We start from the raw sequence: 144,179 nt of genomic DNA on the forward strand, positions 1-144,179 counted from the left end.
AGTTCTCGTCTACATTACTGGTGACTTAAAGCTGTTGAGCTGCCTTCAGACCTTCCATCTCTAACTTCACAATCTTTCCATACATTGAGTTCCAGTTTCCAGCAGTTTACCAGGCGTGTGGAAGAATTTTGTTTTTTCTTTCTTCCGTCTATTTCGTCCCGCCTTCTCCGTAGTCATATTCAATTGTTCTGCACTCTTGGTACGGTGTTATAATGCTCTGTGTTGTGGCCGTGGTAAAGATGCACACAGAACATCTAGTTCTTTGATGAGTAAGATAGTTTATTAACTAAATAAACATGTGCAAAGATATCTGATAAACGACAATGCAAACGGTAAAGAATAATTGAATTCTCCTGGAGCTACTTCAAATGTGACTGTCCTCTAGCCACCATGCCACCCTTTTAAACTTCAAACCTAACAAGAACAGATTACATGGAACTCTTAAGCCTAATACGTGGTTTCCCTTAAACAGCAACTAAACAACTAGAACATACAGTTATCAACTCCAGTTATGTAGGCAGGCAAAAATGATACTTGCACTTACAGAACATATTCCTGCTGTAGTGCAGCTCCTTCAGACCCCTTTCTGAAGCATGGCGTTGTGACAGTTTTTCATGACCTCTCCCGGTAGTTTTCCAAATCCTTCTGCCCCCACCTGTTTGAACAGGATTCTTTTATCTCTCTAATCTCCACCCAACCCCTCAAAGGTGGTTCTGTCCAGATGTGTCTGGACATGATCTCATCTTCGTGATCTGGATTTTTGATTATCCACTCACTTTACACAAAAGGGCAGATCCATGCTGAATATGCAACTAACTTCCAATTTGTGGATGAAAGAAGCCATCAGACTCTGTGATGGGCTAATGGCTGGTCAGACCAGAGTGTCACAGAGGACAATGGACCCTGAATAAATCACCCCGGCTGAACAGGGGTATTCTGTTTATTCCCATTAATGGGTTTGAGTCTGAATGGGACAATGTAACTCAGACCAGATGTGGGCATATGCCTCTGACTCAGTGCTAGCAGGTTTACCATTAGTCTGTTAACCCCAAAATTGCCCACTACATCTTCGATCCAATTTTCTAGCACCTCCCTATTGTATCACTGCAGATACCTAAATGTTTGCTCATCCTCTACTCTGACGGCCATTCCTGTCTTGACTTCCATCTTAAGCGGACAGCCGTTGATGACAAGGACAATCTCAATGGGGTGTTTTATTTAATCTCACCCTGTTGAGTTTCTATACTTTGGGTTTTTCTTCAGGGTATTCTTCAAGCTCATTCACTGGGAGTCGTCAATGTTTTTTGGGGGAACTTGGAATAGATTGTCTGACTCTGCATATGGCTTGTATATGACCTTTTTTATTACATCTGGAAGAGATGAATTTCTGACACTTGCACCTGTCTTGGGAATGCTCTCCCCCACAACGATAATAAGTCTTTAACCCTTCTGACTGCCAATAATGTTTCTTCGTCTCTGGCTCTGCTGCTCCCTCACTTCGAGCAGCCAGCACTTCCCACCATAACTGGTTCACCTTGCTTTGCACGCATTGTAGTTCAAAAGCTCATATTCAGCTCTTTCAGTTGCTTGGGACAACTCAGTAACTTTGATTAAGGATATCTTTGTTCCTGTCAGCAACTTCTTCTGAATATTTAAGTTGTTGATCCCGCAGACCAACCGGTCACACAATATGTCACGAAGAGAAGTACCAAATTCACAATGTTCCAACAATTGTTGAAGCCTGGCTACAAAACGGATACCGTTGATCCAGGACCTCTAATGGCTGTATGAAATTCATAGCGCTGCATTATAATGGATGGTCAGGGATTGTAATGGTCACTCACTAGTTGTACCAATTGATTAAAGGACTTGGAATCAGGCCCCTCCAGAGATAGTAGGCTTCGCTCAAGATTATATGTTTGTGGGCCGCAAACTGTAAGTAATATTAATTTCTGTTGATCTTATGCTGTGAATGCATTGGCAGCAAAAAAGTATCGAAGCCTTTCAACATATTGGCCCCAACTTTCAACTTCTGGATTAAATGGATTAATTTTCCTGAATAGTGGCATGGCAATTTGACTGCTGATCATCATTTACATTTTCAGGACTTTGAGTGGCTACTCTTCCCTCCACTTCCAATTTTCACCGATTTTCCTTCGACTGGATTAATTTATTTGTGTCGCCAATGTTGTATTGGGAGGCAAAGCAATGAGGCAGTGTTAAACCACAATGGTCATTTATTAAACAAGAAAAAACTTGATATATATAACAGACTCCCAGACTTACTCAGACGATACCCCAACAGCCAAATGCATGCCTGGACACCCAATACACTGATGTTCACATGCTCCATCCCCATGCAGGTCATGTGGTCCATGAAGGACCGCTCCTTAAAGGGCACCACTTCTACAATAACCAAGATATTTTAATCATAGAATTTACAGTGCCGAAGGAGGCCATTTGGCCCATCGAATCTGCACCGGCTCTTGGAAAGAGCACCCTACCCAAGGTCAACACCTCCACCCTATCGCCATAACCCAGTAACCCCACCCAACACTAAGGGCAATTTTGGACACTAAGGGCAATTATCATGGCCAATCCACCTAACCCGCACATTTTTGGACTGTGGGAGGAAGTCGGAGCACCCGGAGGAAAGCCACGCACACACGGGGAGGATGTGTAGACTCCGCACAGACAGTGACCCAAGCCGGAATCGAACTTGGGACCCTGGAGCTGTGAAGCAATTGTGCTATCCACAATGCTACCGTGCTGCTGCAAGTTGTGCCTACTTAACTAAAAGCGAACCAGAAAAGAAAGAAAATTGTTCTAATCGAGTTATATAAACACATGGTTTCACTTTGGAACCAGGTACATCGATTGAAACAAGGGTTAAAAAATATATATTTATTTCCAAAATATTTGTATTTGTTTTGGTTCTTCTGGCTGTCTTCCTATATTAAGGAAGGTATCATGTCTAACATTGGTTCTGTTTTGCAATTATGACATGCGGTTGACACAGGGCACTAATGTCATCACAACAATTAAGTTTTGTTTACAGGTATATGTCTTACAAAAACAAAATCCAAACTGGTCCTGGTCAATAATTATCCCTCAATCAACATCACTAAAACAGATTATTTTGTCATTATCCCATTTCACAATTTGGCTCTCATACCTCCTACATTGCAACAATGACTGGATTTTTAAAAATAAAGAAGAATATTTGACTGTGACATGCTTTGGTACACCCTGATGTTCTTTTTTTATTTATTCAGGATGCGGGCATTGCTGGCTGGGTCAGCATTTATTACCTATCCCTGATTGCCTTTGATCCGAATGGTTGCTAGGCTATTTCAAAGACATTTAAGAATCAACCACATAGCTGTGGGCCTGGAGTCACATGTAAGGACACAGGTAAGGATGGAGGTGTGGGTGAAAGCTTGGTTTCATTGTCATCATTAGACTTTTAATTCCAGGTTTTTATTGAAATCAAATTTCACCATCTTAATAATATCTTTATTAGTGTCAGAAGTAGGCTTACATTAACACTGCAAAGACGTTACTGTGAAATTCCCCTAGTCACCACACTCCAGCACCTGTTCGGGTACACTGAAGGAGAATTCAGAATGTCCACTTCACCTAACAAGCATGTCTTTCGGGACTTGTGGGAGAAAACCGGAGCACCCGGAGGAAACCCACGCAAACATGGGGAGAACGTGCAGACTCCGCATAGACAGTGACCCAAGCCGGGAATCGATCCCGGGTCCTTGGCGTTGTGAAGCAACAGTGCTAACAACTGTGCTACCTCTGCTGTGATGGGATTCAAACCCAGGTCCCCCGAGCATTACCCTGGGTCTCAGGATTACCAGTTCAGTTACAATACCACTGCATCACTGCCTCTTACTGTGACAGTTGCTATGTAAAAACAATTTCTCTTTTTTTCACTGATCAAATATCAATGCATTCTGATTGCAAGTGTTCCTTCCAATCATCGAAACCGAGTTTTAGATCATACAATAAAATAAAATTAGTGAGTCAGAGGCAGAAATTACCATGGTGGTGATGGAGGAGGAATTACATTGTATTGATAGCCGTTTCATTAACAGCAACTAGGTTTGGCACCATATAGAAGTTGGCTATTCCTGTTTCCAAAATATTCAGCATAGATAGACTTGAGAAAAAGGGAGGAAAGTGGCAGTGTAAGGTTCTATTGCAGCTTCGAGATGGAATGAAAGTTGGCATAGTCCCCAAGGACATAAGCTGCTCTCCCCTTTTTAGGGGGCTTTTGGTGGCGATTTAACCTGAGGGTGACCACTCCTCAGGCAAGGGGAAAATTTGAGATGGTGGGATGTTGCTGAATCACCTCAGCATGCACAGAATTGAACACACGCTGGTGGCATCACTCCACATCACAAACCAATCATCCAGCCAACCACCAGTAGCATAGGGGATGATACAAAAGCAAATTAAGTAGTGAAGTTAAAGAATTGGAAGCATACTATTATTCTATTGGGAATATATTATAACGGCCAAACAATGGAAAGGAAAGAGAGCAGAAAAATGTGCAGACAAATTAGAAACAAATTGAAAAATAGCAAGTACATGATAATAGATGTCTGTGGACGTTATTCTCCCAAAAGGTTTCTGATGTGTTATCTGAATTGGTTTAACATTGACTGCAAATGGATGCAGTGAGACCAGAAACAGGCTTCCGACACAGGAGATGGCCCAACACTGTTTTATTGAACCTGCTGGTTGCTGTACATAATCTGCTATGGGTTGACACTCTATTAATCTAAACTGATAACCTCTGACTGGCTTGACCAGACTAGCTCTCTGTCACATGGAGACGGTGCTCACGGCCTTGTGCACTCTAACTATCTTTGTAACTGTATCCTGTGAGAAGAGAGAGAGTCTTAATGCCTTGTGTGTTTTATAGCGGTAGTGTCCTGTCTGGTGATTGGTTGTTCTGTGTTGTGTGTGTTCATTGGTTATCCTGTGTGTCAATCACTGCTTGTCTGCCTCTCATATACATGAGTGGATATTATGACAGTTTCTAAGTGTGGTAACGAGTGGGAACTGCCACGAGCTTCCCGGAGCTCGAACTGGTGAGATTGTCAACACAATACAACATTAATTGGTGCACTTAACTGTGATGATATGTATAATGTAAATTTGTACACAATGTCATGCACGACCTCTGACCGCTAGGTGACATTGTAAACCCATCACATCACCATAACATCTGGGCGTTGGAAGATTGATGTATTTGCAGTAGTTCCACGGGAGTTGTTTAGCGTTAGTTGTTTGTTAGTTAATTTATCCTAGTTATCTTACCACGAAGTTTGTTCTCTAATAAATTATTTTAAACTATATGTTCTGAAATTCATCGTTCACTTTGGTCAGTCTACAGAACATGACATCGTACCAGGAGTGATGATTTAACCAGAGCTTGAAGATTCTGGATAAGAAAATTCGAACCACTGAAGATATCTCTGCAGGATAAGAAAGGAAACAAATCTTTGCGACTAACCTTGCAAGCTATTGGCATCTTGTGCTCAACGCATGGTAAAACTTCAAAGCCTGGAATGGAAGTTATCAAGGCACCTCAACAGCTTCGGTTTACCGGTAATGTCAACGAAAAGTGGAGGGTGTTTAAGCAGCAGTTTAAACTGTATGTTGCAGCCCTTGGTCTGCAGGCCCAGCCCGATGAGATGCATATTGCATTGCTGCGCACTGTAGCAGGTTCCCAAGCAATTGAGATCTTCAATATATTTGTTTTTGAAGACAAGGCTGACTGTCAAAGCTTCGCAGAAGTGCTTAAAAAATTCAATCAGCATTGCTCATCTAAAAAAACGAAACATTTGAGCCCCATAAATTCCATCCAGGCACCCGGAGCATGGGTGAGGCATTCAATAACTTCTCACTGACATGCAATTGAAAGCGCAGTCGTGCAACTTCAGCACATTCCAGTTGGCAATGATACAAGATCAGATAGTTTCTGGAATCTCCAATAATAAAGTATGCGAGCGGCTACTATGGGAAGTAGACCTGCAACTTGAAAGTGCCATTCAAATATGTAACCCGAGTGAGCTAGCAGCAAAGCAGCTCGACACGTTGAAACTCCGTAGTTTTGGCACAAAGGCAGAAGAGGTGGCAGATGCCATTCGTGTGGTGACGCAGCTGAATAATAAACGTGCTCCCAGTGCGGGCAGCATTTTGAGCGGCAGACTCGGTCCTCCATTTTGTGTCGGCGATGTGGCAAACGGCATATGCCATGGGAATGCCCTGCTTATGGAAAAACATGTGCCATCTGTAATGGCATGAATCATTTTGCAGTCCAATGTTAGACAAGAAAAAGGCCAGAACAGAGTATCAGTGCCATTGATGAGGTATGTCTAGAGAATACATTCTTTGTAGACGTGATCTCCAGCAAAGACAAGGAAGCTCAAACGATATCAAACGGAAGTATATTTGTACCAATCTGCAGCAATGGTGAATTTTCATAGTAACTTCATTGCAGTGTTAATGTAAGCCTACTTGTGATAATAATAAAGATTATTATTATTTTTTAATTGACGGCAGATAATTATACAGATAAATAAATGGTGCCATTAAAAGTAAATGGCACAGTAATAACGGTCAAGCTTGACACTGGTGCAAGGGCCAACCCCATCAACCAGTGTGATGTAAAGAAACTGTGAATTCAGCCGAAAATAGTTACCGGAACAGTATTATTAAGAGATTATAATGGTAACAAAATCCCGTCGTTGGGAGCATGTGAGCTTGGTGTCGAAGTCAAAACCAAAAGGCATAAGCTGAAATTTTCTGTAGTGGGGGCGGCCCGTGAGTCCTTGATTGGAGTTGAGGCGTGATAGGAGCTACAACTCGTCTGACAAGTCTACAGTGCAGACAATATTGCGACAGGCTCTCATCCCTCAGGAGACTCCATATTGAATGATTTCCCTGAAATTTTCCAAGGTTTTGGTGTGTTCCAATACACAAACAAGATTCAGTTGAAGGAAGATGCAAAGCCTATGATTCATGCGCTGAGACATCAGCCGGCGGCATTAAGGGATAAACTAAAGGCTGAGTTAGAGAGAATGACTGCCTTGGGTGTCTTTAAACGTAATGAGGCCCCTACATTCTGGGTTAATTCCCTGGTCTGTGTAAAGAAGCATAATGGGGACCTAACAATCTGCATGGATCTGAAGGATTTGAATTTCAATACTAAAAGGGAACACTACCCTATACCAAAACGTGAGGAGATAATGCGTGAAATGGCAGGAGCAACCTCTTTCAGTAAATTGTATGCATCACAAGACTTCTGGCAATTGATGCCAGATAAATAAAACACAAGAATGTGCACATTCAACACATCCTTCGGGAGGTATTGTTTTTTACGTATGCCATTTGGCATCATCGCGGCTTCAGAGATATTTCATCGTGCCATGGAGCATATAGTTGAAGGAAATCAGGGCCTCGATTCTCCCTTTTGGGGACTAAGTCCACATGCCCGCCGGAAAACGGGCGAGAATCACTCCGGACCTTTTCCTCAAATGTCCGGGGTGATTCTTCATTTTCCAGGGGGTAGCAGGGCCCTGGCGTGCGTCCCGCAGCTCTGGCTGCCGGCGGGGCCCTGCTGTACAGACCACGCAGTCAGTGATGCGCACGGCGGCCGCAAGTGGGTCCCGCAAGCGCGCGGCGGCTCACTTTGGCGCGGGTGCCGCCGACATGGCGGAGCCACACAGCAGGCCCACGCGGAGGAAGGTAGGTCCCCCCCAGATCGTGATGGCCCACCGATCAGTGGCTCCTGATCGCGGGCCTGGTCACTGCTGAGGCCCCCGGGCGTCAAACTCCCCCTGCCCACCACCAGGACCGCCACCGCGGCCGCGGGTTCGAGCACTAGGTGGTACTAGATGTAAACAGCGCTGGCGTGAGGTCGGCCAGTCGCCCGCGGAGAATCGCCGCAGGGGTCTAGTTCAGTGGCCCCCGACCGCGCCGTGCCGACTACGCGGGCACGATTGGCGTCGATTCTCCGGCGGCGGCAGAGCGTCGTGGCTGGAATTTTCCATGCCCCCGGCGATTCTCCGACCCGGCGCGGGCTCGGAGAATCCCGGCCCGGGTGTCCGTGTGTATGTGGATGACATTATTATTTGGGGGTCGACTCGAGAAGGACATGATGAGCGTCTGCTAAGGGTCCTAAAGCGTATCCGAAAAAACGGTCTGAAATTAAAATGGACAAAATGTCACGTCAGTGTGTATAGTATCATCTTCTTGGGAGTCAAGCTGTCCACAGAATAGGTTCAACCTGATCAAGACAAGATAAGGGCAATTCTACAGATGCCGCGCCCTATGGATAAAAAAGGCATTTTAAGAGTGCTAGGCAAGATACATTTTGTGGGCTCGTTCATACCCAACTTGACAGCCAAAACAGCACATCTGAGGGAGACCATAAAGAAGATTGCAGCAGTGGTCCTGATGTGGCCTCCAGAAACGCCCGCACTTACGTTCCCGACTGCGCGGCAGCCCCCTGGGCAGCGTGGAACCCCTCTACAGCCGACACTGTGACATCCCCCATCCCCCCACAATCTTGTGCTGAAAGGCGGCCTGGCAACCCCGGGGGGCCCCGCTGCTACTTTTGCGGGCAGGCCAAGCACCCCCGCCAGCGCTGTCCGGCCCGCGCATCCACCTGCAAGGGATGCGGTAAAAAGGGCCACTTCGTGGGGGTGTGCCAGGCCCGTGCGGTCGCCGCGGTCTCTGGTGGAGAATGCGGATTGCCACCACAAACCTCTCCATGGTCCCCATGCGGCCAGCGGGTGCCGCCATCTTCCTCCTCCAGGGCCACGTGCGGCCCCCGGGCGCCACCACCTTGACGTTCGATGAATGGGAGCCGTCATTTTGTGCACCCCCAGCCATGTGCGACCAATGGGAGCTGCCATCTTGGATGGACTCCCAGGACCCCAGCTCGGCTGACCGCACACCGCCCGAAGAGAACACTCAACTGCTGCGATCAGCCTCGGTGACCCTGGACCAGTCCCAACCTCGAACACTCTCAACTGCTACAACAACAGTACTAATCAACGGGCACGAGACGGCCTGCTTAATCGACTCTGGGATAACGGAGCACTTCATAAACCCCGACACGGTAAGGCGCTGTTCTCTCCTCGTCCACCCGTTAATCAAAAAATCTCCCTGGCCTCCGGTTCCCACTCAGTAGAGATAAAGATGTTTTGTGCAGCAAACCTCACAGTCCAGGGAAGGGAGTTTAAAAATTACCGGCTCTACGTCCATCCCCACCTCTGCACGGCCACACACCTGGGTTCAGACTTCCAGTGTAATCTCCAAAGTCTAACTTTCAAATTCGGCGGCCCTATACCCCTGCTCACTGTCTGCGGCCTCACGACTCTCAAGGTCGATCCGCCTTCCATGTTTGCGAAACTCATCCCGGATTGCAAACCCGTCGCCACCAGGTGCAGACGGTACAGTGCCCAGGATCGGATCTTTATTAGGTCATAGGTCCAAAGGCTACTGTCTTTGCTGAGGCCTTGACAGAAATCTTTGGATCCTCACTGTCTTCAGGTGATGTCCCGGAGGACTGGAGAATAGCCAATGATGTTCCTCTGTTTAAGAAGGCTGGCAAGGATAATCCAGGGAACTACAGGCCGGTGAGCCTCACTTCAGTGGTAGGGAAATTACTGGAGAGAATTCTTCGAGACAGGATCTACTCCCATTTGGAAGCAAATGGAGTGTTATTGAGAGGCAGCATGGTTTTGTGAAGGGGAGGTCGTGTCTCACGAACTTGATAGAGTTTTTCGTGGAGGTCACTAAGATGATTGATGCAGGTAGGGCAGTGGATGTTGTCTATATGGACTTCAGTAAGGCCTTTGACAAGGTCCCTCATGGTAGACAAGTACAAAAGGTGAAGTCACACGGGATCAGGGGTGAGCTGGCAAGGTGGATACAGAACTGGCTAGGTCATAGAAAACAGAGAGTAGCAATGGAAGGATGCTATTCTAATTGGAGGGCTGTGACCAGTGGTGTTCCGCAGGGATCAGTGCTGGGACCTTTGCTGTTTGTAGTATGTATAAATGATTTGGAGGAAAATGTAACTGGTCTGATTCGTAAGTTTGCAGACGCCACAAAGGTTAGTGAACTTGCGGATAGCGATGAGGACTGTCAGAGGATACAGCAGGATTTAGATTGTTTGGAGACTTGGGCGGAGAGATGGCAGATGGAGTTTAATCCGGACAAATGTGAGGTAATGCATTTTGGACGGTCTAATGCAGGTAGGGAATGTACAGTGAACGGTAGAACCCTCAAGAGTATTGAAAGTCAGAGAGATCTAGGTGTACAGGTCCACAGGTCACTGAAAGGGGCAACACAGGTGGACAAGGTAGTCAAGAAGGCATACGGCATGCTTGCCTTCATTGGCCGGGGCATTGAGTATAAGAATCGGCAAGTAATGTTGCAGCTGTATAGAACCTTAGTTAGGCCACACTTGGAGTATAGTGTTCAATTCTGGTCGCCACACTACCAGAAGGATGTAGAGGCTTTAGAGAGCGTGCAGAAGAGATTTACCTGAATGTTGCCTGGTGTGGAGGGCATTAGCTATGAGGAATGGTTGAATAAACTCGGTTTGTTCTCACTGGAACGACGGAGGTTGAGGGACGCCCTGATAGAGGTCTACTAAATTATGAGGGGCATAGACACAGTGGATAGTCAGAGGATTTTCCCCAGGGTAGAGGGGTCAATTACTAGGGGGCATAGGTTTAAGGTGAGAGGGGCAAGGTTTAGAGTAGATGTACGAGGCAAGTTTTTTACACAGAGGGTAGTAGGTGCCTGGAACTCGCGACCGGAGGAGGTGGTGGAAGCAGGGACGATGGTGACATTTAAGGGGCATCTTGACAAATACATGAATAGGATGGGAATAGAGAGATACGGACCCAGGAAGTGTAGAAGATTGTAGTTTAGTCGGGCAGCATGGTCGGCACGGGCTTGGAGGGCCGAAGGGCCTGTTCCTGTGCTGTACATTTCTTTGTTCTTTGTTTGTTCTTTGAAGCTAGCACGAGTCCCTGGAGAGCTGACGCAGTAGTGGTAAAGACTGGGGAGAAGTATAGGATGGTCATCGACTACAGTCAGACCATCAACAGGTTTACGCAGCTGGACGCGTACCCTCTCCCCCGCATATCCGACCTGGTAAACAGGATCGCGCATTACAAGGTCTTCTCCACGGTGGATCTTAAGTCCGCCTACCACCAGCTCCCCATCCACACTAGTGACCGCAAATACACTGCCTTCGAGGCAGATGGGCGGCTCTACCACTTCTTAAGGGTTCCCTTTGGTGTCACCAACAGGGTCTCGGTCTTCCAGCGCGTGATGGACCAAATGGTTGATCGGTACGGTTTACGGGCAACATTCCCGTATCTCGATAATGTCACCATCTGCGGCCACGACCAGCAGGACCACGACAGGAACCTCCGAAAATTCCTCCAGACCGCAAAGATCCTTAACGTTACATATCACAAGGATAATTGCATGTTTAGCACCGACCGCCTAGCCATCCTCGGTTACGTCGTGCGAAATGGAGTTATAAGCCCCAACCCTGAACAAATGCGCCCCAACCCTGAACACATGCGCCCCCTTATGGAGGTCCCCCTCCCTCACTGCTCCAAGATCCTGAAGCGCTGCCCAGGGTTTTTTCTTACGACGCCCAGTGTGTCCCCAACTATGCGGACAAGGCCCGTCCCCTGATCCAATCCACAGCTTTTCCCCTGTCGATAGATGCCTGCCAGGCCTTCAGCCGCATCAAAGCAGACATTGCAAAGGTCACGATGCACGCCATCGACGAGTCCCTCCCCTTCCAGGTCGAGAGTGACGCGTCTGACGTAGCTCTGGTGGCCACCCTCAAGCAAGCGGGCAGACCCGTGGCCTTCTTCTCACGATCCTCCATGCTTCCGAAATCCGCTGCTCCTCAGTCGAAAAGGAGGCCCAGGCCATAGTAGAAGCTGTGCGACATTGGAGGCATTACCTGGCCGGCAGGAGATTCACTCTCCTCACTGACCAACGGTCGGTTGCTTTCATGTTCGAGAATGCACAACGGGGCAAGATAAAAAACAATAAGATCTTGCGGTGGAGGATCGAACTCTCCACCTACAACTATGAGATCTTGTATCGTCCCGGGAAGCTTAATGAGCCTCCTGACGCCCTGTCCTGCGGCACATGTGCTAACGTGCAAGTGGACCACCTCCGAGCTCTCCACGAGGACCTCTGCCACTCAGGGGTCACTCGCTTTTTCCACTTTATAAGACCCGCAACCTGCCCTACTCCATCGAGGAGGTCAGGACAGCCACCAGGGACTGCCAAATCTGCGCAGAGAAAGCACACCTGACAAAGGCTTCCCGTCCCTTTGAACGCCTCAGCATGGACTTCAAAGGCCCCCTCCCCTCCACCGACCGCAACACGTACTTCCTGAACGTGATTGACGAGTACTCCCAGTTCCCATTCGCCATCCCCTGCCCCGACATGACCGCAACCACCATCATCAAGGCACTATTTGGGTTCCCCGCTTACATCCATAGTGATAGGGGGTCCTCCTTTATGAGCAACAAACTGCGTCAATTCCTGCTCAGCAAGAGCATCGCCTCGAGCAGGACGACCAGTTATAACCGCCGGGGTAACGGACAGGTAGAGAGGGAGAACGGAACGGTCTGGAAGACCGTCCTACTGGCCCTTTGGTGCAGGAATCTCCCAGTCTCCCGCTGGCAGGAAGTCCTCCCGGATGCCCTCCACTCTATCCGATCACTGCTTTGTACCACGACCAACCAAACACCTCACGGACATCTCCTTGTCTTCCCCAGGAGGTCCTCCTCTGGGACCTCGCTCCCGACCTGGCTGGCAGCTCCTGGACCCATCCTGCTCCGAAAACACGTGCGGGTGCACAAGTTGGTCGAGAGGGTCCATTTTCTCCACGCTAACCCCCAGTACGCCTACGTGGCATACCCCGACGGCCGACAAGATACGGTCTCCCTACAAGACCTGGCGCCTGCCGGATCCCCACGCACACCCCAGCCACCAGTCCCACCCTCCCTCCTACCAGTGCACCTTACAGGAGGATCGGTCCTTCCGCCGGCCCCGTCTAGGCCCCCCCATCCCGCAGACGCTCCCTTCCCAGGTCAACCGTTTTCCCCACCAGTGCCATGTAGGGGTGTTGAAGCGGTACCTGGTAATGCTGGAACACCATTGGTAGATATTGTATGTTGCCTATTGATCAAGCTGTATGGTAGCTCCGCCCTGCAAAGCGGGGTATAAGAGCCGTGCCGCCCCAGCAGCCCTCATTCTGTACCTGAGCTGCTGGGGGAAACATCAAGCTTATTAAAGCCTTCAGTTGGACTACAACCTTGCTTTTGTGGTCATTGATCGTGCATCAGGCTCATTAATGGGCTGGCGAAGTTCCATGATTATGTGTATGGGCTTCCAACCTTCATTGTGGAGACTGACTACAGACCCTTGGTTTTCATCATATCATTAAAAAAATTTGAGATGTCGCTGAGACTGCAACGACTGTTGATGAAGTTGCAGCAGTACGATTTTGAAATGGTGTACACACCAGGTACACATCTTATCGTGGCTGACACGCTTTCCAGAGCTACCGGCACTGAAGAACTACTCCAGTTGGATGAGGACGTACAGGCCCATGTAAACATGGTGACAGTGTCTGCCAATCTCTGACGACAAGTCAAAGGTAATTAGAGAAGAAGCTAAGAAGGACCCATGTTGCAGAAAGTGATAAAGTACATCTATGAAGGATGGCCCAAAGGATCATGTTCAAGTTTCTATAACATGCAATCAGAATTAAGTGACATTAATGGATTTCTGCTGCTAAATCAGCGGATCATGATTCCACAGGCACTACGGTCAATGATCCTCGTCAAGTTGCATGAAGGGCATTTAGGGATGGAAAAGTGCAAGAGGAGAGGCAGGGCGGCAGTCTATTGGCCTGAGATCAACCGGGACATTCAGCTGATGGTGGAGAACTGTGAAACATGAAGAATGAAAATCGTTTATTGTCACAAGTAGGCTTCAAATGAAAAGCCCCTGGTCGCCACATTCCAGCGCCTGTTCAGGGAGGCTGGTACGGGAAAGTTCAGTGCAAGCAGAGCAAGGTACCTATGCAGATAGTAAGAAGTCTTACAACACCAAGTTAAAGTCCAACAGGTTTGTTTCAAATCACTAGCTTTCGGAGCACTGCTCCTTCCACAGGTAAATGAAGAGGTAGGTTCCAGAAACAAATATATTGACAAAGTCAAAGATGCAAGACATTGCTTTGAATGCGACATTTGCAGGTAATTAAGTCTTTACGGATCCAGAGAGAGGGGTAATCCCAGGTTAAAGAGGTGTGAACTGTATCAAGCCAGGACAGTTGGGAGGATTTCGCAAGCCCAGGCCAGATGGTGGAGGGGGTGAATGAAATGCGACATGAATCCAAGGTCCTGGTTGAGGCAGTACTCATGTGTGCAGAACCTGGCTATAAGTTTCTGTTTGGCGATTCTGCGTTGTCACATGGCCTGAAGGCCGCCTTGGAGAATGCTTACCCGGAGATCAGAGGCTGAATGCCCTTGGCTGCTGAAGTGATTCCCGACTGGAAGGGAACATTCCTGCCTGACGATTGTCGTGCGATGCCTGTTCATCCGTTGTCGCAGCGTCTGCATGGTCTCACCAATGTACCACGCTTCGGGACATCCTTTCCTGCAACGTATGAGGTTGACAACGTTGGTCGAGTCGCACGAGTATGTACCGCGTACCTGGTAGGTGGTGTTCTCACGTGTAATGGTGGTACCCATGTCGATGATCTGGCACGTCTTGCGGAGATTGCCATGGCAGGGTTGTGTGGTGTCGTGGTCGCTGTTCTGAAGGCTGGGTAGTTTGCTGCAAACAATGGTTTGCTTGAGGTTGCGCGGTTGTTTGAAGGCAAGTAGGGGGGAGTGGGATGATCTTGGCAAGATGTTCGTCTTCATCGATGAAGTGTTGAAGGCTGCGAAGAAGATGTCGTAGTTTCTCCGCTTTGGGGAAATACTGGACGAGGAAGGGTACTCTGTCGATTGTGTCCCGTGTTTGTCTTCTGAGGATGTTGGTGCGGTTTTTTGCTGTGGCGCGTTGGAACTGTCGATTGATGAGTTGAGCGCCATATCCCATTCGTACGAGGGCATCTTTCAGCATCTGTAGATGTCTGTTAAAGTCCTCCTCGTCTGAGCAGATCCTGTGTGTACAGAGGGCTTGTCCATAGGGGGTGACTTCTTTAATGTGTTTAGGGTAGAAGCTGGAGAAGTGGAGCATCGTGAGGTTATCTGTGGGCTTGCAGTAAAGCGAAGTGCTGAGGTGACCGTCCTTGATGGAGATGAGTATGTCCAAAAATGCAACCGGTTTTGGAGAGTAGTCCATGGTGAGTCTGATGATGGGATGGAATTTACTGATGTCATCGTGGAGTCGTTTCAGTGATTCTTCGCCGTGGGTCGAAAGGAAAGAAATGTCATCGATGTATCTGGTGTATAACGTCGGTTGAAGGTCCTGTGCGGTGAGTAGGTCTTGTTCAAACTTGTGCATGAAGATGTTGGCATATTGAGGTGCGAATCTGGTCCCCATGGCTGTTCCGTCTATCTGGATGAAGAACTTGCTGTCGAAGGTGAAGATGTTGTGATCCAGAATGAAGCGGATGACTTGCAGAATTGTGTCTGGAGATTGGCAGTTGTCGGTGTTGAGTGCTGAGGCTGTTGCAGCAATGCCGTCATCATGGGGGATGCTGGTGTAGAGTGCCGAGGCGTCCATTGTGACGAGGAATGTTCCTGGTTCAACTGGTCCATGGGTGCTGAGTTTCTGTCAGAAGTCCGTCGTGTCGCAACAGAAGCTGGGTGTTCCTTGTACGATGGGTTTCAAGATGCCCTCAATGTAGCCAGAGAAGTTCTCACACAGGGTCCCATTGCCTGATACGATAGGACGGCCTGGTGTGTTGGCCTTGTATTTTTGGGAGGTTAGCAGACTCGATGGGCCGAATGGCCTCCTTCTGCACTGTATGTTCTATGTTCTATGTTCTAACACATGGGAAGAGAGCACCGATGATGCCACCAAAGATGCGTCACAGCTGTCGTCCCCACCCTCCACCCATGCAGGGGCACGCACCTCAATCGGCAATGTTAGTGGTTATGTTTCTGGAGCACATTGGAGCACCACACAGTTGCTAATGTACATCAGATAGAAGCAGGAATGCCCAGGCGAGACAGCAATTGGAGGTCTGCTGGCTCCTAGGACCCAGCCGGGTCCCAGTCAGATGCTGAACCTCTGGAACAGGTTTACCCGGAGCTGATGGAGACGTTAGGGTGCGGCCGTAACAGTCAGAGGGGAATATCAGCAACGTTCCAGCAGATCCATAGCCGATTGGAGGAGTCCCAGAGGCTATGGGTTCAGGATAGGGTGCCGGCAATGTATGGCACCGAGACCAACACTGATAGGGTAGTGGCGGCAGTGGAGTGCCTGGTGCACAACATCAGCAGAATTAGTGGAGGTGTCCATGGTGTGGCGATTCGTTGGTAGCCATGGCTGAGGGCCTCAGTAGACTGTCCGACTCGCTGGGGGACGTGATTCAATACCAGGCGGACATTGATGAGGTGCTGCGGGACATATCCCAGTCTCAGACGGGAATAGCAAGGTGCTGCGGAGCTTGTCCCAGTCACAGGTGGGCATTGCCAAGGCACTGCAGAGCATGTCCAAGTCACTGAGGAGCATCGCTGAGGGCAACACCATGGTGCAAACATTGGGGAGTCTCCAGGGCTGCCAGGGCCAGATGACCCGGGGCAGCCGGAACTTGATCCAGTTGCTCCGCCGACGTGAGGTAAACACCAGGGCCCAATGGGCATTGGTATGGGGCAGGGTGTAGAAACTCCAAAGTGTATTATGAAACTCACCTGACCTATAACTTTTATGTTGAATTAGGCTAGGCTGAGCACAAGAGCCTTGGCTTCAGGTGTGATTCATCAGACTTCTGAGGTGCTTTTATCAAAACAAAGTTTATTATAAGAATGTAGTTAACGTATATAAAACAAGAATTTGGTATCAATTACAAACACAAAGAAAACACAACTGCTACAGTAGTCTATGTGTATAACTCTTAATGAGTCCCCTTAGTAACTGTTCCAATTCAATACAAAATCCAATAAACCAAAACCTCTTTCAAGGTCGTGGCCCAGCACACTGTAATCTCACTTGATTGGGACTGGTCCTTTCCCTGAGATTCGGATCCAGCTCCAACCAGCAGATTCAAAACTCCTTCCAGAATGGAACTCTGTCTTTGAAGTTACCAAGGCAGTTTGCCACATCAAATGTGCTTTCAGTTCCCTGAAACAGCTTTAAAATAAAAACAGGGAATCACTGCTTTTCTTTGACAGCCCAAAGCAATAAACCGAAACTGAAGCCCAAACATGAAAAACCCCTCTCACCTGACAGCCACAGCCCAGCTCCACCCACAAATGACATCACTGAAGCCATGCTGAAAGTCATATGGTCAGACCAAACCTTTCTTAAAGGGACACTCACACAACAGGCACTGACCGGGAAGAGGGTTCAGCAACAGTGCTCCCCGGACTTGGGATACCTGACTGCCGCCCATATTACCTTCCAAAGGAGTTCACTTCTGTCGTAATCACAGCGGTCTACTTCCCACCCCAGGCAGAAGTGAAGAAGGTGCTTGACAAATTGTACACTGTTATAAATAACAATGAAACAGAATGCGTGGAGGCCTTGTTCATCATGGCCGGGGACATCAATCAGGCCAACCTCAAGAGTGCAGTGCTAAAATTCTGCCAACACATCTCCTGTCCCACCAGGGGCGCCAACATCCTGGACCACTGCTGCACAAATATCAAGGGCGCCTACCGATACATTCCCCGACCGCACTTCAGAAAATCGGACCATAAGAAGATTCTCCTTCTCTCAGCATACCAGCCGAAACGTAAGTGGGAGAATCCGGTTAAGAATACCGTGCAGTGCTGGCCCAAGGCAACAGGAGGACTCCTACATGACTGCTTGGAGTAAGTGGACTGGATCATATTCAAGATCTCAGCAACCAGCCGAAACAAGTATGCCACCACCGTCACAGACTTCATCAGCAAGTGTGCAGAAGACTGCATGCCAAAGAAGGTAGTATGTACTTTGCCCAAACGGAAACCTTGGTTTAATCAGGAGGTTCACTCCCTGCTGAAGGCCAGGTCTGAGGTGTTCAAAACGGGCAACCTTGGTATAATAACGAAATCCAGGTATGACCTCCGCAAAGTCATCAGGGACGCCAAACTGAGCTAGAGTCACAGACTAATGTCACGGACTCTCGTCGGTTATGGCAAGGCTTGGGGCAACACGGTGGCGCAATGGTTAGCATTGCTGCCTCACGGCGCCGAGTTCCCAGGTTCGATCCTAGCTCTGGGTCACTATCCATGTGCAGTTTGCACATTCTCCCCGTGTTTGCCTGGGTTTCGCCCCCACAACCCAAGGGCAGCACGGTAGCATTGTGGATAGCACAATTGCTTCACAGCTCCAGGGTCCCAGGTTCGATTCCGGCTTGGGTCACTCTCTGTGCGGAGTCTGCACATCTTCCCCGTGTGTGCGTGGGTTTCCTCCGGGTGCTCCGGTTTCCTCCCACAGTCCAAAGATGTGCAGGTTAGGTGGATTGGCCATGATAAATTGCATTTAGTGTCCAAAATTGCCCTTAGTGTTGAGTGGGGTTACTGGGTTATGGGGATAGGGTGGAGGTGTTGACCTTGGGTAGGGTGCTCTTTCCAAGAGCCGGTGCAGACTCGATGGGACGAATGGCCTCCTTCTGCACTGTAAATTCTATGATTCTATGATCTATGTGCAGGCTAGGTGGATTAGCCACGCTACATTGCCCCTTAAAATTGGAAAAAATGAATTGGGTACTCGAAATTTTTTTTAAAAGGTTACGGCAAGGCTTTAACACCATAATGGGCGACAAAGCAAAGTCAAGTAGAATCTCAGGCAGCAGCGCACCCCTCTCCAATGAACTCAATGCATTCTCTGCTCGGTTCGAGCAGGAAACCATCAAACTGTTGTCAATTGCCCCAGCAGCCTCGGACACACCCATACCTACCATCACAGCTCCCAAAGTCAGATCAGCCTTCTTGAAAGTGAATTCTTGGAAAGCGATGGGTCCTGACGGGGTCCCTGGCCATGCACTCAGATGCTGCGCGGACCAACTGGCAGATGTGTTCGCGGATATCTTCAAACGCTCCCTTCTCCGTCTAAGGCTCTCACCTGCATCAAGAACACCACCGTAATATCAGTGCCAAAGAAGAACCAGGCAACATGCCTCAATGACTACCGTCTGGTGGCTTTGACATGTATCATTATGAAGTGCTTCGAGAGGTTGATCCTGAGACACATCAACTCCTTGATCCACTGCAATTCGCATACTGCCACAACTGGTCCACAGAAGATACCATCTCCCTGGATCTTCACTAATCCCTGGAGCATCTCAACAACATGGAATTCTACATCAGACTCCTATTCATTGACTACAGCTCCGCCTTCAACACCATAATCCCAGCAAAGCTCAAATGAAAACTCCAAAACCTAGGACTTGGCTCCTCCCTCTGCAACTGGATCCTCGACTTTCTGACCCATAGACCACAATCAGTAAAGATAAACAACACCTCCTCCACGATAGTCCTCAATGCTGGGCCCCGCAAGGCTGTGTACTTAACCCCCTACTATACTCCCTATTCATACATGACTGTGTGGTAAAAATTTGGTTCCAATTCCATCTACAGGTTTGCTGATGACACGACCATAGTGGGTCGGATCTCGAACAACGATGAATCAGAATATAGGAGAGAGATAGTGAACTTAGTGGAGTGGTGTAACAACAACAACCTCTCACTCAATGTCAGCAAAATTAAAGAGCTGGTCAGTGACTTCAGGAAGTAAAGTACTGTACACACCCCTTTCTGCATCAACGGGGCCGAGTTGGAGATGGTTGACAGCTTCAAATTCCTAAGTGTGCACATCACCAACAATCTGTCCTGGTCCACCCATGTCAACGCTCGAATAAAGAAAGCACAACAGCACCTATACTTTCTCAGGAAACTAAGGAAATTCGGCATGTCCACATTGACATTCACCACTTTTTACAGATACACCAGAGAAAGCATCCTATCTGGCTGCATCACAGCCTGGTATGGCAATTGCCTATTAGCAATAGCCTTCAACTATATGACCAGAAGCCTCCATGGTCAGTAGGGGTCATGGGTGGTCAGTGGGACAAACAGGCAGGGACAAGGTTCGCCTGTTGAATGGGTGCAGATGATCCAGGGGTTGGCATGGTGGTGCTGCGCACGGTTCCCCCCCCCCCTCCCAGCGGAGCACCCCCTTCTCCCCCCCCCCCCCCCCCCCCAGTTCCGATCACCCCCCAATCCCATGGCGGACCATCCCAGCCAAGGGTTCCCCCCATTCCCTATGAGAAAAGGGACAACAAGCCCAGTGCCCCCGGGCTCATTGCCTGTGAGCGAAGATGGCTACTCACCTCTTCGGCTCTCCGCAGTGGAAACAGAGAGACAGCAAAGAAGGAATAGACGGACAGAAGGAGACTAACAAAGAGTGAGAGAGACAGAGAAAGAGATCAAAAGAAAGAGACTGAGAGATAGGGGCAGAAAGAGATGGAGAAGTAGATCGACAGAAACAGACATAGAACATACAGTGCAGAAGGAGGCCATTCGGCCCATCGAGTCTGCACCGACCAACTTAAGCCCTCACTTCCACCCTATCCCTGTAACCCAATAACCCCTCCTAATCCTTTTGGTTACTCAGGGCAATTTAGCATGGCCAATCCACCTAACCTGCACATCTTTGGACTGTGGGAGGAAACCGGAGCACCCGGAGGAAACCCACGCAGACATGGGGCGAATGTGCAGACTCCACACAGTCAGTGACCCAGTGGGGAATTGAACCTGGGACCCTGGCACTGTGAAGCCACAGTGCTATCCACATGTGCTACCGTACAGAGACAGATAAAGCATATAATGAGAAATCAAGTGGCTTTGTAACTTCATGCTGCGATTTTCAACGCTACCCAGTCAACGCATCCCCCCTATCACTCACCATGTTCGACTCTCAATCTGAAGGTCAGGTGAATCTATGCCTTCTCAGATTGTTGCACCACCAAACTGTCAAGGTTCGAGCCTGTGATTGCTCAAAAATTGTGCAAAATGTTACTGGATAAACGATGCACCTGACTTTGGATTTCTAGACCATAGAGTTGATAATGCACTGTTATGCAGGATATAGGAATGACAGAGACATTAAATGCGCACTTTGCCTCAGTTTTCACAAGAAAGTTTGGAAAACACAAGAAAACATCTTGAGGATGAGGGTAACCAGGGTCAGCAAGAACTTCCCAGGTGAGCTCAGAACTACTGGTCAGTGATATTCACATCAAACCACACAACGGCCCTTTCATTACTTGAACATTGTCTGAAAGCACTGGAAGCCCAATTGCAAACTGCACTAATTAAGAAGAAATGTAATTCCTTCCCTTACGAACAGTGCTAGTTTTCAACCTGATAAACTCTGTGTTTCCCCTTAACGCAGAATCCTTTGAGCAGTGGCTGCTCTCACTTTGTTTCTGCGATGGCCCATGTTTTGGGGGGTGGGTGGACTACAGGCAGAATCTTCCATTCTGAAGTCTAAATCTAGTGGGGGCCCAGGATAACTAGACACTCCCAATCTTTTGCTGTTCAGCTCACTTAATCAGCATCCACGAGGAGCACAGCAAATTTCATGGTGGGTGGGCAGGAAGTCACCTGCCATGCTGTTACCTCATGGGGTCGAAGGTCCTCCACTCAGCCAGCCATTCACTCAATGCAGACCAGGGGTTCCACATTACTATTCCAGAGTCCTTGCAGCCACAGCTCATGCTGGGGGGTCTGGGAGATTTGAGGAAACATGCCCCGACATTAGTAACCACCTCCAGCAGTACCTTTTTACGATGTCCCCATGGTTGGGCTAATGCTAGCTTTTGCAGTGGATCCTGTTTGTCAGCAACCTGACCTTCTTGAGGCCCTCTTACTACGCAGACTCTTCCTCCACCTTGCCTAGTTCCAACCTACAATGGGCCATCCTTCTCCTCACGTGGAAGGAGCCATTACCAAGGCAGAGTTGCCTGCAAAATGCATCATCAACAGATCTGTGAATGATTTGCAGTGATAGATTTAGTGGTATTGTCCTTTGCAGGTTTCCCTTTATCTCAAACCAGCAGGCAAAAGCTAAGTCCTTCACTTGACCTCTATTGCGTTCCCATCCGACCCCTTCCAGGTGAAGACATCCTGGAGCAGCAGTGTTCCTCCCGTTCATACATGGTCATACATAATTACTCATGGAAACATTGCTCTTGACCAGGGTGATGAAAACCATGTGTAATATGCCCCCCTCCGACACTAACCCACTAGCCTCCACTATCCTCGAGGCTCTTTCGGAGACCAGTGCCTTGGCAGGATTGAAAGACTAACCAAATGAGCCCTTGTCAACCATAACCATTCACTTGGGAGGTTGGTGGTTTGGGGATTGGCTGTCAGCAGTGCCCTTTGGAGGCATCCACTGCCCACCCTCCCTTGATCCCTGCCTCCGACTGCAGCCAATGGCAACTGGCACAGAATGAAAGGCAGCTCTACACTTTTCTGGGATCTCGATGTTGTGAGATCCATGAATCAGGAACAAACTTGCTGCCTTGTGAGCTGCACAATAGAGAGGACAACACAACTGAGCATTTTTGACATCCAGTTGCCCCAGATTTTTAGGGGGTCCATTGGTCGGCCACTTGTGCTGATCTGGAACTTCGCCCACCTAAAAACACCCTCCTTCCACTTCAAGGGATCTTACTAGCTGACAAACTGCATGGTCAAGGTCAGATTTGAAAAGTGTGCACGTCACCTTGCAGACTCGGTCTACCACTTACCCATCACATTTGACCCACCCAATATCAGCATTCCTCTCCCCTCTGTCCCCCTTGAACCTCTGCCCATTATCCTGAACCTTATTATGATCCACTTCCATAGACCTTCTCTCCCCTCAGAGCCAACACCCATCACCATTAATATGCCCAACCTGATCCTGCCCTCTCCCATTCTCTAAGATACCATTCTAGCCCCCTCCATAACCCTGCAACACCCCACCCCCCAAACCCCCATGAGACCTTTAGCAACCAAACTTTCACCCTAATGTACCCCTATACCTCCCACCTCTGATGGTGACTGTTCTCTCCTCTCACCAGTACTCTAAGTTCACCCCCCAGAACTCCACTGTCAACAGCACCGACCCCGCCCTCTAAGAAACCCTCCACCCTAAAATGGTCGAGGTCAGATTTGGGGCCGGAGCGTCTGGATTATGACCTCTGCTGGCACTTTGGCAGAAATGTAGGCCTTTGCATCTCTTTGAATCTCCCCCCACCCAATCTAAACCTTCAGCCATATCACCATGAATTTTCTTCATAAGACCTACCATCTACTTTGGAATGAATTTTCTTCCTAAAACCCTCTATCTACTTGTAAAACTATCTTAAAAACTCAGCTCTAGGATCGAGCTAAATGCCACTCGAATTTCTCTATTTTTGGACCATCCTCCATTTGTTTCTGATTCTGCTTCTGGAGACATTTTGCAACATTAATGACGCCAAATGAATACATTGAGTGGAATTTTCCTTTAATTTGACTGAGTGTCACTTTGGGAGACGAAACCGGAGAGAATCCCGGCATGATTTCACTCCTTACTTTTAGACACTTAAAGAAAAATTCACGAGATTCGTTCTGTGCCTGTGGAGGGATGGCTTTTATTCACCCACCCCAGGATTAGCTGAGCATTTCAATTGGTGTGAGCGGGCCTAGAACATAGAACATTACAGCGCAGTACAGGCCCTTCGGCCCTCGATGTTGCACCGACCTGTGAAACCACTCTAAAGCCCATTTACACTATTCCCTTATCGTCCATATGTCTATCCAATGACCATTTGAATTCCCTTAATGTTGGCGAGTCGACTATTGTTGCAGGCAGGGCATTCCACGCCCTCACTACTCTCTGAGTAAAGAACCTACCTCTGACATCTGTCCTATATCTATCTCCCCTCAATTTAAAGCTATGTCCCCTTGTGCTAGACATCACCATCCGAGGAAAAAGGGTCTCACTGTCCACCCTATCTAATCCTCTGATCATCTTGTATGCCTCAATTAAGTCACCTCTTAACCTTCTTCTCTCTAACGAAAACAGCCTCAAGTCCCTCAGCCTTCCCTCATAAGATCTTCCCTCCATAACAGGCAATATCCTGGTAAATCTCCTCTGCACCCTTTCCAATGCTTCCACGTCCTTCCTATAATGCGGCGACCAGAATTGCACGCAATGCTCCAAATGCGGCCGCACCAGAGTGTTGCATAGCTGCAACATGACCTCATGGCTCCGAAACTCAATCCCTCTACCAATAAAAACTAACACACCGTACGCCTTCTTAACAACCCTCTCAACCTGGGTGGCAACTTTCAGGGATCTATGTACATGGACACCGAGATCTCTCTGCTCATCCACACTACCAAGAATCTTCCCATTAGCCCAGTACTCTGTCTTCCTGATATTCCTTCCAAAATGAATCACCTCACAACACTTTTCTGCATTCAACTCCATTTGCCACCTCTCAGCCCAGCTCTGCAGCTTATCTATGTCCCTCTGGAACTTGTAACATCCTTCTGCACTGTCCACAACTCCACCGACTTTAGTTTCATCTGCAAATTTACTCACCCACCCTTCTACGCCCTCCTTCAGGTCATTTATAAAAATGACAAACAGCAGTGGCCCCAAAACAGATCCTTGTGGTACACCACTAGTAACTGGACTCCAGTCTGAACATTTCCCATCAACCACCACCCTTTGCCTTCTTCCCACTAGCCAATTTCTGACCCAAACTGCTAAACCACCCTGAATCCCATGCCTCCGTATTTTCTGCAATAGCCTACCGTGGGGAACCTTATCAAACGTTTTACTGAAATCCATGTACACCACATCAACTGCTTTACCCTCATCCAACTGATTGGCCACCTTCTCAAAGAACTCAATAAGGTTTGTGAGGCATGACTTAACCTTCACAAAACCGTGTTGACTATCTCTAATCAAATTATTCCTTTCCAGATGATTATATACATCCTATCTCTTATAAACCTTTCCAAGACTTTGCTCACAACAGAAGTAAGGCTCACTGGTCTATAGTCACCAAGATTGTCTCTACTCCCCTTCTTGAACAAGGGGATATTTGCTATCCTCCAGTCTTCTGGCACTATTCCTGTAGAAAAAGATGACTTAAAGATCAAAGCCAAAGGCTCAGCAATCTCCTCCCTAGCTTCCCAGAGAATCCTAGGATAAATCCCATCCGGCCCAGGGGACTTATCTATTTTCACACTTTCCAGAATTGCTAACACCTTCTCCTCCTTATGAACCTCAAGCCCTTCTAGTCTCGTAGCTTGTATCTCAACAACATTGTCCTTTCCTGTGTGAATACTGATGAAAAATATTCATTTAGCACCTCTCCTATCTCCTCGGACTCCACGCACAACTTCCCACTACTGTCCTTGACTGGCCCTACTCTTACCCTCATCATTTTTTTATTCCTGACATATCTATAGAACGCTTTAGGGTTATCCTTGACCCTACCTGCCAAAGACTCCTCATGTCCCCTCCTGGCTCTTCTTAGCTCTCTCTTTAGGTCCTTCCTAACTAACTTGTAACTCTCGAGCGCCCTAACTGAACCTTCCCGTCTCATCTTTACATAAGCCTCCTTCTTCCTCTTGACAAATGTTTCAACTGCTTTACTAAACCACGGTTCCCTCACTCGACCACATCCTCCCTGCCTGACAGTACATACGTATCAAGGACACGCAGTAGCTGTTCTTTGAACAAGCTCCATATTTCCATGTGCTCATCCCCTGCAGTTTTCCTCTCCATCCAATGCATCCTAAGACTTGCCTCATCGCATCATAATTGCCTTTCCCCCAGATATAACTTTTGCCCTGCGGTATATACCTATCCCTTTCCATCACTAAAGTAAACGTAATTGAATTGTGGTCACTATCACCAAAGTTCTCACCTACCTCCAAATCTAACACCTGCCCTGGTTCATTATCCAGTACCAAATCCAATGTGGCCTCGCCTCTCGTTGGCTTATCTACATACTGCGTCAGGAAACCCTCCTGCACACATTGGACAAAATCAGACCCATCTAAAGTACTCGAACTATAGTGTTTCCAGTCAATATTTGAAAAGTTAAAGTCCCCATAACAACTACCCTGTTACTTTCGCTCCTGTCCAGAATCATCTTTGCAATCCTTTCCTCTACATCTCTGGAACTTTTCGGAGGCCTATAGAAAACCCCTAACAGGGTGACCTCACCTTTCCTGTTTCTAACTTCAGCCCATACTACCTCAGTAGACGAGTCCTCATCAAACGTTCTTTCTGCCACCGTAATACTGTCCTTGACTAACAATGCCACCCCTCCCTCTCTTTTATCACCTTCCCTGAGCTTACTGAAATATCTAAACCCCGGCACCTACAACAACCATTCCTGTCCCTGCTCTATCCATGTCTCCGAGATGGCCACAACATCAAAGTCCCAGGTATCCACCCATGCCGCAAGTTCACCCACTTTATTCCAGATGCTCCTGGCATTGAAGTCGACACACTTTAAACCACCTTCCTGTCTGCCAGTACACTCCTGCAACTTTGAAACCTTACTCATGACCTCACTACTCTCAACCTACTGTATAGCGGAGCGACAATTCAGGTTCCCAATCCCCTGCTGAACTAGTTTAAACCCTCCCGAAGAGCATTAGCAAATATCCCCCCCCAGGATATTGGTACCCCTCTGGTCCAGGTGTAGACCATCCCGTTTTGTAGAGGTCCCACCTACCCCAGAATGAGCCCCAATTATCCAGGAATCTGAAACCCTCCCTCCTGCACCATTTCTGTAGTCACGTGTTCAACTCTCTCCCTATTCTTCGTCTCGCTAGCACGTGGAATGGGTAACAACCCAGAGATAATAACTCTGTTTGTCCTAGATCTAATTTTCCACCCTAGCTCCCTGAATCCCTGCCTTACATCCCTATCCCTTTTCCTGCCTATCTCGTTGGTACCTATGTGGACCACGACTTGGGGCTGCTTCCCCTTCCCCTTAAGGATCCCGAAAACACGATCCGAGACATCGCAGACCCTGGCACCTGGGAGGCAACACACCAACCGCGAGTCTCTCTCGTTCCCACAGAATCTCCTATCTATCCCCCTAACTATGGAGTCTCCAATGACTAATGTTCTACTCCTCTCCCCCCCTTCCCTTCTGAGCAACAGGGACAGACTCTGTGCCAGAGAACTGTACCCCATGGCTTACCCCTGGTAAGTCGACCTCCCAACAGATAATAGATTATCATAGAATTTACAGTGCAGAAGGAGCCCATTCAGCCCATCGAGTCTGCACCGGCTCTTGGAAAGAGCACCCTACCCAAAGTCAACACCTCCACCCTATCCCCATAACCCAGTAACCCCACCCAACACTAAGGGCAATTTTGGACACTAAGGGCAATTTATCATGGCCAATCCACCTAACCTGCACATTTTTGGACTGTGGGAGGAAACCGGAGCACCCGAAGGAAACCCACGCACACACGGGGAGGATGTGCAGACTCCGCACAGACAGTGACCCAAGCCGGAATCGAACCTGGGACCCTGGAGCTGTGAAGCAATTGTGCTATCCGCAATGCTACCGTGCTGCCCCCTCCCCCGTATCCAAAGTGGTATACTTGTTACTAAGGGGAACGACCACAGGAGATCCCTATACTGACTGCTTCCTCCCAGCCCCTCTCACCGTCATCCATCTATCTTTATTCTTTGGAGTTACCGCATCCCTGAAGCTTCTATCTATAACTACCTCTGCCTCCCGAATGATCCGAAGTTCATCCAGCTCCAGCTCCAGTTCCCTAACACAGTTTCTGAGGAGCTGAAGATGGGTGCACTTATCACAGATGAAATCAGCAGGGACACTGGCGGCGTCCCACACGTCAAACATTCTGCAGGAGGAACATTGTACTGCCTTCCCTGCCATCCCCTCTAGAGAAAACAAGAAAAAGAAAGGAAGAGCTTACCTGATATTTAGGGCAGGGTGGGGGCTGCACTTAAATGCCTCCTCTACACTTGTACAATTTTGAGCCAAGAGGATGGCTATAAGGAAGGCAGCCCCATGCTCCTCGGAAGGAGGAATGGCCATGTAGCTGGATGCAGTGGAGGTGAGTGATGCTGTGTTGTACCCTCAATCCGGACAAAGACCCTCGAACAAGGTCATCAATCCCGCATGGGAGATGATGGCAGCACTGGTCAGCACCATCTCCCTGCATAGGACAGGAGTGCAGTGCAGAAAGAAGATGAATGACCTCCTCCCTGCAGTCAGGGTAATTAACTCCTCTCCTCTGTCACTACTCACACACTCATTGCACATCCATTCACTACTAACTCACGGGGCCCCACCACTTGCCCTCCCACACAGGTCCTCATCTCTCCTGTGGCTCCTTTCCTCATCACAGCCCAGCCCCCACTCACCAACCACACATGCCACCTAAACCGGGCACACATCCTGTTTAGACCCTTCCCCATTTGTGTCCTTGCAGGACAAGCTAGCTCACAATTAAAAGGAGATAACACAGACAGACGGAAGCTTACCCAAATTGAAAATCCTTCCTCCATTCGAGGGCTCAAGCATTTGCAGCGAAGCAACAGGACTGCCCCTGGGCGTAAGTGACAACAGTGAGGACCATCAATACATTAATCCATCTGGCCAGCCTCACGTGAGTTCTGTCTCTGCCCCTGCCACACACTGATGCCATCTCCCTTTCCTTGCAGCTAAATCAGATGAGCAGCCCGTCCCATCTTCCAGTGGAGCACTGGAGAGCACCAAGGAGAGCAACTTCAATGACGTTTTGGACATCCCAATAAAAGATGGTTCTCACCCACACCCTCTCTCAATGCAGAGAGAGACTCACACCTCAGTGGGAATTAGTAGTAGGCAGGCTTCTGGGGCACTGATGACCACTTCACTCCTGATATCCACAGCAGGTAGAAGCAAGTACATCCAGGGATCCGGTACTCAGAGGACTGCTGGAGGCCAGGACTCTGCTGTGCCCCAGTCAGATGCTGGACTCAGTCATCTCGCAGTTGCTGGGTAGGGAACAACAGGATGGGATGTCCACCTCACTCCTCGGAAAGCAAGGCCAACTGGAGTAGTCCCAACCTCTCCTGTCCGAGGTGATGGTGCTGGCACTGCAAGACAATCAGGCCAACACTGCGACGGTGGTGTCCGCAATAGAGACCTTTGTGCAAGATGTTCAATCCATGGAGAGTGATGTCCACTCCAACATTCAGGGCATAATCGCAATGGTGCAGGCACTTGTGGGCATCCATGAGTGCCAGTGCATGAGGATGGCGGCGCTTCTGGATCTCACTGCACCTGCCCCTCTATCCCATGGAAGAGCCAAGGGCCCGCAAACTAACATGGGGAGGAGGATCAAAAGGGCCTTCCACCCAGGAGACCCAGGGGGTGTCTAACACATCTGACTTCCCCCTTCCTGCAGTCAACACAGCTCCAGCCCCGCGCACTGAGGAGGTTGGCACCTGAAAGCAGGTCGATGTCCTCCAGGTCTCAGCCTTCCAGAGGATGCCCACAGAGTTAATTTTAGACAACAGGGCATGGCAGACAGAAGGTCACTCAAGCTCAGCTGTGGATCCTGGGGATACAACAAGACGTAACGGCAGGGTTAGGAAGGTAAAGATGTTACAGTTGCTCAGTATGGGTACGGGTGTTGCCGGCACTTGTATGTGAGCAATTCTGTAATGTATTAAATATAAGTTCTTGCACCCTCTTAGTGCCCCTTGCTACCATTCCAGTGCTCCACAACCTGCATATACAGTGGCATGCATCTGACACATAAAGGCTGGAAGCTAACAAGTGGCCCCGTATCCATCTTGCATCTGCAAGAATGTCAGCCAACTGTTGGCCTTTACTCAGACTGACAGGACACATTCATGCTTGTATCACCCTGGCCACAATGAACCTCTTTTTATGGTCAACCCCACCACTCAAACCAGTCATATGGGAAAGTCTGATCTCAGCACGAGGAAGCCAATAGTTATATCCTTGCGAGAGCCATTCTGGCACTGCTAACTAAGGAGAAGCCTGCATCAGGAGTGATGGCTCTGTCCACGTTACCCTGGTCAGTGGGAGTTCGCAAGGCAGGATTAAGACATTAGCAGTAGGTCTTTGAAGACCAATGCTCTGTCCTCACTGCAAGTCATCATCATCCTCCTGCATCATATGGGCCATGGGCATCGGCACCCTTCCCATGACAGGAGCAATATCTGGGCTGTGGTCACACTGCCACCACACTGAGGAAGGTCCACTTCCCATGATCGAACTACGCGAGTGAAGCGGGAAGCTATCAATGCATCCTAAGATCTCCTCCCCATTTGCTGTCACCTCTCTCCACTAGGAGTTCCCTCAGCACCCTCCTCAACATCCTGCTCATCAGAGATGTGCCAATCGTCCATCTCCTCCTCTGCCAAGTCCTTGCCCTGTTCCTGCACCAGGTATTCGAGGACACAGCACACAACAATGTACAAAACCCACTGAGGGATATATTGCAGGTTCCCCCTGACCAGTCCAGGCACTAGAATCACATCTTTAGGATGTTGATAGTCTGCTTTACCAACTTGCACCATGAGGCTCATGGTAATGGATCTCTGCTGCACTCTACGGCCTCCGCACAGGCATAATCAGCCACATCCTGAGGGAGTACACCTTGTCTCCGAGGAGACAACCCATTAGCTGCTGAGGCCCTTCAAATAACTCCGGTACCTGAGAGTAGGATGTAGCTGTTGTGGACACTCCCTGGAAACCTGGTATACACCTGCAGGATATTGGCATGGTTGCTGATGATCTGAGTATTCAGAGAGTGGAAGGCCTTCTGGTATATGATACCTTGATGCCATGTGCAACAGAGAACCGCGTGCTTGCAGTCAATGGCTCCCTCCAGTTGTGGGAAGCCAGCCATGTTGACATTACCCACCTTTTACCAGGACCTACTCAAAGTCTGGAACATGGTTGCCGCATGCCACAACTCTCCCCATCTTAATTAGCAGCTGTCACCAGGGATCCGCTGCTCAGGAATCCATACCTACATCAGTACCATTTCGGGTGGCTCGCGGAGGGATGGGCTGTGGTAGTCAAGGTGACCTGGATCGGGGAAGTGCTGGGTGGCAGAGGAGTGGGCTGGATGACACCTCACAAATTAGCACATCACATGGCGGTGGATGTCCAGCTCTCAGCCAATGGCAATCTCAAAATGGTCATGTTCAAACACAATGGCACTCGTGGTCTGGGGTGGTTCTGGCTCCTAATTCTGCAGAGTGATACTGGTGTATAGGTTGGGCAGAGAGGGACCGTGGGGGTGGGAGGTGTGGGAGGGAATGAGTAGGTGCTGTGGTTGCCTGGTCTCCGCCCCCCCCACCCCCCGACCGTCCCCACCACCGTCACCCCAGAGATTCGATGGCACCTTGTGAAGGAATGGCCAGCTCGATGTAGGGATCACCCATGCAGGGTGTAAAGTTCTACCATGGCTCCTGATTCTGCAGAGTGATACTGGTGTATAGATGCCCCCAACCACTCAGCCCTGCAACCCACTCTCTGCCATACCAACCACCACCCAACTGGCTGCCATCCACTAGCGAGGCATCAGGCAGTCCTCCCAGGACAAAGCCCACTATAGCCACCTCAGGGACACCGGACAGGGGCATCGCAAGGGCAGTGCCAGCCTACGGTAGCCCTGGCAGCAGGGATGGGTGCCAAGGCCAGAGTCCCCACGGTGCCAGGCACTGATAGGACCAGAGTGCGGGGATTGGGGTGGAGGGACATGAGGGGGCAGGGTCCACAGTGCCAACCGGGGCCATCATGTAGCCCTGTGGACCTGGTTGGGAAGGGGGTACGCACCATGCAAACATGTCTGCCTTTCATCTCCTGCAGACAATGGATACTGGAATTCAACCAGCAATGGTGGCCTTCCTGCTTGTCGCCGCAGCCCCGGGGGATACACTGCGGCTATACGAGATGGAGCTGATCGAGGACCAGGCATGTCATTGAAAACTCCGGCTGTGCAGAGGGACAGTGCGACATATCTGCCAGGTCATGGTGCACCAGGCACCACGGGGGAATGGGGGAGCTCATCCACTCCCGGAGGCCGTCAAGGTGACGGTCGCCCTGAACCTATACGCCACAGGATCCTTCCAGGTGCTGAGTGGGGATCAGTCCGCGATCTCACAAAGCTCGGTGCACGGAGGCCCTATATGCCCAGTCACCACAATGTATCTACTTCAATGTGGACCGAGCCCACCAGGATGCCCGGGCAGCGGGATTCGCCGCCATCGCCGAGATGCCCTGGGTCGGTGATCGACCGGATGCATGTCACCCTAAGAGCACCTGCAGTTGACAGGCCGTTCTACACAAACTGAAAGGGGTTCCACTCGATGAACACGCAGCTGGTATGTGACCATGAACTGAGCATCATACACGTCTGCCACCGATACCCAGGCAGTGTGCACGACACCTTCATCCTGGGCACTCGGTGATTCCTGACATGTTCGAGATGCCCCCCCAGCTGAGGGGTTGGCTCCTGAGTGACAGGGGTTATCCATTGCGGTCATGGCTGATGACACTGATCCGGAGGCCACAGACCAATGCAGAGGCCCACTCCAACGACGTCCATGCAGTGACCAGAGGTGTGATCGGGCAGTGCTTCGGCATCCTGAAGATGCGGTTTCAGGTGCCTGGACCGCTCTGGAGCAGCCGTCCAGTGTAGCACCGGAGGGTCGGCTGTTTTGTGGCAGCCTGCTGCATCCTACACAACATCGCACAGCAGAGGGGCGACGTGCTGGAGGAGGAGGATGAACACTAGTCCTCGCCTGATGAGGAGCATGCAGGGGAGGGTGGCTGGGACATGGGGCTCATCGAGGCACGGGGGGCCGCATGACGTGTGCAACATGGTCAACGGGCATGGGACATTCTGATCGCTTCCAGTTTCACTGACTAGGGGTGACTGACCAGGGGCATCAAAACCACATCTCACTCCCACACTTCACCCCTACCCCTGCTGGCCACCTCCCGCCTGCAGCCCCCTCCGTGACACATCCATGCCGCAATACATGGTGCGGTCCCTTGGTTGGCAGTAACACTGGGTCTGGTCCATGGGATGAAGGACGATGACAACTCATTCTGCGATGAGCTCTGGTGCTCTGCATTGGATGACGTGGTGCACTCCAATGCCCCCGTCCGGTGCCCCTGAGGTGGCTATAGTGGGCTTTGTCCTGGAAGGAATGCCTGATGCCTCGCTGGTGGATGGCAGCCAGTTGGGTGGTGGTTGATATGGCAGAGGGTGGGTTGCAGGGCTGGGTGGTTGGGGACACCTATACACCAGTATCACTCTGCAGAATCAGGAGCCATGGTAGAACTTTACACCCTCCATGGGTGATCCCGACATTGAGCTGGCCATTCCTTCACAAGGTGCCATCGAATCTCTGGGGTGACGGTGGTGGGGACGGTCGGGGGGGGGGAGCCCAGGCAACCTCAGCACCTACTCATTCCGCGCCCCCCCCCTCCCCACCCCCACCCCCACGGCCCCTCTCTGCCCAACCCAGAACAGCCAACCCCACATATCCATCTGACAGAGCACCGAGGCAGGTTGTAACAGTAGATAACAAATATTTACAGATACGTTCCCTAGCCTCGATCATTTACTGCACCCATGCCAACCTAACTGGTGTCTAACTTTCTGACCTGACTGGGCCTAACGCTACGTCTAGGGGCATCCCCAGGCGGCACATCAGGAGTGGAAGCGGTCTGCTGTGATTCCCACCCTGTGACTCGGATCCCCTTTCGGGGCTGTCTTCATTGGTGACCGGGCCTGGATGGGCCCGACTGCTGCACATGTGTCCCAGGTGATGTGGTGCCGCCCTGTTCTGCCCACTGCCCACCAGACATACCAGGGACAGGGAGGGGGGGGGGGGCGTGGGGGGGAGAGTCCGAGGTGTTGCAGTGTTCTGGAACCTCCCCTGCAGGTGTCATCAGCACGGGCCCCATTACCTCATCCTCCCTTGGGGTGCCCGATGGCCCCCGGGATACTCCATGGGATAGGGGTTCACACGGAACTATCCCCTGAGGCTCCCCCGCCACCTGGCACTGCCAGTCCTGGAGGCCTGCTCTGGACTCGGCCAGAGACTGCATGCTCGTGGCCATAGAGCACAGGGAGTGAACCATTGCCATCTGGGACTGTACCACATCATCCATTGTCTGTGCCACCACCTTCTGGGTCTGTGTCACATCAGCCAGTGACTGCACCATCTCCTTCTGGGATTGGGCCACCTCCCCCTGTGTCCAGCGCCTGGACAATGCCGTCGACGTACTCAGACATGGCCCGCTGTGACTATGCCATGCTCAGGAGTACGGCTGCGATTTCCAGGTGACTCTGGCACATGGTTGCCTGTAAGTCAGTAGCCCTGTCCTGGGCCTCAGCCAGCGCCTGCACAGAATGTCTCATGACTTGGACATGATGATCCATATCCATAACCCGCACCCCCACTGTCTCTACTGTGGACGCCACCTCCTACTCCTGCACGCGGTTGGACTCCTACACCTGCGGGTGCAGGTGCTGGATGCTCGCTGACGACCACTGGTTTAGCACAAGGCTAAAGAGATGGATTTTAAAGCAGATCAAGGCAGGCCAGCAGCACGATTCAATTCCCGTACCAGCCTTCCCGAACAGGTGCCGGAATGTGGAAACTAGGGGCTTTTCACAGTAACTTCATTTGAAGCCTACTTGTGACAATAAGCGATTTTCATTTCATTTCATTTCATGGCTTTGTGACTCAAGCTCCACAATAGATGGGACTGTCCACTCCAGAAGCCTGAAACCTGTCTGAATGGCAACTAGTTCCTGGGGTCAGCCCGCCCTCCGGCCATCCGCGTCCTTGTGTTTTCCTACCTCCACCTGATGTACTGGGGCAGCTGTGTGGTGCGTACCAGATGATGCCCCAGTAGCCTCTTCATTAAAGTGCCCAACCGAGGTGAGTGTCGCTGGGATGGTGGTGGGTGTTGGAGACAACTGTGACGGGAAATCTATGACAGCCCCAGACTCGAGCTCCGGGATGTCCTGGGTCTCTTGTTGAGGGCTGTCGTCCATGTTGCTCTCCTCATTGCAGCTCAGCTCACGGGGGCGGGGAGGGAGGGGGGGCTCAGGCTGTGGTACAGGCTGGGGGCGGGGATGCCAGATGGATCCGCCCCATCACCAGCAGGTCCCGCAAGACACGAGACAAGATGCATGATTCAACCACAGGCTGGGGGGTAGTGGAGGTGGTGGGGGTGAGACTGAGGGGAGTGTGGCGGTGATGTTGGGATTGCGGATGAGGGTGGTTTGGAATGAGGGTGGGGGGGTGAGGGTGGCATGGGGGTGATGGTGGTGTGGGTGAGAGTGGTGTGAGGGTCAGGGTGGGGATGAGAGTGGTGTGAGGGTGAGGGTGGGGATGAGGGTGGTGATGAAGGTGGGGGTGAGGGTGGTGGTGAGGGTCGTATGGGGTGATGTTGGGAGGGGTTGACACGTGGCAATGGGAAACGCAACTCAGCAAGGACATACTTCCTCGCCCACGGGCGATCTCCATCCTTGCAGCCTCTCTTTCCTCTGGGTCGCTGGCCACATCCAGAGCCCTCTGCTCAGCCACGGTGAGGGGACGCAGGTCCAGCGGTCTCCCTCCAGTCTTCTCCCACTCCCGGCGGTTATAGGCAGCCTTCTCCTAGGTGGGAAGGGGTCAGGGGTGCGGGGGAGGGGAGGAAGGAGAAGATGCACAGTGTTAGACCGTCCGACACACACAGTCCAGGGGGTGGGTAGCTGGTGGCCACAGTGGCCAGGGCACCAGGCCATGGTGGCAAGCATGGGTACAGGCACATGGCACAGGGTGGGGTTTTGACTGCCCTCCGAGTGGGGGGAGTGGTCACATGTATGTGGGATGGGATTGGTGCCAGGGGCACAGTGCTGCCTACTCACCCTAGCCAACCTGAGGAGGACGTGCAATTTCTTCCTGCACTGCAGGCTGGTCCAGATGGTGTTGCCCATGGCACTGATGACTCGTCTCTTCTCCGTGGTATCCAGCAAGGTCTCCAATTTGGCACCCCTGAACCGCGGTGCCGCACGTCTTGTTGCCATCTTGTTGGCTAGGATGAGGGTGTTCGGTGAGTGAATTGTTTATATGCGGCTGCAGCTTGTCAGCCTCCTGACAATCTCGGACCCGCAAATCCAGCACCGTTTCACATTGGAATCGATTGTGTTCCACATGGTGCCAGTGCTAACCCCTGAACAGTTGCTGAATCGGTCCAGGGCGGTGCCAGCTTTGGTGTCATGGAATTCCCCGAATCTTGCCCTGGTGTCAATATTTAGTCTCAGTAATGGAGAATCCAGCCCATGGAGTCCATCAGCACCATTGAGGTCTTCCATGAGCACCGTGAGGACTGGGGTGTCTTATTGACCACTCTCAGAATCACACTTTGATTTGATGTTTTAAGTTTCACTTGTGATTTGTTTTTATTTAGGCTGCCTATTTAATTTGTCCCTCAGTTTATTTCATTTAAATCACTTGGTAATTTCTTTTGCACCAAATTGGGTAAAACACAAACCTAAAGCAATGCTGCGGGGTTCAATGTGAATTCTAAGCTAAACCTTGTGGCAGGGGTGGGTGAACTCATTGGTGTCAAGTCTCCATATTAAACTTAACAAAATCAGACAGCCGCCGACCTCAAAGTTGTGACTTCTGCAAGCCTTGTGTTGTGAACATCCATCGATCCACCCAAGCCCAGCTGTCGAGGCTTCACAGTCCATTGCCAGGGCCCCTGAGATTGCACAGGCACTTCAGCTGTGAGTTCCAGCATCAGGGAGGCTGAGATCTGTTAGAAGCTTTGTTGCCCTCTCATTGAAATTGTCCTTTATGGGGCCAAACCATAGGACCCTCGCAAAGTCATGCCAATGGCCAGCCCCTCAAGAATGCCTCCCACCCCTACCAAGGAACATAGCCTTCATCCTTTGTGTTGTCTGCCCTGCTTAGTTCTAGCAACTCTCCAGGACCGGCATTCCCTCAAGGGCCTCTGCTGAAACCCCCCAACAAAGTAACCCCGTTGTGTGGCTGGTCTCGAAGGCCTCAGCTAACCCACACCCAGACCCACACTCAAACTACCCCAGACCTATAATCAACCACGACCTTCCTCCCTGCCCCAATCCACACTCAATCCCGAGGCCCGCACTTAAATTCCACGCGCTTACCTCCAAACTCCCATTTGGCGGTCACCAGGTTCATGTTTATCTAAACCTGCTATAAATCCCGCTGGCATGACGTCACGCCGGCAAGGTTGGAATATACAATGTGGGGACAGATTACAGCGGGACTGCCTGCTCATGATATGTTAACATATTGAAATGATGTTACTAACCTTCCTGGACAGGAATAAGAACAAGAACAAAGAATAAAGAAAATTACAGCAAAGGAACAGGCCCTTCGGCCCTCTCAGCCTGGCCGATCCAGATCCTTTATCTAAACCTGTCGCCTATTTCCCAAGGATCTACTTCCCTCTGATCCCCGCCCGTTCATATATCTGTCTAGATGCATCTTGAATGATGCTATCGTGCCCGCCTCTACCACCTCCGCTGGCAAAGCGTTCCAGGCTCCCACCACTCTCTGCGTAAAAAACTTTCCACGCACATCTCCCTTAAACTTTCCCCCTCTCACCTTGAAATCATGACCCCTTGTAATTGACACCCCCACTCTTGGAAAAAGCTTGTTGCTATCCACTCTGTCCATACCTCTCATAATTTTGAAGACCTCAATCAGGTCCCCCCTCAACCTCTGTCTTTCCAATGAAAGCAATCCTAATCTACTCAACCTTTCTTCATAGCTAGCACGCTCCAAACCAGGCAACATCCTGGTGAACCTCCTCTGCACCCTCTCTAAAACATCCACATCCATCACTGGCAGGCGGCGGACAAAATATTAAAGCGAGATCTCGCCGGCAATATTCACTTTTTTTGATGCTCGCAACATTTTGTGCCCACATCGCCATTACACTCGGTCAAGGCGGGCACAAAAGCGTGGCCAGTGTGTTGTTGTTGTAGGGATGGAAGAGAAGACAGTCGGGCAGCAGTACTGCTGAACGGTTTGATCACAACAGGAGATATGCTGGGCGCTCTCGTAAGACATTATCCATGACAAAAGAGCTAAAACAAGGAAGTAAAGTTGCCTAATTCTCAGAGTGAATAGCGACCATCAAACAGGAAAGATGAGATTGAGTGGGAGATCTGTACTCAGTTCAGATTGATATGTATGAACAATAAGGAACTAACTATTGAGTGACATTAAATATCCCAAAACAGAAGGAATAAAGACGATACAGAGACTCAAAGTGGAATATGTATTTTCTAACTGCATCCAGGACTGCTTCATAGATTAGGAGACGTCAAGACAACAAGGGAAAAAAACAATTACTTGATTTAGTTCTGGGAAATGATGTGGGACAATTGCTGTTGTGAGAGCACGAGAACAATTGGGACATGGTGGCCACAACATAATTAGATTCCATGTAAAAGCAGTAAAGGATAATGAATGGTCAAAGATAACCGAGCTGCACTAGTAAAGTACAATGTTCAGTGAGATAAAAGAAGATTGGCCCAAAGTAAATGGGCAGAAAAGTACCCAGCAGGTCAATAGATCAGCGGTGGAGATAAAATATACTGCAGGAACACAGCCTGAAAGCTCATGAGGATGAGAAGCGTGAAGAAAGCTGCTTGTTTTTGATCAGAAAAGTCAATTAAATTAAATGTGCTGAGGGCCAGGTGAGAATTGAATTTGTCTTTTTGCAGAGAGTGGGTTGGAATTGTGTCAAATTGCACAAAGATAAATGACGTATTTTTCCAGTCCTCATCAGCACTTTGTGTGGTCATCCTCCGACCTTTCTATATATAAGCCATATATACATAATATTGCTATTGTCAATCAGTCACTTTTATTTCAAAGATTGAGCTTCAAAGCAAGGGTCTATTCATCAAAGGAATTTGGATTATACACAAAAAGCACAGTTTCTGTCCTGCTGTTTGATGTGGGGATAAATTAGGTTCCACCAGATTGTGCTTCAGTGATTCTTGTTACAATCAGGAGTAAGGAGTGAAACTGGCTCCCCTCTATTCAGCCCCCTCGCTTAGTCACAGCAAAGATTTAAGTTTCTTTTTCAACAGGTTATTCCTTCTCCAAATCAGAATGTATTTTACTCTTTATGCAGTGAGCAATATCGAGCCAAACAATCAAGGTTTTCTTCTGTTAAAGAAAACTAATTTATTAACCACAAAACAAAGGAAAAATGTAATAATAATGTAACATCACACATGCACACAGATGTCAAAAATAAGACAAGTTTAAGAATGTACGGGTAAGTGTCCTTTAATTGCCCTCGAGGCATTGATTTTAAATGTTGCAGCTGATTTAGGTTCGATAGTTTCTTGCATGTGGTCAGATGTAAAAGATGTAGTAGTTATTGTGCAATCTTTGTTCACTGGTAGGTTTCTGGTACCATTGACTTCTCAAACCAGGTAATAGAATTGTTTTGAAAGAGGGAGAGAAGGAGCTTTCAGCCCAACTCTTCTGCTGAAGCCTTTCATGTAATCTCTGCAGTGGTTACAGCTTGGCTGTTATACTTCACACATTGTGCATTTCCAAGAGATTTTAGGTGGGTCCCTCTGTGACTGCCACTGGTTTAATATCCAGCTCTTTGCATTTCAATCTGGCCCTCAATTTCCTGGCTCCCCAGCATTGCATTTGTGGGGTACCCCAATGATGTGCTGGGGAATCTCTCTGGGATTGCCCTGAAAGAATTAACTTTCTCTGGACAATTGCGCTGGGAATGATCTGACAGAAGTGATTTAAATCACTTGGATGGTTCTGCCAGGTTTGCCCTGATAGTTACTCTGAAAGAGTTAGAGGTAAAAAAAATCACTTCTGACTCCAGAGCAAACCCAGGGGACCCAGCACAACACCCCATGACTCGACACCCCTCCCACCCACCCCCCCAACCTGACCTCCCCCTCCCACCCCCACCCCCACCCCCCCAGCCCTACCCAACTCTCCCCAACTCGGCCTGAACAAATCTCTCCCCCTAGTACGAACCGGTCTGAACCCATCCCGGATTGATCCCGTCCATCCTGAACCCTGAACCCTCTCTATCTGACCATTCCCTCTCCCGGACCAAGCATGCCTCCGGTCCAACCTGACACCGCAGCCCCCCCCGACAGAGATTACCCCACTGAGGAAATCACGGACCAATAGACAGTGACGAGTTCTAATGGCTCTCTGGTTTGCTTGTTTTTCCACCTCCAATTTGGAAGGTGGCTTTACATTTTAAAGCAGTTTGTTCTGTCTCATTTCTAATTGCAACATTTCCAGTCGGCTAAAAGTTTGAAAATCATATTTTCAAAATTAAAAGGATATAACCGCGTGAAATTCGTACGACTGATTTCGATCACATCTCCTACAAAAGTGACTTGTTTGTGTTGGTTGTTTGATAAACCCCTTGGAATCTCTCTCCAAAGCCCGAGTCCTATGTTTTACACTTCCATAGAGCGCGATTCAGCCACCGCGTTGCACCCAGCGCAAATCAGGGCACGCCGGATGAATAGCGGGAGAGGGCAAAATCGAGATTAGTGCCGGCACAAACCATTGTGCAATTCACCCAGCCCGCTCCTGATGGCGAATTCCGGATCTGGCCCAAAAATGGCGAGAATATCATAAAGCCTAATTTGCATTCCTTTCAATCTCATGAACGAGATTGAAGTTGAATGCAACGTCCTCCCGGGAATTACTCGACTCCTCAGTGAGAAGTCACGTGGGCGTCGTTTCGTACTCTTTTAAAAAAACAGCGACCTACCGCAATGTCTACCGAGGGGAAATGAGGAGCTCCTTCCATTTACCGACATGCAGCCCAAGGGCACTGGAGCTGCTTCCCCAGTGCTCGTGTGGTGGTGGGTTGTGGGGAGTGGGGGATGGGGGGAGGGGTGTGAGTGAGGGCACCCTCAGGTTTTGCGTTTGACAGTCAGGAGGCTGACAAGATTCAGCCGCACATACACACTTCACAGGATGGCGGAGAGGAGAGGAGCTCCACAATTTACAGAGGCCCAGCTGGAGACCCTCTTGGATGTGGTGGAGGTGCGGAGGATGACCCTGTACCCCGGCCAGGATCAGGCTGCCAGCTGCCGCCATTCGCCGTGCCTGGGCGCAGGTGGGAGAAGCTGTGAGCGTTGTGTGCAACACTGTCCGGACAGGCCAGGAATGCCGGAAGAAACTGCACGACTCCTCAGGGCAGCCAGGGTGAGTTGGCAGCACTGTGTCCCTGGCAGTAACCCGCGTCCTATACACCCGTAACCCTACGCCCTCTCACCCCCCACCTGGGGACCACCGAACACCCATCCTGCACCGCATGTCGGTACCGATACCAGCCGCCACTGAGGCCACTGACTACCCAGCCCCTGGGTTGCGTTCGTCGGACTGTCTAACACTGTCATCTTCTGTTCCCCCCCATCCCCAAGGAGAAGGACGCGCACAACCGCCAGGAGTGGGACAAGACAGGAGTGGGACCCTGGACAGGAGGCCTCTCACCGTGGATGAGTAGAGGGCCCTGGATGTGATCGGAGGCCCGGAGGAATGGGAGATCGCTGAGGTAGAACTCGGCCCGGGTGAGGAAGTGACACTCCGCTTAGTTACGGATCCCCGTGGCATGTGTGCCACCTCCCCAATTCCCCCTCACTACCCTCACCCCCACACCCCCCTCACCCCAACACCACTTCAACTCCATACCACCCTCACCCCCACAGCACCCTCAGGCCAACTCCACCATCCCCAACCCACCCACACGCCAACCCCACCCTCTCCTCGCCCACGGTTTAATGATGTGTCTTGTCTTGTGTCTTGCAGGACCTACTGGGGATGGAACGGGTCCATCAGACATCACCCGCCCCAAGCCAGTGCCTTAGCTGGATCCCCAGCCCCACTGTGAGTCGGGCATCAACGTTGAAAGTAGCTCGAACACCAGCCCTCCGCCCGAGACCCAGGAGACTCCGGAGCTCGAGTCGGAGGATGACAATGATTTTCCGTCACAGCTTTCTCCAACACCCTTCACCATTCCAGAGACACTCACCTCTGTTGGGCACTTTAATGAACAAGCTCCTCGGACATTATCTGCTGTGCATCACACAGTTAACCCGGTGCAGCAGGTGGAGATAGGAACATCCGAGGGGGCGGACGTTCGGGGGGCAGGCCGATCCCAGGAACTAGTGGGCGTGCTGACGGATCTCGGGCTTGTGGAAGAAACAGCTCCATCCATAGTTAGCGCCCATGAGGCCAGAAAATTCAACACCAGTTAAATTGGCACAGGTGTACGGCATAAATTAGTTATAGGGGATAGGACACAAATCGGTACATAATTGTTCACGTTAAACACCTGCTGCCACTGTAACAACCTGCCTCAGTGCTCTGTCTGATGGGTGTCAGGGGTGGTCTGTGATTTTGTTATGTTGTCGGTGTAACATAGGCAGCTTCCTTGTGGTGCACTTGTCAAAGGAAGGTTCAGATGTGGAGATAACTTCAACACGTTTATTAAACTATTTACACTTCTATTACTCGGGTTTGACACTACTGCTAATCCTACTATAGCTACCCAGACTGACTAACCAGTTGCTGCAATCAAAGAACAAAGAACAAAGAACAAAGAAATGTACAGCACAGGAACAGGCCCTTCGGCCCTCCAAGCCCGTGCCGACCATACTGCCCGACTAAACTACAATCTTCTACACTTCCTGGGTCCGTATCCTTCTATTCCCATCCTATTCATATATTTGTCAAGATGCCCCTTAAATGTCCCTATCGTCCCTGCCTCCACTACCTCCTCCGGTAGTGAGTTCCAGGCACCCACTACCCTCTGCGTAAAAAACTTGCCTCGTACATCTACTCTAAACTTTGCCCCTCTCACCTTAAACCTATGCCCCCTAGTAATTGACCCCTCTACCCTGGGGAAAAGCCTCTGACTATCCACTCTGTCTATGCCCCTCATAATTTTGTATACCTCTATCAGGTCGCCCCTCAACCTCCTTCGTTCCAGTGAGAACAAACCGAGTTTATTCAATCGCTCCTCATAGCTTATGCCCTCCATACCAGGCAACATTCTGGTAAATCTCTTCTGCACCCTCTCTAAAGCCTCCACATCCTTCTGGTAGTGTGGCGACCAGAATTGAACACTATACTCCAAGTGTGGCCTAACTAAGGTTCTATACAGCTGCAACATGACTTGCCAATTCTTATACTCAAATCCACGTGGTGGGAGTGATATTGAATCAACCATGTGTCTGTACTCACTGACTGCCTCCACTGGAAAGAGGCAGATCGTGTGTGTGGTGTCCTTTATATTTGGGTTGGTGTAATACCCCCCTGTGGTCGTGTCACCTCCTTGTGTATCGTGAATGTCCATTGGTCATATCCTATCTAACTGATCGATTGGTTGAGTGTGTGTGTGATGTTTCTGGTGCTCCCTCTAGTGTCTAGCTAGCCTACATGCATTTACATTGATGCACATCACCACCGTCTGGTCTGGGCTGGTGGGGGGGGGGGGGGGGGGGCGGGGGGAGGAATGGGCAGACCCTGTGAACCTCCGGATAGGAATCGTCAGCCATGACTGCAGTGGATAACCCCTGCCACCCAGGAGCCAACCCCCCAGCTGAGGAGAAATCTCGAATATGTCAGGAGGAATCATCGAGTGTGCCAGGATGAAGGCGTCGTGCACGCTACCCAAGTTTTGGGCACAGACGTGTATGATGCTGATGGTCACGTATCAGATGCACGTTCATTGAGTGGTACCCCTTTCGGTTTGTGTAGAATGGCCTGTCTTCTGCAGGTGCTCGTAGGGGGACATGCATCTCGTCGATCATCTCCTGGACCCGATGGCGGCGAACCCTGAACACCGGGCATCCTGGTGGGTTCAGTCCACATCGAAGTGGATGTATTGAGGCGTCTGGAAGTATATGGCCTCTCTGACTGTGTGATGCACCTGTGCACCGAGGTCTATGAGATCCCGGACAGGTCCCACTCGGCGCTTGGAAGGAGCCAGTGGCATAGCAGATCAGGGAAACCGTCACCTTGACGGCCACCCAGAGCGGGTTCCCTCCTCCATACCCCTGTGGTGCCAGGTGTACTACCATCTGGCAGATATGTCGTACTGTCTCTCTGCGCAGCTGGAATCTTCGATGGTGTGCCCGGTCCTCAGATGATGGGCGCAACAGGTACACGCAAGGCCTCATGTTGCACCTCCTTGGCACTTCCTCCTCCTCGGCTTGTTGAGCAGCTGGCTCTCCATCCTGGGTGGCTGCCTCCTGTTCCTCTGGGGTACACTCCGTTGCTGCCCATCCGCATCCTTGAGCAGCTTCAGCTCGTACAACTGCAGGACATCCCCCAGGGCTGCGGCAACTAGCATTGATGGTTGAATTCCAATATCCATTGCCTGCAGGGGTCAAAGGCCGACACGCTAGAATGGTGGGACCTCTGGCCCCATCAGTGGCCAACACCGTGGGGCCTCTGGTCCTGGCGCCCATGTCTGATGCCAGGAGCACTGTTGGCTGGCACTGCCCCAGCCAGGGGTGGGTACCGCGGCCCCCCTTGGGGCTACTGTGGGTGGGCGGGTGGCAGCCGGGTGGGGTGTGCCCGGGGGGGGGTGGGGGGTGCAGGGTTGGAGGCACCCAAACTGTCGGTGTCACTCTGCAGAACCAGGAGCCAGGGTCCGGGGTGGCAGCATGCAGTCACTCCTCTCCAGGTCCTGCCTCCTCTCTTCATCATCAGCAACAACGGCAGCTTCACGATTTCTAAAGCGCAAGTGAACCGTAGATTTCCATTCCCCCTCACCACCCTCTGGCTTGTCATGGTGACTGCATGCAAAGAGACGATGAGTCGGGCATGTGTGAGCCTGAGCTGGGCGGCGTGGGGTTAATTCCAGCTGCTGGACACATGTTTAGCTGTGGAATGTTAAGCGAGGGTATTAGTTGGAGAGCTGAGCTCAAAATAAGGCGGAGCAGATATAGGACTCAGTGGACAGGGACTTCTTCACCCAAATGGTTGTGAATCTGTGGAATTCCCTGCCCAGTGAAGCAGGTGCGCTACCTCGTTGAATGTTTTTAAGGCAAAGAGAGATAGATTTTTGAATAGTAAAGGTAAGGGTGAGCAGGAGGGTAAGTGGAGCTCAGTCCACATGATCTTATTGAATGGTGGAACAGGCCCGAGGGCCCAGATGGCCTACGCCTGCTCTTAGTTCTTATGTTCTTAACACAGCACTGATGGTATAAAATCAGTATAACATGCCTACTCTACTCACTTCTGGAGAACACTTCCTGCACATGCACTAATGCCCCCACCAAAATGGCATCCAGCCTGGCCAGCACATGTCACGTACATTATTTTGTCGCCAAACCAATATTCATAGCCTGGAAGAAATGTGGGCTAAGGGGCTCACAAAGTCCAAAGCAGGAAATGTAAGTTAGTATATTTAACAACATCATATATTTATATAGGGCTGGATTCTACGTCGGCGAGATCCTCCGTTTCACCAGCAGCGCACTCACGTCCGCGGATTTCCCACATTTGGTTGCCCAAAATGGGAAACCCCATTGCCCGACAGATGGGTGTGGCGGGACGGAGAATCACGCCCATAGTGTCCTTAATGTAATGAAATGACCCAAGGCACTTCACAGTGCCATGATAAAACAAAGTATGACACCAAGACACATTTGGCGGCACGGTAGCACAGTGGTTAGCATAGTTGCTTCACAGCTCCAGGGTCCCAGGTTCGATTCCTGGCTTAGGTCACTGTCTGTGTGGAGTCTGCACGTTCTCCCTGTGTCTGCATGTGTTTTTGTGCAGGTTAGGTGGATTGGCCATGATAAATTGCCCTTAGTGTCCAAAAAGGTGGGGTTACTGGGTAACGGGGATGGGATGGGGTTGTGGGCTTGGGTGTGGTGCTCTTTCCAAGGACAAGTGCAAACTCCATGGGCCAAATGGCCTCCTTCTGCACTGTAAATTCTATGATTAGGAAATATCAGGTCAAATGACCAAAAGCGAGGGGCAAATAGGTAGTTTTGAGCATTATCTTAAAGGAGGAAAGCAACATAGAGAGTTGAGACCTTGGCAGCAGGTGGTGGGGTTAACAAGGTAGAAAAATTCAATAATAATCTTCATCATCACAAGTAGGCTTATATTAACACTGCAATGAAGTTACTGTGAACATTCCCTCGTCGCCACATTCCGACGCCTGTTCGGGTACACAGAGGCAGGTTTCAGAATGTCCAAGTTACCTAATAGCATGTCTTTTGGGACTTGTGGGAGGAAACCGGAGCACTCGGAGGAAACCCACTCAGACACGGGAGAACATGCTGACTCCGCACAGATAGTGACCCAAGCCGGGAATAGAACCTGGGATCCTGGATCTGAGAAGCAACAATGCTACCCACTGTGCTACAAATTAGGGATGCACAAGAGACAAGAATTAGAGGGGCGTCAGACTGTAGGAGATTGCAGAGATAGGGAGGAATGAGACAATGGAGGGATATGAAAACAAGGATAAGAGTTTTAAAATGAAGGTGCTGCTTGATCAGAAGGCAATATAGGTCAGCAAGCACAGGGAGGTTAGGGCAATAGGATATGGTGTGAGTTAAGACGTGGAGAGCAGAATTTTGGATGCCCTTATAGAGGGTAGTATGTAGGAGACTAGCCCAAGATTAAATTGTCATGATCAAGTCTAGAGGCCATAAAGGCATGAATGAGGGTTTCAGCAACAGGTGAACTGAGACAAGGGCAAAGTCAGCAATGCTGCGGAGATAGAAAATTGTTTACAGAATGCAAAATAAAGAGAGGGAAAGGAAGATTGGATTAAAAGAAAGTGAGAGAAGGAAAGTTTAAAAACATTAATTTATTTTTTTAAATGCCGTAAAATAATTAACATCTGAAGAAACGAGACTCCACACCTGTAAAACTTAATTTTCAGTATTAGAGAGCTTGTTTGGCAGTAATTAAGACAAACCATTTCATTAAATTTACAATTATACTTGAATGGATAAATCCTAACTTCTTCTGGTATATTTTGTGGATATATAGTGGACAAGCAATGCAATTTCATGCAATTCAACATTTTAATTCTGAATCTATTGTAAAGGTACTGGTGTAGCAAAAACTAATGGAGGAGAAAGGCATCTCAGACAGCAGCTTCCAGATTCTTGTATTATACTGAGTTAGTGCAGATGCAGGAGCTTGCTGCCCAATTTAATCCATGAAATGGACGATTACCGATAGCTTCACTATTATTATCTCAAAATTCAGGTCATTTGGCTGACTTATGGAAGTTACATTCTTTGGTGAAAACAAGAAAGACTGGGAGCAAGCCCACATCATGGTACTTCTACAAAAGCAAAATTCTGCGGATGCTGGAAATGTGAAATAGGAATAGAAAATGCTGCAACAATGCAGCAAATCAAGCAGCTTCTGCTGAGAGAAAAAACACTTTGTTATTCAGGTTTTAGGCCTGTCTTCAGAACTGGATAAAGTTAAACCAGTACTGAGGTAGGGAAATGGGGTTGAGTGGAGAAAAAACTAAGACGGACGGTCTGTGATAGGATGGAATGTCAGAGAGATTAAATGAAGAAGGGTCATCAGCCTGAAATATTGGCCGGGATTCTCCATTCCCCATCACTAAAATCGGGAATCCCGCGCGGACAACCCTGCGGTGGAGCAAAATTGGGATTTACGCAGGCAGCGAACCACGCCCACCCCCCCAGTCAGGGTGTGTTTGGCGATGGCCCAGCCAGGCTTCCTGCTCTGACCTGGCAGTAGACCTTTTAGCATGTCTTTGGTTTCAAGACACATCATTCCCAAATCAGGTGAGATGCTGCAGCTCCCCCCAGCCAAGAGTCCTGTTGGTGTGAATTGATGCAAGAATCGAGGGGCGTGGACCTAAGTCTGAGGGGTTGCAAGGTGGTAAGTACTCCCCCAACAATTAATTCCAGGATGCCGAGGGTGATCCTTCCTGGGAAGTGGGGGTCAGGTCGGGGGTCTTCTTTGGGAATCGGCTCCTTTAGCTTCTCGCCCCATCTGTAGCCATTAAACATATTAAACAGTCAGTCAGTATTAAAAGTTAAATTTTTCCCATAATAAAGTGAAAATGTGCTCACCTGTATCCCTGTAACATTTATACAGTCATTCATTATCTCATAAATACACAGCCCTAATAATAGAATGAAAGTGATCCCATTTGTACCTCTAAACCCTTTGAAAAGGTCTGTCAGTTTGTCAAGTTTAAAGGTCTGCCTCTTTGTTCTCAAGTGGTTCCTCCAACAAAACAACTGTGGGGGTTGCCCCTTCACTGAAACAAAAGCAAAATACCACAGAAACCAGTGATCTGAAAGAGAAACAGAAAACATTGGAAATACTCAACCAATGGAGAGAAAAAACAGTATTAAGGTTTCAGGTTGATGAACTTTCGAATGGGCATACTTCTGACCACCAATCATTTTAATTCTTTACCTCACTCTCACTCTGACCTCTCTGTCCTTAGCTACCGACAGTGTTTTAATGAAACTCAACGGGAGTCTGAGGCCGAGATACTTTTCAGATCATGAGTACTGCACTCATATTTTCAAATAGCAGCTGTTGTCTATGGTTTGTTACTGCCATTTACACCTCTTCTAGGTCCATCTTTTGTTTATTTACTTGTCCCATTATCATCTTTTCATTCCATGCAGCATCATCCCTTTTGTATTTTCAACTTCCAAACTATCGGAGACCTCCCTTCAAATCCTTTCTCCCCTCCCGTCTTCCCCTGCCTCTGTGTTTGCTTTCATTCTTTTATATCGCTGACTTGTTCATTGACCTGAAATGTTACCTTTGTTTATGTCTCCACAGGTGTTCCATGTGGACAGTTTGTACGTCCTGTCCACAAAAAGCAGGAGAAATCAAATCTGGCCAATTACCACCCATCAGTCTACTGAATGGACTGCAGTGGGTGAAAGAGGTGGCTCAGTACTACCTTCCCAAGGGCAATTAGGGATGAGTAGTACATGCTGGCCAGCCAACCAATGTCCACAGCCCATGAACGAACAAAAAGAAAACATATTGTCCAGTCATACTATTTGAACTTGACCATATATCACCATGGATTCATTATCACTGGGTGAAACTCCGAGCACTCCTGACCTAAAAGAATTGTGGGAGTACCTGTTATGGTTTTATAATGATACAAAGGCACATGTAACTCATAAGCAATTGTGTAAATACTCTGTGGGTTCATTTATCTGGACGATACATATGGGAACATTTATACAAAAGTAGAAAGCTTGAAGACATCAGTAGCAGGGCTGTGTGATCTGTGTTCTGCTCACAGGGCAAAGTGAAACACAGACTGGATTACATGACACACTTCCCTTCTAATGATGTCATGCTGCCTTCCCCCGCAGACAAATAACAGTTCAAAAAGGAGACCCAACAACACTCTTTCAAGGGAAAGAAGGGGCCAACACGATGCTCGTTGGATCTGGTTGGGCATGGGGGTCCTCACCATGCTAACATATCTGTCTTTCACCCCCTGCAGGCAATGGCTATCTGAAGACAACCAACAATGGCGGCCTTCATCTGAACCACTGCAGTCCTGGAGGGTGCACTGAGGCTGTATGAGCATGACCTGCTCGAGGAGGACCCTGTAGCGGCGGTGCCTGCCCCAGAGGAACAGGGGCCAGCTGGTGAGGATGGAGAGTTGGCCTCACAATGGTCCGAGGAGGAGATGGGAAGGAGGCACCACATGAGGCCTCATGTGTACCAGCATCACCTGTTCTCCGAGGACCTGCTGGACCAGGCATGTTGCCGAAGAATCTGGCTGAGCAGGGAGATCATACGGCATATCTGCAGGGCCTGACACACCAGGGACCATGCAGCGACCAGGGGCTTGATCGAGCGGCGCTTCGACATCTTGAAGATGCGGTTCAAGTGCCTGAACCACTCTGGAGGGGCCCTTCAGTGACAGGGTCTGCCACTTTGTGGTGGCCTGTAGCATTCTCCAGAACATTGCGCAGCAGAGGGGCGACGTGCTGGAGGAGGGGGATTGAACACCAGGCCTCGTCAGATGAGGAGAAATGTGGGGGAGGGGGAGGATTGGCAGGAAATGGACTGAGCTAGATCTGGTGTTGTGGCTGTATCCTGTTGTCCCCTGGATCTTGGGATGTCCCTTCTTGAAGATGCCTATTTGGGATGTCTTAAGAGGCTGACTATTGCTTCTTAAAGCGCCAGGGCATGGGCTTGAGCTCAGTCCTGTATTTTGGTAAATATCCTGTTACCTCCCTTGGGGGTGGGATACTTTCTTTGTTGGATGAGCAGCCTGTTGCCTTCCTAATTGTACTCAGCTGAGGCCTGTTATTCTGTAGTTTACTTCTGGTAGCTGTTATGTGGAGATGCCGGCGTCGGACTCGGGTGGGCACAGTAAGAAGTCTTACAACACCAGGTTAAAGTCCAACAGGTTTATTTGGAACACTAGCTTTCAGAGTGCAGCTCCTTCCTCAGGTGAATGAAAAGGTGGGTTCCACAACCACATATATAGACAAAGTTAATGATGTAAGATGATGCTTTGAATGTGAGACTTTGCAGGTAATTAAGTCTTTACAGGACCAGATGGAGCGACTGGAGAGAGGGATAATCACAGGTAAAAGGGGTGTGAATTGCCTCAAGCCAGGGCATTTGGTAGGATTTCACAAGCCCAGGCCAGATGGTGCAGGGTGAATGTAATGCAACATGAATCCAAGATCCCGGTTGAGGCCGTACTCATATGTGCGGAACCTGGCTATCAGTTTCAGCTCGGCGTTTCTGCATTGTCGCGGGTCCTGAAGGCAGTCTTGGAGAATGCTTACCCGAAGATCAGAGGCTGAATGCCCTTCACTGCTGAAGTGTTCTCCGACTGGAAGGGAACCTTCCTGCCTGGCGATTGTCACGTGATGTCGGTTCATCCGTTGTTGCAGCGTCTGCATGGCCTCGCCAATGTACCACACCTCAGGACATCCTTTCCAACAGCGTATGAGGTAGACAATGATGGCTGAGCCAAACACGTCTGTACCGCGTACCTGGTGGATGGTGTTCTCATGTGTAATGGTGGTACCCGTGTCGATGATCTGGCACGTCTTGCAGAGGTTGCCATGACAGGGTTGTGTGGTGTCGTGGTCGCTGTTCTCCTGAATGCTGGGTAGTTGGATGCAAACAATGGCCTGTTTGAGGTTGCGCAGTTGTTTGAAGGCAAGTAGTGGGTGTGTGGGGATGGCCTTAGCAAGATGTTCGTCTTCATCGATGACGTGTTGAAGGCTGTGAAGAAAATGTCGTAGTTTCTCCGCTTGGGGACATATTGGACGACGAAGGGTACTCTGTTGGTTGTGTCCCATGTTTGTCTTCTGAGGAGGTCGGTGAAGGTTTTTGCTGTGGTCAATTGGAATACGAGTTCACTGATTTGTGGGCCAATCAGTGAAACTCTTCTTTGTATATAACAGGAGTGTCAGATCATCTGCCCTCCCAGTGTAGATAGCAAGCTGAATGCACATGGTTGTACTGCTGTTGGTTTTGTTAATAAAAGGGATTCTGGTGAAGGGACTTCTGCCTCCATTGACTTATTACTCTGGTACTCTCTGTACAAATGTATGGAATGATGTTGATTCTTGTGGTAGTATGTATTGGGGGTCATGTGGGACTGGAAGCCCTAATGTCATTGGCTGACAGATCCCGGGTCCTGGTTGGCCGTTGACCTCAAGCTCCGCCCTGAAGGCGGGGTATAAGAAGCCGGAGTCTTCCCCCGCAGGCCAGTTTACTATCGAGCTGCGGGGGAACAGACACGCTTAATAAAGCCTCATCGACTTCACTCTATTCGTCTCACGGAGTCTTTGTGCGCTACAATTTATTAAGCGTGCCGAAAAAAAAAAAAAGAGGACTATGGAGCTCAGGATCATTCTGGAATGCCTGAGGATCAGCCCCCACGCAGTGAACGCAGCAGCAGCCTTCAAGCACTGGCAGACTTGCTTCGAGGCCTACCTCAGAACGACCACCGGCCGAGTCTCAGAAGACCAAAAACTCAAGGGTGAGCACGGAGATTTTCTCCCTCATCGAAGACTCGGACGATTTCCAGACGGCGTTCGCAGCACTGAAAAGTCTCTATGTCCGCCCTGTTAACCAAATCTACGCTCGCTACCAGCTCGCGACGAGACGCCAAGCTCCCGGAGAATCGATGGACGAGTTCTACGCCGTGCTGCTGATTTTGGGACAAGCCTGCAGCTGCCCGTCGGTGAACGCAAACGAACACACGGACATGTTAATGCGCGATGCTTTTGTGGCAGGTATGCAATCCTCCCAAATCCGCCAAAGACTTCTAGAAAAAGAGTCGCTAGGACTCTCAGAGGCACGGGCCCTAGCAGCCTCCCTAGACGTGGCCGCGCGTAATACCCGCGCCTACGGCCCCGACCGCGCGGCAGCCAATTGGGCCCCGTACGTACCCGTCGTGGCAAACCCCCTACCCCCCCCCCCCGGACACCCCACAGGCTTGCGCGGTCCAAACGCCGAGTCGCACCGGGGGCACCCGCTGTTATTTCTGCGGCCAGGCGAAACACCCCCGACAGCGCTGCCCGGCCCGCGCAGCTATCTGCAAAAGCTGCGGGAAAAAGGGCCATTACGCGGTTGTGTGCCGGTCCCGCGAGGTCGCCGCTGTCCCGGGAGCACAGGGAGCCCTGCAAGCAGTTTACGTGCCCCAACCCCCCCAGCACGCCATGTACGACCCGCAGGGTCAGCCGCTCTGGGTCCCGACCACCGCGGTCCCGGGAGAACTGGGAGCCCTGCACGCCGCCTACGCTCCCCAACCCCCCTCCCCGCAGCCCATGTATGACCCGCCGCCGGCGCTACCGCTTTGGGTCCCGGCCAACACTCTCCACGGAGAGGAGGGAGTTTTCTGCGTCCCTAACGCCACCCTAACCCCCACCCCGCGCCCCACGCCTGACCCGCCGGCGCCACCTACTTGGGCCCCGACCACCGCTGTCCCCGGTGAGGGAGCTCCGCGCGGTCCTAGCGCTCGCGGTCCAAGCGCTCGCAGTCCTAGCGCTCGCTGTCCTAGCGCTCCCCAGCCCCCCCAGCACACCATGTGCGACCCGCAGACGCCGCCATTTTGGGTCCCGGCCACCACGAGGGGAGGAGGGGCGCCGCCATCTTGGACCACCCCAGACCTGTACGACGCATGGGGGCGGCCATTTTGTCCACCCCCGCCGCCATCTTGTGACACCCTAGCCACGTGCGATGTATGGGGGCGGCCATTTTGTTCATCCCCGACGCCATCTTGGACGGCAACAACGGACCCCACTCCACTACTACAACCACGGCTCGCTTCGATTACGCTCGATCAAGCTCGGCCCCGGACACTCCAGACGACGACGACAACGGTACTAATAAACGGCCACGAGACGCCATGCCTAGTCGACTCCGGGAGCACGGAAAGCTTTATACACCCAGAAACGGTAAGACGCTGTTCCTTGACCACCTATCCCAGCGCACAAAAGATTTGCCTAGCTGCAGGATCCCACTCCGTACAGATCCAGAGATTCTGCATAGTTACCCTAACGGTGCAGGGGAGGGAGTTCAAAAACTACAAACTAAACGTCCTTCCCCAACTCTGTGCCCCCACCTTGCTGGGATTAGATTTCCAATGCAATCTACAGAGCCTTACGTTCAAATTCGGCGGCCCCATACCCCCACTCACGATCTGCGGCCTCGCAACCCTCAAGGTGCAACCCCCGTCCTTGTTTGCGAACCTCACCCCGGATTGCAAACCCGTCGCCACGAGGAGCAGACGGTACAGCGCCCAGGACCGGACCTTCATTCGGTCCGAAGTCCAGCGGCTACTAAAGGAGGGCATAATCCAGGCCAGCAATAGTCCCTGGAGAGCGCAGGTGGTAGTAGTGAAGACAGGGGAGAAACAAAGGATGGTCATTGACTATAGCCAGACCATCAACAGGTACACACAACTAGACGCGTTCCCTCTCCCCCGCATATCCGACATGGTCAATCGGATTGCCCAATATAAAGTCTTCTCCACCGTGGACCTCAAGTCCGCCTACCATCAGCTCCCCATCCACCCAAGTGACCGCAAGTACACAGCCTTCGAGGCAGACGGGCGATTATACCATTTCCTACGGGTCCCTTTTGGCGTCACAAACGGGGTTTCGGTCTTCCAACGGGAGATGGACCGCATGGTTGATCAACATGGGTTGCGGGCCACGTTCCCGTATCTCGACAATGTAACCATCTGCGGCCACGATCAGCAGGACCACGACGCCAACCTCCAAAAATTCCTCCAGACCGCCAAAGCCTTGAACCTCACGTACAACGAGGACAAGTGCATTTTTAGCACCGACCGGCTAGCCATTCTGGGCTACGTAGTGCGCAATGGGATAATAGGCCCCGACCCCGAATGTATGCGCGCACTCATGGAATTTCCCCTCCCGCACTGCCCAAAAGCCCTGAAACGCTGCTTGGGGTTCTTTTCGTACTACGCCCAGTGGGTCCCCCAGTACGCAGACAAGGCCCGCCCCCTAATACAGACCATGACCTTCCCTCTGTCGACAGAGGCTTGCCAGGCCTTCAGCCGCATCAAAGCGGATATCGCAAAGGCCACGATGCGCGCCATCGACGAGTCCCTCCCCTTCCAGGTCGAGAGCGACGCCTCCGACGTAGCTCTAGCGGCAACCCTTAACCAAGCGGGCAGACCCGTGGCCTTTTTCTCCCGGACCCTCCACACCTCAGAAATCCGCCACTCTTCAGTAGAAAAGGAAGCCCAAGCCATAGTGGAAGCTGTGCGACATTGGAGGCATTACCTGGCCGGCAGGAGATTCACTCTCCTCACGGACCAACGGTCGGTAGCCTTCATGTTCGATAGTGCACAGCGGGGCAAAATCAAAAACGACAAAATCTTAAGGTGGAGGATCGAGCTCTCCACCTTCAACTGTGAGATTTTGTATCGTCCCGGAAAGCTGAACGAGCCGTCCGATGCCCTATCCCGCGGCACATGTGCCAACGCACAAATTAACCGCCTCCAAACCCTCCACGAGGACCTCTGCCACTCGGGGGTCACTCGGTTTTACCACTTCATCAAGTCCCGCAATCTCCCATACTCTTTAGAGGAGATCCGTACAGTCACAAGGGACTGCCACATCTGCGCGGAATGCAAGCCGCATTTTTTCAGGCCAGATGGAGCGCACCTGATTAAGGCTTCCCGCCCCTTTGACCGCCTCAGTCTCGATTTCAAAGGGCCCCTCCCCTCCACCGACCGCAACGCATATTTTCTTAATGTAGTGGACGAATACTCCCGCTTCCCTTTTGCCATTCCCTGTTCTGACATGACCGCGGCCACAGTCATTAAAGCCCTGAACAGCAGCTTCACACTGTTCGGTTACCCCGCATACGTCCACAGCGACAGGGGGTCCTCTTTCATGAGTGACGAGCTGCGCCAGTTCCTGCTCAGCAAGGGCATAGCCTCAAGCAGGACGACCAGCTACAACTCCCGGGGGAACGGGCAAGTAGAAAGGGAGAACGGCACGGTCTGGAAGGCCGTCCTACTGGCCCTACGGTCCAGGGACCTCCCAGTTTCACGGTGGCAGGAGGTCCTCCCGGACGCTCTCCATTCCATCCGGTCGTTATTATGTACGAGCACTAATCAAACGCCTCATGAGCGTCTCCTTGTCTTCCCTAGGAGGTCCTCCTCTGGAACGTCGCTGCCGACCTGGCTGGCGGCCCCAGGACCCATCCTGCTCCGAAAGCATGTGCGGGCACATAAGGCGGACCCGTTGGTCGAAAGGGTTCACCTCCTCCACGCAAACCCCCAGTACGCCTACGTGGAGTACCCCGACGGCCGACAGGACACGGTCTCCCTGCGGGATCTGGCGCCCGCCGGCAACACACACACCCCCCGACACCATCAACCCAACCCCCCCCCCCTTCCTGCCACCGCCGCACCCCGCGACCGCCCCCTTCCCAGGAGGATCGGTTCCTCTCCCCTCAGCACCGACCAAGAATCAAGCCCGAGCTGAAACCGTACGGCTCCTGGAGGCGACAACACTGGTACAAGCACCACCACCACCGCCGGGGCCGAGGCGATCGACACGGACGACCAGACCGCCCGACCGACCCGTGGCGTCGATGTAAAACAAATATGGACTGTTCACAAGAACATTTTGCTTTTCTTCCTATACCCTCTATTAGTAGTTGCAACAGGACGAAATTGTCCAATACTGTATTGCCATGTGAATGTTTTGTCCTCCCAGGACCAGCCCTGTAAACCCTTACCACCATACGAAGCATCACCCCGCCGGGTTCATTTTTGACAAGGGGTGAATGTGGTAGTATGTATTGGGGGTCATGTGTGACTGGAAGCCCTAATGTCATTGGCTGACAGATCCCGGGTCCTGGTTGGCCGTTGACCTCAAGCTCCGCCCTGAAGGCGGAGTATAAGAAGCCGGAGTCTTCCCCCGCAGGCCAGTTTACTATCGAGCTGCGGGGGAACAGACACGCTTAATAAAGCCTCATCGACTTCACTCTATTCGTCTCACGGACTCTTTGTGCGCTACAGTTCTGTTCCGAACCAGACTGGAGATAAGTTGTGTTTTGTGGTGTATGTAACTTCCCTTTGGAACTGGGTTTTCTGAGCATTTCCTTTGTTTTCTTTTCTTTTGCAAGGGTAAAAATAAAGAATCCATGATTGGTCCTTCATGGGTGCAGAGGGGGTTGGTATCCTAGGAGAGGAGTCTATGGTGTGTCATAGGTGCCTTTGGTCCTGCTAGAGTTGGGGAAGGTATATGTTGGTACACACCCGAACATGGCGTGGAAAATTTATCCAAGACTATCAGACATTTCGTGGGAGAGTGTGCACCATTTTACCATGGGTTCATCCTGTTTTCCTTGGTATCTGGTGGGGTTTATAGAGACACCTGGCTATGTCTAATGATTGTGTTGAGTCAGTGATAATGTTGTTTTCCTGTTCCCCTCTGTATTCATGAATGTTGAGCCATTTTTCTTCTTGTTTACTTCGATGTATTAATTTTGTTGCATTGTTCACAAAAATGTAAAGTACTAATAAATAGACTTAATTAAAAAGATGCAAAAGGAATTGATTGATTGATATTTATTGTTACATGTACTGAAGTACAGTGAAAAGTATTTTTCTGCGGCCAAGGGAACATACACAGTACGTACATAGTAGACAAAAAAAATAATCGACAGAGTACATTGACAGTGGTACATCAACAAATAGTGATTGGTTACAGTGCGGAACAGGGCCAAACAAGAGCAGCACAGGGTGTCGTGAATAGTATTCTTACAGGGAACAGATCAGTCCAAGAGAGTCGTTGAGGAGTCTTATAACTGTGGGGAAGAAGCTGTTTCTATGTCTGGATGTGCGGGTCTTCTGCCTGATGGAAGGGTCTGGTAGAGGGCAAAGCCTGGGTGTGAGGAGTCTCTGACAATGCTGTCTGCGTTTCTGAGGCAGCGGAAGGTGTATACAGAATCAATGGGAGGACGGCAAGCTTGTGTGATGCGTTGGGCTGAGTTCACAAAACTCTGTAGTTTCTTACGATCTTGGGCCGAGCAGTTACCACACCAAGTTGTAATGCAGCCAGTTAGGATGCTCTCTATCACACATCTGTAGAGGTTTGTGAGAGTCGATGCAGACATGCCGAGTTTCTTTAGCTTCCGTAGGAAGTAGAGACATTGTTGGGCTTTCTTGACTGTTGCATCAACGTGAGTGGACCAGGACAGACTGTTGGTGATGGTGACCCCCAGGAAATTAAAGCTATCAACCATCTCTACTTCGGAGCCATTGATGTACATGGGGGGGTGTATCGTGCAATGCTTCCTGAAGTCGATGATCAGTTACTTGGTCTTTCTGACATTTAGAGAGAGGTTGTTTTTGGTACACCATGCAACCAAGTGATCTATCTCCCTTCTGTAGTCTGATTTGTTGTTGTTTGAGATACGACCCACCACAATCGTATCAGCTGCAAACTTATAGATTGAATTGGAGTTGAATCTCGCCACACAGTCGTGTGTGTACAGGGAGTGTAGTGGAGGACTGAGCACACATCCTTGCGGGCCCCCGGTGTTGAGGACTATTGTGGAGGAGGTGTTGTTACCTATCCTGACAGATTGCGGTCTGTTAGAGGGGTCACGTCCAAGCTGCACAGGAGGGTTCACGTCCAAGGTTGCAGAGTTTGGTTATTAGTTTTGTTGGGATAATGTTGTTGAAGGCGGAGCTGTAGTCTATGAACAGCAGTCTCACGTAGGTGTGCTTGTTGTCGAGATGTTCGAGAGTTGATTGTAGGGCCAGAGAGATAGCATCTGCTGTGGATCAGTTGCCATTGCAGGCGAACTGCAATGGATCGAGACCATCTGGGAGGCTGGCGTTGATCTGTCTCATGACTAGCCACTCAAAGCATTTCATGGTAACAGACGTCAGGGCCTCCAGTCGGTGGTCGTTGAGGCACACTACCTTGTTCTTCTTTAGTACTGGTATTATGGTGGTCTTCTTGAAGCAGGTGGGGTCCTTGGAGCGGAGAAGTGAGGTGTTGAATATATCTGCGAATACACTTGCCAGCTGGTCAGCGCAGGTTCTGAGTGCTCGCCCAGGGACTCCATCAGGGCACCTTTCCCCTCAACTTTCCTGTTCTGCTTCAGTCATTGAATGATTGTGCCTTATATCCAGCTGTCTTGCACTACGTTTATGCTCTTTAACCGCTTGAACCACCTCCACCTCTGCCTTCCAGGCATTCCCAGCTAACCTCTTCCTCCATTTGCTAGATAAGGCCAGGTCCTCATGGCCCCCAGCAGTGCATCAAAGGAAGGCTGGCTGTATTGGAGTGCAGACTTTGAACGTCATCCTCTGTGGCAAGACTCTCTCCTTTTCACCTCCAACTACTTCAAATTGCATGTTTGAAATGTCACTTTGCATGTTTAAGATTGCACCATGCATGTCAACATTACATCTGTTGACATCAGATAGTTGGGAAATCCAAAAGCCATGCTATTTAAGTGGTTGGATTAAAAAGCCAACGACAAACCTGCTGCACTTGCCCAGAGGCTTCCCACTTCTCGTGTGTCACAAACTTAAAATCCATCCCATTGTCTTTCTTCTAGCAATGCCATCTTTTATCGTTCTATCCGGTTAAATAAGTATCACATAAAGTGAGGCTAGATATGTAAAGGAGGGAGGAACAATTTGAAGGATTGTTGACCAGGTGAACTGTGTAATGATATGAGTATGTGTAAATAACTAAAGAGTTAATTATAACATCTAGCTGTTACACTACCACTGGAGGACACCACGAGATCCACCTATAAGTATCAGCTCCCAGAGGATCTTGGTCTCTTTCAACCCAGGAGTGTTGAGTAAGCAGTTGTGTATAATAGATAGCTCTCAGTATAGTTAGTATTTATAGTTGTAAAACAGTTAATTCAATCATATTTAATTGCTTGATTTCTGGAGATAGTTCTGTGGAGTGTCCAACTCAGAAATAATCAATTTGTTTGCTTAAGTTGAGGACTCGCGGTTTCTTCTGGATCACACCATCAGACCATCTGCATCAACAGCAACTAGTGATGATCCATATTACTAGACCCAGTAATATAACAAGCTGAACTGAGTAATAAGGAGATTTGTTTGGAGGATAAACTAGCATAGACTTGTTGGGCAGAATGGCCTGTTTTTTGTGCTGTAAACTTCAATGTACCTCTGGTAATAATGGCAGAATTTTTCAGATCTACTAACTCTAAGTGTCTCCTGCCATTCCACATGAAAATTAACGCAAATTGGCTGAAGATGGGACTTCCACCCCTCACCTAGAAGGACATCCCACCTTAGAGAACTGCTGGCCAATCTTTAGTCCTGCAGTGACAGGGGCTGCAGTAGACAGATTAGGAAGTGCTTCAACATGCCACAGCCTAAGTCCCGGGGCCAGACAGCAAGGTAGGTTTCAGGGGCCCTAGGGATGGGATGCTTGGGGGTGCGCAAATAGGCAATTGGGTTGTTGAGGAAGGGGCCGGTGGGGGGGGGGGGGGGGAGGGGGGGGGGGCAGTCGAACATAGTCAATTGGTCACTGGACATGAAGTGTGGGGTGGGGTGCCCAAAGTCAGAAGGGGGTTTCGGATGGAGCCGCTCCCCTGTCCCTTCCCACGCGAGATCTAAGTCTGTTCATTTTTGGACTAACCCCGCTCCAGGTAAACACAAAAAATTGAGACTGGGTGAAAAACAGCTCTCATGTGGCCGATTATAGGCCACATTAGTGTTGCCTGCCCCAATGTAAAATCTCTGCCAAATCGGGGCAGGTGGGAACTCAGAAGAAACCTGTCCCTTCAATTTCACGCTTCCCTCCCACCTATAAATCCACCAGCAGGGGAGTGTGAAAATCAAGCCTTTATGTTTACCATGGGTTAATATGACCTAATAAATAAATTAGCTCTTGAACATTATAAAATGCAGTAATTCTTCCTCCAAGAAAATTATTTTTGCATGTTAATGAAACAGCTTTGACTCACCTTATTTTTCTGCCAGCTCTGCTTTAACCAAACCTGTTCATCATTCTACTCGGGTTACCAACTTTCCCAAATTGTCCACGTGCATTCCAGGATTGAAGCTTGCTGCTCACAAAATGGGAGATATGTCCTTTACATCCATCCATCGAAGGCCTTTGCGCTAGAATGACTCACTGGTCTTAACTTGCACATTCTGCCCCCACCACGATACCTGCTCGAGAAGGCTATCTTACTGAGCCATTCCTCGCCTCCCAGAAACAGACTGGAATTTCTTCACAGCGACAGCCTGCCCCAAAGACTTCAGTCTTCCAACTAAGTGATGACATGGAGGGTGGGCAGCCACAGGGAGATTTCCTGCCCCAGAAGTTCAGATTTGTTTTCTGCTGACCAACCACTCCAGCCTGCTGTCATGATATGCAGACATGCACATAATGAGATACAAACAGGCAGCTAATGAATACAGAGAACAGGATATAACCAATCAGCAGGCAGAACACTTGGGGGTGGTTTCCCACTATAAAAGGCACACGGCACTCATACGCCGCCTCTTTCCACTGGTGACATCTATAGTGTGAGTCAGGGTGTACATATCATTTAATTCCTACAGCACGTGGCTAAGAGCTAGTCTGGTTCAGTCAGACAGATTAATCACACTCGGTTAGCAGAGAGTCGAACTCACAGAGGATTGAGCTAACTGTGTGACAGGTTCAATAAATCATATTGAACTAACTTCAAGGTGTGGAGTATCTCTCAGGTAAAGCTGCATCCAGTTGCAGCCCGTGTTATCTTACTGTGCTTAACACGACACATTTGTGATCATTCCATCTGGATGAACATTGGTAACAGCAAGTTGCGGCGAGGAAGGAGACCTTTAAATCTGACCTGGTATCCGGTGATTAAATCAGGCAAAGATGGAGATGGGTGTCATCATCTGCAGCCCCTGAGTGCATTAACCTTGCTGCTGAGGAATGGACAATTTGTGTCTGTGCACTGCACAATGTGTGAGATTTTCCCGGAAATTGGCAAAGGCGAATGGCGCGCAGGAGAAACGGCTTTGAGTTCGCTGACAGCAATGGTGGATTTTCCCATCATACAGTGTGGCACTCAATGCCATACATTTTCAGTTTCATGCTGTATCGCTGGCAGAGTTGCCTCTGATTTGCCCACTCCACCAACACCTCAGCGCTGTAATCGTCAGGGCGCCACATTTGAAGGCTGCACTAGCGCTCAATAGCCACACTTTGCAGGCTGCCAAGAAATCTGCACTGAAATTCTCCAACACCACCCTGGAGAGACTCCGCGGTGCTATGGAGGCCCTGCCTGTTAGACATTTTAGTTGCTGTGATATGAAGAGTCTAAAGTTCTGTTCCTTTTTCACAAACACACATTTATTTAATTCCAACAGCCTTTGCACAAAACTCTAACGATACATCACCTGACAGAGGCCGCCTGAAGCCCCTTTACATATCAGTGTCAATGAATGGATACTTAACATAAATGAGACAACTAATTGCAATGTCTCTTAACCCATTACTTAACAGTCTCCCCTTCCTTGGAGAAAAAAATAATAATTAGGTGAAAACAACATTTCAAGAAACTCAAAAACAACACACATGGGGCGGGATTCTCCACTTCCACGCCGAAGTGGCCGCGCCGTCGTGAATGCCATTGAGGTTCACGACGGCACGGAACGGCCCCGGTCCTGACCAATTCAGGCCCTGACAATGGGCCAGGATCGGGGCCGCGTCATCTACACGCGCCAGGCCTTGTCGCCCGCGTAAAAGCGGCGCCGCATAGATGACGTGGCCGGTGCCGCATAACGGGCGTCATCCGCGCATGCGCTTGTTGGCCGGTGCTAACCCGCACATGCGTGGTTGCCGTCCTCTCTAAGTCCGCCCCGCAAGAAGATGGGGGACTGATCTTGCAGGGCCGCGGAAGGAAGGAGGTCCTCCTTCAGAGAGGACGGCCCAACGATCGTTGGGCACCGATCGCGGGCCACCCCACATTCCAGGTAAAGCCCGGTGCAGGATCCCCCCTCGCTCCCCCACAGGCCGCCCCCCCAGCGTTCATGCGCTGCCCACGACTGCAGCGACCAGGTGTGGACGGCGCAGGGTGGAACCCGCCATTTTGGCCTGTCCGCTCGGCCCATCCGGGCCTCAGAATAGCGGGGGTGCCGGAGAATCGCCATTTTCGGTGTCTCTCGCGATTCTCCGGCCTGCGGCCCACGAAACTCGACCAGGCCGTTCCCGCCGCTTGGGAGGGCGTCGGACCGGCGTCCCCGGAAATTTTGGCGGCCCAGGCGATTCTCCCAACTGGTGTGGGAGTGGAGAATCGCGTCCATGATTCCCCCCCCTTTTTTGGGGGGACGACGAGAAAGAAAAAAAAACAATCACAGAAACAAGCGCCCTTCATTAACAATATACAAAAGTTTCCGTGAACTCGCCCCTCTTTTCGTAAAACAGTCTGACAGTTGATAGCGCCTGTCGACCCATTTAATTTTTGTTATCTCCCCTCTGTCCAACATCTGCTTCAAACTTGCGATGTCTATCCGTAACCTCTTTTCATTGACACGTTTTGTAGAGTGCCCATTTTCCCACAGGGATTTATTGTCAATGTGACAGTCAATAGGTATTTTACCCAAATCCCCTAATCCCAAAATTTATGTCAATATCATACTGATATAAAAGGCCATATCCACCGCCTCTACAAGGCTTAACGTCTCAGCAGCCAAAGTGCTTTTTACCACTCCTTATTTTCTTTGCTTCCCACACAAGCGGCAACATTTACCATTGTTCCCCAAAAGGAAAATTATAAAACCTCCTGCGCTTGAAACCCCATCACATAAATTTGGATAGGACACATCACTATAAACTATGAGTTTCAAGTGCCTAAGGTCACCTAAAACCTTCAAAACACACTCCTGCATTTTTAGTTTGGCCAACGCTTTATTTGCTGTTATTATGTCTTCCACTTTGAGATCATTCATTTTTGTACTCAACTCTAAGACATCAAAACTCACATCCGGTCTAGTCTGTCTACCGAACCAGTTCAGTTGCCCAATTAAACTTGGCAGTTGCTCTTTTTCTATCTTTGAAACCATTGTGTCTTTTTGTGAAACTCGGCCACGACTAATTGCTATTGGTTTGATGCTTTCCAAATAAGATTGCTGACGTAAAGCTGCCCCTAACTTAGTCTGTCCAATTTCCAGTCCAATATATTTAAATGCACCGGAAGCCTGACTTCCAACCCTGAATTCTTTCCTCAAACCAGAGATTACAATAGCTTCAAAATCACTAGTCCCACCCCACAAAAAAATCATCGACATGCATCATAAAAATGCCGGAAAGATTTCCTTTATAGTGCTAGTAAAACATTGCAGGATCTGCTTTCAACTGGCAACAGCCTAACTTTAACAAAAGTGACCTTACCGAAAAATACCAGACTCGAGATGCATAATCCATATACACATTTGTTCAACTTCCAGAGTACCCCTTCTGTGTTAGCTGCTTCTTTAGGAGGACGGAGAAAAATGTCTCTCTGGAGTTGATGCCCTTGCAAAAAGGCAGCTTTTATATCTATAGATTTGCATTCCCATGCCTTTGTGGCTAATAGAGCCAAGAAGATCTTTAAAATAACTTTTCCTGCTGTAGGTGAATCTACCCTTAAATCCTGATCTTCTAAGTTTTCTTCAAATCCCCTTGCCAGAAGCCTGGCCTTTGCCTTATAAGTTCCATCCGGAAGAACCTTTTCCGTGCAAATCCATCTGTGGGATAGAGCTCTTTGTCCCCTATCCGGTACTTCCGTGTATACCCCAAATTCACTCCAACTATGCAATTCTTGCTGTTTAGCTTCTTTGATAACTTTTTCATCTAATTTATTTGAAGCCACCAAAATCTCACGTGCATGTGGGCTTCTACTCCTATTAATATTCGTAGTCTTACTCATGTTCCGAGATCTTGATAAACTACGTCCCCTCTCCCGCCTGGTATCTCGTTCTGTACTGCTACTGTTTGATCTTTCCCTTCTGCTGTGGGATGGCCTTTCAATAGTTCTCAACCTTTTCCTGCGAACCTGTTCACTATCCGATGTACTATCTGAACTGGCACTGCGTTTCTGTGCCCTCCATTTTTGAACTTTGTTTTCCCAATCCATTGTCTTGACTCCTTCCCCTGAATGCTGTACATTCAACCAATGTTTATACTTTCCAGTGGCCTTCCTTGCTCTACTAATAACAGTTGCATCCTTCCATTGACTAGACCCTTCAGGCAAGTATGTCACTTTTGTACCAACGTTTGGCAGTTGCCCTTTCAGAAAAATGGCCTGTTCTAATTTATCAGAAGTGTTGTGTTCCTCCACAGAAACCCTGTCTATATCAGTTAATTGGTCCTCATAGTTCTGTAACACATGCATACCAGATGACTCTTATTCCTCGTCATGTCTGTCTGCTCTGTCTAAATTTGAAAATTTTAAATCTGTACCCATTATCCTTGATGAATGTACCCTAACAGTTTGATTACCTTGTTGCAAAATAATTGTTTTGACATCTATGCCGATGATCTTCCCCGGGCCTTTCCATTCATTAGAATTGTCTCTCTTATAGTATACCATGCCTCCTTGCTGAAAAACGGCATCTGATGGCTGTACGTTATGTCTTAAAGCTCTGCGAATTCTTTCAGAGACTTCTGCTTCCAAAAAAGCTTTTCTACTGCTATGTAATGCATCTAAATGTTCAGCAAAACCAGAGCTAATTGTAGTCCCCTCCCAAGCTGGAGGCTGGTCATCCAAAATGGACGGAATTTTAGGATTTCTACCAAACACTAATTGATAAGGACTATAACCCCCAACCATCTGCAATGAATTCTTTGCATGTACTGCCCATGCTAAAGCTGAATTTAGCCTGTAATTTGGTCGATCTGCCAAAATTTTCCGAAGCATGTCATCGATGACAGCATGATTTCTTTCACAGACACTAAATGGGCTTTCTGCAGCCGTATTCATAACTCTGATATTCATGTTTTCACACATATCCCTAAACTCATCATTAGCAAATTCTCCCCCATTGTCCAGAAGGAAATTTGCCGGTGGACCCATTCCTGTCGCTATCCATTTTTCCACGATTTGATCCAGAATTACTCTCTTTTCTTTACTTCGTACAATCGTTGATTGACTAAATCTGGTTGCTAAATCTACAAAATGCAAAATAAATATATTATTTGTTTTATCCCAGATCTTAAGGTCCATGGCCACAATGTCGTTAAAATCCCTGGCCAAAGGTAGGGTTACTATCGGTGGTGCTGGTGTCCTTCTGTACTTCCTGCAAACTTCATAGCGGTCACTAACCTGTTCTATCAGTTTAGTATAGTCGTCATCCCTTACCCCTGCATCCTTTAATAAATTTTTCAGCCTCCGAGGAGACGGATGTGCAAATTGCCTATGCAGTTTTAATACCACAAGCTTTTTCTCAGCTAAAGTCCCATTTTCAACTACCATTAACACATCCTTAACCACTCTACTTGAAATATTATTTGTCAGTAATGGAATACAATAGTGTCCCGACTGTGTAAATTGTAAGTCCACCGTCTTTCCAAAAACTGTTGCCTTATCCTGTTCCATATCCAGTTTCGTGTGCGCTTTCTTCATTAACGGGCTGCTCAGAAGCAAAGGTATCTCACTTGATGCAACATCCGTGCTAATGAAATGATTCACTCCGGCAATATTGCAAGGGATCACCACTCTTTTCAGCTACTTCAGAGTATTATCATACCCAAATCTGAAACTTGTGGAACTTTCAAATTCCTTAACCTTGTTACGATTTTCAGCATTCAAAGAGTCCAGGTAACATTTTAACCAATCAATTCCACACACAGTAGATGTGTAGCCACTGTCCAATACAGCACAGTTGAAGGATTCTGCAACCAACACCCTCATTACCGGCGTAAAACTGCTTGTCAATTGGACAATGCCTTCTTTCTGGTCACTATCTTTTTCCTCGTCTGACTCTTCCATGTCATGTGTCGCTTCAAACACTCTATCATAATGAGTTGGACAGTTGAAAGCAGAATGGTAGTGAGAGTCACATCGAAAACATTGATTTATCATGCCCCGTGTATTTCTGGGGTTCATCTTCCTATTGTAGGTTCTAACTGGGTTTCTGTCTTCATAATTTCCTTGTCTCGGTCTCCTTCTGTAGTCTTGAGCCCTGTTTGTAGCCATACAATTTCGCCATCCTGTTAGTAGTGTATCTTCCATATTCTGCCTTAGCAGGCTGACCTATATGGGTCATCAGAGCCATCGGAATTGAATGTTTCTCCAGAAACTTTTGTAAAGCTTTTGTCATCTGTTCGAATAAGGTATCCTTATCAGTAAACTGAACTCCTGTCAAAACCAGGAGCCTATCCATGTTGCTCACTCTAGTACAGTCAAGTAATTTAAAGGCCAACACAGACTGTGGAAATTCCAGATTGTGTTTCTGCAGTCTTTTATATAGTCTGCCAAATTCCATTATATAGTCTTCCATGGAGATATCCTCCATATTCTGGAACTTATCAAAATCCGACCATGCTTCATACGCACTTAACAAGTCATCTTTCTTTTAAATCTTATCCATACAATGTAATAAAGTCTTCAGACCTTCTTCTGAGTCTAACTCTTCCAATTACAGCTCAGAAAGCACTTTGTTTTGGATTTTACTGCCATATGGTAAAGAAAGAGCCAATGCCATACCTTGTTTTCTCTTTCCCAAAGCAGTTACCTTAGTCCACATAACTACTGCACTTCTCCATTGGTTGTACGATTCCCTTTCAGAAAGTAAGGGAGTATAGTCATATCCAGCCTCCTTATCCTGGGTTCAGCCATATAGCCCCCCCTTTTTTTTCTTTTTTTTCCTCACTCACTCCTTGGTTTGATCTGGAAAAGTTGTATCTTTCAACCCTTCACATTTGCACAGCAACCATCCTCCGCTACCATTGTTAGACGTTTTAGTTGCTGTGAAATGAAGAGTCTAAAGTTCTGTTCCTTTTTCACAAACACACATTTATTTCATTCCAACAGCCTTTGCACAAAACTCTAACTATACATCACCTGACAGAGGCCACCTGAAGCCCTTTTACATATCAGTGTCAATTAATGGATACTTAACATAAATGAGACAACTAATTGCAATGTCTCTTAACTCATTACCTAACACTGCCATCTATGTGGACAATATGAAAACCCAGCAGCAAGGTCACAAACACAACATAGGAAGCGATGGCAGCAGTTGTGAGTGTTGCACCCTGCAGAAGAGGACAGGCATACAGTGCTGCAAGAGAATGAATGATCTCCTTTGTTCTGCCAGGGTAAACCACTCTCCTCATCACTCACGGCTCACATACTCACAGACCCATCACATATCTACAGGGATTGAACTCATTGTGAGCGCTAGAAACACAAGAGACACCACCACTCACTCTCCCACACACACCTTCATCTCCCCTGTGGAACGTATCCCACTCACCATCCACACATGCCAGACATCCTTATCACCTGCCCTGGCACACACCTGGCTTACACCCTCTCCACCTATTTTCATACGGGAGGAGCTGGCACACAACTACAGGGAGAGATCACAGACGGGTGGATGGATGCCAGAACTCATGGTCCTCATGGGCTTCGACAACAGAGCCATACAGCTGGCTGGCGAGGAGGTCAACCACCCCTGCCCTGGTGGTGAAGTTGAAAGCGATAAATCAAGTGAGGATCCAGCACTGCAACGTGCATCAGACAAGAATGCTGTGAGTCATGTCTCCTGTTTCTAAAGGCCTCTGCCAAGTACTAATGACTTCTCCTTTCTGTCGCAGCCACAGCTGGGAAGAAGCCCAGAGAGTCCACCAGCCAGATCCTCGACTCCAGCCGCAATAGCAGCCCACAGCAGGGATTCATGGACATCAATATGAAAGACCCATCACATCGCTCACCCACACCCTCCTCCAGTGCAGGCCCACACATGTCAGTGGGACCTCATACTAGAGTAGCTTTGGGAGGTCACAATCTGGTGAGCACATCACACTCTCAGAGCCACAACAGGCAGAGGCAGGGATGCCCCAGGGTGCCGGCACGAGGAGGATTGCTAAAGGCCAGTTCGACAACATACCTTTGGACTCAGTCATGTCTCAGTTACTGGAACTCCAAAGGCAAATTTGGGAAAATCAGGAAGGGAGGGATGTCTGTTACATTCCTCAGACAGAAAAGCTGCATGGAGGGATCCGTCAGCTTAGGTGATTTTTCCGACACTGCAATGCAATGATGTCAACACAGCTGGGTGGCGGCCACCATGGAGACCTTGGTGCAAGACTTTTATCCTGCGCTGCTGTAGGATGTACACTCCATGGTGCAAGCATTTGTTGGGATCTGTCAATGCCAGAGGACAGTGGGTCTTCTCAAGTTCTGACTAGCTGCCCCTCTACTCCATGAGGAAGCAATCGGCCTTTGGGCATGTCTTGTTATGCTCTAGGCGTAGCATAAGCGGCTTCCTTGTGGTGCACTTGACAAAGGAAGGTTCAGACGTGGAGATAACTTCAACACATTTATTAAACTATTTACACTTCTACTACTCGGGTTCGACACTACTGCTAATCCTTCTATAGCTACTCAGACTGACTAACCAGTCTGCTACAATCCACGTGGTGGGTGCAATATTGAATCAACCCTGTGTCTCTACTCACTGACTGTCTCCACTGGAAAGAGGAAGATCATGTGTGTTGTGTCCTTTGTATATGGGTTGGTGTAATGCCATCCTGTGGTCGTGTCACCTCTGTGTGTATCGTGAATGCCCATTGGTCATGTCCTATCTAACTGTTCTATTGGTTGAGTGTCTGTGTGTCATGTCTCTGGTGCTCCCTCTAGTGTCTAGCTAGTCTGCATGTATTTACGTTAACCCCTTGTGTCTTTACAGTGATGCATATCACCACATCCCCCCTTTTTTTACATGTTACATATTTTCTGTACGCTTAAAGAAAATTGAACAAAAAACAGGTAGATAAGTCATGGTATGTACAAGTCATGAGAACAGTGATTAAACAATAAGTCCAAATCAAATGTGCGAGTCCAAATCCCTTCAATCATCATGGTCAAATGTCTCTCTTAGTGGGGTGGTGAGTTTGATGGTGTCATGTCTCTGGTGCTCCCTCTAGTGTCTAGCTAGTCTACAGTGATGCATATCACCACATCCCCCCTTTTTTACATGTTACATATTTTCTGTACACTTAAAGAAAATTGAACAAGAAACAGGTAGATAAGTCATGGTATGTACAAGTCATGAGAACAGTGATTAAACAATAAGTCCAAATCAAATGTGCGAGTCCAAAACTCTTCAATCATCATGGTCAAATGTCTCTCTTAGTGGGGTGGTGAGTTTGATGGTGTCATGTCTCTGGTGCTCCCTCTAGTGTCTAGCTAGTCTACAGTGATGCATATCACCACAGGGACACATAGGGAGGAGGATAAACAGGTGTACACCCCGGACGTATAAACCTAATCCGAATCCCCTCTTCTTATTACTGCTTCAGAGGCCACAGCTCCACAGGCTAAGGAGGGCTACAAAATAACAGGACCATGAATGCAGGCTGGGGCCCTCCAACGGATGCATGCCAAGGTCATCACAGACAACAGGAATTGGCAGACAGCAGGTTGCCTCCACCTCTGCTGTGGATGTTGGAGATGCACCAAGTTGTAGCGGTAGGGTTATAAAGGTTAAGAAGCTCTAGTTGCACAGTGTGGGCACAGATGTTAAGCATTTGACCATAATGTTCACCTCCAAATAAGCTATCACTAATTTCATCCATTCCATGGCTCGTGTTGTGATGAGCTCCGTAGACCCAGCCTGAAAACTGGATTCCTGCCCCAGAAAGAGATTTGGTGCTCAGTCTCAGGCTTCCCCCATGTGCTTTGTGCAAGATTCCGAGCACATTGGTGATGTCCCTTCATAGTAACTGAATGCATCAATCATGCCTGTTTCTCGGAGGGACTGAGGAGGTGTCCCATATGTAAAGGGCTAGTGTCACTCACTGCCAATGTGTGCCCTCTGCATCTTTGAGGTATGGCTGCCCCCCCCTCCCCACCCTCTTTGCCTCAGCCTGGTGACACTGAATTTCAATGGTACTGCTCACAAAGGATGTGCAGGATCAGGAGAGGTGAAGCTTTTCCTGCTGCATTACCATGCTATGACCCTAGTCATTGAGAGCAAGTGAGCTGCCATCAGCCAGACAGGAAACAGACATTCACAGAAACTCTGTGTGGACCTATGCATTGTCCATGCTGCATGTCATATCATTCTGCTGGAATGTAGGGGCTATGAGCAACCGATCTGTCCCCAAAACAAGAGCCTTATCACAGAGGGTGTGCACTGCCATCAGCTCACAGAAGCTATGTGAAGATAATGCTATATCCTCACTGGATGTCCTCATTGCCTTCCATGAATCTAGCAGCATTGAGCACATTCCAATCTTGTCTGCCTCATCTGGACATTGCCTTGGCCTCATCGCCAACATTCTCTTCCTCGAGGACCTCCTCAGCTTCGTCCCCTTTGATGTTCTCCTCATTGGAGGAAACGTGCCACTCCTCCATCTCCTCCTGAGGCAGTTCCTCCCCGCGCTGCAGTGCCAGCTTGTGCAGGGTGCAGCAAGCAACCATGATGTATGACACCCTCTCGGAATGTATTGCAGGGCTCCACCAGACTGGTCCAGGCACCGGAAGCTCAACTTCAGCAACCCTATGGTCTGCTCCACCAAAGTGCGAGTTGACGCATGAGCCTCTTTGAATCTTGTTACAGCTGCACTCTGTGGCCTTCGCAAGGGTGTCATCACTCAGCTCCTCAGTAGGTAGCCCTGTCCCAGAGGAAACAACCCTGTAACCTCTGTGGACCTTGAAACATGTCAGCAAACTGAAAGTGGCTCAGAAAGTAGGAGTCGTGCATACTCCCTGGGAATTGAGCACACACCCTCAGGGATGAGTTTGGTTGGTCACAGACTGAATATTCAGCGAGTAGAAGGCCTTGTGGTTCACATGGTTCACAGCTTGATGCTACGGAGATCTTAATGCCATATCAGTGCAGTTGATGGCACCCTGCACCTATAGAAAACCAGAGATTTGCGCAAAACCCATCGCTCTTGCTGCCTGCGTTCCCTGATGCCAGTTGAAATGGACAAATTTGTGTGCCCTTGAGAAGATTGCATCCATCACCTATCTATGTGCCAAGGTTTACAAAATCGCACAGAGGTCACCTATGGAGTCCCAGAAGGAGCCACTGGCACACAAATTGAGTGCTACTGTAACTTTCAGGGACATTGGGAGTGGATGTCCTCCAGGTCCCCATGACGCCAAAACCTGCAGAAGGTGGCAGATGTGACTAACCAATTCCCTAGATCTGCATAGTCTTTAGCAACACTGGATCTTAGATATCTACAGGTATGTTAGGTGCAGTCAGTAGCCCAGGGTCTAATGAGGGCGCCACAAGCACAACTCTCTGGGGTTCATACTCTGAACAAAGAACAAAGAACAAAGAAAAATTACAGCACAGGAACAGGCCCTTCGGCCCTGTAAGCCTGCGCCGATCCAGATCCTCTATCTAAAACTGTCGCCTATCTGCTTTCAGAATAGCCTCTGCCGCCCTTTCCTCTTCACGGTTGATGATTCCCCATCCACCCACCCACCATACTGCCGCAGGCTTTTCTACCCTGTATGAAGCCGCTGCAAGAAGTCCATGGCCTAGGAGCAGAAGACATCCTTAGGAACAATGCTTTTCACACTTTCTAGTTATCCATAAAATCCCTGCGTTACAGAAGGTTGCTATTCGGCCAATCGAGCCTGCACTGACCCTCTGAGACACCACTCTACCTAGGCCCACTCCCCAGTAACTCACAAATTGATCATGGCCAATCCACCTAACCTGTACATCTTTGGACTGTGGGAGGATATCGGAGCACCTGGAGGAAACCCACGCAGACATGGCGAGGGTGTGCAAACTCCACACAGCCAGTCACCCAAGGACTTAATTGAACCTGTGTCCCTGGAATTGTGAGGCAGCAGTGCCAGCCACTGTGCTTCACTTGACAGTCTTCTCCCTGTTACCCCCCACAGTATACATCCCGGTCTCTCTTTGGTCAAAACCCCGTTCTCCTCCAAGTCAACCCTCTGGTCTCCATTGAAATTGCCCACCGACTAGACTCCCAGTACTCGTGCGATATTTTCCGCTCCCGTTGCCAAACGCGCCCGTGCTAGCGGGAGGGGAAAATCCCTGCCAATGTGTTTTATTTGGGGAGTGGGACAGCTTTGATACATTTTCCTGCACACAAAGCCTCTGCTCTCTGAGTCTGGGTTTCCACTGTGGGGTATGGAAGGCAATGATCTGAATTAGGTTTGATTTATGTTTTACATATGGTTGTTATAACTTGTTGTATATTATAAAACATTGTACAACAATGTGAGTTAGATTTGCTCATGTTAATATTATTGTTGAATCAATGATATTCACTTCACATTTCTCATTGCACTCGAAACCATGAAAAATAGTTTTTATTGAAACATTCTGTATCATTCCTTTCAATTCTTTCCTTGATTTATAAATCATGTTGCAATTCAACTCACTACAAAAGAATATCCAATACTTTGGTGCTTGGTGATACCAAAACACTCAATCAAATGCAATAACATTTTTAAATATTAGATAAATATCATGATTAAATGTCACATGGTTTATGTCATGTGATCGGGTGCCTTGCAAACAACTACCACATGATCAAATTACCAGGAAGATACCAAACCAAGGTTGACAGCCCTATCTATTGTCCAAGGGTGATGAGGACTATTGCAGTGGGCTGACAAACGGCAAGTAATATTAATACCACACACGTGCCAGGCAATGACCATCTCCAACAAGAAAGAATCTAGCCATGACCCCTTCACATTCAATGGCATTACCATCGCTGAATCCCCCACAATCAACATCCTGGGGGTTACCATTGACCAGAAACTGAACTGGACTAGCCATATTAACAAGATTCTTTCTTGTTCGAGATGGTCATTGCCTGGCATGTGTGTGGTATGAATATTACTTGCCGTTTGTCAGCCAACTGCAATAGTCCTCATCACCCTTGGACAATGGATAGGGCTGTCAACCTTGGTTCGGTATCTTCCTGGAAATTTGATCATATGGTATCTGATCATGTGGTGGTTGTTTGCAGGGCACCCAATCACATGACATAAACCATGTGATATTTAATACTGTGGCTGCGAACGCAGCTCAAAGGCTAGGAATCTTGTGGGTAGTAACTCACCTCTTGACTCCCCAAAGCCTGTCCACCATCAAAAGGTACAAGTCAGGAGTGTAATGAAATACTGTCCAGTTACTTGGGTGAGTATAGCTCCAACAACACTCAAGAAATTCAACATAATCCTGGACAAAGCAGCTCGCTTGATTGACATCAAATGCACAAACATTCAAACCCTCCACCACCGATGCACAGTAGCAGCTACAAGTTGCACTGCAGGAACTCATCAAGGCTCCTTAGACAGCTCCTTCCAAACCCACAATTGCTACTATCTAGAAGGAGAAGGGAAGCAGATATTTGGGAACATCACCACCTGGAGGTTCCCCTCTAAGTCACTCGCCATCCTGACTTGGAAATATATTGTTCCTTCACTGGCACTGGATCAAAGTCCTGCAACTCTCTTGCTAACAACGCTGTGGGTGTACCTACATCTCAGGGATTGCAGAGGTTCAAGAAGGGTGACCACCACCTTCTCAAGGGCAGTTAGAGATGTGCAATAATGCTTGCCAATCCAACGACACCCACATCCTGTAAATGAATAAACTAAAAGTAACCTGCCAGCATTCCAGCTGAGAACAGGCGACCTATCAGAGATTCAGGATCAAACATGGGGACCTTGCTTTAGCTCAGTATTTCCACAAGATATATTTCCTCTTTCAGCCATTGCGGGAATTCTGTCGTATTATTGGACAGGTTTCATCATATTCTTCCTTTTATATTGTACATTACAATTTTAACATATCAATATCAACCCAGCACAGTTATTAATTAAAGATTTATTTTACTTTTTGGAGCAATGCAGCAGTATGGTGGCCTGATGATGCTATGGTATTAGGAAAGGGAAATTCATTTGAATTTCTTCATGTGGCCAGTTCTGAATCTGTTTGTTGGCAAAGATGCAAAGATTAAGCAATTACCCACTGGAAACAAAGGAGGAAAATATGAGGGTGTGCAATTTCATGCTGCTCTCATCATGTTCCAAGCAGGTAGCTGAGAGAAGTATTGTTTCTTTCTTGAAAACAGGTTGTTAGTTATTTGCCTCACTCGTCAAATGAAGTGTGGCTTCAGTTGACCTAAATGGAGGAATAACATAGAATAAATACAAAAATATGCAAACAAAATATGCATCTTATTATGGTAAATGATTCATTGCTATTTGTTTTACAGTCTAGCAAAATAATTAATCATGAGACTGAGTAAGAAATTGTACTCAGCCAATTTACTTTTGACGTTGTATCATTACACCTACTGTGCTAATTAGGATTATTGTATCCTGAAGAACAGCAAGTACTTCTGAAAATATGCACATTTTTCATGACATTTTCCGCAGATGAAAATGTGAAGTTATTCACTTATGGCAAAATTACCCTCCTACACAAATCACCCATAATGATTTATTTAGAGCATTAAAGCAATACACTGCTATTCATGCATACAGTGAATGATAACATAAAAAGTATGACTTTATTAATTTCTGCAGTTCATTACTTGCGCCATTCAAAAATAAAACAAAATTTCACACCCAAAAATAGTGGCGTATGATAGCAGTGAGGAGGAGTAAATTTGTTTTGCAGTTACGCTACAGTATGCATCTGCTTGACCTTTCAAAATATGCCTGGATTAAACTGAGTCATTGAGTCAATCTGCTCAGTCTCTACTTCCAGTAATCTGTATGAATAGATCTTTTAATTGCAAATTAATAGGCAGTTATTTAAGCAATGATAAATAACATGTGTCATAGATTTTGCCAAACTGGCACAAAAAAAGCTTAGTCATTCAGTTGCAAAAAAAGACAAACTCAAACTTTGTCCTTCAAGTATAAGTTTGCTTGTCTTTAAATGGTATACCATGTGCTTCCTTCTTAATAACTGCACTGGGCCCTCCGTTCACTCAATCAAACACAGTCCACTGGAGATGAGGTCCTGTCCTCATACTGAGGATAATGTGATGACATATGTGATGAGTTAATCCTGTAATTTATTTTGTACAATGCCCCTTTAAGAATAAAATATGCTGGGGGGCAGTTTGAAAGAAGGTTAATTGGTTTATTTATTATGCCATCATTATCGTCTAAGAAATGTCCATGTGGCCTGAGGTTTCCATGGGGATGAAGAGCTCAGAAGCAAAGGGTAAATTGAAAGGCACTTGAAATTGAAAGAGTCAGCTGTTTTTCTTTATGGCAGTTCAGAAAACTGCGCATTGATGAAAAGTGAATACAGGCCAGGGGCAAAATTCTCCGGAAACGGCACGATGTCCGCCGACTGGCGCCCAAAACGGTGCCAATCAGACGGGCATCGTGCTGCCCCAAAGGTGCGGAATGCTCCGCATCTTTGGGGGCCGAGCCCCAACATTGAGGGGCTAGGCCGACGCTGGAGGAATTTCCGCCCCGCCAGCTGGCGCGGAAATGACATCTCCGGGTGGCGCATGCGCGGGAGCGTCAGCGGCCGCTGACAGTTTCCCACGCATGCGCAGTGGAGGGAGTCTCTTCCACCTCCGCCATGGTGGATACCGTGGCTGAGGCGAAAGTGAAAGAGTGGCCCCACGGCACAGGCCCGCCCGCGGATCGGTGGGTCCCGATCGCGGGCCAGGCCATCGTGGGGGCACCCCCCGGGGTCAGATCACCCCGCACCCCCCCAGGACCCCGGAGCCCGCCCACGCCACCTTGTCCTGCCGGTAAGGTAGGTGATTTAATTTACGCCGGCGGGACAGGCAATTTATCGGCGGGACTTCGGCCCATCCGGGCCGGAGAATCGAGCGGAGGGGCCCGCCAACCGGCGCGGCGCGATTCCCGCACCCGCCGAATATCCGGTGCCGGAGACTTCGGCAACCAGCGGTGGCGGGACTCACGGCGGGGGGTCGGAGAATGTCGCCCCAGGTTCTCCAGATTAAAGTTTTTTCTCTGTTCGGCAGTTTTACAGCAATTCTTTGTGTTGAAATGGAACTCTGAGAACAGAGAAGAGACTGTGTTGCTGTGTATGTTATACAATTGGAAAATACAGAACACTGAAGACAGGAAGAGCAAGGGATTATGGAATTTAAAAAATATATATTTTATTCCAAACACATGCCAATGCAGACAACAAATAACACATCAATATAAATATGTCACACACAGTTTTTCAAATTTCCCCCCCTTCTTCACTCCTAAACACCCCACCAGCACCCACTCTCCCCACTGGTGATGAACAAGTCTTCAAACACAGCCTCCACCACGTGTAAAACCCCTTTCGACCCCGTAAGGGTCAACGTAATCTTTTCCAACCTCAAGAATTTGTACTGATCCCGGAACCCCCGACCGCGCTGCCAACCTCCTCTGGCCAATCAGAGAGACGAAGGTCACAACATCGGCCCCCTTCCTCTCCAACAGCACTGGCAATTCCAAAATCCCCCAAATCGCCTGGAAAGGGCACGGTGTCATCCTCACCCTCACTATCCCTGACGAGCCTTGAAAACCACCTCCCAGGAATTCTCCAGTTTTGCACATCCCCAGAACAAATGAGCATGAATCATCGTCCGCCTCCCACACCTCTCACATACATCCTCCATTCCCGGAAAAAAAAACACTCGTATGGGTCCATGTCATATGGGCCCTGTGCACCACAATGAATTGTATAAGACTCATCCTCTCACAAGAAGAGGTCGAGTAAAGAGAATTATTGCACTCTAGGTCCTCCCACCCCATCTCAATCTCCAGCTCTTCCTCCCACTTGCACATAATCACTTCCACAAGCACCTTCTCCTTCCCCCCTCCCCAACCACCCATACAAATCCCCGATCTTCCCTTCCCCTCTCTCATCCGGAACCGACAACTTCTCCAACAATGTATGCTCTGGTAACAGGACTGCTAGTATATCCCGCCAGAGAAAATGGCAGCAGAGCTGTCGCCAGGGCCTTCAGACCCATCCCCTACAAGAGTCCTGCTCCACCTGCACCCCCCCCCCTTTCCCACCATTGTCTCACCTTCTCAGAGTTTGCCATCCAATAATAACGCAACAGCTTTGGTAGAGCCAGCCCCCCAACACGCCTCCACCCCCCCCCCCCCCCCCCCCCCCGCCCCAGCCCCCCTGAAAAATGACCCGACTAATCCTCAAGGTCTTGCCTGTGCAAATAAATTCAGAAATCAATTGATCCTCCCTCCAGAAAAACGCCTTGGGAATGAAAATTGGAAGAGATTGAAAGATAAATAAAAATCGTGGCAACATTTTCATTTTCCCGATCTGTACTCTCCCCGCCAATGACAGCAGCAGGGCATCCCACCTCTTCAAATCCCCTTTGACCCCCTCCCTACCAGGCCAGACAATTTATGCATAGTTGAACAGTCATGAGCCACCCGAATCCCCAAATAGCAAAACCTTACCCTGGCCACCTTGAATGGCAAGGGACCAAGATTCACACTTCACCCCTGGGCATTCACCGGGAAAACCTCGCTTTTTTCCACTTTTAATTTATACTCAGAAAATGTCCCAAATTCCCCTGCAAGTCCATAATTCCCCTCATACGCTCCAGTGGATTTTCAACCTACAACAGTAAGTCATCAGTCTACAATGGCACTCTATGCTCTTTACTCCCTCACAATGCCCTACTACGTATTCAAAGCAAGAGCACAATCGCCAACATGAACAACAATGAAGACAACAGGCATCCGTACCTTGTCCTCCTATGCAACCTAAAATACCACAGCTTCATCACATTCATCCTCCCACTTGCCGGGGGGATGCAAATTATAACCGTACCCCTTCAACGAACGTTGGCCCAAATCCAAACCTTCTAAGGATCTCAAATAAGTACCTCCACTCAACCCGATCAAAGGCCTTCTCCACATCCATTGATGCGATTACCTCAGGTACTCTACTTTGTGACGGGGTCATATACACATTCAATAATCTCCTGATATTACTAGACAACTGCCGCCACTTAACAAACATTGCCTGATCCTCCGCGAATACATATGGCACACTCCCCTTCAACCGCCTCGCCAACAACTCGGCCAATATCTTCACGTCCTTATTCAGATGGGCCTGTAGTGCCCACACTCAGTCAGATCCTTCTCCTTCATGGGGATCAAAGAGATAGAAGCCTGCACCAGTATAGCTAGCAACTTCCCCTTACCAATGATTCATTAAACATACTCAAAAGTTGAGGTGCCAACTCAGCCAAATACAGCTTTTTAAATTCAACTGGGAAGCCATCAGCCCTGGTGCCTTTCCTGGCCGTATCAACCCCTTGCACGCCATTATTCCCTGCAGCCCCAATGGTGCCTCCAGTGACTGTTGCTTTTCCTCTTCTACCTGTGAAAAACCCATCCAAAAAATGTCCCATATCTGCATCCTCCTCCCTAGTCCCAGATCCATACAACACATGGTAAAAAGCCTCAAACGCCTCATTGATTTTCTTCAATGTTGTCACCAACATCCCCCCCCCCCCCCCCCCCCCCCCCCCCGCTGCTGCCCTCACCTGCAAAATTTCCCATGCCTTTCTTCCTTTTCGCCAACAACTCCCTACTTGGGGCCACCGAATATTTATGATCCACATTTACAGTAACTTATAACGTCCTATTCCTCTCCTCCCTTTCAACTTTATCCCTTTAAGCCTTATGAGAAATATCCTCCTCCCAAACCACGCCTTCAGTGCCTCCCAGAACCTGGCCACAGAAACCTCTCCATTTTGATTAAGTTCCACATCATTCTTTATCACCACTGCCACCTTATCACAAAACATTTTATCTGCCAAAAGCGTCAAATCAAACCTCCACCTCGGTCTCTGCGCCCGTCCCGTCTCAAACCTCACATCCACCAAATGCAGCTCGTGGTCCAAAATTACGATCCCTGCATACTGTGCTGCCACCATCCGACAACACTGCTTTCCCCATCACAAACAAATCAATGCAGGAGGAGACGCGGTGAACATTTGAGAAAAAGGAGTAGTCACTCTCTCCTAGGTGCTTAAACATCCACGGGTCCACCCGTCTTAACTGCTCCATGAATACCCCCAAATCCCTTGCCGTCCCCGACCTAGACATTGACTTGGGACTTGATCTATCCACCCTAGGGTCCAATACACAATTAAATTTGCCCCCATCATCAACTGATGGGAATCCAAGTTCGGGTTGGACACTAACAGCTTCTTGATAAAGTCCCCATTGTCCCAGTTGGGCATGTATACATTCACTAATACTACCGATGCCCTCGCTAAAACCCCACTCACTATCGCAAACCTACCCCCTCGGGTCCTGCACCTCCCTGACCACCACAAATGCTGTCTTTTTACTGAACAGTATCGCAGCTCCCCTCGACTGAGAGTCAAACCCCAAGTGTAACGTCTGCCCCACCATCCTCATCCCTTCCTGAGCTGCATCTGATTCTTCACCCGTAATGTGTCTCCTCCAGGAAAACCACATCTGCTCTCAAACTCTATCGGTGCGCAAACACCAAGACCGTTTAATCGAACCATTTAACCCACGCACATTCCACATTAAAATCCTAGAGATTATGGATTTGACAATGCATATTACTGCTGTTGAAGTGCTGCCAGAATGCAAAAGAATGTTGAAAACGATAAGGGAAGGGAGTCTGCGGGGGTTTCATGCCACCAGGGCCTTCCCCTTGCACCCCCTCACCACAGAATCATGCATTGGGGCTCTCCTTCACCCCCAACAAACAAAATGATAATCCCAGCCCCAATAGTTTCCCAGAGGATCCGCCCCGGGCAATGCCTCAGCACTGCCCCTGGCACAGGATGGCACTGCCAGGTTGGCACTACCAACCTAATGTGGGTGCACCTACACAACATGGATTGCAGCAGTTCACAAAGGTGGCTCACTCCTACCTTCTCAAAGACAATTAGCAATGGACAACAAATTCTGGCCTTCACAGCAACGCTTACCTGCCATGAAAGAATTATCCCAAACCTTGATATTTATAAACATTGTGGTTAGTTTCACAGCTGGGTACTTGAAATTCACTCTAGCATGAAAGGAAATGAGATTAAACAATCCAGACAGACGGGTGTGTGCAAGCTGTCAATCACAGCCTTGTAAAATCAATTTCATATTGATGAGAATGAAAGCCTTGCAGATCAAAGATCTGAGGGGGTTTGAACCCAGTTGATGTGATTTTCCCTTTCTAGGAATTTACAGGTATTGCTTCTTCTGCCTAAGCCAGCAGGTGTATTGCGCAGATGAGTTTTAAAGTAGTGATTGTTTTTTCACTGTCTCTGTCTGGACTGCTCTATAGCTTCCAGGCAGTGGTCTCTGTAATGGGGGCTTCCCGGCAGGGGTCTCTGTTATGGGGGCTTCCAGACAGGGGTCTCTGTATTGGGGGCTTCCAGACAGTGGTCTCTGTAATGGGGGCTTCCAGGCAGGGGTCTCTGTAGTGGGGGCTTCCAGGCAGGGGTCACTGTAATGGGGGCTTCCAGGCAGGGATCTCTTTAATGGTGGCTTCCACGCAGGGGTCTTTGTAATTGTGGCTTCCAGGCAGAGGTTTCTCTTATGGAGTGGCACTGGAAGTCTCGCTAATGGGTGGTCTCTGGTGTGGGTCTCTCTTATGGGGAGGTTTCTTGTGGGGCTGTCTCTTATGGAGGTTTCTGTGGGGGTCTCTCTTATGGGGAGTCTCTGGAGGGGGTCTCTCTTATGGGCAGCACAGTAGCATAGTGGATAGCACTGTTGCTTCACAGCGCCAGGGTCCCAGGTTTGATTCCCGGCTTGGGTCACTGTCTGTGCGGAGTCTGCACATTCTCCCTGTGTCTGTGTGGGTTTCCTCCGGGTGCTTGGGTTTCCTCCCACAAGTCCTTAAAGACCTACTGTTCGGTAATTTGGACATTCTGAATTCTCCCTCAGTGTATCCGAACAAGCGCCAGAATGTCGCGACTGGGGGCTTTTCACAGTCACTTCATTGCAGTGTTGATGTAAGTCTATTTGTGACATTAATATTATTATTAAAGATTATTATTATTATTTTGGGGGGCTTTTGGTTGGGGTCTCTCTTCTGGTGGGGGGTTTTCTGGGGGTCTCTCTTGTGGGGAGTCTCTGATGGGGGGTTCTTTATTGGGGGGGGGGTCCTCTCGTGAGGGTGCCACCCTCTTATTGTGGGGGAGGGTTGACCTAGAAAGTCCTGTGGTGGGGAGACAGAATTACATTGCGGGGACCCAACAGCCAGACCTCGCTATCAGGCTGCCCACTCAAAATGGCGGCCCAATAGCAGGATTCGCAAAGGAATACCTCCCAATCCCCAAGTGCATAAATTTGCATGGCAAGGGATGGTGAATTACCTCTGATTTGCACTCTTAGCGCAGGGGTAAATCATAGGCGATTCATCTCTGGCGGGAGAAAATATTCTCCCAAAAGGAGAATTTTGGCTACAATTGTTCTAATCATTAACTTTTTTTCTCAATGAAGAATATTTAGAATCAACTTTTATGAATAAACTGAACATCTCGAGAGACTTTTATAGCTTGCGTTCTTTTCTTACTAAAACATTATTCATGGTATCACTTAAGTGGCAGGATGTTGTTTTTCCATCTTGTGAATTTGGCATTCACCGCACTCAGTGATGGGTTGGCACGCTACACAGGTGAATGTCAGTGTGTTGCTTCTGGTGTAGGATTCGTGCTTGATATTGCTGATGTTGTGTTACTTGCTGTTGACATTGTTGATGTTGCCACACTTGGTTAGTGATGTTGTCGATGCTGTCTCACTGGTTAGTAATACTGCTGTTGTGTGATTATTCTTTCTCGTTTTCAAACTCAGGGGCAGTTTGAATATGAACTCTGCTACTTCTCATTTGCTTACCATTTTCATTCTCAATGATATATGATGACCTTGGAGTATCAGCTTCATCAACAACTTTTGCTGGGTTCCAGATTTACATGATTGGATCCTGTACATGTACAGTCTGTCCTTTCAACAGCTCAGGCTGGGATTTGACATCCTTGTTGAAGTGTTGATCTCCTTCTATCTGTGCATCAGTGTCATACATGCTCCTGGTCACATGGAGGAAGTATCTTGCTTGGCAGAGTTGTGTCACTCTTTTTTCCATTTAACAGCTCTGCAGGCTCATGCCAGCTTTAAGAGGTGTAAATCAGAGTGACAAGCCAGCAAGATTCATGTCTTGTCTCTCAACATTTCGTGAAGATTTTCTTCAGTGTCCAGATGGGTCTTTCTATAAACTCACGTTTCCTTGGGTAATGTGGTGATGAGGTGATCATGTTGAACCCGTACTATTCAGCTAATCCCTTCAATTATCTGGAGACAAATTGGGTCCCATTGTCACATATTCTTTGTGAAATCCCTCGCTCAACAACCAGAACTCATGCTGCTGAGTGAGATGATTGTTGTTGCCCTGAAACCCTTCACCTTTCAGATAAAAGGGACCTTTGAGTAGTAGGCTGCAACTATCTGGTACCATTCTTGATTGTGTGTAAAATAATTGGCTCCCACAATATACCATGGTCCAGGTGGTACTGCAGTAGTAACTATCTCCTCTTTCTGCCGTGGGGTCTGATTCAGATGCTTCTGGCATATATTGCATGGAGACATGGGGCGTCATTCTCCGACCCCCCAGCCGGTCGGAGAATGGCCGTTGGCCGCCGTGAATCCCGCCCCCGCCGGTTTCCGAAGTCTCCGGTACCGGATATTCGGCGGGGGCGGGAATCGGGCATCGCCGGTTGGCGGGCCCCCCCCCCGCTCGAGTCTCCGGCCTGGATGGGCCGAAGACCCGCCGAGAAATTGCCTGTCCCGCCGGCGTAAATTAGAGTACCTATTTACCGGCGGGACAAGGCGGCGTGGGTGGGCTCCGGGGTCCTGGGGGCGGCGCGGGGCGATCTGGCCCCAGGGGGTGCCCCCACGGTGGCCTGGCCCGCGATCGGGGCCCACCGATCCGTGGGCGGGCCTGTGCCGTGGGGGCACTCTTTCACTTCCGCCTCCGCCACGGTCTCCACCATGGCGGAGGCGGAAGAGACTCTCCCCACTGTGCATGCGCGGGAAACTGTCAGCGGCCGCTGACGCTCCCGCGCATGCGCCGCCCCGACACGTCATTTCTGCGCCAGCTGGCGGGGCAACAAAGGCCGTTTCCGCCAGCTGGCGGGGCGGAAATCCCTCCGGCGTCAGCCTAGCCCCTCAATGTTGGGGCTCGGCCCCCAAAGATGCGGAGCATTCCGCACCTTTGGGGTGGCGCGATGCCCGTCTGATTGGTGCCGTTTTGGGCGCCAGTCGGCGGACATCGCGCCGTTTGGGGAGAATTTCGCCCATGGTTCTTTCAATGATTTTGGCAATACCTATCCAGTACACAGCTGGTCTGGCTTTGAGTTTATACTTCTCCGTTCTCATGTGGCCTTCATGTATCTTCTGAAGAAGTTCTTCCTGCATCATTGTGGGTATGATTATTCTGGATCCAGCTAACAGAACACCATCTTCTAGTGAGAAATCTTGAGCGAAATTCTCCTACCCGCCCCGCCACATTTCTGCCCCGACCTGCCGGCGGGAGTCTCCGTAACACCGGCCGGTCAATGGGGTTTCCCATTGTGGGGCAGCCCCACGCCGTCGGGAAACCCCCGGGCGCCGGCAAAACGGAGACTCCTGCAGGCGGAGAATGACGCCCTATGTCTGATAGACCAATACTGCTGTATTGCTGTCTGGGCTTGCTGTACCTTATCAGGCCAATCCTGGACATCTTGCTGAGAGGGCATCTGTGAGTACTGGTCTCATCTTTAATTTGATTCAGTTTCAGTGGTGTTATGTTCTCATTGATCTTTCTACCTTTGAACTCATGTTTATCCTGTGACGACAACCAAAATATTTCCCTTTCTGGCTTGAATTTCAGAGCGGAATCATAACTCTGTAGCTTCAAGCACTACACAGATTCTTCTTGTAGATCAGCTCCAGTGGACGATTATCACTCTCCACTACAAACATTCTCCCATAGAGATGTGTATAAGAATTTCTCACATCAATACGTAACTGTCAAAAGCTCTCCTGCTATGTTGGCATATCTAGTCTCAGCTGATGCGAGCGTTTTGGATCTGAATGCTGTCAGGTTTTCCTCATGTACCATGGCTGCTCCTAGTCTTTTTGTGGAAGCATCTACCTACAGTGGGGCAGATTTATTTCTGTTGGAGTGGGACAGATTTGTCTCCTTGCGTATTGCGTTTCCGAGTTTGTTGAAACACCCCTCATGTGACTACTGACTACTATTATTCAGCACCGACATTCATCAGCTCTTGTAGAGTTGCTGGGAGTTCTAAGATATGAGGTATGAAATGGCTAGTCCATTTGAGTTTCTGGCCAATTTTAACCCTTGAATGTCAAGAGACGGTTAGATTCTCTCCTGTTGGAGATGGTCATTGCCTGGTACTTGTGCGGCATGACTAACTTGCCACTTGTCAGCCAAAGCCTGGATATTGTCCAGGTTTTGTTGCATTTGGATATGAATTGCTTCAGTATCTGAGGAGTCACAAATGGTGCTGACGTAGTGCAATCACCAGCGAACATCCCCACTTCTGACCGTGTGATAGAAGGAAGGTCATTGATGAAGCAGCTGATTATGTTTGGGCCTAGGACACTATCCTGAGGAACTCCTACAGTGATGTCCTGGAGCTGGGATAACTGAGCCCCAATAACCAAAGCCATCTTCCTTTGTCCTTTATATGACTCCAATCAGTGGAGAGTTTTTCCCCTGATTCTCATTGACTCCAGTTTTGCTGGTGCTCCTTGAAGACACACTCAATCAAATGCTGCCTTGATGTCAAGGGCAGTTGCTCTCACCTCACCCATGTTTGAACCAAGGTTTTAATGAGGCCAGGTGATGAGTGGCCCTGGCAGAACCCAAACTGAGCGCCCATGAAGAGGTTATTTCTGAGTTTGTGCTGCTTGATAGCACTGTTGATGACCCCTTCCGTCACCTGAAGGTCGAGAGTAGACTGATGGGATGGTCATTTGTCGGGTGGATTTGTCCTGTTTCATGTGTACAGGACACATCTGGGCAATTTTCCACATTGCCAGGCATATGCCAGAATTGTACCTGTACTGGAACAGCTCAGCTAGGGATGCGGCAAGTTCTGGAGCACAAGTCTTCAGCACTATTGCCGGAATATTGTCAGGACCCAGAGCCTTTTCAGTATCCAGTGCCTTCAGCCTGTTTTGATATCACGTGGAGTGAATCAAATTGGTCAAGACTGACAACTATGATGCTGGGTACGTCCAGAGGATTCTGAGATGTACTATTTGTAATGATATGTATACATGTATACAACTAAAGGGTTAATTATAACATCTAACTGTAACACTACCACTTGAGGGCATCACTAGATCCCACTATAAGTACCAGCTCCCAGATGATCTTGGTCTCTTTCCACCCAGGAGTGTCTAGTTAGCAGTAGTGTATGATAGATAGATCAGAGCACAGCATAGTTTGCATGTGTAGTTTTGAAACAGTAAATACATTAATATTTAATTATTTATAGTTCTGTCGAGTGTTGAACTCAAATATAATTGATCGTTACTTAATAAATTAGTTTGCTATAAGTTGAAGAATCGTGGGGCGGGATTCTCCGATTCCCGGGTCGGAGAATCGCCGGGGGTCGGCGTGAATCTCGCCCCCGCCGTCCTCTGAATTCTGTGACCCCCCAAAAATCACCCCAGCGTGAATCATTCCGGAGAATGGCGGGGACAGGCAAGACTCAATAGGCCAGGGGGCCGCCCGAACTCTCCGGGCCGCGATGGGCCGAAGTCCCACCCGTTTAACGAGGATCCCGCCGGCGTAAATCAAGGTTGGTCCCTACCAGCGGGACCCAGCTCTGTGGGTGGCCTCCGGGATCCTCGGGGGGGCACAGGGCGATCTGGCCCCGGAGGGTGCCCCCAAGGTGGCCTGGCCCACGATCGGGGCCCATCGATCCGGGGGCAGGCCTTTGCCGTGGGGGCACTCTATTCCTCCACGTCAGCCTTGTACCGATCCGTGATGGCCGACGCAGAGATTAACCCCCCCCACGCATGTGCGGTGATGACGCCAGCAGACGCTGGCGCTCCCGCGTATGCGCCAACTCCTGCCGGCCGGCGGATGCCCTTCGGCGCCGGTTGCCTTGGCGCCAAGCCCCTTCCCGCCGGCCGGCACGTCGCAACCACTCCGGTGCCGGCCTAGCCCCCGAAGGTGCGAAGGAGTCCGCACCTTTGGGGCGGCTCGACGCCGGAGTGGTTCCCGCCAGGGTTTGCGCCCTTTTTTCCCGCCCCTATGATTTGCGTAGAATCCCGCCCCTTGTTTCTTCAGGATCACACCATCAGACCATCTGCATCAACAGCAACGATACATATTACCAGTAATATAACACTAACCACTCAGCACTCCGACTGAAGTTTGTAACAAATGCCTCACTCTTCTCTTTTTCACTGAAGTGCTGAGCTCCTCATCATTTAGGATGGGGATATTTGTGGAGCCTCCTCCTTCAGTGAGTTGTTTAATTATCTACCATCTTTCACTGCTGCAGAGCTGAGGCCTGATCCATTGGTTGTTGAATCATTTAGCCCTGTCCATTACTTTGGCATGCAAGTAGTCGTGTTGTAGCTTCACCTGTTTGATACCTCATTTTTAGGTACTGTTCCTGGTATGCCCCCCTGTACTCTTCATTGAACATGGTTGATATCCTGGCTTGATGGCAGTGATAGAGTAGGGTGTATGGTGGGCCATGAGGTTACAGATCATGGTTCAGTGTAGTTCTGCTGCTTATGGCCCATAGTGCCTCATGGCTGCCCAGTCTTGAGTTGCTAGATTTGCTCGAAATCTATCCCATTCAGCATGGCGGAAGTGCCATACAACACAATGGCGGGTATTCTCAATGTGAAGACAGGACTTCATCTCCACAAGGGCTGTGCAGTGGGCACTCCTACTGATACTGTCATGGACAGTGCAGAATCCATGGCCATTATCAGTGTTCCGAACCATTAATTTGCTGTGTATCTTGGACTTTGTGATCTATCTACTCTGCAGCATTTATAGGGATAGTGGTCTCTGCAGAGATACATCCTCCAGTGAGGAAAGGAGGAGGAGAATGACAAAGAGAGAGAGAGACCAGATGTTTTGGAGCATGAGGTGCATGAGGGAGCATTGTCTGCAGAGGAGAAGGGGCAACTGAGGGTAGGCTGTAGCAACCACAGATGCATGGAAGGAGGCCTTATCCACCCAATCCTGTCTACATGGTAAAGATAGCCTATCTGCAGATGATAGAGACAGTTCTTGCAGAGACTTCAGCTCTCAAGATCAACTCTGATTTTTCTCTGTGAGTTGCTGGCTGTTAGTTGCATCTAACTGTGTGGGGAGACATCAAATGCCATTTGCCCTGAAGTGAATTTGCCCTGATAGTCACCTTGGCTCTCAATCTTTTTGCTTCTGAATCATTTCAGCTCACACATTGTGACTTCAGTGAAATTACACGGCCTGCAGCCCTTCGCTGCATAAAGATCTTCACAGATGCAATGTTCAGATATGCAGGACCATATGTTCCCTTCACTACTGACCTCAATAATCAAAGCAAAAGAGAGGGGATTTGGGGTTTTCTCTCAATGCAAGGAGTGATTGACTGCATCCATGCTGCCTTAAAGACCTGGCCAGCCTGGGGTACTTGTTCACGGAAAGGGCTCACCACTCCCTGAACATGCAGTTAGTGTGCGACAAACAACAGTATATTAGGCAGCTCTGTGCTCACCATCCAGGGAGCAGCCATAACTCTTATGTGCTCAGGGATTCCCAGGTGCCAACCATGTTCTCATGGTTGCTTTGGAAAGACGGCTGCTGGGTGACAAAGGCTACCCCTCTAAAGAAAGTGGCTGCTGTCATGAGTACAAGGTCCCCGGATGGGCACTAACTGCCCGTATAATCTGAGCCAAGGACAATCTAATGTATCAGTGAGCAAACAGTTGGTCTTGATGGGGATCATAGGAACATAGGATCAGGAGTAGGCCATTCAGCCCCTCGAGATTGCCCCCCCATTCCAATGAGATCATGGCTGATTTGTGACCTAACTCCATAGCCTTCGCATCATGTGTCTGTGCCTGTACCAAGTGATACAGATGCAGGAATAGCAGCATTTCCGCGTGCTTTATCTTTTAATCCTTCATTTATCCTGTTTACGTGGAACATGCTAGCTCTGGAGAGTAAATACTCCACAGTACATCCGTCAAGATTTCTGGTTGAGCATTGGAGAAAAACTGCTGAGGAATCCAAACAGAATTGTCAATAAAAGGGACCAGTCGGATGCAACTGGGGCGGAGCTAACTCCTCAAAATGACAAATTGATCCTCGAGCGAACTCTTGATCCGACATTCTCAAAGGCATGTCAGATAATGACTGCGAACATCATTAGAGTTAGAGACAGCAAACTCATTTTGCTGGCATAGAATATTAGTGTTCACGAGAACAACCCACAGAATACTGGTAAAAGGCTTGATGAAATGGAGGAAGAAATCCTGACTGTCGAAAATATAACTTCCTCAGCTGAGACATGCGTGCAATTCTTAATATTATGGGCCAGGGTTTAGAGAGCACCAAAGTATACCATGGAGTTCACCTGACCCACAACTTTTAATAGATTTTGGTTATGGGGCGCACAAGGGCCCACTTTACAGGTGTGATGCAACAGAGATCTAAAGTATTTTTAAAACAAAACAATGTTTATTCTATGAATTCAGTTAACACTTTATAAACACACAGTAAACATCTTATCAACTACAAACACTGATACTTTCTCAAATACAATATTCTATAGGTAACCCTTAGTAACTTTCCTAACAACATACATAAGCCCAAAACATTTTTTAACAAATACTTTAAATACTTTACAGAAACAGGTATTACTTTGAAATCATCAATGAGCTGAAGACATTCTTTAACTTGTGGAGAGAAAGATCAGTACACACGTCTGCTTGGTTCACATGCAGCTCTCCAACTGAAAGCGAACTAAACAAAAGTAAAAGCCAGACAGACAGCCCAACTCCACCCACACCCTGACATCACTGCAGCTATTTGATAAACACCCATTTCTTAAAGGTACATCCACCTGGCATTAGAAACCAGCTGTGTGGTATGTCAGAAATCCTGGAGGATCTGAAGAAATTACACTGGAAGAACAATGTCCGGGACATTGGTCTGCCAGAAGGAGTGGAGGGTAAGATCCTTGTTACATCTTTTCACAGCTGGTTACCGTGTTTTCCTAAGCTGGATGCAAAAGCTGGGCGTATCAAGTTGGAAAGGACACATCATGTCCTGTCTTTGAGGCCTGGGAACAACCAATGCACCCAGACTGTAATTATTTATTTTCAAGACTGCTTGGATGACCAGAATGTATTGGAGACACTGAGGCATCTTGGGACCTGGCTCCATGAAGGGGAGAGGTTCTCTTTCTTCCAAGATTTCTCGGCAGTCCAACAGAAATGTAGAGGCTTCGATGAAGTTAGGAAATGACTGAAGGCTGTTGGAGTGAATTATGCCCTGCTTTATCCTACAACACTGAGGGTGATATCTGACAACTGCATAAAGACATGTGATAATCTGGTTAGTGGCTTGGTTTTAGTGAAGTCCATTGAAGGCAATCATTTTGAATTCCAGTCTGCAGCTCGTTGAAATATCTGGACTCTCTCCCTATCTAAGGTGCCTCTGGCACGACTGGAGATGGAGATCTTTTTGGTGCACATCTGAACATTGAGCGAAAATCCTATCCTATACTTTTTTCTGGCTGATTGAAAAATGACAGCAGCTAATTTAAAATTGTGCTCCTGGAATGTGCAGGGAGTGCATCATCCTATTAAAAGAAAAAAGATCTTGTTTTTCCAAAGTTGATATACCTTTGTTGCATGAAATTCACTTAGATGACAAGGAGCACTTAAAGTTGAAATAGAATTTGGTGGGGAAGGTTTTTTTGTATTGTTCTCAACCAGTAATTTGGGGCGTAGCAATATTAGTCAATAAAAATGATTAGTTCAAGGTAGAGGCTGTCGAAAGAGCAAGGGGGTAGACATGTGATTATTAAAGGATCTTTGTATGGAGAATCTGTTTTGATGATGAACTTGTATGATCCACCAAATTATTCCCCTGATTTTGTTACTTCTTAATGCACTTTCCTGAGCTGGGGTCAGCTGATTCTATTGTAGGTGGGGACTTCAACCGTCACCTGAACCTCTTGGTGGACAAACTCCCAGTAACCAGAAATTTTCCCACCCAACAAGCAAGCGCTTTCGCACAGTTTGTGAGGAGGTGGAGTATTTGGACGTTTGGAGAACAGTGCATCCTGAGGATAAATGATTCACTTTTTTCTCTGCTCCTCATCAATGTCATACTAGAATTGACTATTTCTTCATGACAGGGCTATCCCCTCAGTGCGAGAGTCAAAGGATAATAGAATGACTAAAACAGAGTATATTAACAAAGTACTGAAGGGTTTTTATGCCGAGTTATACAAAATGGGACAGTCTGGGGACCCATTGACACTTACGGAGCGCTTCTTCTCTTTGCTTCGAGGACCAAAGGTTTGTCCTGAATGCTCCTATCTCTAAAGGGGAAGTGGCTTTGGCCATGAGGGAGCTTCAACCTGATAAGGCCCTACGGCTTGATGGTTTTAGATGTGAATTTTACAAGGAATTCAAAGACTTGCTAATCGGTCAACTGATTGGCATGTATCGCCATTCATTCAAAGCTGCTGTAGATGCTCCGAGAAGTGAATAGTTCCTTGACTTTGAAGGCAGGCAAGGATCCTGAAGAGTGTGCATCCCATTGGCTAACCTCGCTCCTGAATGTAGATTTGAAATTTGGGGTTGTCTCAAGTGTTGGCGCAGCGTTTGGTGCAAATTCTCCCACTGATCATTGAGGATGGTCACTGTCTGCACATTCTCCTTGTGTCTGCGTGGGTTTCCTCCGAGAACTCTGGTTTCTTCCCACAGTCCAAAGACGTGCAGGTTAGGTGGATTGGCCATGCTAAATTCCCCTTAGTGTCCAATGGAGTTGGGTGGGGTTGCTGGGTTACAGATATGGGCCGGAGGTGTGGGCTTAAGTGGGGTGTTCTTTCCAAGGGCCGGTGCAGACTCGGTGGGTCAAATGGCCTCCTTCTGCACTGTAAATGCTAGGCCTATGTCTATGATTAGAGTGGGTTCATAAAAGGCTGGAGGTCTTGTAACAATCTTAGGAGAATATTAAATAATATTCAGGTCTTTCAACAATGTATTAGATGGGTTAGTGATGTCCTTAGACGTGGAGAACGTTTTCAATCAGCAGGAATTGTTTTACTTGTTTTATACATTGCAGAAATTTGGGCTGGGAGGGCAGCATGTTAAGTGGATATAGTTGCTTTATCAAAACCATCTGGGGGCAGTGCTTATGTATGATTATAGGTCTGAGAATGCTAGCCTCCAGTGAGGAACTAGACAGGGGTGCCCCTTATCCCGTTATTGTTTGCAATAGCGAGAATCTTTGGCAGAGGCAATTAGACAGGATCCTTTGATTTGTGGGCTACAGAGTGTAGGAAGACAGCTTTTGAACAAGCAAATGCATCAAAATGTGACTAATGTGGAGTCTTTTTGATTCTCTTCCAGGCACTGCAGCATGGTCCTGCTCCTCATTTTCAGCACCAGTGGAGACAGGCTGTTCACTTGTATGCTTCCCTGCCCTGGCTGACTTTGGCAGTCCTCCTCTGGTTGAAAAAACAAGAGAAAACACTGGACAATCTCAGCAGGCCTGATAGCATCTGTAAAGAGAGAAAGGAGCTAACGTTTTGTGTCTGGATGACTCTTTGGCACAGCTGGTTGGTTGCACTGATGTGCCATCAATTAACACAAGATGAGTTGTGAATGAAACTGTGGCTTTAATAAGCTAAACAGAAAGCCTCCTGGCCACTGATCCTGAACTGGGGCAGGGCCGGAGGTCAGCCACCTTTATACCGAGCCCGAGGAGAGGCGGAGCCATCATGCAGTGGTTTAGCACAATACATGTAGTACAGTAACAGTTTACCACAATACATATAATACACTAACAGTGGTTTACCACATTCACCCGCTGTTTAAAAAAAAGAGTCCAGTGGGGGTGAAGTGGACTTAAATGTCGAGTCTGTCGGGGGCTTTGACCTTCCGCCGTGATCGCGTCAGTCCCGGCTGTGATGTGTGCACTGGTGTCGAGACCGGCGCGTCAGGGAGCGTGTTGTCTTCTTCGCCCAGTAGTTGAGTCGGTGGAGGGGGGGGGGGGGGGGCGGTGTAGGGGCGGGGGGTGGTGGTGATGGTCGCCGGTGGGCCTGCGGGTGCCAAATCTCGAAGTAGCCGGGTAGTGGTGGAAGGAGACGGTGTAGGGTCGGGGGTGGTGGTGACAGTCGCTGGGGAACCTGCAGGTGCCAAATCCCGGAGGGAGACTGTGTCCTGCCGCCCGTCATGATGTGCCACGTAGGCATATTGTGGGTTGGCATGGAGGAGCAGGACCTTCTCGACGAGGGGATCCGATTTATGACTCCTCGCATGTTTCTGGAGGAGGACGGGCCCTTGGACTGTCAGCCAGGACGGGAGCGAGACCGCTGAGGTGGACTTCCTAGGGAAGGCAAACATACGTTCGTGAGGGGTCTCATTGATGGCAGTGCACAGGAGTGACCGGATGGAGTGGAGCACATCGGGAACGACCTCCTGCCAGCGGGAGACTTCTAGAGCGTAGGGCCAGAAGGACGGCCTTCCAGACCGTCGCGTTCTCCCTCTCCACCTGTCCGTTTCCCCAGGGGTTGTAGCTAGTCGCCCTGCTTGAGGCGATGCCCTTGCTAAGCAGGAACTGACGCAACTCGTCACTCATGAAGGAGGAGCCCCGATCGATATGGATGTAGGTGGGGATACCGAACAAGGTGAAGAGACTGTGCAGGGCCTTGATGACGGTAGCGGAGGTCATGTCAGGGCATGGGATGGCAAAGGGGAATCGTGAGTACTCGTCAACAACGTTGAGGAAGTACACGTTATGGTCAGTGGAGGGGAGGGGCCCTTTGAAGTTGAAACTGAGGCGCTCAAAGGGGCGGGAGGCCTTTACCAGGTGTGCTCTCTCTGGTCGATAGTAGTGCTGTTTGCACTCCGCGCAGACCTGGCAGTCCCTGGTCATGGTCCTGAACTCCTTGATGGAGTAAGGCAGGTTGCGAGCCTTGATAAAATGAAAAAGACGGGTAACCCCCGGGTGACAGAGGTCATTGTGAAGGGCCCGAAGTTGGTTTACTTGTGCGCTGGCACATGTACCGCGGGATAGGGAATCTGGGGGCTCATTGAGCTTCCCAGGTCGGCACAAGATATCGTAGTTGTAGGTGAAGAGTTCGATCCTCCACCTCAGAATCTTGTCGTTCTTGATCTTGCCCTGCTGTATATTGTTAAACATGAAGGCAATCGACTGTTGGTCAGTGAGGAGAGTGAATCGCCTGCCGGCCAGGTAATGCCTCCAAAGTCGCACAGCTTCTACAATGGCTTGGGCTTCCTTTTCGAAGGAGGAGTGTCGAATTTTGGAGGCATGGAGGGTATGGGAGAAGAAAGCCACGGGCCTGCCCACCTGGTTGAGGGTCGTGGCCAGGGCAAAGTCCGATGCATCGCTCTCCACCTGGAATGGAATGGACTCGTCCACAGCGTGCATCACGGCTTTGGCAATATCTGCCTTAATGGGGTTGAAGGCCAGTCGGGCCTCAGCCATCAGGGGAAAAATGGTGGATTTAATGAGTGGATGGGCCTTGTCCGCATAATTGGGGACCCACTGGGCATAATAAGAGAAGAACCCCAGGCATCTCTTCAGGGCCTTGGGGCACTGGGGGAGGGGAAGTTCCAGGAGGGGGTGCGTGCGGTCAGGGTCATTCCACAACAAGGATGGCTAGGCAGGTTGTGCGGAAAACGCATTTCTCCTTATTGTATGTGAGGTTAAGGAGCTTAGCGCTGTGGAAGAAATGCCGGAGGTTTGCGTCATGGTTCTGCTGGTCATGGCCGCAGATGGTGACATTATCTAGGTATGGGAACATGGCCCGCAGCCCATACTGATCAACCATTCAGTCCATTTCTTGCTGGAAGACCAAGACCCCATTGGTGATGCTGAAGGGAACCCTGAGGAAGTGGTAGAAGTGGCCATCTGCTTCGAAGGCAGTATATTGGCGGTCCTCCGGGCGGATAGGACTGTGGAGAAGACTCGATACTGCGCAATCTGATTGACCATGTCAGATATGCGGGGGAGGGGGTACGCAACGAGCTGTGTATACCGGTTGATCGTCTGACTGTAGTCGCTGACTATCCGGTGCTTCTCCCCAATCTTGACGACCACCACTTGGGCTCGCCAGGGCCTGGTACTAGCCTCAAAGATCCCCTCTCGTAGGAGTCGCTGTACCTCCGACCTGATAAAGACCCTGTCCTGGGCATTGTATCGTCTGCTCCTAGTGGCGACGGGCTTACAATCCGGGGTGAGATTAGCGAAGAGCGAGGGTGGGGCGACCTTAAGGGTCGCGAGGCTACAGACGGTGAGGGGTGGCAGGGGTCCACCGAACTTTAAGGTAAGGCTTGGGAGGTGGCACTGAAAGTCGAGCCCCAGTAATAGGGCAGCGCAGAAATGGGGGAGGATGTAGAACTTAAAGTTAGTGTACTCTACGACTTGCACTGAAAGTGTCGCGACACAGTACCCCTGGATTTCTACGGAATGTGATCCGGAAGCCAGAGAGATTTTCTGGGTCACGGGTAAAATTGGGAGGAAGCAGTGCCTTACTGTATCTGGGTGGATAAAGCTGTCTGTGCTCCCGGATTCGAAGAGGCAGGCCGTCTCGTGCCCGTTGATCCGGACGGTCATGGTCGAGTGAGATGGAGGCGAGCTTCGGAAGGTGGTGGGTGGGCAGTTTGGAGGTAACGGTGGCTAGCGTATGACCGGGTGAGCAGGGGTCCTGGGAGGCGGCGGAGTGGTTCCAAAATGGCGGCTCCCATGGGTCGCGCGTGGCGGTTGACATCAAAGGTGGCGACAAAGATAGCGGCCCCCCATGGGTCGCGCGTGGCGGGTGGAATCAAAGATGGCGACGACGATGGCATCCCCCGCAGGTCGCACATGGCGGGTGGCAGCGAAGATGGCGGCGCCCATGGGTGCGGCAGATGGGGGCGGTTCCGACAGACAACAGGCAGCACTGCTGGGCCTAGGAACTTTAGGGACAGGTCGGGCCTGGCAGACTTTGGCGAAGTGGTCCTTCCTCCCACGCCCGTTGCAAATCGCATTCCGTGCAGGGCAGCATTGTCTGGGGTGCTTACCCTGGCCGCAAAAGTAGCATTTCGGGCTTCCGGTGTTGGCGGGCTGGTGCGCGGCACAGGCTTGCGCCGCACTCGAGTCGGGTGATGGCGGCGCCAATGAAGTCCGGGAGGGTGCCGCATGGTCAGAGGTGTAGGCATCCATGTTCTGGAAAGCCACTTCCAGTGAGTTTGAGAGCTGCACTGTCTCTGGGAGGCCGAGTGTACCCCCTTCTAGCAAGCGCTGGCTGATGTAATTGGATATAATGCTCGCGACATAGGCGTCCCTGATCAGCAGCTCCGTGTGTTGGACAGCCGATACCGCCTGGCGAGCACAGTTCTGGCCGAGTACCCGCAAGGCACGCAGGAATTTGGCTTGTGTTTCTCTGGGGCGTTGTCGCCTCGTGGCAAGGCGGTGCCTGGCGTACACCTCATTTACTGCCTTTACGTACTGTACTGTTGCTTCAGCAGCATTATTGCCTCCGTATACGAGGTGGAGTCTCTGATAAGAAGGAAAACTTGCGGGCTCACACGTGCGTTGAGTATTTGAAGCTTTTGGAGGTCGGTGATGTCGTTGGTGGAGGATCCGAGTTAAGCTTCAAAGCAGCTTAGCCAGTGCTCGAATGTCACAGTGGCGTTGGCTGCTTGTGGGTCCAGCTCCAGGCAATCAAGCTTGAGTGATGAATTCATCTTAAATGTTTAGCTTATTAAATTGATGTGCCAACAATTAGCACAAGACGAGTAGTGAATGAAACTGTGGCTTTAATAAGCTAACCAGAAAGTCTCCTGGCCACTGATCCCGAACTGGGGCAGGGCCGGAGGTCAGCCACCTTTATACCGAGCCCCAGGGGAGGCGGAGCCATCAAGCAGTGGTTTACCACAATACATGAATTACAGTAACAGTTTACCACAATACATATAATACACTAACAGCGGTTTACCACATGCAGTCTGGTTGTTTGCAGTAGGGATGGCCTCCCTGAGGTGTGAATCAGGGTCAGGAGGCCTTCTGTTGTTGCAGAACTTTAAGGTGTGTGGTCAGAGCAGAGGATAGGCTGTCCTATCAGAAGTGCAGAGAGTTGCCCCCAGATGGAATCAGTTACTGCTCAATCTGTCCATGCGGTCCAACTGGCCCACACTGCTTTCCTGAGAGGGACCAGGAGGTAATATGACTCCAGGCTTTGAGCCCCCATATCACCCTGTCTCTGGGCCCCTGAGCACAGAGATTGAACAATGAAGTGCAGGTTAGAGTGCATCTCCACGATTGGTTCTGCAATCTGCTGACTTTTCCCCTACAAGGCAGTCACCAGTCTAAGCATGAAGAAAGCCATTTGCTGTTGATTGGGTGATCCCAGTGTTTATTGCCTGGATGGATACCTCTAAAGTCAATGCCAGAACATGCGATCTCTGTCACGCCTCTACACACCTTGCGCTAGACTTCCAGCATCTGCCCCCTTACAGAGGAATCCAAAGGCTTATCATTTGACTGGGACTCCCCACCAGCAGTTCTCTGATTGACAGAGGCTTGCGCTATCTCAGTTTCCGGCAGCTGCATGTGCGATTGTGATGTGCCCTCACCAGACTGCGCTTCCCTTGTTCCTAGGCACAATTCCCTACCCAGGTGCTAGTATATTTGTTACAGAGCAAGCGTGTGCCACTGCTCCCTTCCCAGGCTTCCAATTCCTTCTCAGAGGCTAGTATGGGATCCTGTGGAATGTTAGTGCCAACATTCGATGTTTCACCTGCTCAGGAGACAAAAACAAGGAAGGTTACTGCCATTTTAAAACTTTGAGTTGAGTGCACAGACACATGTTTCTACAACTCAGACATTGTGTGGCCTTACTCCATGTTCCTATTTCACAGATCCCAACATATATTCAGTCATGCTGCACCAATGCATGAGAGTGTTTTTGAGCAAATTTTATCAATCTCTTTCAGTACAACATACAAGATATCATGCACCTTCCCTTTATCCCTGTATACAAATAGCTCCCTCAATTCTACAAAACACCCCTTGTAATTTTCGTACCACAGGCCTTCCTCTCATTTCAATTTCCCCAATGGGCTGGTTCATTGCATGCTGGCTGCAAAGCCTCCTCCTCATTGGTGTGAGGATCGGCAGACCTATCAAACAGCCTTCCGACCTCAATCTTTCACAGGTGTTGTGTGCCCTCTTCTCCTGCAAAGAAAATGCAACACTGCGATGATTTGGTAGACACTGCACAACCATTCCTTCTCTATTCTGATGCCGGAGAACTCCATAGGCTGAGGGATCTGCCACGCAAAATGGGCAGTGTCCCTTACCCGCTTCTTCCCTCGGAATAAAACATAATAGGCCTCAGGGTAACGTATAGCGGCACTAATGGATCAATCCACCTCACACCTCTCATCAGCGCACAAAATAATACCCATATTGAACTTTCCCACATCTCTCCATGCTTGTACATCTCCAAAGTGGAGTCTCACTCCCTCTCACAGAGTGTTTAAAGCCATTCAAATGCTCCCTGCACTGCATCCAAGTCCTTCTGATGACCCCAAGGCTATTGATCTCGAGTGTAACTTCCATCCAGGCTGCTTGGGTCAAGCTGATTAGATTTTGGAATTACGAGTATCAAGCTGTCAGCTGACATTAGTACATGCTGCCTGGCACTCACAGCCTGAAGGAGGGCCTGCATGAAGGCCTCATCGAACCATGGGACTGTCCTTTACATTCCATGTTGGTCTGCAGCTCTCTGCCTTCTCTCAGCCATCTATGGAGACACAAAGTTAAAATTTGATTCTCAAGATATTCTTGCAATCATCTGGGTTTTGCTTGAAATGTGTTCAGCTTTCCCCAACCTGCCTCAATTCCATTCACCTATCCATAGATAATTAAACGTACAAACAAATAAAAATTGGCACTCTCCCGTATAAATGAATCAAATCTTTATCAGCAGCAATAAATTATTCTTTGCTCATGCGTGATCTCTTAAAGAGGTCATTTAAAATGAATGGCTGTGACCTTCTTCCCATCATGACCTACCAGGATGGAGCCTGGACATCCCGCCCTCCCTGAGTAGCCCACCCCGAGGAAGCCCCGTTGGATGAGAACATGCTCGGCATCTGTTAATTGGCCAATTAGCGTAATGATCCAAGGTCTATCCAAAGGGAGGACGGCAGTTGGCGAACTGCACACTTCTGGGTCGGAATTCCGCCAGTGCAATTGACTGCGTTCAGCTTTCCTGGTTCTCTTCAGGGCTTTGTGTGGATGATGGTCATGACAATAGATCTGGATATCATCAGTAATGCCCGACTGATCCTTTACATCCTAGGTATGTCTAATCTACTCTCTGCTGGAACACATCTTGGCTCACTTTAAGGCCAAAAGGTGGTTGCAGGAATTTGCAATGACCAAATGGTATGTTGAATGCTGTGAAAAGTGAAGATTCCGCGTCAAGCTTCATATTCCAGTGGCTACTCCTATCATGAACCTGGCTGAATTATTTTGTCCAGGGTGGTGCTGGTGTGGTATCATTGTGTTAGAAAAGGTGATAATTGCTCTGTATTTCTGTATTAATATCTTTGAAATAGAGGCAAATTCCTCGATGTTCATTTGGCTTCTCTCTCGCTACTGCCAAATTTACCCAATCTGTAGACTTTGTGACTCTGGTGAGCACTTTCATTTTCTTTTCTCTCATCTCTTGGAGCTGTCTTTCAAGGTTCCTTTTAGTTCTTGGATACTTCATGTGGGGGATGATCGCTGGGTCAATAGTCATGTGAAACGCAAAATCTTCAAAGCATTCAAATGCCTCGTCAAACCACTCTTGGTACATTTTTATCAGATCTTCTTTGCTTCTGATGGGAGGGAGCTTTTCAATAATTTTTCAACCTTCACCTCCTCCATTTCATGGTTTACTGAGGAAAGCTGCAGGTCCTCACAACTGCTCAACCCCATCACCTTTCTCTTGACATGACTAAAGGCCAGCTGTTTAACTAGTCAGTGTCTTCAAAATTTTCTTGTGGCTTCATGTGCTCTGGCAGTGTCGACAGGCTGCAATATTCTGAGTTTGTTCCTTCCAATCAATTCTTCCTGTACTTCAGGGTGTGCAAAGCTCCAAATGAGCTGATCTAGCAGTCTTTCATTTGTATCCTTAAATTTACATTTTCCAGTTGCATTTTTCAATTTTGTTCGGAAGTTTTCAACAGGCCCACTTGATTCCTGCCTCAGGCCTGGAAATTCATATCAATAGTACCAATGGCTTGACTTTGGCTGGAGGTGTGTGTGGAATTGTTCAAAAGTTCTATCTCGGTTTTTGCTGTCACCTTCACTCAGCTCTCAGTCGGTAAACAAAATTAGCCCTTTCTTTTCTGTCCACAAAAGCAACTGACCTTTTCCTCTTCACTGGTACCTTTTAGACAGCAACTGAATGGCAGTTCAGACTTCTGTTTAAACTTCTCAAATGTCACCATCAACCTCCCGATTCATCATGAGGTGGACCTGTATATTTACCGCTGTGGTGGCAGCCATTTTGTTTCCCCGCTCTTCACTAATCTTTTCTCTCTTCCTGTTGCACTAATTTGAGTTGATTTTTCAAACTAATTCAGCAGTAAAATTGTTGAAAATGTCTGGGCTTTTACTCCCAGACACCCACTACCACCATGCCTTCTCGTTCCCAAAAGTTACAAAGAATCACACTTCAGACTAAAAATACTGGAGCTTCTTCAAATGTATTTCTAGCTGCTCTCCACGGGGCTGTTAGACTGATACATTGTTACTTGGCTCATGACTGCAGTGTGAAAATGAATGTGGCACCCTGGGATGTATATTCACATAATAATTAGCTCATATATCTTTAAGAATAATATAATATAAAAATGAAACACGCACCTCCTGCCTGAAAGAAACATACCCCACGTTAAAATGCACCACACAGTTCCCAGTGGAGAAGTGTGCCGTAGCCTGTGTGGTGATATGCATCACTTTAAAAACACAAGGGGTTAATGTAAATACACTACGGCAAAGTAAACACTAGAGGGAGCACCAGAGACGTCATGACATGCAGACATACAGCTCATGAACACATCGAATAGGGCACGACCAATGGGCAGTCAAGGCACCCAGAGGTGACACTACCACAAGGGGGCATTACACAACCCATATATAAGGACAGGGCACACATGCTCTGTCTCTTTCCACAGGCGACACTTAGAGAGCAGGAAAGCGGCAGATCCGAAGCCTCACAACCACCATGTGGCTTAGAGCAGACTGGTTAGTTAGACTGACTTACTATAGCAAGATTAGCAGGAGAGTCGAACTCATTGAGAACTGTGCGATTGGTTCAATAAATCACATTGAACGTACTTCAAAGTCTGGAGTATCTTTTGGTCAAAGCTGCATCGAGTTGCAGCCTGTGTTATCCCAGAGTACATAACACAACAGCCTGTGCCAAACAGGAAACTTATTAAAGTAGAGAAACATCTATAGCTGTCCATTCACCTCCTCAGAAATCACTGGAGTATCAACTTGTCTTGGGCCATAACACAAAAGGGACCTAGATGATACGGCAGTTTGTTTTACCTGCACTCCTTTTCCAGGTATTTTTCAACATTTTTAAGGAATGTTGTGTCACTGAAAATAGATGGATTTATTGATATTGAGCAGGTTTCTCCATTTGGGAGAATTGATACCGGGACTGGGCAGCACGGTAGCACAAGTGGATAGCACTGTGGCTTCACAGCGCCAGGGTCCCAGGTTCGACTCCCTGCTGGGTCACTGTCTGTGCGGAGTCTGCACGTTCTCCCCGTGTCTGCGTGGGTTTCCTCTGGGTGCTCCGGTTTCCTCCCACAGTCCAAAGACGTGCAGGTTAGGTGGATTGGCCATGATAAATTGCCCTTAGTGACCAAAAAGGTTAGGAGGGGTTATTGGGTTACGGGGATAGGATGGACGTGAGGGTTTCAGTGGGTCGGTGCAGACTCGATGTGCCGAATGGCCACCTTCTGCACTGTATGTTCTATATTCTGACTGAATAGTGTGTGCTTCGCGTTCTTGTTCCCATTGGGCTCTCTATTTGGAGAGCAATTCAGGACATGCTAATAGGCCAGCACTATGCCCATGTGTATCTAGGGCAATTCTCATTCCCACCCACGTTGGATTTGCTGTTGGAGAGCTTGACAAACTGCGGCTGCTTATAAGCACTCTACTGCCCACACTCTCATTCCAGCCAAGAGGCTGACAGCAAGAGGATTGATTCTTGGTCCAGGACCTTAAGATTCTGGATGTATTGGAGGAGAGACACCCTCTTCCCCAGGGTGGGCAGGAGTCTCCAGCCCGGGCCTGGGCAGACGTGGCCGAGGCGGTTAGTGCTGCGAGTCTCACCAGGTAGACTGGCACACAGTGCAGATAGAAGATGAATGAGCTTCTTCAGGCAGCTTGGATTGATGCCAGGGACCTCTGTTCCCTGGCATCAATCCTTTCCCTCACTCCTCATATCACACCCCGTGCCTGCATCTCCTTTACAGCCTGCCCTGCACCAAACTCCAACACCTGCATTGTCCTCTTTGACCAGATGCCTTGCACACACATGCCACCAGCTACAGATCCCTCGTGCAACTTGCCTCCATGCATCTCACCATGCCCTTTATGTGTCCCCGAAGAAAAGGCGGCTCATAACAGAAGGGAGCAGGAGAAGACTGGAAGGGACGTCTCGGACCTCAGGGCTCTCACCCCCTCCATGTAGAGGGCGATGGATTTAACAGGAGAGGTTCAGAAGAAGGCTATCTTCGAGGCGGAGGTTGGCATGCGACAACCAAGTGAGCTCCCGCTGCAAGAGGATGTCCCTTTCGCAAATGAGTCACACCTCTCTCCCAGGCCTCTCCTTCCCAAGTTCTCCTCATATGCATTATCTTTTGTCTTCCAGGATCACCATTAGTCGAGGCTGGCCCATCTGGGGTACCTCACCCCAACTTGATGCCCAACACACCCTGGAACATCAGTATGGGAAAGTCACTGACTTTCCTTCATTACTGTTACCTGACCCTCCACCATCGTAGATACTAACACCTCGGTGAGGCATTTTCGTGAAGAAGTTCCTCGGTCACCTTCTGGTGCACATATCACACATTCTGCAGCACATCAGGTGGAGGTAGGGACAACCGAGGGAGCAGATTGTCGGAGGGCTGCCCGTACACAGTAAACAGCTGCAATCCGAGCAGGTGTTGCAGTTCTGGAAAGTATAATCCCACCACTGGTGGAGATGTAGATGAAGAGCCGGGATTTACATGTGGGGGTATCAGCAACTTCCCAGTGCCTTCAAGTGAAGCTGGAGGAGTCCGTCTTCAGGTGCAAGAGATCGTTCCAACATTGCATGGTGCCCGGGCCAACACTGAACTGGTGCCGTCCGTGGTGGAAGCCTTGGGTCACAAATTCAGAGCCATGGGTCAGGACGTCCGAGGCTTGGGCACACTGTGTGGTTGCTGGCTGAGGCTCAGGACAGGGGAGCCCAGTAACTTCCCCAGGCAGGCCCTGTGCCTCCAGCCTCCATGCATCCGTAAATGTGGCCAGGTAGATAGCGAGCATTCCTGGCTCTACTCCGAAATTCAGTCTCTACAGGTGGAAAAAGAGGAGACATGTCAGCAAGATGAGTATTCCTCTGCCCATCCATATCCAACAGACAACATGATGACCTTGAGTTGCACTTCAGCTCCACCCTCCACATACTCCCCCAAACCCACCTTCCACACTGCATCCCTGCCCCATCAGTGAGTGGCACTGGGCCAAGTATACTCACCACCTGTCCTTGTCAACAGGGGTACCATTGGCTTTTGTAACCCTTGTCAGTGATTGGTCCATGTCCTGTTTCCCCAGTAGAGTCGACTGCAATTGTCCTCAGTGGGTGGGCTGTGTGTTATCTCACCAGCAGGCTGTGTGGTGGAGAAGTTTACCAAGTGCCACCAATCACCTCCATGCTAAGAGGCTTGTATGTGCTAAAGATGGGGTTGAATGAAGGAGTTTGGCTGCTTGGACCTTGAAGTGTGATGTGTGTTCTGGGAGTGACACATGAGTTGTGACATCGTGAACAGGGGCAGGATGGATGGGAGCATGGACGCAGTGGGCTAGCAGGGCTTGGAGTAAGCTGGTGACCCTGAGGGGTGAGCTAGCGGATGGTGTGACTGTTGTGTCACTGCTTTAGCTTGGCCACGCCCATCCCATTGATGGGTCAGCTAGGTTCTGATGGTTTCCAGACAGGCATACGTGGAGTTCCAGATAACTAGGGGCTCTCTGAACATTTACAGGACATGATGAGCAGTCAGCAGAGTGAGCAACCAGGGGCTTGTAATCTGTACCAAAGGGGTGTGTTTAAAACCAATACTGCAGCAATGGCAGCCTGAGCCAGGCCTCCTGATCCTGAGGAGGACAACTTGAGTCCATGGAGCTGTCACCAAGTGGCTCCCTGCTACTCCCTCTAACCCTGACAGCTGTCCTCCCCCAGCAAGCGCTCCAATTTTTAACAGTTTTTAGAACTTTATTTATCTCCTCTCTCCCCCTCAGCAGCCATGGGGCCCAGTCCATGTTTCTGAATACCTGAGAAGGACGAAGCATCACAGAGGATTGCAGCATAATGGGTCCAACGCACTAAATCCATTAAAATGAATGCAAATGCCGATTTCCATGCCCCGGCCACCGAGGGGCACACTCCACATTTTAGCCACGAATGAGGCATCGGAGCATGGCTTCTGAATCAGGGCCAGGCCCAGACCTTGATTTTGGACAGACGCCCGATTCTCTGTCCGATCGCAATTTGTGTGTCCAGCCTTACGAGATGGAGAATCCATCCCATTGTTACAGACAGGAGTGAGAGAGTTAACTGCACTGATTTCTTCTTACTGCCTGTCTGTAAGCAGGGGTTTTGAATTTGTTTTTTGAAGAATAGGCGGTGGCATGTTTTCTCAATCCCTCGGTTTTCCTATGATCCAGTTTTCCGAATAACCCCATGATGCACTATCAATTCTCACAAAGACGAGAGTGGTGGAATAATCAAGGTTTTATTGAGCAAAGATGCTGTGCCTCCTGTAGCAGCTACCAGAATGGGAGCAGCACCGGAGAGCACACACGTTTATATGCCGCCTACTGGGCGGAGCCAGCAGGCAGGGATTTACCCATGTTCCTGTACTATACGGGCAGTGCCGTAATACATGTAATCAACTAGTGGTGGCTACGACAGTCACCCCATGTTAAATAAAAGAGTCCAGCGGGGGTGGTGGAAACATTTCAAGTTAAGTCTGTCGGGGTCCTTGACCCTCCTCGCGATCACCTCAGTCCTGGTGGTGATGGGGGCGCCAACTTGGTCACCTGCGACTCCGGGAGCGTGTTGTCCTCGTCTTCGTCACCCCTGAGTGGAACCAGTGGGAGGACGGATCCTCCTGGGGCGGGGGCTGCGGTGAGGTTCGCTGGAGGGAGGGTGAGTGGCGCAGAGATGAATGAGGCAACCGACGCGGGGGAGGGGGGGGGCGGTGTCAGGCCGGGAGTCGTGGGTGGGGATCCAGCGGGTGCCAGGTCCCGGGGGGAGAATGTGTCCTGGCGCCCGTCGGGGTGTGCTACATAGGCGACTGCGGTTTCGCATGTAGGAGGTGGACTTTTTCGACCAAGGGGTCCAACTTATGGGTCCGCACATGCTTCCAAAGGTTGGCGGGTCCAAGAACTGTCAGCCATGTTGGGAGCGAGACCCCGGAGATGGACTTCCTGGGGAAGGAAAACACACGTTCGTGAGGGGTCTCGTTGGTCACGTTGCAGAGGAGCGATCGGATGGAGTGGAGCGCATCGGGGAGGACTTCCTGCCAGCGGGAGACCGGGAGATTTTTAGACCGCAGGGCCAGCAGGACGGCCTTCCAGACCGTCCCGTTCTCTCTCTATGCCTGCCCGTTTCCCCGGGGTTGTAGCTAGTCATCCTGCTCGAGGCAATGCCCTTGCTGAGCAGGAACTGACGCAGCTCATCGCTCATAAAAGAGGATCCCCGATCGCTGTGGATGTAGGTGGGGAAACTGAACAGAGTGAAGATGCTGTGGAGGGCTTTAATTACCATGGCAGAAGTCATATCGGGGCATGGGATGGACAAAGGGAACCGGGAGTACTCATCAATCACATTCGAAAGTACGTGTTGCGGTCGGTGGAGGGGAGGGGCCCTTTGAAGTCCATGCTGAGGCGCTCAAAGGGGCGGGTGGCCTTCACCAGGTGTGCTCGATCTGGCCGGTAGAAGTGCGTCTTGCACTCTGCGCAGACCTGGCAGTTTTTGGTGATGGTCCTGACCTCCTCAATGGAGTAGGGCAGGTTGCGGGCCTTGATGAAATGGAAGAACCGGGTGACCCCGGTGGCAGAGGTCATAGTGGAGAGCCGGGAGTCAGTACACTTGTGCGATGGCACATGTACCGCGGGATAGGGCATCCGGGGGCTCATTGAGCTTCCCCGGGCGATACAAGATCTCACAGTTATAGGTGGAGAGCTCGATCCTCCACCTCAAGATCTTGTCATTTTTGATCTTGCCCCGCTGTGTATTATGAAACATAAAGGCAACCGACCGTTGGTCAGTGAGGAGAGTGAATCTCCTGCCGGCCAGGTAATGCCTCCAATTTCACACAGCTTCCACTATGGCTTGGGCCTCCATTTCGACAGAGAAGTGCTGAATTCGGAGGCATGGAGGGTGCGGGAAAAGAAGGCCACTGGCCTGCCTGCCTGCTTGAGGGTGGCGGCCAGAGCTACGTCCGATGCATCGCTCTCCACCTGGAAGGAGAGGGACTCGTCGACTGCGTGCATCGTGGCCTTGGCAATGTCTGCCTTGATATGGTTGAAGGCCTGATGGGCCTCAGCCGTCAGGGGAAAAACTGTGGACTGAATGAGTGGGCGGGCCTTGTCTGCATAATTAGGGACCCACTGGGCATAGTAGGAGAAAATCCCCAGGCATCGTTTCAGGGCCTTGGGCAGTGGGGGAGTGGAAGTTCCATGAGGGGGCACATGCGGTTGGAGTCGGGCCCTAGGACTCCATTTTCCATGACATAGCCAAGGATGGCTAAACGGTTGGTACGGTTGTATGTGAGATTAAGGAGTTTGGTGATCTGGAGGAATTTTTGGAGGTTTGAGTCGTGGTCCTGCTGATCGTGGCCGCAGATGGTGATGTTATCTAGGTACGGGAAGGTGGCCTGCAGTGCGTACCGGGCAACCATTTGGTCCATCTCTCGCTGGAAGACCGAGACCCCGTTAGTGACGCCGGAAGGAAGTGATAGAGGTGGCCATCTGCTTCAAACGCAGTGTATTGGCGGTCCTCCGGGCGGATGGGGAGCTGGTGGTAGGCGGACTTCAGGTCCACTGTGGAAAAGACTCGATACTGCGTAATCTGATTGACCATGTCAGATATGCGTGGGAGGGGGTACGCGTCGAGCTGCGTGTACCGATTGATGGTCTGACTGTAGTCAATGACCATCCTGTGCTTCTCCCCAGTCTTTACTACTACCACTTGAGCTCTCCAGGGGCTGTTGCTGGCCTCAATGACCCTTTCCCGCAGAAGCCGTTGGACCTCCGACCTGATGAAGGTCCTGTCCTGGGCATTGTACCATCTGCTCCTAGTGGCGACGGGTTTGCAATCCGGGGTGAGGTTCACAAACAGGGAAGGTGGATCAACCTTAAAGATCGTGAGGCCGCATACGGTGAGGTGGGGTAGGGGTCCGCCGAATTTTAAGGTTAGGCTTTGGAGATGGCACTGAAAGTTCAGGCCGAGTAACAGGGCAGAGCAGAGGTGGGGGAGGACGTAGAGCCGGAAGTTGCTGAACTCTGCGCCCTGGAAGGTGAGGGTCGCGATGCAGTACCCCCGGATTTCCACGAAATGGGATCCGGAGGCCAGGAAGATTTTCTGGGTGACGGGGTGTACCGGGAGGGAGCAGTGCCTTACCATAGTGGGGTGGACGAAGCTCTCTGTGCACCCGGAGTCAAAAAGACAGGCCGTCTCGTGCCCATCGATCTTCACCGTTGTCGTCGCGGTCGCGAGGTTGCGGGGCTGGGACTGATCCAGGGTGAATGAGGCGAGCTGCGGCAGATGCTGGGAAGTCCCGGTCTGGTCAGCGGTGATGGAGGTAGCAGCAGGCGATGAACGGCCAGAAGAGCAGGGATCCTGAGACGCCGTCCAAAATGGCACGAAGATGGCGGCGCCCACGGGCCACACGTGGTTGCAAAGGGGAAAATGGCGGCACCTATGGGTCGCACGTGGTGGGTGTAGGAACGCTGGACCTGGAAACAACGTCGACCTACCGGGCCTGGCAAACAGAAACAAAGTGTCCCTTCTTCCCACAGCCGTTGCAAAATTTTTTTGCCCAGGAACTATTTTGTACCAATCTGCCATCCTTCAGTACCCACACCGGCCGAGCTTCACGACCCACGCCAGCCGAGCGTCGTGACCCACGCCGACAGACCTTCATGACCCACCATTTTCTCTTACCGTTAACATGTGAGGTAAGCCTGCATGGTCCTCACGATCTCACTCCAATCAGCTTCATAGGAGGAGAGGGCTATGTGCATATCGGGTGCAGGGTTCAGGCGATTCCTTTGTGCTGTCTTTGTATTTGTGAGGACGGAAAATTCAGACTCACACATGTAGGTCTTTGTCAACGGCAAAAGCAACAAAATGTTTTTTTTACTCTGCTCTGGATCCTCCTCGGAGAGGCTCCGCCAGAATGCTGGCAGCCTCATTAACTTGTGCCACATTTTATTTTGTTAAATTTAGAGTACCCAATTATTTTTTCCAATTAAGGGGCAATTTAGCGTGGCCAATCCATCTATCCTGCATATTTTTTGGGTTGTGGGGGCGAAATCCACGCAGACATGGGGAGAATGTGCAAACTCCACACGGACAGTGACCCAGGGCCGGGATTCGAGCCCGGGTCCTCAGCGCCTGAGGCAACACTGCTAACCACTGTGCCACCATGCTGTCCTTTGTGCCACGTTTTTAATGTGTTATCACAGCTGAGGCGCAGAAGTTCAGTTTCTTCCTTTAGAGTCAGCTGCATGTTAATTACTGATTCTGGGGTCTCAAATTCAAAGGGATTTTTCACCAACTTCTTCTCTCTCAAAATCTTAAACTTCTCCTTTGGAGAGTAGTGACAAAAACTGTTGATCAACCGTAGCCAGATGCGACTGAATAAGGCTTGGCAGTTTCCTTACTAACACTGTTTTCTTCGATGTGTCATAGCAGTGTGGGAAACATGTGGTAATTTTGGCTTTGCACTCGCAACTGCCAAACTTTCAATGACTTTTGGAAAGCTTCGATTTCTTCACAGTGCCGAAAACCATCACCATCCTTCTCTTGCAATTTGAGGTTCAGTTTGTTTAAAATTGAAAAGATGTCAGCAAGGTAAGACATCGTTGGCATCCAAGTTTCATCAGCAAATGAATCAGCCAGAGGGGATGATTTCTCGAGGAGGAAAGCGTGGATTTGATACCTGAGTTTGTAAACTCTGACTAGCACCTGACTCCTTGACAGCCAACGTACTTCTGTGTGGAACAATAAATGCATGTGCTTGGCCTGAATATCAAATCACAAGTCTCAAAAGGTCTGATATTGAGTGCGTTGCGTTTAATGAAATTCACAACTTTCACAATTACTCTCAACACCACTTCAAGATCGGATGGAATTCCATTTGATGCCAATGCCTCGCGGTGATTAAAACAATGATTCCAACAATGCCCTGACCAGCTGCCTCCTTAATCCGTATTATAATCCTTATAATAAGTGCGTGGCACGGTAGCACAGTGGTTAGCACAGTTGCTTCACAGCTCCAAGGTCCCAGGTTCGATTCCCGGCTTGGATCACTGTCTGTGCGGAGTCTGCACGTTCTCACCATGTCTGCATGGGTTTCCTCTGGGTGCACCGGTTTCCACCCTCAGTCCAAGATGTGCAGGTTAGGTGGATTGGCCATGCTAAATTGCTCTTAGTATCCAAAAAAAAGGTTAGGTGGGGTTACTGGCTTACGAGAATAGGGTAGAAGTGTGGGCTTGGGTACGGTGCTCTTTCCAAGGGCCAGTGCAGACATGATGGGCCGAATGACCTCCTTCTGCACTGCAAATTCTATGCTAACTCCACTATTTTTTCATCATGTTGGCTGCTCCATCGCTTGTGATTCCTCAGCAATGAACCCAATCAGGCCTGCACTTTCCAACTACGTAACTATTCAATGCTTCAAAAATCTATGCGCCAGTCGTGTGGATTGGTGATGTCAAGCAGCACAGCAAATCCTCAACAAATTCACTGTGCCAAACATACCTATTGTAAACTCGCAAGGTTACACAATCTGGAACGTCTGTACTTTCATCCAGTTGTATTGAGAAATCCTGTGCTGATTTCAAATGTGAAAGTAAGCTGGTCTTCTAAAATCTCAGCAATATGACAAATTCAGCGAGCCACTATGTTATCACTAAATGGGATGCATTTGACTTTTTCAGCTAACCTCTCATGTTGGAGCATATGAACTATGTCTATTGCTGCAGGAAGAATTAATCTCTCTGCTACAGTGTGGAGCATTTTCTCTTTAGCTACACGGTAAGCTACCATCTAAGAGACTAATAGTACTTCGTCGTTCAATGTTACAATATCTGCTGAGGACTTTAGCTGACGATCTAAGTTCTCGCTGCATCCTTCAAAAAAAACCAACAGGTTTGCCCTCAAACTCGTCATGCTTAGTCTTCTAATGCCTTTGAAGTTTTGAGGGTTTTAAACTTTAACTTGCCAGTACTTCCCTGCATATAACACATATGGGCTTCACATTCTGATTGAAATAGGAACAATTATTAAAGCCACACCTTAAAAAATATTCTTTGTGCCTAATTTCAGTTTATTTTAATGGACAGTTCACCAGAGGCCCTGGAGCTCACACTAGCACTGTTTTGTCCTGTTTTAGACGCTCCTGAACATCTCACACCTCACTGCTTTGTCCTGTTGTGGACTCTCCTGAACAGCTCACACCACCACTGCTTTGTCCTGCTGTGTATTCTCCTGAGTCTCTCCAGCAGGTTTAGTTGTGAGATCCTGGTCTGTTTGTGTCTCTGGCCCACTCTTACTTATTATAAAATGATGCATTTAAAATTCCTCAGTCCTGCTGCTTGTTTGCTGCTCACAGAATGGAGGAATCGCAATCGTGCCCAGTGATGTCAGTGTTCGTGGCATGTGACCTGCTCTCTGCCACTGCCTCAGGCAGGAATATTGCATTGAGTTTTTTAAAAATCTTCTCCTGGGTCGGCACGCTAACGTCAGGAGGAGGCGGTCTTTCTTGCTGGGCTCCGGGCCTGCACACTGATGAGTGGACATGCATGTGTGGCACAGTGGCATTCTGAAAGCCGGTTGGGGCCGTCATTTTTAAAAGCTGGCGGTTGGGCATTACTTCCCGCGATCAGAAACATCGCGATGCATGCCTTCTCGACCTGCCCGAGACACACCTGCGACCCACCTGCAGGTCGCAACCTCGACTTTGAAAATGACTGCTGTCGGTCATGATGCAAATCTTCCAGAAGAGCCAGACAAGATGGGCAATTTGTTATTGAACTTGGAGGAATCTTGGTTCATCAGTTCAATGTTAAAACAGCAGACTGGCTGTGAAACCTAAAGATGTAATGTTAAAAGTGTCCAAAATAGCAGAGGTTTAGGTCATGTGACACAGCCTATTAATGGGTAATTGCAACTTACCAATAAGTTTCTATGCTTCTGGCCATAATTCCATTCTTTCTCCTCAGGAGAGAGACAACGGGTGGAATTCACCCCCCCCCCCCCCCCCCCCCGGTGGCATGTTTTGCCATGGAATTTGTGGTTGCCATTGGCCAGAAGCAGGATCTTCCTGTCCCATCACTGTCAACAGTGTTTCCACCCTCAGCCACCTAGGAATCCATGGCAGGAGGTGGCCATCGTCGCGACCAGAAGATTCTGCTGGCAGAAACAGCCATAAAATCCCACACATGGGGGTTAATAGCATCTCTTCCAGCATAATAAGTTTCAGTTTCTCTCTTTTGTGATTGACCAGAATGGCGGAGCCATTTTGTCTGCACTTCATCTTCTTTCATCAATTACAAGGGGTTTGTGAAATTCCAGAAGCTGAGAAACAAATCATTTTGTTTTTGTCACTCCTGGGGATACCTCCCAAATAGAGGGTCAACCCTGCAATCAGGTGACTTGTAGCAGCCGTCTTAATTTTCTTTGTCAGCAGAAAAAGTCCAGTTTTTAAACAAAATACCAATAATGATAAAGATTTGAACATAGAGCGTTGATTTTCTTTTCATGTCAGAGGAACCCAAATGTATAAATAAACATTTAAATTACACATGTTCCAATGCACTCAGCTTTTTAAATCTTCATTCATGGGGTGTGGGTGTCACTGGCAAAGGCCAACATTTATTGCCTTATCCACTATTTTAGTACATGCGGTATTGATATATCAGTAGTGCTGCTTTTTTGTCCCAGTGACAATGAAGGAACAGTGATATATTTCTCAGTCTGGATGGTGTGTGAGCTGATACATGAGTCTTCTTAGCAATGAGACTTGCTGCTACTGGAATAAGTTCCAAGATTGTTTCTTTTCCCATCTCATTGTATGCAACAGAGAAAGACAAGAGAGGCCAAAAAGATTTCACAATCATTGTTCTGACTGAGTCTTTCCAAACATCTTTCAAATAGTAGCTGGCAATAACTTTTCACTTTGATCCTTTGCAAGGGTCTTGTTACAATGCCTCTCATTTTATTTTTAAAATACTTTGGATATTGGCTTATCATTGTCACGAGCATTTGACTACAATAAACCTGTACTTGAGTTTGCTTTAATTATTGATATTCTATTCTTAGCAATGGGGATACTAACTTCTCATTTTCGATCACGGCCCCAGGTCACTGTCGTGTGAAGTTTCCACATTCTCCCCTTGTCTACATGGGTCTCACCCCCACAACCCAAAGATGCCCAGAGTAGATGGATTGGCCACGCTGAAATGCCCCTTAATTAGAAATAAAATGAATTAGGTATTTATTAAATTTATTTTTTAAAAGCTTCACATTTTCCATCGTATCATATATTTTTTAGTTGTATATTTTTTGGTAGTTATTGCTTTACAACTAATGTAAAATCCAAAATGTAAAAGCTTAAAAAAAAAAATATCGAAACATAAAAAGTATACAAGGGAAAGAGGCCTCATAATGCCATGATTCATTGTGGCCATTTCCAGGAGGCACTATCAAAAATAATAGAAATTCTACATTGACTACCCTGCAGCTTTCTGGCACAATTTGTATTTCTCAGGAGGATTGGAAAGATATAGTCAGATCCTCAGCTAGAAACATGAGCAAAGGTCATTCAGCCCCTTCAGCCTGTTTTGCCATTCATTGAGATCAAGGCTGATCTGTATATTCATTCCATCCACCCGCTTTGGTTCCATGTCATTCAATACCATTAGGTATGCTTAGTGCTGCTTGTGGCATATTCTCCTGCATCCTTCCTTGAACGAGGGTTATCCTTCGTTTTGATGGTAATAGGAGAGTGAGAGTTATTCAGGCCATAAGGTTACAGATTATGTTGAATACGGTTACGCTGCTGCTGATGACCCACTGCGCCTCACTGAGCAAAAATCTATTGATATCAGATTTTAAATTATTAATTCAGCTTTTACTGCCTTGTCTGGGGGAAAGAGTGTTTCACACTTCCCCCAGCCTTTGCATGAAGAAGTAGTTTTAACTTCCCTCCGGCAAATGTTCTGATTTTAAGGTTATGCCCCTTTATCCTAGATTCTCCCACCAGCAGATAAAATGTATCTCTATCTATCCTATCAATTCCTTTCAAAATATAAAACACTCAAATCAAATCACCTCTTCACCGCTTGTCGTCAAGGGAATCAAAGCTCAATTCATGAAATCTCTTCTCCAGGAAGTCCAAGGAGGAGAGGCGGACCACCCTGTACCCCGGGGTGGGAAGGAGGCTACCAGCTGCCACCTTTTTCAGGGCCTGGATGAAGGTGGCAGAGGTTGTCAGCGCCATGGGCAACACTGCGAGGGCCTTCCAGCGGTGCAGAAAAAAACTGCACTATCTCCTCAGAGCGGCCAGGGTAGGCAGCACTGTGCCCCAAGCACCAACACCCATCCCACACACACACGTAACACCACTCCACATCCCATCCGGAGGGCAGCCGAACCCCCACCCTGCACTGATGTGTTGGGTGTTCTGGATCACACACAGGTCACCAACACTTGAAATAATGCAACACTATTTTATTGAATCATTAACTGTTGAAACATACTCAGACTGTGGGTTAATACGATACGAGCTTTAACTAAAGACCTTTGCCTTGTCCTAACCAGTCGATGCACTCAGCACATGGTGAATGTCTGTGTTGCAGGCTGTGAGCTCTGTCCTACTGGGAAGCTGCAACTCGAATGAGCGGGAACTCTGGTGCCCCCTGTCTTTATAGTGCGTGTGCTCTCACTGGTGTTTGGCTGCGGTGTTGTGTGTGTTGATTGGTCCCATTGTGTGCCCATTAGTGTGTGTTTGCACCATTATATACTGGTGTATATTATGACAACCCCCCTTTTATAAAAAATGTACCTGCGTGACAGTAAATAGTGTATGGTGAATGTTCTTGACTACGTGTGTGCGAAATATTTACAGGACTATGTACATGAAAACTAAGCTATTTCCATGGGAAGGTGCCTGGTGCAGAAAAACAGTGTGTCACACAAATAACGAGATGAACACGCTATGCAAACCACTTGAACGATTAAACGGAAGAACAGAACAAATCAGAAAGTCCATAAATCCACAAAGTTCACAAATTAATTCTCTGAGGTGGGCAACGAATTCTGGTTGACCGCCTCAAGGGTGGGTCGGGAGCCGCTGGCTGAGGAGCGGGCTGGACTGCGTCAGAGTGAGAAGGATGCAGAGTGACCGGAATCTCTGCATAGTCCAAGTCAGGATCAACAGGAGGGCGTGGTAATGACAGAGGATCACGTAGCGAGCGCGGAACGAGACTAAGGGCACGTCAACTGCGGCGCAGAATGGAGCCATATGGTAGACGAACCAGGAACGAGTGGGGAGCCATCTGCCGAAGAACCACAGCGGTTGCAGACCAGCCACCATCCAGAAGATGGATGCGGACGTTGTCATCTGGAGCTAGAGCAGGGAGATCAGCTGCATGGTAGTCATGAGCCGCCTTGTGCTGTGCACGAGACAGCTGCATTTGTTGAAGGACCGGAATGTGGTCGAAGTCCGGGACATGAATGGACGGCACCGTCGTCCTCAGGGTGAGACCCATGAGCAGCTGGGCTGGCGACAGGCCAGTGGACAGTGGGGCCAAATAATAGGCCAGCAGGCGAGGTAGAAATCGGACCCAGCATCGGCAGCCTTGCAGAGGAGCCGTTTGACTATGTGGACGCCCGTCTCTGCTTTGCCGTTGGACTGGGGGTACAGGGGACTGGATGTCACATGCACAAAGTTGTACCTCCTGGCAAAGTTGAACCATTCCTGGCTTGCGAAGCAGGGGCCATTGTCCGACATCACAGTGAGTGGGATGCCGTGTCGAGCAAAGGTGTCCTTACAGGCACGGATGACTGCAGACGATGTGATGTTGTGTAAACGTACCACCTCCGGGTAGTTTGAAAAGTAGTCGACAATCAGGACATAGTCCCTGCCCAGCGCGTGGAACAGGTCGATGCCCACCTTGGACCAAGGGGACGTGACCAACTCATGGGGCTGTAGGGTCTCACGTGGTTGGGCCGGCTGGAAGTGCTGACAAGTGGGGCAGTTGAGCACTGTGTTGGCGATGTCCTCATTGATGCCGGGCCAGTACACTACCTCTCGGGCCTGTTGGCGGCACTTTTCCACGCCAAGATGGCCCTCGTGTATCTGTTCCAAGACGAGCTGGTCCATGCTATGCAGGATGACAATGCGGTCCAGTTTCAGGAGAACACCATTTACTACTGCCAGATCGTCTCTGACTTTGTAGAACTGCGGGAGGTGGCGCATGACACGCTGTAGCAAAGGGTTAGCCGCCGTCTTGCGGGGAATTTGGACAAGGCGTTCATCCATGGCAGCTAGATTGGAGGCCACGAAGGCCACATGGGCGTCAACCTGGCAGACGAATCCCGCTGGGTCACACGGAGAGTTGACTGCCCTGGAGAGAGCGTCGGCAATGATGAGATCTTTGCCCGGGGTGTATACCAGCTGGAAGTCGTATTGCCGGAGCTTGTGGAGAATACGCTGGAGACGAGGCGTCATGTCCTTCAAGTCTTTCTGTATTATATTGACCAGCGGGCGATGGTCGGTCTCAACGGTGAATTGAGGAATGCCGTACACATAATCGTGAAACTTGACGACACCGGTCAAAAGGCCCAGGCACTCCTTTTCTATCTGCACGTAGCGCTGTTCCGTGGGGGTCATGGCGCGCGACACATATACAACGGGGGCCCATGATGAGGACTCATCGAGTTGCAGGAGCACTGCCCCAATGCCGGATTCGCTGGCATCGGTGGAAATTTTGGTCTCTTTTGCTGGATCAATGAAACCTAAGACTGGGGCCATGGTGAGTTTGGCTTTGAGTTCTCTCCATTCGCGCTCGTGGGCAGGAAGCCATTGGAAGTCTGTCGTCTTCCTGACCAGGTTCCTGAGAGCCGTGGTATGAGAGGCGAGGTTAGGGATGAACTTCCCTAAAAAATTGACCATGCCCAGAAATCGGAGGACCGCCTTCTTGTCCTCTGCCGTTTTCATGGCTGTGATAGCAGCTACCTTGTCCGCACCTGGCCGCACACCCAACTGGGAGATGTGGTCCCCTAGGAACTTGAGTTCCGTCCAACCAAAAGAGCATTTGGCCGTGTTGAGGCGAAGGCCCTGCTCACGTATGCGTTTGAACACCCGCTGGAGGCGACTGACATGCTCCTGCGGGGTGGTGGACCAAATGATTATGTCGTCGACACAGGCGGGAACACCTTCAATGCCTTCCATCATTTGTTCCATGATCCTGTGGAACACTTCTGAAGCCGATATGATCCGAAATGGCATCCTGGTGTAACAATATCTGCCAAAGGGGGTATTGAATGTACACAGTTTCCTGCTGGATTTGTCGAGCTGGATTTGCCAGAATCCTTTTGAGGCGTCGAATTTGGTGAAGAGCTTGGTGCGAGCCATCTCACATGTGATCTCTTCGCGCTTGGGGATTGGGTAATGCTCCCTCATGATATTGCGTTTCAGATCCTTTGGGTCAATGCAGATCCGGAGCTCGCTGGAAGGCTTCTTTCCGCACACCATGGAACTGACCCAGTCGGTTGGTTCCGTAACTCTGGAGATCACTCCTTGGTCCTGGAGGACCTGCAGCTGCTGCTTGAGGCGGTCCTTCAGGGGTGCTGGGACTCTGCGAGGTACATGCACGACAGGCGTGGAGTTCTGTTTGAGTAGGATCTTGTAAGTATACGGGAGCGTGCCCATGCCTTCGAAGACGTTGCGGTGCTGGTCGATGATGGCGTCGAGTTGCTCCCTGAAGTCAGCGTCCTGGAAGGCAGACGTGTCATCAGGAGAGAGAGGGAGTGAACTCTCTGAACGAGGTTCAACAGCTTGCATGCTTGCGCGCCAAGCAGGGAGTCTTCGAGGAGCCCACGCTCTCGAAAGGAAGGATGCCTTTTCGTGATTTGTACATCATTTCAAGACGGCACGAGCCTCTAGCAGGAATGATGTTGCCATTATAATCCAATAGCTGGCAGGCTGATGGAAGGATGGCTGGTTTGACACGGAGGTTTTGGAAATCAGACCACGCCATGAGATTGGCGGAGGCACCAGTGTCCAGGCGGAATCGTATTTGGGACCGGTTGACCGTCAGGGTGGCACACCACTCATCGTCTGGATCGATGCTGTATTCCGACAGCGGCTGGTGTCTTTGCTTTGGGGACAGCCTGTTTTTCGTTATGACAACGACTCGAAAAGGCGCCTTCGGGTCCTCGGTGTCACTGCTGTGTGGGAGGTCGGAATCGGAGTCGGTGACCGTGGGTTGAATTGCCCGAACATTCCTGAGAGGCTAGCTGAAGCAATATAAATTGGCAGGCTGAGCTGCTTGACAGCAGGCAGCATAGTGGCCAAGTCTGCCAGATCGCAGGCATTGTCGAGATTTTGCGGGGCATTGCCGCTTTAAATGGGCGGAGCCACAGTTGCTGCACGTCGTGACGTCAGCGCGTTCGCTGCGCATGCTCGGTGCGGCCGTGCGTGGTGCGCGCCTACGCATTACGTTCCTCAACGTCGCCGTCCCCTCGTTTGGTGCGTACAAGCGCGGGATTCCGCGAAAAGCGCGCGAAATGGCCGCCCTCATCCAGGCTGAGGCCCTGGAGGTGCTCAATCACTTGGACCCATTCCGCCTCGTGTGGACCTTGCCGTGCCGTTTCAGCCGCTTGTATATGGGAATACCGACTGGTGGCATTTTCATGTAAGACACAGGTCTCAATGGCGGTCGCGAGGGTGAGTTGCTTTACTTTGAGGAGCTGCTGACGTAGGGGGTCCGACTGAACACCGAAAACGATCTGGTCGCGTATCATGGAGTCGGAGGTGGGCCCGTAGCTGCAAGACTGCGCAAGGATGCGGAGGTGCGTGAGAAAGGATTGGAAAGGTTCATCCTTACCCTGCAAATGCTGCTGGAATACATAGCGTTCAAAACTTTCATTCACCTCTATGCTGCAGTGAGCGTCAAACTTGAGGAGCACCGTCTTGAACTTCGTTTTATCTTCATCATCCGCAAAGGTGAGAGAGTTGAAATTGTGGATGGCATGGTCCCAGGCCGTGGAGAGGAGAAGAGCAATCTTTCTGGTGTCCGAGGCACCCGCCCTGTCCGTGGCTTCGAGGGAGAGCTGGAAGCGCTGTTTGAAAATCTTCCAGTTGGCCCCGAGGTTGCCGGCGATGCGGAGTGGCGGCGGGCTGATTTTGTCCATGTTGCAGGATGACGGAATGCTGGCGGAAGGCAGATCACTTGCAGGCAGGTCTAAGAAGTGCTATTATCCCACCACTCCTGGAATCATGATGTGTTGGGTGTTCTGGATCACACACAGGTCACCAACACATGAAATAGTGCAACACTATTTTATTGAATCTTTAAATGTTTAAACATACTCAGACTGTGGGTTAATACGATACTAGCTTTAACTAAAGACCTTTGCCTTGTCCTAACCAGTCGATGCACTTAACACATGGTGAATGTCTGTGTTACAGGCTGTGAGCTCTGTCCTCCTAGCTAGCTGCTACTCGAATGAACGGGAACTCTGATGCTCCCTGTCTTTATAGTGTGTGTGCTCTCACTGGTGATTGGCTGCGGTGTTGTGTGTGCTGATTGGTCCCACTGTGTGTCCATCAGTGTGTGTCTGCACCATGATATACTGGTGTATATTATGACATGCACTACATGCCGGCACCCATACCGGCCGCCATGGCCAGATGCCCTGACCGCTGAAGTCACCAGCTACCCACCCCTCTGGGCTGCATGCGTCGTCGGACTGTCAAACACTGTGCATTTTCTGCTTCCCCCACCCCCACCCCCACTCCCCCAGGAGAAGGCCGTATACAATCACCCAGAGAGGGAGAGGACTGGAGGGGGACCACCAGACTTACAGCCCCTCACCACTGAGGACACTGGATGTGGTCGATGGGCCCAAAGAAAGGGCTGGAGGTCAGCATCGAGCAAAGAAGTGAGACCCCGCTGAGTTGCAGTTCCCCATGGTATGTGTGTCACCCCCCCACCACCACCCCACAACCACAGGTGCCGAGCAGCGGCAACGATGACACGAACACAGAAGGGAGCCCTCGACATCCCGTGACATCCCGGATCTCGAGCCAAGAGAAGACACTGACATCCCATCACAGCTGTCTCCAACACCCTCCACCATCCCGGAGACATTCACCTCAGTCAGGCACGTTCGTGAAGAGGAGCCTGGGGTACTATCTGGTGTGCACCACACACATGCTGCGGTACAGCAGGTGGAGATAGGAACCTCCAAGGGGGCAGATGGTAGGAGGGCGAGCCGACACTAGGGGCTAGCTGCCGTCCAAATGGGTTTCGGGCTTCTGGAATGGACGGTCCGATCAACTGTGTTGATGCAGTCACAGAGCCATGGATTGCATGAAGGATTCTCAGCATCCAACCGCATGCAGGAGCAGGAGATGGTGCCGACCATGCGTGCCACCCAGGCTAACAACGTATGGGTGCCGTCTGTGGAGGAGGCCTTGGAGATGAAGGTTTCAGGTATGGGTCAAGATGCCCAATGCCTGGGTAATCTGTGCAGGCGATGGTTGAGGCCCTGGACAGGGCTTCCCTATCACAGGCAGCCATGCATCAGAGCCACCTGGACATTGCACCACACCTGAGCGTAGCCCAGTCACAAAGGGCCATGGCTGAGAGTGTCGGTGGTATTGCCGAGGTGCTGGCCAATGTTGGACAGACCCAGAAGGAGTGGCCCAGTCCCAGAGGGAGATGCCGCAGTCACTGCTGGTGTGGCACTGACTCAGAAGGTGATGACACAGATGCCGCGTGATGTGGCACAGTCCCAGTCGGAGGTGGCGCACTCCCTGTGCTCCACGTCCACAAGCATGCAGACCCTAGTAGAGACGTGAGCAGCCTTCCAGGACTGGCAGCGGCAGCTGGTGTGGGATCCTCAGGGGTTAGCTCCACTCGCTGCCATCCCGGGGTAGCCCGGGGGCCATCGGGCACCCCGGGGGAGGAAGAGGTGATGGGGCCCATGGCGATGACTCCCGCAAGGGAGGTACCGGTACACCGCAGCGCCTTGGTGGGATGGGATGTCCATGTCCCTAGCCAGACCTTTTAGTTGTGAATCGGGAGGTGATCAATGAGTCCAGTGCTCGTTGGCCCCGGCGCACACTTTGTGCAGCCTCCCATGCTTGACCAGGTCCTATGACTTGTCCTTCCTCCCCCTCCCCTGTGTCCTCCTCATTGGATGAGGCCTGGTGTTCATCCTCCTCCTCCAGCACATTGTGCAATGTTGTGGAGGACATAGCAGGTCACCACACTATGGGAGACCTTCATGGCACTATACTGGAGAGCCCCTCCAGAGTGGTCCAGGCAACGGAACCACATCTTCAGGATGCTGAAGCATTGCTTGATCATGCGCCTGGTCATGGCATGGTCTTCGTTGTAGTAGGTCTCCACATCAGTCTGTGCCCTCCGGATAGGCGTCATCAGACATGAAATGAAATTAAATGAAATAATAATCGCTTATTGTCACAAGTAGGCTTCAAATGAAGTTACTGTGAAAAGCCCCTAGTCGCCACATTCCAGCACCTGTTCAGGGAGGCCGGTACAGGAATTGAACCGTGCTGCTGGCCTGCCTTGGGCTCCTTTCAAAGCCAGCGATTTAGCCCTGTGCTAAACCAGTCCCAGACATGATCACAACAGATACCTCTTGTCACCCAGGAGCCAACCTGCCAACCGAGGAGTACCTCAAAGAGGCCAGGAACCTTGTGTGTCCCAGGATGAAAGAATCATACATGCTGCCCATGTATCGGGTGCAGACGCGCATGATGTGCATCTCGTTGTCACACACCAGCTGCACATTCATCGAGTGGAACCCCTTTTGGTTTGTGAAGACCGGCCTGGCACCTGCTCATAAGGGGACATACATCCCGCCGATCACCTCCTGGGACCGTGGCATTCCGGTAATGGCGACAAACCCAATTGCCCGGGCATCCTGGTGGGCCTCCGCGATGGCATGATGCACCTGTGCACAGAGCTCTGTGAGATCCCAAACAGGTCCCCACTCGGTGCCTGGAAAAACCCTGTGGCAGAGAGGTTCAGGGCAACTGTAACCATGGCAGCCACCGGGAGCGAGTGTCCTCACCCATACCCCAGCGGTGCCAGGTGTGACATGACCTGGCAGATATGTTGCACTGTCTTCCTGCTCAGCCGGAGTCTTCAATGGCATGCAGAGTCCGACAGGTCCTCGAATTGCAGACACTACCAGTACACGCGAGTCCTCAACTGGCGCCTCCTTTGGACCTCCTCCTCTGCAGCCTTTTGGGCGGCCAGCTCTCCGTCTTCAGCGGCTGCCTGCTGTTCCTCTGGAGCAGGCTCTGCTGCTGCAGTGTCCTCCTCCTCGAGAAGCTCCAGCCTCAGTTCATCCCCCAGAGCTGTGGCGACTAGGAGGAAAGCCACCATTTCTAGTTGAATTCCAAGATCCATTGTCAGCAAGGAGTGAAATGTTGACATATTAGTGTGGTGCGTACCCCCATTCCCAACCAGGTCCAACAGGCTACATGGTGGCCCTGCCCCCACATGTCCCCACCCTCCCCCTCCTCCCCCTCCTCCCCCATCTCCGCACCCCTGGCCACATTGACACCTTGGGGGCCTTTGGCCTTGGCACCTGCCACTACTGCCAGGGGTACCGTTGGCTGATACAGCCCATGCCATCAGTACGCTCCACAGCTCCCATCCGGCACCCCTCCATAGGGGTAAATGTGGGCCTTGCCCTTGGGTGGATCACGCGTTGCCCCACCAGCAGGTGACAGCCGGTTGGGAGGGTATGGTGATATGGCGGGGGGGGTGTGCGGGAGGTGGGTCGGGTGTGGGGGTGGAATTCGGGGGTGGTGGGGTTGAAGGTGATGGGCTGGTGTCAGTTTGCCGAACCATGTGCCACGGTGGACGGTCAGTGGGGTGTGCGTTATTAATAACGAGATCTTTAATGAAATATGCAGCAAGTGCAACTGGTTAATTATCATCTAATCCCTAATCCCACACTTTAACTTGCCGCCACCATCCACACACAGGCACACACACAAGACAGGCAAACACAGAGGGGAGGAGGGGGTGAAAATAATACATAAAAAGAAAAAGAGTCTTTGTTTCAGATAATAATAATAATCTTTATTATTGTTACCAGTAGGCTTACATTAATGCTGCAATGAAGTTACTGTGAAAATCCCCTAGTCGCCACACACCGGCGCCTTTTCGGGTACACAGAGGTCGAAGTCAGAATGTCCAATTCACCTGACAAACACATCTTTTGGGACTCCTGGGAGGAAACAGGAGCACCCGGGGGAAACCCGCGCAGACACGGGGAGAAACGTGCAGACTCCGCACAGACAGTGACCCAAGCGGGAATCGACCCTGGGAGCCTGGCGCTGTGAGGCAACAGTGCTAACCACTGGGCTACCATGCTGCTACCTTGGGGCAGCTCTCTGAATCCCCCTTGTCTTTAAGCAGACCTTCCTCCAAAGTAAGCTTTCAGATCCAGGCCTCTGTTTGCAGCCTGTAATGGTTTAGCCGTACATTCATTTATTCAGGTTCTTTGCAGGTTCAGAAATTCAGCAACTCACACCCTTTCTAGAGAGAGAGAGAGAGAGAGAGAGAACGTGAGAAAGAGAGAAGAGAGGGAGCAGGTTGTTGTCTGTGTGTGTCCAGGTCTCAAATCTGTTTTCCTGGGTCCCTGGAAAGGATTCCACTCAGGTAGGGTCCAATCACCGCCTGGTCCGGGGCAGAACACCGCTTTTTGGTCAATTCATTGGCCTGCAGCCTGCTAATTGACCTGAGTCCCTCCCAGCTCTTGGGAGCCACAAAGGCTGGGATCAGCTAATCAAAGCTCGCAGCACCATGTACACTTTCGCAACGCATTGAATTAATCATTCACCCTGCTGCTTGATGTAAAGATACATGTCCATTAAGCATCCATGGATCAAAATGATAACAGCAATAAATAAAGAAAGGGGAAATAAAGGAACCAACAGGAAGGACCCTTACAATGCACACAGCTTTCAGAACAAGGCAGATGATTTGAAGGCACACATAGAGGTAAATGGGTATAATTTAATTGCCATTTCTGAGTGTGGTTGCTGGGTGTCCAAGGGCGCGATTCAGCAGACTCAAGTTAAAGTCCACTAAACGGCATGTTTAGCGGGATGTTTCTTGGTGCCAGCACTTTGACATTTTCTGGGGTCTCAGAGAGATTCTCTCCAGCGAGGCCACACTTAGAGGGATTTCCTACTGGTGAGCTGAGGCCCGGCAGCAGGAACGGCTTTCAGCAGATTGGGGTACCATTTTGTTTGACTGCTCCGATCTTCCCCCTCCCACCCAATCAGCTCCCCCATTTTTGTGACTCCCTCACCCTCCTACCCTTGGGGAGTCCCTCTGAAACTGCCCATATGCTCCCTCCACCTGGCAAGACCCAGCGAGCCAGACCTGTGCACTGCCAACCTGGCAACCACGCTGACAGTGCCCGTGGTACCCTGTCAGTGCCACATGGGCACCCTGGCAGTGCCAGGATGGCACTACCAGGGTGCCAGGCTGGCAGTGCCAAGATGTCCTGGTGCCAGGGGAGTGCCAGGGCACTACCATGCCTTGTCGATGACCACCTAAAGGTTGCCAATGGCCCGGCCGACCCCCCAGGTGCTGTTGCAAGTGGTTCACATTTGTGTGGAGCAGTACTAAATGATGCCCTGCCGAGGTCTCTGAGTCGCTGAGCCCCGGGCACTGGGTGAATCTGGTGTCCGGGTATTTAAATGAGCCATCTGGCTTATTTAAATATGTAGATCTGGATCTTGCCCTCTTGGGTGAGATCCTGACCATGCCAGGTGGAGTGAGTCAGGTGACTCGCAATCAGGCTTGGCGCAGAGCCCAATTTTGGGTTTGCGCGCGGTTAACCTATTGCGTGCAGATTCACGCCGGGCACAACGGGGTCGCAGAATCATGCCGCAAGACTGGGTACAGAATATTCAATGTATTTGTCATTTCGGAAGGATAGGGAAAAAGGAAAATGAGATGGGATAGCATTGTTAATAACAGATGAGATCAGTACACAGTGAGAAAGGATCCTAGATCGAAGGATCAATATGTAAAATCAGTTGGGGTGGTGCTACAAAACACCAAGCAGCAGAAAATATTGGTGGGAGTTATTTATGGGCCACCAAACTGTAGTGGTAAAGTTGGGCATGGTGTAAATCAGGAAATTAGATCTGCATGTAACATGGGTAATACAATAGTAAAGGGTGACTGCAAATTACATATACACTGAGTCAACCTAATTTGCACAATTGCTATGGAGGATGAATACCTGGAGTGTGCATGAGATGGGTTTCTCAAGCAGCGCATTGAAGAATCAACTCGGGATTGGGTTATTTTAGATGTAGTGTTATGTAACAAGAAAGGCCTATTTAATAACTTTGCTATGAAGGAGCGTTTAGGAAATAATGACCATAATATAACAGAATTTGACATTCATTTTATAAATGATATTGTTAATCTGAAACTAGGGTCTTAAATCTGAACAAAGGAAACTATGGAAGTATGAAGAGCAAGTTAGCTATTGTGAATTGGGAAAATACACTGAAATATTTGATATTAGAGAGGCAATTGCAAGTATATATTTATTTTTTTTTTAAAATTTAGAGTACCCAATTTTCTTTTCTCCAATTAATGGACAATTTAGCATGGTCGATCCACCTACCCTGCATATCCTCTGGGTTGTGGGGGTGACACCCACGCACCATGAGGCAGCTGTGCTGACCACTGCGCCACCATGCTGCCCTTCAAAGGCTATCATTGAAAGAAAAATTACATGGTCTATAGCAACTGTTCATTTCTCTAAGACACAGAAGCCAAACTGGAATGGTAAAATAGAAGTTTAGAATTGAGATCAAAAGAAGTAGCTTATAAGGTTGCCAAAAATAGTGGCAAGTCCAAGGATTGGGAGCAATTAAGAATCTTGCAAAAGAGGACCAAGAAATTGATAAATAAAGGGAAAATAAAATGTGAATGCAAACTAGCAATAAACATGATGGACTGTAAAATATTCTTTCGCTATGTGAAAAGGAATAGAATAGCAAGAACAAATGCGGGCCAGTACATGCGGAGACAGGAGAATTCATTATGGAGAATGGGGAAATGGTGGCAAAACTAAACAATTACTCTGTGTCTGTCTTCACGTAGGAAGATACAGATAATGTTTCAGATATACTGAGGAACCAAGGGACATATGAAAACGAGGAACTGAAAGCAATTAGCATTGATAAAGAGGATTGGATTGAAGGTTGCTAACCCCCAGGACTAGATGAGCTAAATACCAAAATGTTGGAGGAAGTGGCTAAAGCGATAATAGATGCATTGGTAGTTACCTTTCAGAATTATCTAATGTGGGTAGCAAGGTAGTGCAGTGTTTAACACTGTCACTTCACAGCGCCAGGGACCCAGGTTCGATTCCCGGCTTGGGTCACTATCTGTGCGGAATCTGCACGTTCTCCCTGTGTCTGCGGTTTCCTCCCACAAGTCCCAAATGTTGTGCTTGTTAGATGAATTGGACATTCTGACTTCTTCCTCAGTGTACCCAAACGGGCACTGTGATGTGGTGACTAGGGGATTTTCACAGTAACTTCATTGCAATGTTAATGTAAGCCTATTTGTGACACTAATAAAGATTATTATTAGATTCTAGAAAGGTTCCTACAGAATGGAAACTGGCAAATGTAATCCCACTTAAATAGTAACCCCTTCTTAAATGAAAGGCAGGGAGGGGAAATAAAAACAGACAACTACTGACCTGCTAGTTTGATGTCAGTGATAGAGAAAATGTTCGAATCTATTATCATGGATGTGATAATGACGCACTTAGAAAATAGTGATATGATTTGATAGAGTCAACATGGATTTATGAAGGATGGCATGGAGGCGCAGTGGTTAGCAGTGCTGCCCCGTGGTGCCAAGGATCCGGGTTAGATCCCAGTCCCGGGTCACTGACCATGTGGAGTTTGCCCATTAAAAAAAAAAAATTAAATTTATTTACGGGATTTGGGAGTCGCTAGTTAGGCCAGCATTTATTGCCTATCCCTACTTGCCTTTCAGAAGGTGGTGGTGAGTTTATTTCTTGAACCGCTGCAGTCCTTGAGGTGTAGGCACACCCACTCTGCTATTCGAGAGGGAGTTCCAGGATGTTGCCCCAGTGACAGTGAAGGAACAGTGATATCTTACCACGGTGGTGAGTGACTAGGAGGGGAATTTCCAGGTGGTGGGGTTACCAGGTATCTGCTCTCTTGTCCTTCTAGATGGTAGTCGTCGTAGGTGTGGAAGATGCTGCCTAAGGAACCTTGGTGAGTTACTGCAGTGAATCATGTAGATGGTACACACAGCTACCATTGTTCACCAGTGGTGGAGATATTGAATATTTGTGGAAGGAGTAGCAACCAAGCGGGTTGTCATGTCCTGGATGGTGTCAAGCTTCTTGAGTGATGTTGGAGCTGTGCTCATCCAGGCAGGTGGAGAGTATTCCATTACACTCCTGACTTGTGTCTTGTAGATGGTGGACGGACCTTGGGGGGTCAGGAGGTGAGTTACTCACCATAGAATTCCTAGCCTTTGACCTGCCCCATGTGGTAGTCATCACTGATATATATATTATGTGATTTGTGGTAAGGCCCTGTAGTACAGGTACGGGGGTAGCTCCCTGCCTGCTGGCTCCGCCCAGGAGGCGGAGTATAAATATGTGTGCTCCCCATGCAGCAGCCATTTCGCCAGCTGCTGTAGGGAGCCACACATCTGAGTATAATAAAGCCTCAGTTGCATTCAACTCTCGTCTTTGTGTAATTGATCGTGCATCATCCTGGTAGCCACAGTATTAATATGGCTAGCCTAGTTTAATTTCTGATCAATGGAATCCCACAGGATGTTGATTGAGGGGGTAATGCCATTAAATGTCAGGGAGCAGTGATTAGATCCTCTCTTGTAGGAGATGGTCATTGACTGGCACTTGTCCGGCGTGAATGTAACTTGCCACTCGTCAGCCCAAGCCTGGATATTGTCCAGGTCTTGCTGCATTTGGACATGGATTGCTTCATTATCTGAGGAGCTGTGAATGGTGCTGAACATTGTGCAGTCATCCGCAAACATTCACAAACATTCGCACTTCCGACTTAAATTGCCCCTTAATCAGAATTTGTTTTTAAAAACATAGATTTATGAAAGCAAAATCATGGACGGGATTCTCTGATGTCAAGCCACATGTTTCTCAGCAGCGCAGCGTTCATTAGCGACAGGGTTTCCCATTGAAGCCACCCCACACTGCTGGGAAACCCAAGGACAGGAATGTGCTGCCAGTAGGAAAAGAGAATACCAACGTCCGGAGAATTCCGACCCATGTTTGACAAACCTATTGGAGTTTTTTGAGGATGTTACCTGTGCCGTAGATAAAAGAGAACTGGTGGATGTGGTGCATTTGGTCTTTCAGAATGCTTTTGATAAGGTCCCAGACAGGAGGTTAGTAAACAAAATTACAGATCATAGAATTGGAGATAATATGCTCGTATGGATTGAGAATTAAATAACAGACAGGAAAACACAGAAAAGGAATAAATCGGCCATTCTCAAAATGACAGACTCTTACTCATGGGTACCCCAAGGATTAGACCTGGAGCCACACCCTTCACAATCTATATAAATGATTTGGATGTGGAGACTAAATGCAATATTTCCAAATTTGCTGATGACACATAACTGTGGGAATTCAAGTTGGCAGGAGGATGCAAGGAGGCTTCAAGGGGATTTGGACAGGCTAAGTGAGTGGGCAAGAACATGGCAGGTGTAATATAAAGTGAATAAATGTGAAGTTAGCCACTTTGGTTAAAAAAAAACCCAGAAAGGAAGAGTATTTCTTAAATGGTGAGGGGTTGGGAAGTGCTGATGTCCAAAGGGATTTGGGTATCCTTGTTCTTGGGTCACTCAAAGTTAGCTCGCAGGTGCAGCAAGCAATTAGAAAGGCAAATGATATATCAACCATCATCGCAGGTGGAGTTGAGTACAGAAGTAAGCATGTCTTGTTGCAATTTTATCGAACCACGATGAGACCACACCTTGAGTATCGTGCACAGTTTTGGGTCTCCTTAACGAACAAAGGATATACTAGCCATAGATGTTGTGCAACAGAGGTTCACCAGACTAATCCCTGGGACGGTGGGATTGTTTTACGAGATGTGACTGTATTCTCTAGAGTTTAGACGAAAGAGGTGACATGAGATTCTCCATTTGGGAGACTATTTATGTTCTCCCGCCGGAGCTGAATTGCCTCTGGTTTGTACTGCTGCTGGCAATGGAGTCCAGAAGTGATTCATTGTCCCTTGCCATGCAAATATATGCGTGACGGGATAGCGAGAGATTCCATCGTGAATCCTGCTACTGGGCAGCCATTTTGAGTGGGTGCCCCGATAGCGAGGTCCAGCAGCTGACCTCCCCTCCCTCCACAACACATATCTTGCCCCCACCAACTGACAAATGTGAAAATTCTCCCCACCCCCTCCATAGGAATTGTTGGGTCACTCCCCCCCCTCCCCCAGAACGCATGCATGAGGGTGACCCGACCGACATCCCCCACCAGACCTCCATAAGCCCCCCTACCAGAGATCCCCCACCAGAGACCTTCCATATCAGAGAACCCCCTTCTCAGAGATCACGATAACAGAGACCCCGTAACAAAGAGCCCCCACATAACAAAGAGTCTCATACCATGAGCCCCCACATAATAGAGAACCCCCGTAATTGAGAATCCCCTATAACAGAGTAACCCCCCTAACAGAGACCCTGGCCACAACAGAGACGCTGCCCCAATAATAGAGACCCCCCTCATCAGTCACGCTTGCCTCGAAGCTGAAGAGCCGTCCAGGCAGAAACTGTGAAAAAAAATCACTGCTTTTCCATTCACCTGTCCCTTACATCTGCTGCCTCAGGCAGATGTCTGGAAAGCAGCAATGTTTATAAACATCTAACTATGTCAGCTCATGACCACATCAAAAACAGTTAAGTGTTTTCTGCTGAGAAAATGAGGAATTGAAAGCACTTAACTCCTCGATGTTTATAAACATCGTGGTTAGTTTCATAGGCTATTTGAGATGCATTCAAGTGAGAAGGAAATGAAATTAAACAATCCAGATATCTGGCTGTCTGACAGCTGTCAATCACAGCCTAGTAAAAAGTATTTCTCTTTGAAGTGAATAGAAGCCTTGCAGATCAAAGGATCTCCATGGGTTTAAAGTTTTGTGATGTGATTTTCACTTTCTATAAAGTTCCAGCTGTTGCTTTCGAAAAGAAAAGCTATAAAGAAGAGTAAGATAGATTATGAGAGTAAACTTGCTCAGAATATAAAAACAGATAGTAAAAGTTTCTACAAATATGTAAAACAAAAAAGAGTGGCTGAGGTAAATATTGGTCCTTTAGAGGATGAGAAGGGAGATTTAATAATGGGAGATAAGGAAATGGCTGAGGAACTGAACAGGTTTTTTGGGTCGGTCTTCACAGTGGAAGACACAAATAACATGCCAGTGACTGATAGAAATGAGGATATGACAGGTGAGGACCTTGAGATGATTGTTATCACTAAGGAGGTAGTGATGGGCAAGCTAATGGGGCTAAAGATAGACAAGTCTCCTGGCCCTGATGGAATGCATCCCAGAGTGCTAAAAGAGATGGCTAGGGAAATTGCAAATGCACGAGTGATAATTTACCAAAATTCACTAGACCCTGGGGTGGTCCTGGCGGATTGGAAGTTAGCAAACGTGATACCACTGTTTAAAAAAGGAGGTAGGCAGAAAGCGGGTAATTATAGGGCAGTGAGCTTAACTTCGGCAGTAGGGAAGATGCTGGAATCTATCATCAAGGAAGAAATAGCCAGGCATCTGGATGGAAATTGTCCCATTGGGCAGACGCAGCATGGGTTCATAAAGGGCAGGTCGTGCCTAACTAATTTTGTGGAATTTTTTGAGGACAGTACCAGTGCGGTAGATAACGGGGAGCCAATGGATGTGGTATATCAGGATTTCCAGAAAGCCTTTGATAAGGTGCCACACAAAAGGTTGCTGCATAAGATAAAGATGCATGTCATTAAGAGTAAAGTCGTAGCATGGATAGAGGATTGGTTAATTAATAGAAAGCAAAGAGTGTGGATTAATAGGTGTTTCTCTGGTTGGCAATCAGTAGCTAGTGGTGTCCCTTAGGGTTCAGTGTTGGGCCCACAATTGTTCACAATTTACATAGATTGTTTGGAGTTGGGGACCAAGGGCAATGTGTCCAAGTTTGCAGATGACACTAAGATGAAATGAAAATCGCTTATTGTCACAAGTAGGCTTCAAATGAAGTTACTGTGAAAAGCCCCTAGTTGCCACATACTGGCACCTGTTCAGGGAATCGAACCGTGCTGCTGGCCTGCCTTGGTCTGCTTTCAAAGCCAGCGATTTAGCCCTGTGCTAAACAGTCCCTAGATGAGTGGTAAAGCAATAAGTGCAGAGGATACTGGAAGTCTGCAGAGGGATTTGGATCGGTTAAGTGAATGGGCTAGGGTCTGGCAGATGGAATACAATGTTGACAAATGTGAGGTTATCCATTTTGGTATGAATAACAACAAAAGGGATTATTATTTAAATGATAAAATATTAAAACATGCTGCTGTGCAGAGAGACCTGGGTGTGCTCGTGCATGAGTCGCAAAAAGTTGGTTTACAAGTGCAACAGGTGATTAAGAAGGCAAATGGAATTTTGTCCTTCATTGCTAGAGGGATGGAGTTTAAGACTAGGGAGGTTATGCTGCAATTGTATAAGGTGTTAGTGAGGCCACACCTGGAGTATTGTGTTCAGTATTGGTCTCCTTACCTGAGAAAGGACGTACTGGCGCTGGAGGGTGTGCAGAGGAGATTCACTAGGTTAATCCCAGAGCTGAAGGGGTTGGATTACGAGGAGAGGTTGAGTAGACTGGGACTGTACTCGTTGGAATTTAGAAGGATGAGGGGGGATCTTATAGAAACATATAAAATTATGAAGGGAATAGATAGGATAGATGCGGGCAGGTTGTTTCCACTGGCGGGTGAAAGCAGAAATAAGGGGCATAGCCTCAAAATAAGGGGAAGTAGATTTGGGACTGAGCTTAGGAGGAACTTCTTCACCCAAAGGGTTGTGAATCTATGGAATTCCTTGCCAGTGAAGCAGTCGAGGCTCCTTCATTGAATGTTTAAGATAAAGAAGATAGTTTTTTGAAGAATAAAGGGATTAAGGGTTATGGTGTTCGAGCCGGAAAGTGGAGCTGAGTCCGCAAAAGATCAGCCATGATCTCATTGAATTTCAGAGCATGCTCGAGAGGCCAGATGGCCAGATACTCCTGCTCCTAGTTCTTATGTTCTTATGTGCTGAGGCAACAGGTGTAAGAGATAGGTGAGTGAAAATTGTTTTCATTTTTTCTGTCTGGATTGCTCTTTAGCTTTGGTGGGGGGGCATGGCTCTGTTATGGGGGGTTCTTCTGTTATTTGGTGTTCTCTGTTATGGAAGGTTTTCTTATATGGGGTTTCTCTGTTATGAGGGGTCTCTGGTAGGGGGTCTCTAATATCGGGGGTGTCTGCTTGGGGGTCTCTGATATGGGGCGGTCTCTGGTGGGGGTCTAATGGAGGTACCCCTTGGCTCATCGCAAGTTCCACAGGCCAGGCCCAGACCCGCAAATACTTGCACCAATCCACACCCACTTGTATCGTGGTCCAGAGGGTTGGAGAATCATGGAGGGGTGGAGAATCCAGTGTCCAGCCCATTAACAGGATGCAAATGGGTCACTTTAACCCATTTGCATCCTCCTGGTGGCGCCGGATGTGGACCTTGTTGCTGCTACCAATGGGGGACCAGAGCATCGGAAATGGATCTGTGCCGGGCACTGATCCTGTTTTTCCCCGATGCTGGATTCTCCACCGCACCCAGAACTCCATGACCGGCGGAGGAGAACGGAGAATCTAATCCGTGGTCTTACTGAAACTTACAAAATTCTTATAGGGCGTAACAGATATTGGCAGAATGTTCCCCCTGGCCGTAAAATCTCGAACTAGGGGAGACAATCTCAGAATAAGGGGCAAACCAATTCAGACGGAGATGAGGAGTAAGTTCTACACCTAGAATCGTTGAAATTCTGTACCCAGAGATCAATGGAAGCCTAATGGTGTTCAGGACAGAAATTGATGGATTTCTGGACACTAATGACATCAAGAGTTATGAAGAGAGTGGGACAATCAGCTCCAGGTAGATGATGAAGCCTTGATCTGTTTACAAGGTGGAGCATTCGGCTCTCTGGATCGAATGGCATGCTCCTGCTCTATATTCCTTGGTATGCTGTTTGGAATCATGCCACCAGTCACCCTGATGACAATCTGAGAATTATTTTCCGACTGCAACAGGACATTTCATTGAGGCATAGGAAAAGGTAAATTAGTAATAAGTTCATTAGATTGGTCCCCGGAGAAACAATAGCTAGGAATAGCAGCTGAGAGTGAGGAAAAAATACATCATCAAGGCCTCTCTCAAGTGATCTGCTGATGACTCTCCAGAAAATGTTCCTAATGAACCAAAATCTCAGTTGTCTTGGTAAGATCTGACATGAAGTACACCACCAAGAGACATAGAAACAACACTGCAAATGGCAGATGTGCCTTTGCGGACAGACAGAAAGGTGACATGGGAACAAACATTGATTAACTGAATGGAATTTGTGTCACAGCTGTGATGATAAACAAGGTTATGAATGGTAAAAGTATTGAATGAATATGCACTGAACAGCATAAGACGACATGAATGATTCGAGCACCAGGACAGATGCCAGAGAGATAACACATACAGTAGCTTTGTAGTTGGAACATTAAAGGCAGAAGGCAAAAATATCACAGTGCCAACATCGTGATAAGCAATGTAAAGTGTTTTGTCACTGAGTACAGAAAGCAAACCAGGATATGATTTGATGGAACTAAAATGCTGACCTCAAATATTATTTTAAATGAAAAGCGTGTTATTAAATCTTATGACAACAGGAAAAACTGCAAATCTGAAATAAAATCAGAAAATGTTGGAAATACAGACCAGGCCAGCAACCATCTGGAAAGAGAAAAGGGATTATTGATATTTTGAGAGCGTAGCATTTCAGCAGGACGATTCTCATGAAATGTACATACCTAAAATTTAACAGCTTGAGTTTGTTTCCTCTTTTTGAAGGCTGGCTAGCCTACAGCATATTTGCAGAATGCACAATTTATTTGAATTTGGATTTGTTTATTGTCACGTGTACCGAGGTACAGTGAAAAGTATTTTTCTGTGAGCAGCTCAACAGATCATTAAGTACATGAAAAGAAAAGAAAAGAAAATACATAATAGGGCAACACAAGGTACACAATGTAACTACATAAGCACTGGCATCGGGTGAAGCATACAGGAGTGTCGTGTTAATCAGGTCAGTCCATACTAGGGTCATTTAGGAGTCTCGTAACAGTGGGGAACAAGCTGTTTTTGAGTCTGTTCATGTGTGTTCTCAGGCTTTTTTATTTCCTGCCCGATGGAAAAAGTTAGAAGAGTGAGTATGCTGGGTGGGAGGGGTCTTTGATTATGCTGCCCGCTTTCCACAGGTAGCGATGCAGCCAGATAGGATGCTTTCTATGATGCATCTGGTAAGAGTTAATGTGGACATGCCGAATTTCCTTAGTTTCCTGAGGAAGTATAGGTGCTGTTGTGCTTTCTTGGTGGTAGCGTTGACGTGTTTGGGCCAGGACAGATTTTTGGAGATGTGTACCTCTGGGAATTTGAAGCTGTTAACCATCTCCACCTCGGCCTCGTTGATGCTGACAGGGCTGTGTACAGTACTTTGCTTCCTGAAGTCAATGACCTGCTCTTTAATTTTGCTGGCATTGAGGGATAGATTGCTGTCGCTGGACAACTCCACTAGGTTCCCTATCTCCCTCCTGTATTCTAACTCGTCACTATTCGAGATCCGGCCCACTATGGTCGTAACGTCAGCAAATTTGTAGATGGAGTTGGAATCAAATTTTGCCACGTGGTCGTGTGTGTACAGGGAATATAGTAGGGGACTCGATTGTGTGCATGTTCTTGATAGACCTTGGGCGACATTCTCCGACCCCCCGCCGGGTCGGAGAATCGCCGGGGGCTGGCATGAATCCCGCCCCTGCCAGTTGCCGAAGTCTCCGGCACCGGAGATTCGGCGGGGGCGGGAATCACGGCGCGCCGGTTGGCGGGCCCCCCCGCTCGATTCTCCGGCCCGGATGGGCCGAAGTCCCGCCGATAAATTGCCTGTCCCGCCGGCGTAAATTGAACCACCTACCTTACCGGTGGGACAAGGCGGCATGGGCGGGCTCCGGGGTCCTGGGGGGGGGGGCGCGGGGCGATCTGGCCCCGGGGGGTGCCCCCACAGTGGCCTGGCCCGCGATCGGGGCCCACCGATCCGCGGGCGGGACTGTGCCGTGGGGGCACTCTTTCCCTTCCGCCTCCGCCACGGTCTCCACCATGGCGGAGGCGGAAGAGACTCCCTCCACTGCGCATGCGCGGGAAACTGTCAGCTGCCGCTGTGGCTCCCGCGCATGCGCCGCCCGGGGATGTCATTTCCGCGCCAGCTGGCGGGGCAACGAAGGCCTTTTCCGCCAGCTGGCGGGGCGGAAATTCCTCCGGCGTCGGAGCCGCACCTTTGGGGTGGCGCGATGCCCGTCTGATTGGCGCCGTTTTGCGCGCCAGTCGGCGGACATCGCGCTGTTTCCGGAGAATTTCGCCCCTTGTTTGAAATCCAAGCGCTAGTTGACAAAAATCCTTTCAATTAAAACTGGACTTCCACTTTCTCTAGGATGATTTATTCCTGAGGATGACAAAGATCAGTTATCGGATGTATTTACACTGGGAGACTATTGCAGCTTCAAAATAGTTTCAGCTGCACAGAGGCTTAAAAATGGTGGAATAAATCCAGAGTTGGGGCTGAATTTAAGTCCAGAGGAAAGTGCAGTGAGACTTTGTAAAAAGCTTAGTCTCACATTGTTAGGGCGTAAATCTATGCAGTGTCAAACCTGATTTACTTTCTTAACAATTTGTCAAAGTATCAATTTCAGTTAAAAATATTTGTGGCAAAATTGGGCTCCATCATGTCTGAATGAATCATATAAAGTAATACAGCCATAATGAGGGGATATAAGGTTAACAGAGTTATTTTCCAATAAATGAAATCTTTGCACAATTGAAGGGGTTAATTTCTTTAAAAATAAAAGTCACAAAGCCTGCCCACAGGCCTATGCAGGTTGGCACTTGTTTGTCCTTCCAGCAAGAAGACAATTCCTGATGGGCTCCAGCTGTCCATGACATATAGAAATAACCTGGATGAGGGAACCAAATGTAACATTTCCAGATTTGCTGACAACACAAAACTGGGCGGAATTGTTAGTTGTGAGGAGGTTGCAAGGAGACTTCAAGGTGATTTTGACAAGTTGACTGAGTGGGCAAACACATGACAGATGCTGTACAACGTGGCAAAATGTGAAGTTATACATTTTGGTGTGAAAAACAGAAATGAATAATATTAATTAAATGGTGATATATTGGGAAGTGTGGATGTACAAAGAGGTCTGTGTGTCCTTGTTCACCAGTCACTGCAAATGGGAGGCAGGTGCAGCAAGCAATTAGGAAGGAAAACGGTGTGTTGCCTTCATTGCAGGAGGATTTGAGTTCAGAAGTAGAAGTGTCTGCCTGCAGTTATACAGGGCCTCGGTGAGACCACACCTGGAGTATTGCGTGCAGTTAGGTCTCCCTATCTAAGAAAGGATATGCATGCCTTGGAGGAATTGCAGCGGAGGTTTCACTAGGCTGATACTGAGGTTGGCGGGACTGCCCTATGAGGAGAGATTGGTTCAACTGGGCCTGTATTCACTAGAGTCTGGAAGGATGAGAAGAAACCTGATTGAAACGTATAAAATTCTAACAGAGCTTGGCAGACTAGATGCAGGGAGGATGCTTTCCCTGGTTGGTGAATCTATAACCACAGGACACAGCCTCAGGATACGAGGTAGACCATTTAGGACTGAGATGAGAAAATATTTCTTTACTTAAAGGGTAATGAATCTGTGGAATTCTCTACCACAGAAGGCTGTGGAGGTCAAGTCACGGAATGCATTCAAGGAAGAGATGGCTCTTCATGGCTGCAATCTGAGTGTAAAGGGAATGGAGTACTCATAGGCAGCTCCAGCTTGTCATGCTCTTCAGTACCAATTCCAGCCCCAGTGAATCTGATGCCTGTGGGAACTGGAATTGCTCTAGATTCACGTGGACAGAGTGCTGGCCCAATAACATATCCTGAATTGCTCCACGGATAGCGCCCTCAACAAGAATGCGAACCACATGCAATTCCAAGCCAGGCATCAACACTTAGTCTCCCAAACATAGAATTTCGCCCGATGTTCTCCAATCGGAGATGAATCGTCTTTGATTTGCACTCATGTTTGGAGATTCAGAGGTGATTTACTATTCCTTGTCATGCAAAGTTATGCATGGTGGGGATTGCAAGGAATTCCGTCAGGAATCCTGCTATCATGCCGCCACTGAATAATAATAATAACCTTTATTGTCACAAGTAAGTTTACATTAACACTGTAACAAAGATTTGTGAAAAGCCCCTACACTAGTCGCCACATTCCGGCACCTGTTAGGGTACACTGTGGGAGAATTCCGAATGTCCAATACACCTAACACAAGTACGTCTTTTGAATGGGTGATCTGATAGCAAGGTCCGGCAGCTGCCCCCCTCCCCCCCCCCCCCCCCCCACACCCACCATAACACAATTCCGCCCCTCCCCCTACCACAGGATTTTCTGGGTTACACCACCCACCCACATTACAAGGGGGACCCGACCCCCCACCAGAGACCGCCATAAGACAAACCGCCACCAGAGATCCCCCCCCACAGATCTTTGATGTGCAAGACTTCCATTGACACAAATGTGAAATTGAGCTGTGATTGACAGCTTGCACACACAGCCAGCTGACTAGATTGTTTAAATTAATTTCCCTTTACTCATGATTTCAAGTAACCTATTGTGAAACTAATCGCAATGTTTATGAACATCTACCTATGATTGACAGCTCTTGGACCACATTAAAGCCAATTAAATGCTCTCACTTCCTCTTTTTCTCTGAAGATAACACTTTACCTCCCAGAGGACTGGAAATTCTTGCAGGCTTTCAGAATCCAGTGCCCATCCTGTTAATAGGATGCAAATGGGTATTTGCATCCTCCCACTGGCGTGGAGCGTGAATCTCAATGCTGCTGTCGGCAGGTGACCAATCTCATTTTTTTGCCGAGTTGGATTCTCCGCCATTTCGGGAACTCTGCTACCAGTGGCATGCGGCAGTGAAGCTAGGCCGAGTTTTATTTTTATTTTTTCCCAGAATTATTTAATGCTGTGATCAACTTCCTCGCCTATGCACTGTGAAGTGCATGTTCTGTTTTTTAATGAATGTTCATATATTTTAGAAATAATATTGCCTCACATAGACTTCTGTATCACCAACTCATGGACAGTACTTCATATCCTCTTTATTTGTGGAGTGACTGGGTGTGGGGGGTGGGATGAGGTGGCAGTGATGGCGGAGAGTGGAGGGTGATAATGTTCCTAAGGAACATAGGAAATAGGAGCAGGACTTTCTGCCCCTCAAGTCTTCTTTATCATTCCACTGGACCATGGCTGATCTTATACCTCAATGTCCTGCACGATGCTCATATCTCTTTATATCTTTAATATCTAGAACTCCATCAATCTCTGCCTCAAATATACTCAATGATTAATCCTCTGTGATAGAGAATTCCAAAGTTTCACCACCCTCTGAGTGAAGAAATTACTCATCTCAGTCCTATTCTGAGATCATGTCCCCTGGTTCTAAACCCCCTCCCCTGGACCCCCCGGATCCTCAACCAGGGAAATCATCCTTCTTGAATCTACCCAATCAAACCCTGTAAGAATTTTGAATGTTTCATTGAGATCACCTCTCATTCTTCCAAACGCTGGGGAATAGAGGCCAAGTCTCTTCAATCTGTCCTCATGGCACATTCACACCATCCCAAGGATCAGTCCGGTGAACCTTCATTTCACACAAATCGGTGGGAATGTTGAATTTTTTCTGTTCGGCTTTGGGGATGTCCCTGAAATCTTTCCTCGGCCCTCCTGGTAACCACTTGATGTGATGACTCCTGGATAGATTGTTTTGGGTTGCTTGTGTTAGGCATGCAGGTGATATGGCCTACTAAAGTAGTCGATTAACCTCAATACCGGGGATGTTGGCCTGAGGGAGGACACTGATATTAGAGCACCTCTTCTGATTTTGAATTTGCAGGATATTGTGGAGACATTGCTGGTGATATTTCTCCAGGGATTTAATGTGCCTGCTGTACATTGTCCATGTCTCTGATGCAGGTAGCACTGCAGCTTTGTGGCTTGGTGACAGGTTCATGGTCTTTGTCACCAAACTTTTTTCCTCCAATGGCGAATGGCTGCGCTGGCACACTGGAAGCAATGTTAAGTTTCACCGTTGATTTCTGCCCTTGCTAAGGGGAGTGCCCCGAGATATGAGAAATTTTTCACCCTGTCCTGGTTCACTGTGAATCTTGATAGTCATGGACAGTAGTGTGCAGCAGAAGTTGGCTGGTAGAGAAGTTTTAGCCTAAGGTCCATTCTTTCATCTGCCTCCGTGAATGTGTTAACGATAGTTTGGAGTTCCGTCTCTGATTGTGTGCAGAGGCAAGCATCATCAGCGTACTGCAGTTCGATGACAGAGGTTGGGGTGATCTTTGTTCTGAAATGAAGGTCTCGTCGATTGTGTTATATCCCATTCATCCTGTCGAGTAGTTCCACTCTGGAGCTTCATGGAAATGGGGTAGGATGCTGCAGTGTGGAAGATGGAAAAGACCGATGGAGTGCTGACATAGCCTTACTTGACTCCAGTTTGCACTCATATTGGGTCTGCGGCAGATTCGATGGTAAGGGTCACGGCTTGCATGTCATTGTGCAGCAGGCAGAGGAGGACTGTGACGTATCTCTGCGGGCAGCCAAATTTAAGAGGAAGCTCCGCAGCCCCTCCCAGTTGATAGAGGTGAAGGTCTTTGGCAGGTCAAAGAAGGCCATGAATACATGTTGCTGCTCCTCGCTGCACAGTGTTAGAACTTGTCTCACTGTGATCATGTTCACTGTGCCTCTTGATGGACAGAATCCACATTGTGACTCCAGTCAGAGCACTTCAGCCATGGTGAGAAGGTGATTGAGAAGGACTCTTGCAATGACCTTCCCTGTGGCAGACAGCAGAAATACGCCTCTATTGTTACCACAGTCGGTCTTGTCTCCTCTTTTGAAGATGGTCATAATTACAGCATCTCGAATATCCCTTGAAAAATCCATCTCCTTCTCAATGAGAGAGATGAGGTCATGTATTCATTTCAAAAGTACTTCTCCACCATATTTCAGTGTTTCAATGGGGATTCCCTCTGCGCCAGTGGCCTTGTTGCTTCTTAGCTGTTGAATGACATTTGCAACCTCCCATTGTGCTGGGATTGTGCTGAGGTGGTGGTTGGTGGCTGGCTGTGGGATGTGGTTGAGGGCGCTCATGTCATTGACTGAGTTTCAGTTGAGGAGATCCTCAAAATGCTTCTTCCAATGAGCGGTGACTGCCTCTCTGTTGTTGATGAGTGCCACTCTGCTCTCAACTCCCCAGGAGGTAGGTCCTTGGGTACTTTGGCAGCAAATGGTCTTGACTGCACTGACAAATCCAAACATATTGTGGCTCTCAGCAGTTGCTATATTTCCTCCGTCCTTTCCACCCACCATCTGATTTTTAGGTCATGATTTTTTTGTTGGACTTCAGCCTTTATTTGTCTGTAGACTTGTTTTCATTCCCTCAAATTTTGCTGGTGCTTCCAGTTCAGGAAGGGTTTCGTAGCTCCCAGTTCTTCTTGTCAAGTGAGTCTTGATGTTTACTGGTGGAAAAACGAAGTGTATCATTGCAGGTGCTGATTGTAGTAGATTTAAGGACAGGCCAGGCACTGTGGTCGTCCTGTTGTTCCTGCATGAATAATGTCACCAGGTTGCTTTGAGGCATTGTCTGAGCAGCTCATTCTTCACAGAGGCCTTGAGTCCATCATTGATTTTCTTGCAGCAGCACATCTGCTGTGGCTATAGTTTTTTAGGTCAAGTTGATCGAGATACTAGCTCAGATTAGGTGATGGTCAGTCCAACAGTCATCAGCTCCAGTCATAGCATCTGTGGTGTGAACATCATTGTGGTCCGTCACTCAGGCGATGATGGAGTCAAGCAGGTGCCATTGTTTGGAGCAAGGGTGTTGACATGAGCTCTTGTATTTGTCTCTCTCCTGAAAAAGGGTGTTTGTTATGGTCAGATCATGTTCTAGATATTTCACCAGAAGGAGAACTCAGTTGGTGTTCCCTTTCCCTATGCTTTCCGTACTAATCATAGCTTTACAGAGGTTTGTGGCCCTCCCAACTCTGCAGCAAAACTGTGCACAATACTCTAGGCACAGTCTCACTAAGGCTCTATACATTTGCAACAAGACATATTTACTCCTGTACTCAAGTCCTCATGCAATAAAGACCAACTTACTATTTGACATCCTGGGCCTGCATTTACTTGCGACACCTGTGTGTTAGCTTTCAGTAACTTATGGACAAGGACACCAAGGTTTCTTTGGCCTTTAACACTTTCCAATCTCTCACCATTTAAGAAATACTCTGCATTTGTATGTTTTCTACCTAAGTAGATAACTTCACATTTTTCCACATTGTATTCCATCTGCCATGTTCTTGCCCATTCATTTAACCTGTCAAAATCCCCTTAAAGTCTCTTTGCATGCTATTCAAAATTCACAATCCCCTCCTAGTTTGGTGTCATCAACACTCTTGGAAATATTACATTTGGTCCCAATCATTGAGACAGACTGTGCTGGGTCCCAAGCTCTGATCCTCGTGGTACTCCACTATTCACAGCCTACCAAACTGGAAATTACCTGTTTATGTTTCCTGTTCTCTGTCCAAAAACTAATGATCAATCCATTCCAGCAAATTCCCCAAATCCCATATGCTCTCAATTTGTTTACTACACTCGAAGGTCTTCCGAAAACCCAAGTACATCATATCCACTGGTTCCCCCTTATCTATACAATCAGTAACATGCTCAAAAAACTCGAACAGGTTTGTCAAACACGATTTTCCTTTCAGAAATCCTTGTCAAAGGTTGAGCTGATGCAACCGATCCGGTTTTTTATCTCCTTATCAATGATGGTAATTTGAGAGAGGTGGTTGTCAAGGTACGGAAAGTGCTCAACATATTCTAGTGTCTCTCCTCCAACACACATGGAAGGTGGAATATTTGGCTGAGTAGGTGTCGGTTATATATACGAGTTTTGTTTTGGCCACATTAAAGACCAGACCAAATTGCTCGTATGACGGGATCATGGGTGGCTTGCAAATCTAGTGCAGAGTGGGCGATGACACTGCAGTTTCTCCGCCAATGGTATGTCACATGTCTGTTTAGTTTTGGCATGGAGGCAATTGAGATTGAGGAGTTTTCCATCTGAGCAGCATTTAATACTGACACCAGAGGGCATTTGTAACAAAACTTAAGAATTTCAAAACCATTGATATTAAATATTCAACTTCATCCACTCACCTAAATATACACCCCTCCGCCATTGGCATACCAATACTGAAGTGTGTAATACCTACTCAATGCACTACGCAAGCATATCCCCAAATTGTAATCCCTACAATCTGGATTGACAAGACCAGCAGGTGTTATTGCCTCTAAGTTATTCTTCAAGTCACACATCCTGACTTCGACATTCATCACTATATCTTCACTGTTGGTGAATCAGAATTCTGGAACTCTATCTAATAACTTGATGGGAACACATGCACCACACAACCTGTAGTAGTTCAAGAAGAAGGTCCACATACAGCTCTCCAAAGGCCATTAGCATTTGGCCATAAATGCTGACCTTGTCACAATGGGCAAAATGATCTTTAGTATTGTAACATTCATGTGATTCTGTGATTGCCAGTGATGTCTTGAGGACCAATTAAGACATTTTTCCCCATTCCCTTGCTGCAGTTATAGGTTCGTCAAATCATTGTCAAAAAAAATACATGATTGACAATATTTTGACTTCTGAACAGATAAATGTCAATTGAATTGTTATTATTCTGATGGTTGGCCCCTTTTGGCCAGTAGATTGGGGTCCTACTTTGGGTGTGCAATTGGTATTTTAGGACAGAATGGCACATGCATTGATTGGTTTTAAACCAGTAAAGACAGAGGGGCTCCAAAAAGTTAAGTGTTAAATTATTTTTGTTGGACCAGGAGAAGCATAAACGCATGATCATTCTGCACTGAGGGAACTGGTGGATTTCCAGCATACTCCACTGATCAGTTAGCCACAAATTATAAATATACTCCAGAATAAAAATTAAATACTCATTTTACAAGTATTATTCTAGTCTGCATTAAACCAGAATTGCAAAATTTGCCAACTCGGAACAGGTTGTGGGAGAGGCTATTCTATAATTTTTACAATTTAATTGGAAACAGTACAGGAGTATTAGTGAAATTCAAACATTGCTGCAAATAATCTTTTAAAGGAGGGATGATTAATAGATGCTTGATACGAGAGGCTCTGATGATTAATTTATCACCTTCATAGGTAACTCAAATTGCAGAAGCCATGTGACCAATTACTCCATGGGTACATTTGGATTTAAATAACCTGCATCATTTCCTGTCACAGTTAATGTCCTCCGATGAAGGTAACACTAAAGACTGTGATTGATACTTGCTCAGAATATTGGTCCATTTACAATCGTAAAAAATGATCTATATAGCGTTTTGATTATGTGCCTATCTCACAATCTACTCAGTACTTAGCTTTACCAATCATCCAGGAATTCAAAATAGGTTGGTATTTGATGTTTTATCATCGAATATAGACATGGGGCGGGA

At 48.9% G+C, this 144,179-nt stretch overlaps 1 long non-coding RNA gene across 1 annotated transcript; it reads right to left on the bottom strand.

The window, feature by feature from the left end:
• Positions 1-75,160: 75,160 nt before the first annotated feature.
• LOC140392837 (uncharacterized) lies at positions 75,161-113,317 on the bottom strand. Its single transcript, XR_011935467.1, has 3 exons — positions 113,227-113,317; positions 99,024-99,119; positions 75,161-75,229 (listed from the first exon to the last, which is right to left on the bottom strand). It is a non-coding gene; the product is annotated as an uncharacterized lncRNA (long non-coding RNA).
• Positions 113,318-144,179: the final 30,862 nt, after the last annotated feature.

The sequence above is a fragment of the Scyliorhinus torazame genome, chromosome 1 (genome assembly GCF_047496885.1).
Source record: "Scyliorhinus torazame isolate Kashiwa2021f chromosome 1, sScyTor2.1, whole genome shotgun sequence".
Taxonomy (NCBI): Eukaryota; Metazoa; Chordata; class Chondrichthyes; order Carcharhiniformes; family Scyliorhinidae; genus Scyliorhinus; species Scyliorhinus torazame.